Consider the following 144,179-nt stretch of genomic DNA (forward strand, 5'->3'; position numbering starts at 1 on the left):
GTTCAACTTGATGACATTTACTTATACGTCGGTATGCCATCCGCCAAGTCGTAAATCCTAACACCGATTTGCACCGTTTTACAGTATGCAACTTATCAGTTATCAATTCTGTAGTTGGATTGAGCCGTCTTATTGTATGCAACCATCAATTCGCATCAATGCTCAGCTTGATTATATGCAATTTGCTAAGCTTCCACTACTCACGTGATCAGTGCACGTGATCACTTCGTAGTTAAAGGTGGTGGGTAGTGGGGGTAGAGGTACCCTCCATAATCAACGGCTACCGTCGCTAACGTGCTTATGTTAGGTTAGCGTTCTAAAAGCGAGGCAGCTTGTAGGCAAGCATAGTAAACTATTTACATTTGCGTACAAGGCCTGCATGAATTGAAGTCAGGTAATAAACTAGAAAAATTGACAGTATTATTGTATTGCCTGTTATAGAGTATTTTAAAATAATCTAATAGTTCTTTATTCACTCACTAGTTATGCCCAAATCATTACCTTTTTAGGTTACGTTCTTGCATGTCCATGGCATTTTGAGGTTATCGTTTACATTCGAAGAAGTGAAATATGTGATTAAATAATGCCGCCTCACAAATCTGGTTGCAATTAATGAATACCGTTCAAAATTTCAGAATGGCAACTTCGCTACAAAGTCAATTAAGCAGACTGCGTGCTCCGCAGACTTCGCTCCTTATCCAGAAAAAGAAGCAGCCCAGTCTTTTGTTCGATCCTAAAGAGGCTGCCAATTTGGACAGAGAAACTGTCTTTGAGATCGGTGAGCACTGAATGCCATTCACAAATTATTTTTCATCATTAATCCAATATAAATTTTGAGCTCTCCAGTGCTTTCCACTAGAAAATAAAACATCTACGCTAAAACTAATAAGCAATTTAGAGCAATTGATATTTCTGTGCGCCAAGAACAATTCTTCGAGAAACAATTTGTGATTTATGTACACTTGTGCATCGTCTCAAAGTTTCAGAATCACGAAAAACACGCATATTAGTAACTGAAATATAAAAGCAAGACAATTATCCCTCTGGTCTACACTTGGGTCATTAATGACCTGACATGACTTTAAATGTTACGCTTCTGCAAAGGGAATCTTTCGCGCCTTTCTGTTGTCTTTTTTAAATAACTATTTACTCACTATAGATATCACATTTGTATTTGCATATTCCTACTCAAGACATTCTGACGATTCCATTTCATTATTAAGATTATAAGAACGAATTCTCTGAATCAGTTAATAAGGAATAGAATTTCCGCTTCATAAATGACCCGTGGTATGCATAATATTGGCGATGAAAAATGGTACAGACCAGAGTGTTAAATGAAAATTATATTGGAAATTAGATACGAAGACTATAATTTTTGTCTATTTTTCTTTTTTTAATTCCAGGTCAGAATGGTCTCGAGGAATTGATAAAGCTAAGCGAAATGTTCGCTGAGTTTAAGCGTGACTTGTTCTCGCACAGCACAGTGGGTCTTGAGAGATCAGTGCACGACAAAGCAATTAACAAGGTCTTAGACGGAAGAATCAAGCGATTTCTAATTCTCCTATCACCGTACTTCCTCCTCAATCCAGCGCACAAAACACTTGAATGGCTGATCCGCAGATTTCATATCCATGAATTCAACAGGGACCAATTTTTGCTTCTCATACTTCCTTACCACGAAACACGGATGTTCGTCAGGTAGGAAAAAGTCTTTAACAGGGCTGTTGAATATCTGAGCAGCTAAAAAAAAAAAAACAATTAGATTTATGAAATTCGACCGAGAATTAAAATCTCTTTTCATTTTATATTCCAGAGCTCTCCAGCTGGTGAACGTTTCACAAGCCAGCGACAATTGGCACTGGTTAGAACCGCTCCAAAAACCCGGCGTCCCATTGGCCACAACGACTCTGATTAATCGAGTTTCGACTGACAGTGGATTACTCAGAAATATCTGCGAACACATATGCGAGGCGACCGAAGTCTGTGGAGCTCAAGCGTCTTCGCTGGGCACGCTCTACGCATTTTACACAATGACATTGATCGGTGTTTTGGACAGGTCGAAACCACTGAACGAAAATCAAATGACGCACTTATTGTTCGCATTGGAAAAAGGCCTGACCAGTAAAGTTGTTGACTTCGCGTCGAGCAGCTATATGCTGGTGGGTAAAATCTGCAGCAAAGCAAAGCTGAAGAAGGAAACGTTGAACCACATCGCTCACGCCATGCTGACGAAACCACCGCTCCAATACGAGCCGATCCTGTTGCTCGTCTTCATGTTCAATTCCCAACCGGTATCGGTCTCCGCAAAAGTAATAAACAAACTCTCGGAGCTCACTTGGTTCCCGGAAATGCTTGCCAAGGTGAAATCGTCTGGCGGTAAGATCGAGAATTTCGTTGTCAAGCTGCTTGGTAGCTGCATACGCTGTGTGCAGAAAGATAGACTCGACGCGTATCAGAAGGTGCACAAAATGGGCGAAGACCTGTTGAAAGCGATAAGATTCAGCGACGACGAAGTTGACGCAATACTGGAAAAAACGCTGCGTCTTCACGTTCCGATAGACAACATTTCTGAGGAGTCGACAAAATTCCTCGTAAATTTTTTCCACGCCATCGAAAAACAGTACCCTGAAAAATTCGACGCCTACTTGAAAAGCCTCGTCCAGAAAGGAGAGAGCGACGCCGAGTCCCAAAAGGTCCTGGGTCTCCTTCTGCCTTGGCATGCGGACATCCGCAGTGCCCAAGGTACCATGCAAGTGTTGGACCGCCTTCACCACATTGATCCGAACCAGAGAATAGCCGGGCTAAAATTGGTCGCCGAGAACCGAGTTCAGGTCTCGAAAAACTATTGCGACATGGTGACCAACGCGTTGCTGGCAAGGTTCAGGGACGACAATGAGGATGTGATTCTTACGCTATTGACGATGTTCTCAGCCGATAAACTGAAGTCCCTCTTCACAGTGGACGTCTTGGTGGACGAGTTGCTTCGCCTTGTTCTTAAAAGCAATCCGTACTCTCCAACTGTCTTCGGGATTCCAGCGCTCAGGATTCTGCTCAGTCTATGCAGCCACTACGATACCCGAGTCTTCATCACCGTGCTACCATATTTGTTCCCGAGAAACAAGGACGAGGTCAAGATATCCATGGAGGTGCTGAACTCCGACTATGCCAACAACAACACCTACATGCAGATGGTGAAGAGCGACGCCGGCTACGAGCCATGCGGTCCGGAAGCCATTTCATCCGCGGCGTTTCACCGGATATTGGACACCACTCTTTTGCCCTCAACCGCCAGTATACTTTTGACGCTCAAGCAGCAGGAGACGCACGGAAACGCCGTCAGTATGTTCTTCAGCATGATACTCCTCGGCTCCGTTTGCCGAGTCCCAGTCGGTCTGCTCTCGCACGAGGTGGCTCGCGACATAATCGACATAGCCTCTAAGGTGCTCAAGAGCTATCCAAAGGTTCGACTGCTGCCCAACTGCAATCAGCTGAACGGCGATAAAATCGTCGATGCCTTGGAGCTAGCCTCGAAAGAAGTGCTTCCACTGCAGGTTGGAACCTACGTCCTCGAAATGGTCCATCGACGTCTTGACCTCAGTGCCAACCCAACCCTGGACTTCGAGAGAGCGCCGGAGCGCAGTCAGCTGGTCCTCAACTTTATTCAGATATTTTTCGAGGGTGTTAACAAGCCGGACAGGTCCGAGCACTACCTTTGGTGTCTCAAGATATTCCTTAAGAGGCACTTCACTAACGCCGAGGATACAATCTGCTTCCTTTCGCAGCTGTTCGCCCAGCCGGTTTTACCACAGACGTCTCTTCACTGTCTTCAAATAACTTACTCGCTCCTGGAATCAAAGCAGTCGCTTCAATGGGCGTTTCAGGATTGCACTTTCATCCCAAATCTACTTATAGCTCTAGCCAACAAGAACACCGAGTGCAGAGCAAGTGCCGTGAAGATACTACAGAGGCTTTCGCACAGCTTTAACCTGTCCACCGACGGTTTCTCAGCCTTGCTCGGTGAGCTGATGGAGCGGAAAGCAGAGATAAAGATGGACCACGAACAACTATCGCTTATTCTGTACACTCTACTGTCACCCGATCCAGACGTTCAGCATCAGATAACTCCCAATCGACGATTAGGGCTACAGGATGGACTTGCTCAGCTTCTGGCGACCGCAACCTCAATAAGTACTCCTATCCATACGGTGGCTCAGATCTTGGACATTTTGTCCCATGTGAACGGGGTCACGGTGCTACAGACTCTAGCGCCGCTAGGAATCTCGCTCCTCGATCAAATACAAGGCTTGCCCTGTGCTCCAAAGTTCGCCGGAAGCGCATTGAAGAACATCTTGCAGAGATTCGACGCCTCAACGGCAGGAGCTTTAAGCGACAAACTCGTGTTGCAGCTGTTCGACAAGAGTATAAAAGACTACAAGTCGAGAATACGTTTCAATAGCGATTACCAACCGCCGAGTGTAATCCTAATGAAGCAGATAGACGAAACGTTCTTCAAACAGGCTGGCAAGCTGTCGAAAATCCAACAGGCGAAGATTCTCGCCAGTATAATCGACGCGGTCACGGACTGCGAACTAAGCTCAGTGGTCGCTGCTGGTAATCGGGCAGTCCGACAGATCAGGCTCGATGCTCAGCTTATAGTGGACGAGCTGACGCTGATGGCGAACGCGAAGTTGGCTGTCCCCGCGGGAAAAAAGAGCAAAGTAGCGGCGTCGCTGGACCCTCGAGTAATCAGCACAAGGGCATGGAAGCGGGGAATAACGCTGTTGGAGTTCGTTCAAAGAGCAGATAACGTAGACAGGGCTGAACTCTTGGTCCCAATCCTCTTTGATCTCCTCCGTGTATCGCTGAAGTTCGAGGAGCAGAGTGCGTTGGAGTATACCAACCAGCTTATACTGTCCTCGATTCTCCATCTGAGTGTCAACTCTCTGGCTATAACGGAAGGCCACGCGCAAGTCGACCTGATCGCGGAGTGCATAAGGACGTCGCAGAACCCACAGACTCATCATCACGCGCTTCTCGTTCTGGTTGAATTGTTTAAGGTGGCCGATCTCAAGGTGGCACTGAACAACATCATGCCCATTTTCACGTTTATGGGCTCGTCCGTTCTCAGACAAGACGACGCCTACTCGATCCAGATTATATCCAAGACCATCGAAACCATTGTGCCGATAATAAATGCCGCCGAAGACGAGATGTACGCCTGCGATATTCTCCGCGTATTCATCACCTCCTTACCTGACATTCCGGAGCATAGACGAGGTCCGCTATTCGTGAAATTGCTTCAGCTACTGGAAAAACATCTGCACTTGTTCTTCCTCCTATCATTCGAAAGTCATGTACTCGCGATACCGAAAAAAGGCGAGGAAAAAACTCGCGAACTATCTTCTCCAACGCTGGAGTTCGCTCTTAACATATCGCAGGAGTTCACGCAACGACAGCTCATCAACGTCTGCATAAAAATAATGCAATTCACACAGTCACTGCCCACCGAGGTCGAGGATGAGAAAGGTTTGAGAACGGCCAAGTTTGACGGTCAGAATCATATTTTCGACGTCAATCAGAACACTGGAAAACAGCTGAGGCACTTCAAACACACGGTCCTTCTGTTCGTCAGCTCTCTGTTGTCGTCCTCCTGGTTTGTTAACAAAGTTGCTGAACTCGACGCCGAGGAGACAATGAGCCTGAAAAATGATTACTATGAGTTGATCGTTGAGATTGTTAAACTTGTTGAGCTCATGGCCAAGAGCTACAATGCTAACCAGACTCAATCCAAAGGAACCTACTGGAAGGTGATGCTTCACCGCGCTTACGACGTACTGGATAACGTGAACAGCCTTCTGTCGAATCATACGTTTGTCGAGAGTGTTGAGCGGCTGATGCACCATAATTCTATACTCATTAGAAAGAAAGCTCTAGAACTTTTGAACACCAGACTTCTGCAGAAAAATTTCGGCCCAGATGATCGCGATGTTCTTTTCACCCTGATGGAGCCATTGATGCGACTCGCCAGCATTGGTAAACAAAAATCTGCGCATCTCGAGAACGAAGTTATTCAACAATTCGCCCTCATCAGCCTGAAATTACTTGCAAAAATCCTAGCAACAGACCATCCTGCCGTATTCAAACCAGTAAGTTTTATTGACTGTCCTCAAAAGTGGACTCACCACGAGTCGAACACTCATCCCAACGGAGTTTCTCAACTTTTGGTTTTTTTTTCGCACCCATCTAGGTACTCGAGCTGACGACTAATCTGGTCCAGTCGCGAGATGGTCCGGTGTTGGCTAGTGCAGTATTGTGCCTGGCGGAATTGTGCGGAACAATGCGAACCCACGCCATTCATTCGTTGAACACGTTCATTCCGGCGATACTACTAATTCTCAAAGAAAAATGCCAGAAAAGTGATTGTCCGGAAATTGTCGTCCTCAGCGTGGTTTCTGCGGTTCAAAAGATCGTCGAATCGCATGCCAGCTTCTTGTCGCCGCATTTGGACAAGCTCCTTTTTGAGCTGGTAAAGCTTAGGTCTCGATACAGCGACAGCGACCATATCAAGGTGAGGTACATTAAGCCGTGGGATTTATTCTTGTCAGCTTGTGTCGAACGCAAATTTCCTTTCAGATAGCGCAGATCGTCCAGCGGCTAAAAACCACGATGCTAAAGCTTTCGACTTCCGTACCGCTTCGAATCTTGCTACCAACGGTAACCAAAACCTACGAGAAGTTGATAAAACAGGAACTCTACCGCTGTGTTGATCCACTAATGAACGTGCTCGCTGATTCCTTCTCGAACGCTCAGTCCAATGACCTTAACGCCGCCATACATGACTTGGCTGGATTTTTCCTCAATGTCTTACAGTTCCGCGAGGATCTGATATCCAAAAATCGACTGCTTGATGCTCCTACTCTGACTGATGTAGCCCTTGTCGAGGAGAGTGCTAGCAAAGCGCTTGTTACCTTGGTTCTCAAGCTCAGCGAAGCCTCCTTCAGACCGTTGTTCTATCGCCTCTACGATTGGGCTGCAAGGAATCCCAATCAGAAAATGCGCAACATCACGTTTTACAGGTACTGGGATTCTGTTCAACCATGTTTACGTTTACTCTGAATGTTCAGTGGTCATGGAAGTAATGAAAAAACCTGAGAGTACTTATGATTGCAATTTTTACTTACGCGATTTCTGCATTTCGTGTGTTCAATTTGTATAAAATTTGATCCAAAGGTTGACGGCGAATATAGCAGAGTCCTTGAAGTCTTTGTTCATCCTGTTCGCGGGTCACTTTCTGAAACATGCAGCCTCACTATTGGCGAGTCAAAATCCGTGTATTGCCGAGGATGATGGCCTGAGGATGCCACTGGAAGTAAACCAGGTAGAATTGGTCGAAGTGATACTTCTCACTCTGTACAGGATATTCCTGTACGATCCCAGAAACTTTGTTACCGAGGAGAGATTCCAGACTCTTGCACAACCGATCATTGATCAGCTGGAAAACGATATCGGGGGTAAAGATGCGTACGAAAAGAGAGCTGGGGATCTCATAATTCCGTGCATCGCTAGCTTTGCTGGCGCTATTCAGGACGATTCGCTCCACAAACAACTCGTCTATCAGATCCTGTTGAAAACCAGGCACGTTAAATCTTACGTCAGGAGCAGCGCCCTTAACTCTATAGTGAGTATTTTGAAACACCAATTTTCGAGCGTTCGGCAAAGGTGAAAATATGGCCGGGACAATCCATACTGTCGTTCTAAATAGCTTGAAATACCGATCGCCAAATGACACGTCGATAATAAATTCGACACATATTAGTAGTGCGCATACTAATTTTGTTCTAATGTTTCATTTGTTTTCTCGTGATTGGTAGGTTTTGCGTAACTTATGCTTTTCGTTGCTGTCTTATACAGTTTTATCGACGTTTGCTTGTTACGCTTCCTGCAAATAAAGGACTCTAGTCTGTACTAAAACGGTCAATTTACACAGGTGGAGATTGCCAGAAAATTGGGGGACGATTTCATGCCTCTTTTACCAGAAACTGTACCGTTCTTGGCCGAGCTTTTAGAAGACGAAGATGAGGAGACAGAGAAACTCGCACAGGACGCTGTCCGGACTTTAGAAGAGGTCCTAAACGAACCTTTACAAAAATATTTCTAGGGTTCTTTAATTTAGTTTTACTTTTACCGACTTTTCGTCAAATACCTTGTCCACCTCAATTTACAAATAAAATGATGCGTTATACATTTCGAACGTAATAAAACTGTTATCGGTTATACGTATCGTCAATTGCTTATTATTCTCACCCGACCCATTAATAATTACAATAAATACACAGATTTCTCATTGGATGATAATGATAAAAATCCATTTGGGACGTTTTAGGATGCGTTCGTGTGAGCGTAGATGTTACACGTATCATTCCGAAACACGGACAATAAAAAAAATTCGAAACCGTACAAAAACTTCGGTTTATTACTATTTTGTATATACTATACGTATATATGTTATATAGGTATAATATTACTTGAACTTACAGATAATATGTTCTATCGATATAGCTATAATAAAAATTATTATTATTATTTGGACGAAATATATTAATATTTACCTATTATATACGCATTGTTTATATATATATATATCATTACTATATTATATAATACATAGTTGTAAAATATAATATACCATGCATGTACAATGTACATATACTATATGTATAATATATAATTTTTCTTATTCAATCTTTTTATTTCTGTGTGTTCACGTATGTGTATGCTTTGAACGTATACGTATACACACATGCGTATATGTATATACATATACTATAATAATACAATAATAACAATGAATTGACCAAATATCGATGAATTTTCCTTACGTCAATCATCAATGTCATCGTCACAATCGAATTACGTAAGTAAAATACATGTACGAATACATTATGCTCTTACGTCTGTATAATTATATTCAGGCCCAGGGGTGAATCACTGCTGTAATCTGGTGTACATAGGTTACTGTAATCTCATGCACTCTTTGTATTCTATTGTATTCATTGTAATTTTGAGTATTCTTTGTTATTTTTTGCAATCTCTATGTAAACTCTGTAATCGACCCGTAATCCCTGTAATCTTTTGCAACCCTTGGAAATTTTGTAATCCTTGCAAATTTTTTAATGCTTAGTCATCTTGCTGAAATCTTTGCAATCGTTCGGTAATCTCTGTGATAATTAAAATCAATTTGTGATATTTGCAATCTTAATCAGTGTACGCCATTTTTGCATCGGGATTAATTCCTTGATTCAGGCTATACGAATACAATATACGTACATTCAAGCTTACATACAATATAAGGGTTTGTTTCGATAATAATTATGATTTTACGTAAGAATATTCCAGAAGAGATATTTTGCGTTGAAATTTAATCGCACAATTTTGGGTAAAGTTCTCATTTTTATTACAGAGTCGTTATATACCTACAAAAGCGGGGAAAATATAGAATTATCGTATTCTGTTTTCAATCACAAAACTCAATCGAAAACCTAGAATTTCGAACTCACTCTTGAATTTTCCTCGAGTAGTATTTCAACTGAAATAGCTAACGAGAGTTTCCCGAGAACTGTTTTGGGCTATTATAAATGAAATCTGTGTCACGATTTTCCGAGAATTTCCGATTTCTCTACGATGATGATCGAAAACTTTGGAATATCCACGAGTTTTAGTTCAGTCAAAATTTTTTGTCACATCGAATAGACTTTGGTATCAACGCTTCTAGAATCGTATGGGAAAAGTTAGAAACTTGCAAACATGAAAGTTTGTGACATGATCAATCGTTTGGGACCATACTTTTATTTTACTGGAGATAACTTGGTCAAGTTTTTTCTTTATTTCCTGCTTTTATTCCATTCTTATTTTCATTCTTATTTTCATTCTTATTATTATTACTTTAGACGAGAGACAATTTGCTTCGCGAAGTTAATTTTTTCTCTTCATTCTGTGCTTCATTTCGTACTATTTTCATTTTAGGCCTGTGTGTTTTGAGACTGATAATTAAATTATTATTATTATTTATATTCAGTGCAACCTCTTCATAGAGCCGCTCACGGGCTGTGAGGGGAGAATACATTTCTCAGAATCTCGGTTCCCCCACTCTAACTACAAACTCTCGTCCTCCAGAATTAGTTCTCGACCCTCTCAATAGTACCGCGCGAAAAAGTGTAACTTCCGTACCTTTGTGTATGTACGTATTTCACCAGTGGCATTGTTGAGAGAGAATGCGGATAATGCCAGAGTGTAGTAGTATGGTAGTGGGGGAAGCGTCCGAGCACGGATTAGGGGAAGTGGCATTATTGAGAGGTTGTACTGTAATATATTAGGTATGGTACACGAAGTCGTAAGCCTCAAAAGTATGGATGTGCGAAAACGCGTGTTGATTTTAAATTTAAATGGTTGAAAATATTTTTTTCTTATAGGCGTATTTTCACTTCTCCCTCATTGTTTTTTTTTTTTTTTTTTTCACAAATAGATATAAAATATAATTCTTAAACACGTATTCTAAGAGGTGAGTTTACAAAAGAAATAAAGTTAAAAACGGAAAAAATAAAATAAAATAAAAACACTGTAGGTAAAAATAAATTTATCACACATGCGGAAGCTCTTCCGACTTTGGCCGCAGTGCCATTTCCTCTCCTTCGATGGCTGGCTGTTTCCTGAAGAAAAAATACCTGTATAAGAATTTCCGAAAGGTGGCTGTATCGAAAACCAAATTTAAAGTTAAATTTAGAACACGGAACGTAACAGTCTTACATTTCCGTCTAACATCTCACCTTTTTCTGTACTGGAATATTACCCAGACGATGATCGCGTTGAAGATGAACAGCAACGCGATTAGGGCGGTCGGTACGATGAAATCTGAAAATAGAATTCACGTGTGTTTGGAAAAATGAGAACAAGAAGAAAAGGATCAATTTAGCGGTGGAAGAAATTCAACGGAGACTTATAGGAGTACATTATAAATGGATAAACAATTTACAAACGAGTCTGAAAAGCATGATAGTATTGTCCGTTTGATTGCGACTGTTATTTTAAATTTTACGATATCATGACTGTAAAGAAACCCCTTCTTCTAAGAGGAAAACGGGATTCGAACAGGCGACAAACGCGCATCGCACAGAAAGTTAGAAAATTATTAATTTTACAAGAGGAGGTAGGTGATTGGGCTTGATTGATTGAGTGATTTGATCAGACTGACCTACGACGTAGTTTCCGTCCTTCATCATGGCCGCGTTTCCTGGATCCGCGGTTGAGCTCATGGAGTGCATTGAGTCATGCGACCTCACCACCACACCATTCACGGGAAAAACACCAGCGTTGCTGCCTGTTCCCGGTTCTTCCGCGAGGCTTGATAGCGCCGAAGACCGTCGCGTTCCTGCGTTCCTCTCGATCTCAGACGCCGTGACTGAAAGCCGAAGAAAAATATCCAAAATTTAGCAAATGTACGCACCTCGAAACGTTCGTAAATTGACGAATAATCGAAATCGATTCTGCGCATGCACCTGACAAGCCGACGGACACGTGCTTCAATGGATGAGCTTATCGCCCCTCTGGACATGCAACCAGACGGACGATTTCATCAAACGCTGATACGGCGGATTCTCGCTACTGCGCTATCGGCGCGCGACGGTGAAAACCAACGAAGCTTATTCGGTGGCTCCGGAATAAGAAATGTCGGATGGTGGGGGTGTTACGTGACATTGCGCCAATTGTAGGGCTCTGTTGTGCCCGGCCGTTCAACACCGCAACGCGAGGTGCCGTTGATTTAACCCAATTCAACCCTACTTCAATCTCGAACACGAATTTCACCGCGCGCGGGAATTTCAAAACGATATGTTTCGAATCGCAGCGTTTAAGGGTACAAGAATTTGGTTTTTATTAAATCCTCATTATTCGTGACTTGGGGTTGAAACAAAATTTAATAGATTATTCTAGGTCATTTTTTTAATTTCTATCAGATATTACCTGTTCACTAACGTAAACAACGATCACGAAATTTTATCTGAGAATAATATTGCCTGAGGCAAAATTTTACACTTGGGTTTGTTCAAATAACATATACAAGATTCTGCGATTTTTGAATGTGAAATCCATAATTCAATTTGACTTTTATTTCCAATTCTGATGTAATAGGAAACCAGATCGACGCATTTTAGATTTTTAATTTTTTCCGCATGACGTCTCTTGGCTTCCGGAGGTTATTACGAGGGTACAAAGTTGTGGGAATTTTCATCGACCTCTTTTTATCCGGCTGCAAACGACATCCACTTCGGTGTTGTCAGAAATATTCAATGCAATTTCATGGCGAACACTGTATACGTAAAACGTATTTTTGGCAACGAGAATATAAATTCTCAATGTCGATTACCAGCTGTAAGATGTGCCCGCATACTTATACAAATGTATGTATATTATGTACAGATAACACACGGTTCGCAAAAAAACGCAAAGTATAAAAGAAAAAGAACTTTCAATCAGACGTGCACGCATACTGGTGAATTTTCGGACTACGATATCGTGTCTGTCACGTGAAATACACCCACTGGTTATTTTCGAACTCTCATATTTGGAGCAGAGCTGTATAGATATAACTGACGCTGCTGCACGGAGGAAATATACACGCGTGTAGTAGGTATGGGTATATTAGTTGATCATTAACACTTACGGTAATTGAGTTAATAATTAAACGAAAGAAAATAATACGTGATGTTGTTTCTTGTCAGATGACTAAACATTTTTCCCGGTAATGCAGTGTAATTAGTGGGAAGAAGAACCGTAGTTATAATTTTTCCAATCTAGAATAAGATTTTCGTTCAGAACGTTCAAAGGTAATCATCTTTTTATTTCAAAGACGCCTAGAAATCATGTTTTAGGCCTATAAAGACCACAACGTTTTGTTAGGATTTCAGTAAAGATGATGTCGAAAAGTAGTCTATGAATTCCTAGGATGCTATATATCAAGGGGTCTTCTGTGTGTTTTTCGACCAAGTTTGTCCCTGAATTTAATCAAAAACGGTATCTCAAAACGAGAATATTTGAGAGTTGACTCATTAATCCATTCATTCACTTGTGTAATCAACACAGCCAGTGGGAGTAATTCAAATAAACTCACAAATAGCTATACGTACACGAATTGATAATTCTTTCGTATCATCTACACGTTATACGTAATGTGAAGTTTCGTAACTCCGGCAGTTGCTGCTTCGGGTATTATTAACCGATTAATTGTATTAAGTGGGTATTATTACGATAGACACAAGATCTGATAAATAGATTCCCATTTTTTTCATCGAGATAACAATTACGGACTATTCCACCGTCCACGCATATTCTATGTCGATCAAACCCTCCGAACATTTGACATTACCATCAGTTTACCAAATTGTAAAAAAAAAAGAAGAATAAGGATTTCTCATCACGTTCTTTGATTCTTTGATTATTAATTGATTCTAAAATTGTGGTATTTTGAACTGTTATAATGTCTGTAAAACGTTTAAGGACTTCTAAGCTTCGATTCTTGTCTTACAATGTCCTCTGATTCCTGATATGCAGTTGTTCGCCAACAAAAGCTGCCAATATTTCATCAATCCACTTCAACTTGACAATAGCGAAAGAAACTCTTCGAAGTCCACTGAATTTTTTATTCCTCTGTTAGCCTGAACGTATAAAGCCTGCTACTGCTTCGGTTTTAAGGACATTTGGTGCTCGTGTCGTTCTTCACGTAGTCCCTGCACGTCGGTAAACGCTTTATTGGTAGGTGTGATAGGCGATGGCGCCGTTTCTGTTTCACTTACGCTAGCGGGCGATTTATAAGTTCGTCCTTGTTAAAACACTGCGAGAAGGACTATCGTCGTACAACCCAAACGAGACAAAACGAAACGATGTGTAAAGCGCAATCAAACGACCATGGAATACTAAAGACGCGAACCTTCCGTCGCTAAGCAGTTCATTGCCCATATTATATGTATAATATACATGCACATATGTGTGCATACTAAATCTAAATATGTACAAATGAATACCTGTGCCCAGAAAAACGAAAAGCCACCACCTTTATTGCGGGCCGTAATTTGAATTATTAAATTTTTTAAGGTCTCGTTCGATTCTTGATTGTTTGAACTGCGACTTGAGATTAGGTTGGATTACGGCAGCACGTGTGTCTCCATTTCTCGCATTGAGGCGGTACCATTATAACACGTTACAGTACGCTAATTAAAGAGCCATAGTTTTCGAAATACAGAAGAAATGAAAACACTAATATCGTGACCGCTTTCATCGACAAGAGAAAATATATTTACTTTCACCAATCATATAGTCTTACAACAAAAATTCTCTAAGCTAATACGTTATTTACATATAAGAAACTGTAACAAATGGTTTTTTCCAGCAGTCGAATGATAATTATGATAATACTTTGAATTGAAGTAAAGCTCCATTTGTCCACGTTTTGATAAAATCGGAAGATTTTACACCAAAAATTCGTAAAATAGTTGTTCTTATAAAAAAAAAACACAATTGTAATACGCTTTGAGATCGAGTACAAATTGAGTTTTACATTTTACAGATGATACGACCCCATGGTGAAATCGAGGACCGATTAATCCTGTCAGCGTTCTGGTAATTCCAAAAAACTGTAACGAAGGTAATTACGCTCCGTCAGTACAAAGGGGACCATGAGATTGCCTTAAAACGGACGGAAAATGTGTGATGCGAGTGCCCAAGTTATAAAATAAATTAAAGACTCACGAATCAAGTTGGTAATGCTTTCTAAGAAGATTTGCACCATGTTGCCGGCGTTTCGGGACTACGTTGGTATCTATTGTTCGCTCCTATCTTGCTTCGCTCGACTACCAAATATTGTTTACTCCTTTGTCAGCTGCTGCTGATCACCAACACCATCACGACGACAATGCGACCACGTCTCGTATCCTCACACAGGCTTACTGATCCCTCTTTCTCTCTCACTCTCGCTCTTCGGGTGCGTCTATCTCTCTCTATACGTCGGTAGCAACACGCGCTTGATCGCGGCTCGTCTGCCTCGTTTTCGTACTTTATGGACTTACGTTTTGACGTATGGGCCGACCGTTAGCTTTTCTTTTTCCTTTATCGCCTCTACGCGTTCCTCACATTTTTCTTTTCATCTGCCCTTGGTTTCCCACCTTTTTCTGTCAAATTTTATTTACCGATATTTTGAAGAGAAAATTCTCTTTCTTCGTTTTATCATGAAGTAAACAATTTTAAGGTATTCTAACTTTAACACTTAATACTACGCTTCGATTGTTTCAAAAGTACAAAATAAGCAACACCGCAGTTCTCTGCACAACGCGCACGACGTCTCGGTTATTACTGTGACTGCCAAGAAAGCCAAGAGGCGCCTCTTCCCCCTCTCCTCCTCTCCACACCGCTCCACGACTTAAATCCCAGTCCCAACCGCCGTCAAGGGCTGCAGCCTACGGTATTCGATTCGGTTTATAATTGAAAAAATCGAACGCACCTGCCGGCAAGTTCCCGCGCTTATACCGACAAACCGATATTTGTCAAGTTGAACCAAATATTGACTTTAACAATAAGGTTTGTTCGTTCAGATGAAAATTTTGATTCTTATTATTATTTTACTTGTCCTCGAAACAGTGTTATTTATATAATTTTTCTTCTACTGGGTTATTAAGTCATAAAATTTACGGACACGTTACTATCCATTCACTTCTAATACCGAATCGTCTTGTTAGCTGTCAGCGCGACTGAACCTCGAGTCGTTGGCGAGGCTCGCTTTATTCATCGCTATCGTAGCCGTGGGTCAAGGGAGGTTAGGGAGGCGGCGATTGCGGCGCAGCATAGACACGCATTACAACGTACAACGCACAGTACATTTTCAAGGCATGCGCACTAACGATACGCGTTTTGTGTATATACATCATGTGCTCTTTGACCCCAAGATTACCGCCTTTATCTCGGGCTTATTCGTACATGCGCGTTACTCCCCCTCCTTTTTGATATTTCTTTCATCTTGCATGAAAGTGTAAATGTAACACGTAAGATAGAGGACATCGATAACTTATTAACGAAAAAGTTACTACAAGATTTACATTTCTCGAGGAATTTGGAACAGACTATTTGTTATAGATATGTACTTGATCACACTCTAATTGCGATAAGGAGATCATGCTTTATGTGATATGGAACGTGTTCCAAAAATCGTTTCGTCCCAGAGGTTTCGGAACACGACCCGTGAGTTCTGAACTAACCCCGAAGTCGGAAAAAACAGATGGATTTTTGGGATGACGATCTGAGAAAATTAATGTCGAGCCGAGTAGTCATTAAAAAGAAGGCCAGATTGGACGTATTACGATGTATTAACGGAATGTGAAAGATGACTGCTTGTCGATTGGGAGTCGAAAGATCAAAAGAAAAAACAAAAGTTGAATAAGAAAAAGATGAATGAATGTATAGTGTATTGAAAGAACACAAACAAATAATAATAAGATTCAACGGATGGCAAGGCGACGCGAGGGGCGGAAGATAAAACACGAAGTGGCGTGGTTGCTCATCGTCGAACGAGAACGTTGGAAAGATTGATAAACCGTGGAAGAGGAGATTTCGTTATCCCCAATAAGATTACTTAAGCTTACAATAAACGCTACAGAACCGCAACCTTTTATGAGAAACGCTGCTGGCGTCACTTCCCGATCATTACTCCGCCTCGTGATTTTCAACATTATAATCAGTTTTTTATCTGATATTTTTTGTTCTTTATTATATAGTTATAATGAACCACCGAGAAAACTTAAAAATAAGAGAGAATGGGAGAGAAATACGATTTTTTATAAATATAAATTTTTCCTTAATACACCGCTTTTTTCCGTCCTGATTCTTCAACATTTATCACCAGAAATATCGCTGTTAGAATTAATCAGTTGTATGAATTCAATGTTTTCTTATTCTTTTAATCATCCAATTCGTTCTTATAAAAGTTTATCCTTGCGATTGGTGTGGTAAAAAATATTTCTTGGCTGAGAGGATTTTTTGTTATTAATGTTACACGCATAATTATTTTACTAATTGTAAGAAATGTAATAATGTAAACGTTTGCAGCATAATCTCGCAAGAACCTTCATAGTGATAACATTACTCTGCTGCCGTGTGTCGTAATGAAAGTTTAGATAAGGTGTTCAATGCTGACATTTATTTACAGCCAGGTTTTAAAAATACTCAAAGAGATACCTTATCTTTCAATCAGAAATCGCTTTACATCGATCTTATTTTGGGGAGCCGTCTTTCTTTCATTGAATTGCTGTATTTTTTTTTTTTTTTTTTTTGTTTTAGGACAAGAATACGACGATTTCAAGCACTTTAGTTTTCCTTATTACCTAAAGTTTTGCAATTGCGCTGCTAAACGCCAATTCATCAAATAACTTGGAGTTTCCGTATTTCGTACACGGTTTCATATTTTATTCTTACGCAGCATTACAACCATATAAAAGTTGGCGGATTTTTGTGTAATTGCTATTATATTATTATTATAGTAGACGTCATTCAAAGATCAGATTTTGCTTTATTCGTAGAAATCCGAGCGTTCGCGAATTGTAAAACCGGTATCATGCGCTTATCTAATCCATAATCCAGCTGAACCATCACTAGAAAGAAAGAATTATTTACTCACGAACGCATCTCTGAGAGCTAATCATCTGCCTGTCTTCGCTCCAGATCCCGTTCTTGCATTGAATCAATCTGGTTCTCTTATTGGTGTCAGGGAATACGGTTCCTAGTTTGCATAGAAAGGTTTTAGCATCACCAGTTTCGTTCACTGCGTAGCTTCCGTTTGGAGGTTGAACTTGCGGACATCCAACAGCTGTAACATCGAAAAAGAGACAGTGAAAATTATGTCCGAAAAGAAGTCCTCTATAGTACATCGAGAATATTGTACGCAGACTATATAATAAAAGTTGAAAATAACCAAAATTTTCGTGAACCCAGTGATTCCCATATTGTTACTGTACAAACAATTGCGCAAGACATACCAAAATGTGACTAATTCTAGCACAGAAGCCTGCAGAGTAAAAAACAAACAATTGTAGACAAAAGACCGCCAATTAACTGTGCAAATTTATTCGAATATTCAATATTCATTCTTTCATGTAACTGAATGTGCATCGCTTGGATTTTAAACTGCGGTTCTTGGTGAATATGTATGATGAAACGGAAAGAATTTATCGGTTCAACTGTCAGCTCCAGATTCAGTCGATTAAAATTAATCTTCTGAACTACCAGACATTTATCTGTGGGCATGTATTTTTGAATAAAACGCTTTTCTCAATATCGCACGCTTGAAAAATCACACGTTTCAACGAACATCTGGTCCAACAAGGAAAGTACCTGTAATGTCCCGCAACGATTTTCGTTATTCTGTAATATGTTTTGTATCGCACTAGTATGGCTTACGTCACTTTTTTTACCTGCATTCCGTATGTAAAGTACAAGTTTTGCAACAGTACAAAAAAAGAGCATCGGAGTATGTAAACGTGCACTTTTATGTCCTAGCACTTAAAATGCAGTTTCTTGTATTCCACGATCAAAAAGACGTTGTAAACCACAATTTGTTACATAAAGTGTCATTTGCACGATGGAGGTACAAAGACTTTGTCGCTTCGCGTATTTGCAATATTCGTCTTCGGCTCGCGCACGTACTCTCCTACGATTCGTATTGCAAACTTATGCTCGATGTTAAAAGACTTACTCCGCGTCCTTGGAGCACGATCTACTATTAGCACATGAAAAAACATTGGATATATATTCTTTATTACGTGGTAATTCGGCCTTTTAAGAGTTCGAAAAACAACCCGTAAAGTTAACCTCTAAAAATCGATTATTAAGAATTTTTCGATATGATGTAACATTTTTTGGTAAAACCCATCAGACATTATTCACCCCATAAGGGATGGCATTCCTTATTTTTTGAGGGTGAACTTTAGGGATGGTTTTGGCACCTTAAACGGCCTGATTAGCACGTGCAGAAAATTTGCGTTTCATATTTTTTGATGTACTGCAACCTAAGCGTACTTTCTTAAAAAAACTCGGACCACCCTCTTCGTAATTCTTGTCAAAGCTCTTCGAATTTTTCGAGAACTTCTTCTGATTCAAGTTATCAAACGAATACGAAGGTTAACGGATCCGCATGTGTGAGTTGAGAAACGAGTATTCATAATCTTACCCTTATATTGTAAGAGAAATCCCCTGGAGGGGTAGATTTTGCCTGATGCAATCAGGTCCAAGGTGACGACGTTTGACTCGGAGAGCACCTGGACACCGACCGCAGTTCCACAAGATTCAAAAAGGGTGACCCTGTTCTCCCGTATCCTGATGACGTCGACGCAGCTTCCATCCTGCTCGGGACCTGAATTGGACAAAAACAAGAAGAAGAAAAAAAAGGAGAAAAAGAACGATAATGGCGTTGAACTCTAGTCAGATTCGGGGAGAGAGGATGTTGACGATAACGTACGTACTGCGTATGTCCAGGTCATGAAAGGTCAAGGCGATCCTTTGACCTGGCAGCGACTTGAAAGTCCAGCCGCACGTGCTGCCACCCGTATAGAAGAGCGGATATCCCGGGCTCTTCAGGAAGCCCCCTTCCCCTCCAATGACCGGCAGCATCCTGTTGCAATACTTCATGATCGCCGCTTCTGTGGAAAATCCGTCGTGATCAGTCCTCGTTCTGATCGATTCATTATATGTGAGGTCATTTGTTAGTATCGAGAATGGTTACGAGCATGTGTTTATACTTATGATGATCTCAAGTGTGTCTGACTAGTGAATCCATTTCGAGCATTGTCGAGTTATGGCAACACTGTCGATTATTTTTCGAACAGTACTAGAGTCGAAATCAAAGCTTACAGATCTGTTTGACGGAAGCTGCTCGATTTATGAATGCTACTGTCCGTGGGAATCAGCTTCCTATCTGTGAACTGTTTCTCGGCCCCTAACTCACAACCGGGGCTTCAGTTTATGCCCGCTTCACAATTCAGAAATAGGGCAAGGGCGCAAGGCTGTCCCGTTCGATTTGATTAATGATAATGGCGGCACTACAACGCTCTAGAGACCGACTGCTTGAAGAGTAGAGGCATATGTGGCCTACGGTATCACGTTGTTGTTACATCAAAATCCGGGGTAAATTATTCCCAGATTTTTATTGGAAATACTACTCTTCAAGTTCTACAAGACTTATTAATAGTTTAATATTGTGTTCCTGAATCTTGAACTTGGATTATATCTTATCAAACGGTATAGTATTCAACCGGCAAAACAAAATATCGAAAAGATCACTATCATGTTTGCCAACTTCTATTTTATATTTTTAGTTCTAAACAAATAAAAAAACAGGCGTGGGGAAAAATCATTGAAATCAATGAAGGCTTTGGATAGATTTAGATCCAAAATTAGTCATTCGCCTCTAATTGGCAAAAGGTATTCTGTTTCTGCGTAGAATAAGCTATATAAAAAACGAGATTGAGATTTCCTATCGGAAACTCTACTCAGTGCTTTCGTCGTTGATACTAATCATATTTCATCGGTTTCTCACGGATTTCATCGGGTTTTCAAATCACAGAACCATATCGCCGACAAAACAAGATTGATTTATTTAAGCCAAACGCAAATATATACATACAATGTAAAATTACAGCGTGGCCTTCTGATAACTTCTGAGGTTGCGGGCCGTCGATTTATTACGTAAGACATTTTGGAGGCGGGGGAGGGGATCAAAATTTCTTACTTAGTCTTACTTGGTGGAGAGGGGGACTCTGAAGATACCTTAAGTAAGATGTTTATTTTATGTTTAATCGGAAATCAGTTCCACATGCGACAATTACTATTAACGTATTACCCTCTGTGATTCTTACAAGTTTTCTCGATAACATTATGGAATTACGAATTACCATTTACTTTAAATATTTCAACTATTTAATACTCAATCTTCCATAAGATTTACGGGGCTGGAAGGGGGGGGGGGGGGGGGCTTCCTAAGTCCTACATTTTCTTATTGGGGGGAGACAAAATGGGCACAAATCGTCTTACGTAATAAATGGACGGCTCCTTGGCTAAGCGTGGGGTATGAAGAAATTGGCGGGAAATCGTGTGACGCTAGTGAAGCGCGCTCAACAAAATAGAGCGCGGGAGAGTAGTATAATTTCCAAACAAAGCACATTCCTCATATTGTTATAATTCCGTTTTCCAGGCTTCAGCCTCCGCGGCGTTACGGTGCCTACAATAAGCTTGAGTCGGGGGGATTTCGGGGCGTCGTGTAGTCTATCCCTGATCCCTCGGCTCTTTATCCCCGGCTGGTTCGTGCATTTAAACTATACTCGTAATCGCGCAGGTTTTCTGTAAGCATTGTACAAACGTGCAGAGGCCGAAATTTTCACGATCGTCCCCTGCGATTTTCAGGCTGTGGCCCGGCCCAGGCTTTCAGAGCCAAGGGTGCATCGAATGCTCAGCGCAAGACGAGTGATTCCTGCGGCTGTTGGGAGCCAGTGGAAAATGGGGCCCCATTCTGCACCCTGAATTTTCGGTTTCAAGGACGACGATGCTGCAGCTGTTCGCGTTCTGTCCATATACGCAGTTCCGATGCCTATCGCAAACACGCCATTGCGTCAATCGCATGTTTGCCACGGGAACACGTGTCACACGTCGAAAATCACCCGTCAGTTCCCCCACCCCTACCCTTTCAAAGATTTTTTTTCCGTTTCTCACAAATGTTTCCATGGATTTTATCATTTCCACGAGATAAGCGCAATTTGAGAAAAGAATTCGCGAACGATTTTCATTGCGTAATTTTCATGCACAAGTCTTTGTTCAGCAATATCAAATGAATTATATGACATATTTATGCAAGTATGTTTTATTAGTGTTTTGTCCCATTTCATATTTTGTCAGAAACAGATGATTCAATCATTTAAGAGGACACTCTTGGTGATTGAAAGTATGGTAAATTGGTAAAGAATCTTTGCGTTTGTAAGCACTAAAAAAGTAAAAGATCCCTCTGTCCCCACTGTTATTTTCTGATACACGGTTCCAGCTGTCAAAAAATGTCAAAAACATTCTTTAATACAGAAATATATATGTATTTCATACTCCAATAGGTTCTTTCGCGAATTCGTTGAAAAAATTCTTAAAGTCAGCCACAATGAGAGCTTTGCAATATCCGTTTAAACTAAGGTGTAGACAGTGGGGACGGAGGGTTAAGATCATAAATGAGATTAACTAAGGAGATATCGTAAGTTCAAGTTTTGTAACTGACAAATTCACCAAATTGTAATTTCTCCAATTTGAAGAAATTTTCTCGTGGATCGGGAAACGAAGGAAATACGATTTGCGGAATTCGTCAGTGAAGCAGGAAAAAGGTGAACAATGATGAATTACAGAGAAAACTTGAAAATGATGTACAAAAATTGCGATGATTACCTGGGATGCAGGCATATTTTAACCGCAGGTTCGCCGGGCTCCAGAATAAGGCTTCAGAGTGGTCCGAATATGCGTTGAAACGACAGTGCTGCAGTCCCGAGCATCTGTTCGAAAGTGGTGAAAACGAACAGGCGTAATAGGTACAACTATTGTACAAGGTGATGGTGCAGTTTAAATTTGAGTCTCTCAAGAATCTGGTGTTAAATTACAATAAACACATTTCACATTATACTGGGTTCGAATGTACTAACAGAATTCAGGGGATACCTTTTGAGATTTTTTGCAAATTGAAAACACAACAATATTATTACCGATACTCATTCCAAGGTTGCTGATCGAAAAACGTAGCGTAGTTCCGAAAGCTTATCGGTCCATCGTGCAAAGCTGCTCGAGAAAGCGAAAACTGAGCTAGGTTATTTGATATAGACAGTGAATGCGAGGGCTCAAAGGTCAGTAACGATACTTCGGTGATTCGTTATCGTTCGAGTGAGAAATCCGATTACCGAATGACGGGCAATTCTTCCGGAGAACAGCAGCTCGCGCTGTAAGGGTGGATTGTAATTGGCATAAGGGTTGATTCAGCCCTTCCCTTCCGCGTAACACGGGGGCGTCTAAAGCTCACTGCCAGGCCAGTTTTATTGTGTGACTAACTGTATCTGTGCACCTTGTACAAAATATAGCACGTCAATAATGGCCTCTGAATCCTCGAAGCAAATGGAAATACTGTCAATGACGTAGTTGAAACTTAAATATACACAGCGATTTGATTATATTATCGAGACGGGCGGGAATTCGTGGGAGTGCCAGACCGAAAGCAACAGTAGATCAAACTGTAATTCACTGCTATTAGATTATTTCGATCACTTCCTGGCATTGACACATCAAAGTAGTCGATAGTAATAGACTTTGCCCGGCACGTCGGTAAATTTTATCGCTATAACAATCGTAGATCTGAAACGAGCTTCGCTGTTTCTGTGAAACGAGAAGTATGGTCGTTAAGGTAGCTAATGTAATATCTTTCGAACGTCCATTCCACCGATTCTTTCAAAGCTGGTTATACAACATTGATGCTATCTTTCGTATTTCTTTTCTGCATCTCCAATAGAAAAATACTTGGATCGTACAATCGCGAAGCAAATTAAAACTGCTACTCCACTCGTGTCCCGAATATCGCAAGAGTACTTATCGCTGCGGTCAGGTCAAACTGACCAGAGTCAGTCGCGAAGGCAGTCTCCTCTGGTCTCTATGACCACGTAGAAACCCAAGACGGTTAATAACTCTCTCTCTCCATGGTCTCCTGCTGTCGTTGCAGCTGGATTCTTACCGGCCAAGCTGCAGGTGCTACGATGTATCGGGTTACCGCTACACGTAGTACGCTTCCATCCTCAAGACTGTGGAAACGGAACTGCGGAAGACGCTAATCGTAAGTACACTCTTCCACGCACTTTTACCCTCTCAAAGATCCATTCTTCCCCATGCGAAGAGGCCGAAGACCAGCCCACTCTGTTTTAGCCGGTAACCCGAAACCCCGGAACTGAACTACTCACTCCGTATTTTGTTATTTCCAAGAGGCGCGATGATGAGGGTTTCAAGATCAATGGTACAATAATTATCCACGTGGACAAGTTTAAGCACGTGGACAAGTTTAAGGAATTTTGAACTCACCTTCTGTTTATGGATAATTTCAAGTCCACTCTGTCAGGTCTTGAATCGTAATCACCATAAAGATTTCTGATCATTTGGAAGCGGCGTATGGTCGCGATATCTTCAGATCCTCTGGCTTCGACTTCGCACAAATTTGAGTCATTCGGTTTGTACTCAGCCTCAAGAACGATCAAGATTGCCTTGAGGGACCTGCAGGTCATCCTGAGGGTTTGATTGGAGCAAGTTTCCTCTTCCACGAGTTCCATGTGATCATGATTGAGTTTCACGGCCGAAACCCTCCGGCGTAGGATCGATGAAACGGGCGTCGTTTCGGTGAATAGGAGGACCGCGATCGTCACAATGATCGGAACGAGGATCGGGGTTCCTGCTGCCATCACCGATCATCACAGGTACTGTTCAAATTTAGTCCTTCAAGTGCTGCAGACGCTGATGCTCGACAGGCCGAACCGCACTTGTGAAGTTGAACCGCACTTAAGAAGCATAGCAGTTCGGTTTACGGCTGCGTATTATATGCCGATGCAGTACGTTGTGTTATAAATACACCGAGTCCGTCGTTGAAGTGATTTCGAAAAGCTCTTCATCATTGGGGCATATCGTTATTCTTTTTTTCGTTCCCCTGCTTCCTCTCGTGGTGGGAGTTGACGTTCTCCAGATGACGGTGCCCGTTTCTGCGACTTCAGCAAGCCCGCGCCACGTGTATTCGACTCTTTAGCAGAATATACAACGATGTTTGATGATTCTTTGGCAGCCTGTTCCTCGAGATTCCGCTGTCGCTGTTGATGGACGACGCGTGGGCGGTGTAAGCTTGTTGTTCCAATCGTGTCTGGACTGTTTATATCCCATTCAGGTTGATCAATTAGGGTTTTTCTTCCAGCGAATGAATAAACACACGTGTAAGATACGCGGAAAAAATTATTCTAAAAACTTTACACCCACTCACAATGCTGCGATGATCTTGGAGACGTACTACGCGGAATAGAGAAAAAAACACGTGGAGAACCTCTTTCTCGTCAAGGTGATTCACTAGTCGTTAGGACACCTCGATGATGAAACGAAAACAACGTCGGACGTCGACGTCGAAGCGGTTTGGTGGTTTGCCGGACACTGAGAGAAGCCGAACGTAACCCACGGGCTCGGAAGACTTAACTAGGGAACAAGAGAGCGGGGAGGTTCGCACCAGAACCTACCTACCCACCTTTGACTCAACACAAAACTGTAATACGGTCTACATCCAGAGGTGTAGAGAGAGGGGGAAGACTGCTAAACTACGAAATCTATGCACCCTCGGACCACCGATTGCTCGAAATCAATTCTTCAAACTCGCACTATACCCACTCGGCGCCCCTCCCCTAGGAAACCCCTCGGGCCGCCTATCCGCACAACGCGGCACGTGTGCGATCATGCTACCACCGATGAGGGGGACTGGGGTTACAGGGGTTGGGGTCCGGGTCACCACGGCTTCGAGGGGCTCGACGACCTTCATTGAGCAATTTTGCCATTGCAGATGCTGCGCAGCGATTCGCAGTTAAGAAACCAAAATCAGAAAAAATGTACATATTTTATTTGATCCTTTCAGAAGTCCTCGGTAAAAAACATCGAACACAGAATTTTCCTCAGTAATTTTCACCCTATTAATACTTCAAATCACGTGCGCCAGCATAAAAACAACATGGCCGCCGTTACTCTCCCACCTTGAATTTTATTTCGACTGTATGATAGTTACCAAGACTCAATTTGAACCGAAAACTCTTCCACGCTACACAAAATGATTGCAAGAACAGTTTAGTTACGATTTTAACGATAAATTATACTCGCCAAAATTCGAAATCCAACTTTTAGAATTCACCAATACGTATCACAGTGATAGAGAAAGGAGTATGTAGGTATAAAAAACCAAGTAGAAAATTATTACGCACGCTTTTTTCCGGAGAATAGTGTACAGGCACTAACTTTTTTCGTTTGCGAGGAAAAGCCACGTCTCAGCTCTGCTTTACACTGTTTCTAGTGGAAGCGGCAGACACTGAGACCACTTCGCCGCTGTGCCTCTCACCATCGGTTCTTTTGATCGTTCGTTGTGCATTGTCGCATCACGCGCAGATTGCACCCTGCATCTGCCCTTCAACAGGAAGTTTCTTAGATGTAGACAAGTATCGGTTCTCGGAATCCGGTGGCGTGAATTTTACTCGTTGAATTTTGAGTAATTCTGCCTCGTCAATCTCGATTCTATAGGGGCTGATTCCATCGTAATTTTCATCATTTCATACAACTTTAAATTTTCACAAGCTCTGCACCAGTCAATTTGGTAGCAAACAGTTTTTGGACAGAAATTTGTCTGTCAGGTGTGTTCTACTGAATTTGAAGACTGAGGTATTTGTTTTATTCATTCTATCGTAACGACCATTTCCCATTTCAATTCCAATTTAAAATTCACCCTCTTTGTATTAACGAGCCTAACCCAACCTAGTCAACTGCATCTACTTACGACTAGTTAAATTTCTGATGGCAGATGTGGAGGCGTTCGTGCATTCATCGCTACGTCCACAGTTCGTTGGTTACCTGAAGAACAAAGAACGGTGATTATAAATAATGACATTTGATCAATGTTATAATAGCCTGAGTGCATTTGGTATTTATTTGAATATAATGTGACAAATATTTGTGCAAGAAATCTTTTCAAGTCAACCAAAAATCGGAAAAATCGCAGATAACTTTTCTGGTTTTTAATGATCTCAGGAATGAGCGACGGTTTTTTCACTGACGGAATATAAGTGTCACGACGACGCTTGCGTAATTCTTACTCTAGGCTTCCGTCTATCAATATACTAATTATATACTTAAGCTCAGAGTTCTTCGGCGTAGTTCAACAGGAGAAAATTTCTCGCGCTGACGAGTGAGAACGAAATAGATTATCTTTCAGCCTTCCCTTTGAGTTCTTATGAATATAATTTTTAAGACTTATTGTCTACAATATTTTGGTGCTTTACCAAAAAACGTGTTTACTTCATAATTTAGATAGATATAACGCCGAGTTTAAAATGTTGTTAATGTTATCGCATGTTCTGTTTTCCGATTCTTCGAATTTTACACAACTTATTTCGTTCTCAAGCCAGTTTCAAGTTCTCCAGAAGTTGTGTGAAAACTTGATTTTTCTTTTACTGTTTGTCTAAAAGGAAAAACAATCAAATCAGATGCGAATAAATAAATTTCATTTTCACGCGTAAATTTAAATTACAAGTACATTTAGTGTCAGAACGCACCTCTGCAGAATGCGTCATTCGATATTTTTCTTCCGTACATGTTATATGCGTCTAAAGTTCAGCTTCTAATACGTGGTATACGATACGATGCGCTAGTTGTATGCAAGGAAAAAAACGAGGTAGTAATCAATGTGATTTAGTATTGAGCAACCATTTTACTTCACTTCATTTATTTGCCAAAAAATCCGTCCAAAAAAAAAAAAATCAAAACAAAAACGAATCTCCTGGAGCCGCCGGGTGTTTCTTAGATTTTGCAAAATCGCTGAATTTTGCAGAAATTCGTGTACCAAACAATTGCTCCTGAATTGCTCCCAATTGCTCTATAACTTGTGCTAATGGCTACCGCACGGTTTTCAAGAAAGTCCAGAAAAACGTGTCAGACACTTGATCCCGAATAGAATGGCGCCATATTTAAACAATTGCTCTCAATTATTTTTTTGTTTTTTATAATTGCTTCCGCACGGTTTTCGACAAAGTCAAGAAAAACTGCTAAGGAGTTTTTCGATAGGTGAAGTGTGGTCAAATTCTATTTGATATTTCGTTTGAACGTATGGAGATGTGTAAAATCTGATAATTGCTTCTAATTACTCTTGGACCGTTGGTAATTGCTTTGTAAGTCTTGTCATTTGTTCCCTCACAGTTGTTGCAAAAACTGAGACAAACCAGAATAACTAGTTTGCAGGTTATGTCGACGAGAAGTGGATTCGAACTGGTGTAACGAAAAAATATCGATTCGGATCAAGTGATAATTGCTTCTATTTCTCCTCGATTCCTCTTTACGTATCTACCGATTTCGGGATTTGGTTTCTTACAGTTTTCAAGATATCTGAAGATAAACCAGAGTAACTTATTTGTAGACTACGTCAACGAGCGGTAGATTTAAACCGAAATCTCCAATAAAAAGTATGTTGATTCGGACCAAATGAAAATTTTTTTCGAAAATATGTAAATTTGAACAACTGGTGAATTTGAAAAATTAACGACGGAGCCAGGAATTGAACCTGATATCTAGCGATGCTTTACCGGAGACTTACTCCACTAGACCACCTAGCCGCCCTCAAAATTTTTTTCAGTTGCTACTCAATTGTTCTTTACTTATTTACCAATACCAATTTTTTCGTTTACTCCAGTATAGTATTCGAAAAATCTCCGAAAACAGAAAGGAACTTATTTGAGAGGTTAGGTCCAGTGGCGCCAGATTTGAACTCGCGTCCCGATCGAAAGAATGAGAGGTCGAACGGAAGGATAAATGCTACCACTTGCTCTTCGGTCGCTTCTAGTTTCTTTGCAATTGTCATTCATTAATCTCTTGCACTGCAAAACTTTGCAAAATCCACGAAACACCCAGCGGCTGTAGGAAATGCATTTTTTTTTCAAGTTCTCGAAAACCATGTGGGAGTAAATAAAAGCAATTAGGGAGCAATTTTTTGGCGTCAAAATTTTCAAGACATTTGAAGACCGCATGCGATCTTCACATAGGTCGAAAGTTACGTTGATCGTAATTCCTGGTCGATCGTTACCGATAATATCGGTGATCGGTATAGTGGGCATGCGAATTTTCACACAATTCATAATCGAGTTATCATGAGAGCGTGCAGTATAATCATGGTGGTATAACATTTCTGTTTTACCAATTAATGATGATACCAATTCAAATCTTTAAGATAAATTCAAATCACAGAATGGACGCGAGTTATCATGAAATTTATGACGAACACTTTTAATGTATCATACATCATTATTATTGCTATTATTATTGTTATCATCATATTGTTATACCTGTCATTGTTATTATTAAACAAGTCATACGTAAAATAGTGATAATCGAAGATCAGCCTAATAATGATAATAACAATTTTATATTAATTTCATATCTATTATAGAGTGTATCATTTTACACATTTTTGTTTTTATATTTATTCACTCATTTCTTGACAATCCGGAACCCTAATGTACTATCATTTATTATATTATCATCGATGTATGTTGTTGTAATTGTTGTTATAATCATTAGTGAAAATAATAATAAATATCATTGATTCGAAAATTGAATTACAATGAAGTTCATGCTGGTAAAGCGTTTTGTGAATAACTGATTTCCTCTTTTTACAATTACCTCTATTAATAGAACATGAAAAATGATAATTGAAAGTATATTTCAATTTATTGCTAATTGTTTCTATGTGTTTATGAGGTATTGTTTCTCGCGTTTGGCACGTACCTACCGCTATTACTTGTCGTAGATTTGATATTACCGGATAAAAAAATAAGTAAATAAACAATAAAATGAATAAACGTACAACAATATTTTATGTACAATTAATATATGAAGTAGATAATAATCAAGCGATTTGCATAAAAATTAGTATCATATATGAAATATTTAAGCTTTGGTTTATTACAAATTATTATTATTATTATTATTATTATTATTATTATTATTATTATACACACGCATTTTGTGCCTATCTACCTATGTACTCAAGTTCTGCGAGTGCAACAATCACTGATTGATACAGACGTTACGATTGTAATGATAATAATCACAACCAACAATATTAATAATGGTAACGGTCTCATATTCACCAATATCATCAGGCAAAGAGATGATTGAACGATATATTTATATACAATATAGACACGTGTCTATAGAAATTACGCTGTTTTGTCAATGGCGCAAAATATAATCCAGCTGGAGGCTCGGCTGCCGGCTATCATCTTCTCATTAATTTTATAATATTTGTTTTTAATGTTATTATTATTCTTATTGTTAATGTCATTATTATCATTTATTGCTTGCGATAGCAACAATACAGAGGATGTTCATTATAATAATATATAATGTGTCACTGATTTTTATATATATATTCAATACTATATTTATACCTTTAAGCATTAACAATTCCCGTTAAAGTCTCTATCGTTATATTATCATCGTTATTATAAATATAATGTATTATACAGTTTGCGAGCGTCTATATGAATTTACATATTATAACAGTATATAGTATCGTAATCCTTACGTAGCCTGAAGTTTACTTACGGTTATACGCGTACACATCTATTTGGTAAAGCATGTAAGATAGTTAAATTCATCGCATCGATTATATTATAAATATAATTGATTGTTCAAATATTTGAAGTGTATTATTATGAGTAATATCAATTTAACAACGCGCTTTTCAAGTCAACTTCCACTAGCTTTTTTTTCAGTTCAACCATATTGTATGTCATTATTATTATCAATACATTTTTTCAACTTTTTTTTCTCAACATTTTCTGTAACACATTTGTCAACAGTAATAATATTACCTATTATATTGTTTATATCAGTTTTAGGTATGTGTGTACAGTTATAATATATTGTTTCACTCGGTATATAATTATTAATTATTTTATTAATTTAACTATATATTTACTTTTATTAATATTAAATCACGGTTGGTTTTCTCTGCTGCATGATTACTTCATCGTACACTTGTATTTTTCCGGTGACTCTATGGCTAATTGAACGCCTGATAGGTACATACGATGTATAATTTGTTTGTGTCCAAATATATTATATTATATTATAAATCTATATGTATATATTTCACAGTTTACGTATTACGTTGTATGTTATTATTATTATTTATATTATTCTTATTCGTATAAGTATAATATTATTCATCATTTTATATCAATTGTGTATTAATAGTATTAATAATAAACAGGTTTATCCCACGTTTACAGAAAACATCGCGATTGTTTGGCACACTATCTGAATAAATATGAATAACTAGACCTATTCTCAGCGCAACTTATGGATGACAGGAAATGAGCTTCACTATCATTTGAAATTTGTAGACTGTTGAAGTTAATTTTTTGATATTCAGAAGTTGTGTTGATAATTGGTAAAACGTATCATATATATTTATCATGCAACAACAATTGTACCTCGCTTAAATTTTATCTCTTATACTATACATAGGTATATTATATTAAACCTTTTTTAATACTGATAATAATCCGGGGCGATCAACTATAATACGTTGGATGTTTTCTCAGTTTTTTCGCTACCTTGTTTTTTGCACATTCAACGGTGTTTGCGATAATTTGGTTCGATCGATAAACCGTTATATTTTTGGTAGCATGTCGGGAAATTGGTATTTCGGATTACGAACCTAAGCGAGAAGCGTTATGTTTTAATCCAAGATTGAGAAATCGATGCTCCGAAATCCGAAAGACAAACTTTTTTTTCAATAATTTCAGAAACAGAGAAGCTACTGGAACTAAGATCGCTACAAATTATTGGTGTAATTGAAAAAACGCGTGAGGTAAAATCGCAAGGCGGAGAACGTGGCTGTTTTGTTGCGACGCTATTGCTAATTTCTTCTCTGCCATTTTTCTTTCCTTTTTTCTAGGCTGCCACACTATGACGATTCACGTTTCCGTTTATTTTTCCAGTCCATAGACCCAGTGTGGAATTTCAAAATCGTCCGTAAATAAGATTCTTGATTTTCCGTAGTTCGATTCTAACCTCACATTGCACTACTTCGAACATGTTCTTTCAGTTTTTCTTTGACCTCTTCGTAATCACATAAACATAACAGCATATTCAGTGCAGATTTTAGAATATATTATGCATAAATTAATTTCCGTGTAATATTAAATTCACCTAATGATTACATAGTTACACCATTATTATTCATGCAGTCCCACCACCTGGGCCAGCTCTGATGATGTTATTCTCTGAACGAGTGAACATTTTCAACGAATTTTATTTTGAATTTCTCCCCGGTGTGATTCAATTTTCGATTAATTTTTTTTTTATTGTTTCTTTAACTCCTCTTTCTTCTTTCGAAATTTCATCACCCAGGAGATTTTCGTACGCGTTATAGCACTCGTCGTTCAATATTTAGAGCTAGGGAGGTTCTGGCTCAGAGGTGGGGGACTCTTGCTACGCTTCCAGGAATATCAACGCTGTTGGTTTTGGCTCGAGGTTGCTCTTCTTCGCCTCGACGACTAGGAACTCGATCTCGTTGCGATCTCTCCGTGCAAACGAATCTGCTATCAGTCGTGCCACTTCTTGATGATGAAGCCCTGTCATAAAAGTGAATGAAATTATTCCGAGTTTCTGCTTCTTCAAAATTTTAAAAATTCCGTCGAAAAATGATTACGTCTATTTTAACGTACCTTGTACTTTGTGTCCGTCCACTTCTAGGATCAATTGGCCAACTTCAAGTCCTCCAGCTTCAAAAGCCGCCCCGTTATCCTGCGTAAGTGTGGCACAAAAAGAAAATGACATGGGTTCGTTAAATTTTTTGTCCAAACACGAGACGAATCCAAAAATCGACCCATTTGACTAATCAAGACAAGCAACTGTTATTTTTCTTCACTTTCTCGGTGGAAAACTATTCGTCACTCTATTTTTGAAAAAAATTCCGAATAGATTTCAAAAACAGTGACACATTTAATTTCCATTAATTGTCATAGTAATTCAAACAATGCCGGTGAGTTTATCAATATTATATAAAAAGTTTTCAGATGTAGGCAAAATTTTGCGTTAAAATTACGTAGTTTTTGAATCCTTGGAAATTTTTCCAAAATTCTTCGCAAATGTTTTCAAAATTGGCATGGTCAATAATATAGTTTCAAGAAATTTTCATTTGAATTAAAACAACTCCACGAAAATTGATCTCGAATGTTGATTCCTAGTTTATAGATCTGAAAACGTTTAAAAACTTGTTACCAAATTTCTGAACATGTTCGAATTGGGTGAAAGATAATCAAACTTGGTACCAAAAGTGACGGAACAGCCTTTACGAAATACTTCGGAAATTACATGAATGTTGATGATTCGGGGTAAGGGATGTTTCGTGTTGGCGCCACCCTCGATAGCGATTCCCAGGATCGATTTTGTCTTCCTGACGGTGATGCGAAGGTTCCCCTGGTGGTCCGGCACGACGAGGGCGCCATCGTCCTCTCTTCCGGTTGCCATGTCACCTCGGGCAAGCCGCTGGGCGCTGTGATGACGTCTCGGAGGACGGCCGGATCCTCCGCTGCCGTTTGTCCCACTTCCGGAGCCGACTTCCTCCAGCAACTGTGCCTCCTGCATATCGAAGCTGCGAGATAGTTTGTGCGCGAGTTCCTGTAAAGGTGTTAACTACACGTTTTTCAACGTCGCAACGTATCTCAGCTCGCGGAAGAACAAAGTATCGGCAGACTCACTCGACGCTCTGGATCTCACAATGACTCTGCATGATTATTTTCAAAACAACGGAACAACATTTTGAATAAATTCAATAAATCCACACGATTTCAGTATAATCAAATAATTTTTTAACCTTTGTAGCCGTTAGAATACGCTCGATTCGAAATTATTTCAGTGCACTTTGAACGTTTCAAACAGTGTTCCGAAACACGCCGGAAATCGAAAATGTTCACAAGGTTTCAATAGATTTCAATGGTTCTGACTTAGACAACAGATTTTTTTTATAAGAATATAAAAAGATGTAATTATTCTCTATAATTATTCAAGTAGCTTGTTAAAGTAATGTTTCACGCTTTTTGAATTAGGTTAGATAATCTCGAAGGAAAAAGACTGTATAATGTGAAAATTTGTCGTCAGGGTGAAATCTGCCGTATCGTAAAATAAACACTTGTATGTATATTTGAATTCACACAAACGAATATGTATGTATGTATATGATATCAACATAACCGATCCACTAGAAGACTGAACTGCACGCATTAAAAATATTCATTAGTATTTTCATTAGTTTAATGTAATATTCAATATTCATGTATCAATATAATATAAAATTATGAAAGTATCATGCTTGCATAGATATGGTATAATAGGCTGTTTATATGGTGGTTGGTGGGTGGGGTGTGGTTGTGCTCGGAGAGTGAAGGTGTCACGTATATATAATAATATACAGGCATTATGTAATAAATATTAATCGAGGTCCATCCCTTCACGCATACGTTTTTAAACATTATTTTTATCACGTTTGGTTTACTCTGTACGCACTTCGATCTCGTCGAGTCCTGCGAAAGAACGTGAATTTTTTTTTTTTATACACGCTGCACTTTGTCGTATTATAGCATGATATAAGTAACAGGTACAATGTATGTATGCAAATTGTATACTTTCTCGATCAGTCACTATCCGCTAGATCCGCGAACTACTTGAACGAACCGAGTCTCACAATAAGATACACAATAATGAAAATCGAAGAAACGACGTGGTGAAATTCCCGGGAGTTTGTTGCGCCTCTTTTCGATGAGACAGTGGAGGCAGTCCTTTTTCTTTTATTTTTTTTTTTTTCGAGAAAGTTCCAATGCGTGGGAATGAATTTTACAATAGTCTGTAGAGTTATAATAATAGGTACGAACTGTGCTGCACTCTCTCGCATTTTATTAAGTTCACGTCGCGTCGTTTGTCTCACAGAAACTGTAACAATTGTGCGAATAATGGAACCGATTCAACGTGATATGTCATTATCACGATTCTTTCTCTTCGTAGTGATTGTTAATACTAATGTTTTAATTATTATCGTGCATGCTAGGACATCTAGTACCGTGCTAAAAAGGTGTATAATATAATATTTTTAAATAGATTATCAGAACTGAATGATTATCATTCAAATGTGCAAGACATCTAATGATACGAACACACTCTATCACTATGTATATAATATTGTATCACTCACTATCTCTATATAGCACAAGATATATGATAAATTTTGAGAATATATAAAAGAAGAAGGAAAAAAACTAAACATCATCTAATTGTAAGAGTGAAATCATGCTATATCGTGTTAAATTTTAATATATCCATTCCATGTGTCTTTGTTCATCAATATCATCATTCTACGCGTACTAATTCAAGATGTCTTGATTCGAGTGATCACGTTCACTTGACTTCAACCACTCGGTATCTTTCAATCATGAACGTCATCTGTCATACCCCATTTGCAAAAGTTAAGTCGAACTGCTCCCGTTCATCTGACAATGATACTTGAGCAATTCTGTGATCACGATTCCCCGTCAAAGAGGAAACTGGAGGGTTCAACGGTGTAAAACTTCCCTTAACATACTCGAAGAGAGTGTCATGAAATTGATGAAATCAGACGAAGAGGCACCCTCCAGAATCCTTACAATTAGTGTCTTCTCTGTGGTCTGATGTCGGTTGTGATTTGGTTTACTCTGTTTTTGTGTGTGTGGTATTGTGCCGGCGAGTGACGGTATGCATATATAAGTTTCATCGAAAGCGATAGGTTGACCATGCTTGAAGTCAGCTTTGCACTTAAGGAAAAGTTATTTTAATTCACTTTAATGAAGTCACCTGGAGCAGAATGAATATACCTAAACTCACCAGAAGCCATTTGAATTTAATTTGAGTATTTCGACTTCACGAAGTCACTTGAAACCATGCGAATTCACATTAACTCAGGTCTCTTTTCGACGACTGACCTGATATCAGGTGAATTCACGTGAAGTCATTTGAAGTCACGGGAATCCACCCGAAGCCGTGATAATGGCTATGAATTGAATTGAAGTAATTTGAATGCAAATGAAGTTTTTTGACCCGAGGAAGTCATTTGAAAGGACTTGAAGTAACTTGAACTCATGTCAAGTCCTCTGACGTCGTGAAGGCTCGCGGTCCGATGTGAGCTCAATTCGTGAATGGTCAACCCTTTGATCGAAAGTTTGGTGTGTGCGAGGGCCGAGACTTATCCGGGCCGTGTTTAATACTTGGTTGAGAGTTTTGGCCGTCGGTTGATTTGTTGATTGGTTGGTTTTGTTGATGGAGACTGTTTTAGATACTGTAACTTACTAGGGGCCTGGCGCCCCAGTACCAGGACTTGACGCGCTGCGTAAGGCCACCGAGAAGGTGGTTTCTCCACCCACCGAAACCCCCACCGCCACTCTCCGAGTTCCTCTCCTCCCTGCCCTCCTCGTCCTCATCATCCTCTTCGCGATCCCTCTCGCCGCGTCTCCCATTTCCCATCATCTCGGAGTCGCTACCCTCGCAACCGCCATCGCTCTCCTAGCACAACACAACCCCCAAATACCAGTCCTTGTTAGCCCGACTTATTGGGATTATCTTTAGGCGTTCTAATACGCGCTGGGATAAATTCGTCTCTCGGACTTCGCGAAGATCACATGGTCCTGATGATACTTCATCGACACATTAATCAACCTTGTCCCGAAGGGTTTGAAAACCGATCGAATACCCCTTCTATTTGCATCCTGCTCCATTCCATTACCGGAAGAAACTCCACTGAGCACTTCACGGTCCACGAGGAGTTAACCAATATTCAAAGCACAACAATGTACCCCAAATTTTAAAGTTGTAGGGTCACTTCAAGTTATATCTTCAGCTCTTTGAAGTGATTAGAAGGTACAGGGTTAACCGAAGTCATGACGAGTCGGTTAAAACTCGTAAAATCAATCATCGATAGTCGGTTGGAATTATTTCTATTCGACTGATACAAAGTTTTTCAGGTTCAACCTATTTTGAAGCTCTAAGGTCGAGCACCGTCATTCAAACGTCGGGTCTATTAAAGTTGTTCAGAGTCATATATGTAACATCTCATAATAATTAAATCATTCAGAACGGCATCAATTATCGAGCTATAGAAAGTTTTTTGAATGAAGCCTTTTGAAAACTTGTTATTTTCAACCGTTTTAATCTCTCCAAGATTTTACGTCAGTTTCTTTCAATTGAAAATAGAATTCTGAGAATTCATGTGCGTGGCTGTTTAGAATAATGGTTAGCTCCTCTTTTCATGAACTTGTTATTTATTATTTTACCTAAAATTCTATCTTGTCACGGCCGCGGCGACGATCGAGCGCGTTTCAAATCATGCGGTTGTGTATTGTAAGAGACAATATATCGTTGTCTTCAGAACTTTCTCTTGGTTTCTCCACAAAGCTGTTTAACGTTCTGTATCATTATATATGCACTGCGCATAGCTAGCAAAGTATTCGCAACGATCGATACTGGTGAAAAAAAAAAAAAAAAATAGACCTCAACCACTGAACTATTATTTCCAGTTTTTTTTTTTTCAATGTAGAGTAAGGTTATTAAATCGGTTAACAGCCGCATAGATGTTTTTGTTGTAGCTAACAATTGCCGTTCTCGGAATAAAGGCCATTTTATGGAAACAAGGAAACTTAATTGCAGGTTGACACCGATTGCCGATCGATAATCGGAGACACCGGTCACCGCGATCCTTCTCGCAAGCGGATGAAATCGGGCGAAGAAACGCAGTTCTGCGGTCGTAATCTGTCTCCGCCGAGTAACCTACATAGGTTACGAGTGTACCGGCACTGAAAAGGGGGCCGGAACCGTTGAGATCAGTCGGATCGGTAAGTAACTCGTTTTTCGCAGGAATACGCAACTCCGTCATACACCCGAGGGCGGATCATTCAGGCCCGTTTCAGGGGTACCGGTCACTAACCCGTCTCTCCTCGTTAGTGGCTCACGCGAAGAAAGTTGGGTGCCGCTGTGACCTCGGATCACCGGCACAAAACCGATCGCGGAAGTCGCATCGTGCCAGTCCGGTTCCATTTCCTCCTATTATTCACGAATACGCAGATATTTATAAGTTTCACCCGAATCCGAGTGCCGATTTCTCGGTACTACCGAACCGATCGCGATCAGCGTTTGTGTAAATCGGTTCCGGTGACGCACCGGGATCGGTACGTGATCGGAAAGATCGCGATCGATGATGAGATTGATTTTTTTTCTTTCACCGATCTGGGAATCGGTTATCGGCTGTCGTTCCGGTTCGGGCTGAGCAGAAGACGGGGAACTATACGCAGTGGCTAATGATTCTGGGAGGCACACAAGGCTTGGCAACGCTGTCAGTCTGCCATATGCCTGCGCTTTCCTGGCCCCCCCCTACCTGCCGACTACCGGAGACCTCTCTCTTTTCTAACCTCGTCTATCCGCCGGTTTTCGCTCTCGCTCTCGCTCTCTCCCTATCACCTCGCTCGCCTGCGCTGCACCTGATCAGGTAAGTCATCCAGCTTGCCCTGAACGAAAGAACGGACCGGTGTTCCCAGCCTGGTAGCTCTGCTTCTGCTGCCAGTTTCTGATCGTCGGATCGGTCAAGTCTCGCTCGGCTACGAATCAGTCGCTGCGCCATCCTCGACGGGAACGGTTCGGCTGTGTTACTTTGAAAAATACACGATTCGTACGTTCGCTGCGGCTGCGAGATCGCCAACGGGATCGGTTGGATTTCTACCACGAAATAAGTAAGCTGAATCGATTTTCTTTGCGGTGCATGCATCGTCGTGCATTCCTACATGGAAACTGGTTCGAGTATTCAAAATCGGCAGCAGGATATCGATCGAATCTTGAGTTATACCGATTTTCCGTTTCGAAGCAAATTACGATCGATGAAATCAATTTTGCACACTTTTCTGATAGGAGCGATTGATGGGTTATTTCCAGGCCAGGTTTTTACGCATGTCGTTTTTCTTATTATTCTGTACCCAAACATTCACTGAACTTCCGTTAATTGATAATCGGTTTTTTTTTTTTTTTTTTTGCTTACGGATGCAATTACATTTGTATGATAAACATTTTAAACGAACTCTGAAAAAATAGAAATCTAGTCGCTTACTACGTATTTTTGATCTATTCGCGTGTATATTTTGCATGTACGCAATATGGCATAGATAAATTTTTGTCAATTTCGGTAATCGCATCATCTATTTACGCTGTATATAAATAAATACGCATAATTATAACGCTGTGTATAAGACTTATCGGGATAGAAAGCCATTTTTAAATTATGACCACAACTACCATCTTCACTCATCGAACAAAAACGTTTTTACAGACGTATATTTTATACAGATTTATTCGTGTGTCTATGCATATGTATGTATTATTTCCGATTGCATATCGTTATTTAGCGATAGTTTTTTATTGAGAATTTCATCCATCGTATATAATATTTAAATGTATATTGTTTCAGTAAAATACAATTAGTTTTTATTTCTTTTGATGTCCTTTCTTTCAGTCGACTTTTTACCAACATTGTTTTTATGTCCTATGATTTTTTTCTTCTTTGGTGTCTCTTTTCATCCCAACCACGTAACGGTTTAATATTACATATGAGATTCATAGTAGATACACATGGATATATTTACGTATTGTGCGTATGCCAGAACTAATATTGATCTTAGGTCAGTGAAACTGCAGACCGTTATCTAAACATAGATCGTCACACGTGTGAGCTAGGTAAATAAATACATGTCTATATACCGATATATTAGCAGGCCGGAAACGCTTCTAATATACATACGTATAATTTATAATACAAGATACTTGCGTAACCACATATGAATACGGTTTGAAATTTTCGTAACATGTCAAGATATTTAACACGTAATATCTCATTATGCGGTAAAAGGTTTCACAAATTATTTACCGATTGTTTTGCTCTTCCTCTTCCGGCTTTCGTTTTTTCTTTTGTTCTATTCTTGATTCTTATTTCGTCAAATTGTCGACTTCAATTTGATTTGATGATGAATTGCGAGAGTTGTTGGGATCTTTATTTTATAGTTGACGTAGACTTGAAAAATTCGACCACGAACGAGAACTGAATAAAATACTAAAATGAAAATAACAAAAATAATTAAGAAAAATGGTAATAAAAAAAAACTGAAGTTTAATAACAGCTTTAGAATCGTGATCAATATTTTTCGTGTGTGCAAAATTCAGTCTCGATCTTTTTTTTTTTTCCTCTGAACCTTCGTGTTCAATATTCGAATTATTCAGCAATTTTTATCATAATTATTGCTATTACTACTAATTATTATTACCGCTCCGTGTTTGCGTGCTTACAATTTCTGGTATTATGATTTCTACCGTTAATGAGATAAAGAAAAAGAAACAAAGAAACGAATAAATGAATAAAAAAAAGCGTAGTAAAAAAAAAGAGGTTCACAAAGAGAAGAGAGAAAAATAATGAAACATAACAGGCATTGAAACGAATAGAGAATTCATGGCGAATGTCATCATCGTATTTATACGCGTAGCGGAGAAAAAAAAGTTCAATGATATTGGTAGCGATAAAAAACGATCGGTCTTACGGCCAACCGAACGAAAAATCAAAACTAATTATAATAAGGCGAAGAAACACCGGAGAAGAAACATAAAGTTGAAAAATCACGAAAGGTAAACACAAGAAATTTAGTAAATCACGCACGTATTTTACAGTGCCGATTTCCCCTCCTTGAACCTCACCGCTACCAATCCTCTTGTTTGTCAGACCGCGTCTTGCCCCAGTGACATCATGACATCGTCGCCGCATTCGTTCGTCATGCCCTAGCCTCTTACAGCTCCGCATGACCATTCGACCCAGATTTCTTTATCATCCTTAAGCGATGATGCCGTCTTAGCATTGAACATCACGCGTGCAAGGATAAAAGTATCCTCACAATAACAGCCAAGGAAAGTACGGTATGATAAAAGTGAAAAAATTAATATAAAACAGATAGCGAAGTCGGTAAGAAATTAAAAAAAAAAAAAGAAATCTCCTCAGACTCGAGTGAACGGCAAAATTATGGCAATGTTGTAATATTACAACAGCAAAAAAATGCCAATAAATAATGATATCGTTGACAATTTAGAAACATTCTTCCGAACTTAAATTGACAGCAAAATGATCGTTAGCGACAAACAATGATGTGAGATAGAAAATTTCCATTCTTCAAGACTTGTAGAACCAACAAAATGATGGCTGTATCATAACATTGTAACAGCGAAAACTTCCACAACCACTAATGATGTGGAAAAAAAAGTTGAAAAACCTTTTTCCAGATTTAATATAAGAACAGTAAGAAATTGTACAAAGATTTCTCGCGTAAGTCGCAAAATATTTTTTGCTCAGTTACCAATTGTTTCATTTTTCAATTTTTCTATTTTTCAGCGTCTGTCGCACGAGATTGCGACAAATAGCGGATAGTAAAACGTTGATAGGAGGCTCGGCGAGCTTCTGCGTATCGCAGAAATAATCCGGCAGAGGGACGGTGACGGAGACCGAATTGTCATCAAGTATCGTCATGGAATCCTGGCTGAGCGACGTGCAGCGTGTAAGGATACCGCGGCCAAAATTCGGCACAAGTAATTCCGTGAGGAGATCGAATTCGACCGCTCATCAGCACACCGTCGGGGTCGCGATCAGGACTGAACACAATCATCATCATTCCCGGCAGGGATTGCAGGACGTGGCTAAAGCCACGGAGGAACTGCGGCAAGCGCTTCAGGAAAAGCTTTAATGATAATACGTCAATATAGGAATCGATCTTGCTTTCGTTACTATGCCAAGACTTAAAAAAAATGAATAAAACGTAACCAACAAATAAGAATTAAAAAAAATAAATCATAATTCCGACTCGCGGTGTCACGATGATTATAGTTTTTACCTGGTATAAATTCTACGTATGTATATTAAAACTTACGTCAAAATTATATTCTCAGATTGTTGTTAGTTTCTTAGTTCGTTTTTACATGTCGGCATTCATATTCACTTTTTACTCAAGTCTTATCGAATTCTCGTGTCTTATCTCAATTGAAGTCGAGGTTTAACTTCCGCCTCACGGAAATAACACGCGTGTTATTATTATTGTTTCTATTATTACTATTTTATGTGTTATTTTGACGATCAAAAATACTTTCGTTACGTATTTAAGGCTATATTATTCATGCACTATTGGAAAAATTTGACTAAACGCAATGTCCCAGTAGGTCCACATTACATTTGTGTTATTTGTTACATTTTTGCTAATGAATATGATACACGCTTGCACTAATTTTAACATTTAAATAGTCATATCAACATTTGATTTGTCATTTGTACTTTTTTTTCACTTACCAACACGGTAAAAAATGGTTAAATTCACCCAAAAATTTTAGTAGGCCTGCTGGGACGTTTTTTTTCTAGCCATGTAATTACGTGTGTGATACTCGTAAAAAAAAAAAACTCTTGTAAATAGTTCCCGTACCCCTTAATGTATATTAAGTTTGTTGAGAAAAAAATAAAAATAAATAAAAAGTAAAAAATACATATCATTGAATAAGTGGAGTCCGTGTGTTATTATCGCTGTGATTATCATCGTCAAAGCCGGGCAGTGAATATTAAGAAAAGTGTAAATATAATTCTTCAACGAATAGTAACTATGATAAAATATTTTCAAATAGTTGTAAAATTTATTTTTCATTTTTCAACTGATATTCAAATATGCCTTCTTATATACCGCCTTCCCATTCATATTTTTCATAAAATCCATATTATTTTCAGTATTGTTGATTTTTTTGTAAATATTTTCTATCGTTACGCTTGGCTCGATCGTCGCCGTCGAATTTCTTTCTCTAGCAGCTCTTACGATTAACGGTAGATGAAAGTTGAACGCAATTAATTAAACTAATTCTTAGTTAGTCGTAGCATTTTATATTACAGGTAAGCACTCTACCTGCGCGATACATAATTTGTGTACGTTTTATCATAGCGTCGAAATTTTGACGGTAGGTAGTCGATTTCGTTACAACCAAACAAAGGAGAAGAAGGGATAGTACAAGAAGAAAAGAAAACGAATTTCATATGCAGGTTTTGAAAATTTACGAATAAGACTAACAAATGAAATTTGTACCGCACGGCATCGATTTTTTATAAGAAATTCATTTTTCATGGTTCATGCATTTTTAAAAATTGCATCACACAGTTTTGCGATTTTTCTCAACTTTCATACTTCACGTCTTCCCTTTCTTCCAAGTTACCGTTAAATTTACGCTTGTTTTCACGGTGCATCTCTGTGATGTTGGCACCCCATTTTGGGACAAATGATTTTTGTTTGAAAGTTCGGGAATCTTCTCAAAAATAGTTCCAGTCAATAAGAGTTCAAAAAATCAAAAAATCAATGGGTTGCCAACTTCACAGAGGTTCACGGAACGCGTTCTATTATAACAAGTATAGCTAATATACTGTATAAATTGTTCTTGAACTCATTTATCTTGTCGATTATGAAAATATGAAAAACAAAAATTTCGTGTTCACTTATCTACTAATATTGTTTTTATTTACTCAACGATCTAACTAAGCAGGGGTAACTCTCTAATTGTAAATAATATGCAGTAACGATGGTGTGACAACATTTGGCCTACGTAACGTTAGCACATAACCAATACTGCCTAGCTTACATACTTCCCTACGGATGATACTATGTGACAATTATATGTATGTATAGTAGGCATTCTTCTAGAATCAATGATGAAATATTCATAAAACCGAATTGCATTTAAACAAGAAAATGAATAACAAATTTACCGACGCAACAGCTTTCAAATGACAGTTTTTTGATATTTCGAACGCTCAAACGTTCTTCTTCGTTAGAGACGCCACCGCTACCCACACTCTATAAAAGATCTATATCTATAAAGGATCTCTAACAGACATCAATAGAAATCCACAATATCTACGGTCAGATCAAAGCCGGTGATGGATATTCATTGAATGCTATGAACATCCATGCACATAAATGAAGGTACCATAGACGACCACCAGGTGGCGAACGGTCAACTTCTTCTCCCACCATAAAAAAGCAAGTCCAAATTATACAAAGCCCCAGCAATTCGGCCGTTCCGTTCACCCTTGAAAATACTTGGGTTTTTTAAAAATATTTGTTCCCAATACCGTCACCGTATACTACCATATAAATATTGGCCAACTCACACTCGACGAACCCCTACACCATGTATTCAAAATTTGAGTCAAGTCGAAAGGACAAGTATCAAAGTATTGTACATCACGTTGTAAAAAGCAGAAACCTAAATCAATATACATAGAACCTTTGAAGAACCTTGAACCTGTTTCGCTTACCCCGAACTTCGTCTGGTATCTACATACTTAGTCGTCATTGAGTGCCTAGTCTATATTGCCTATGCTTTGTACTTTTTGTCTGGGGCGAAACACAATGTGTACATGATAATTTAAAAATATTATTGATGATAGGTAAACAGGAGTAGATGATACAAAAGTAACATCGATTAAAGATATTAATTTCGTCTTCAAGAAATCCATGATATCTCCAATGAAGATCTTAGGTGAATATCTAGTAGAACTCTACGTATAATAGATCTATAATACCTGATAAGATCGAGGTGCGTATAAATGATGGATACAAAAGACGTTCGTTAAGATCTCTAATGGAGATCTGTGTGGATATCTGGTAGAATTCTACAAGATATATAAACAGCTGACATTTGGATCTGTAACATAGATCGAATGTACTTTATTTCGATTTAAATGGATGTCTAATAGAGGCATTGCATATCCATCATGGATTTCCATGGTAAGTCCATCAGAGATAAATGTTCCGTGTGGGTAGAGGCGTGCGCGCCTTACGCTTATTGTTGTTAGATTAGCAAATGTGCGTAACCGTACTCTCGAATTTTTATTTATCGCAACGAATTCACTGCACGTAAAATCTCACGAACGATAACATCAAATTCTACTACTGCCTTGTTTTTTATGTACGCACACACAGGCTATTATGGAACCAGATTTTTGATCATATTTTTTTTTTTTTGAAACTTCTCCCCGCTTGTTTACATTCACTTTTCCACACCCTTCAACTCTCGATCGTCAATGGAATTAAAATGTGAACCGAGTAGAAAATACTTAAGATGGAAGCAGACTGACTCACCAAATTGTCAGCGTGCAAATGATGGTGTCCAAAATCTCTGGTATTCCCTCGGGAACCTCCAGGTGAGCTGTGCCTTCGTCCTCTGTCATTTTCAGCCTCGTCCTCGTAGTCCTGTAACAATCAATCGCAATTACTTTTAAAACGCCAACGAAAGAGGTAACAAGGATTAGAAGCAAACAGGAATGGGGTAAGACTTGTTAAAAATATTCATAGGCTATGTTACAAGACTAGCTTACGCCTAGATCGTATTTTCTATACGTTTTTCTACACATAGTTTCGCTACTCTATTTACGTCTCGCTAGTTACGAATAATGAACGAATGCTATGGCTTTCATTTCTCTTTTTGTTTTTTTTTTTGTTTATTAGAGTTTATACCTGATTATCGCACTCGTCATCGTTGGAGAGGGCGAGGTCTGAAGTTGCGACTTGGTGCTGTTGGCTTCGTCTGCAGCCAGCTCTGCAATTCCCAAAATTATTACTCCGTCCCGGTCGTCTGTTGATCTATCTAAACTACATCTTGTCCCCTCTCTCGATCTTTGCTTTCATTTTTAGGTCGATTATAAATGTTAACGAATTCGATAACCATTTTGTTGTAATCTATCTTCACCGATCCTTTGCACTTTTGTTCAAAATTTTTGTCCAGTTACTACTTGTATCGCGATTGTAATTGTCATAATCTTACCCGGTGAAAGTATAAAGTGACAAAATGGAGCACATCGTGTAGATAACCTTATAATATCGAGCTGTATTTCAGCGTGTGCGTTTTTATAGTCTTAGAATAATCGAGCGGATAAAAATTATATGTAAAAAAAATAAATAAATAAATAAAAATATGAAACAGAGTAAGAAAATAAAAATTAAATTTTCAGGAGTGTGTGTTTTTCAATGAACCGCGCGGCGAAGGAAATGCAATGTAACCACGATTCGATCGAACCAATGAACGAATGGTGAGAAGTAAAGTGAAGCAGGATTGAGTGAATATGTAAATAGTGGTTGGGTGGGGTTCGGGGAAAAATCTAAAGCTCTTGGTAATTCAAAACCGTGGTATTCGGTACGTAGGACCACGGGGCGACTGCATCGAGTCGGGCAAACCTATTTGTTTCGACGAGTTACCCGGGTGACGAGTAACAAGCCAGCCACATGTGCCCGGTAGGGTTTGGTTGGCGGGTATTTATGTATGTGGATACCCACATTCGACCCTATTCTATTCCCGCAGTGCTTTGTATCGATCGATTTGATAATAATTTACTTTGGCCCAATTCGTCGAAACGAAAATAAGTCTGCATATCTACGTACATTTGACATATTCAACAACGCCCGTATTTAATCATAACGGCCATTCTTCACAGACTTCAGGCCGTCGATAACAAGCGACCTTCGATTTACCTCGTATGATTTCTTTTTCGTTAATAATGTTATTTCCGTCCGCTATGACCGCCGAGAAGCTTCAACGCCATTCATAACCCGAAGTTTCGGTCTAGCTGGTGTATTTCTCGTTCAAAACAGCGCCATTTGTGTTCGAAAAGAGTCCAAAACTACAGCGATTTGACGCTTCGGTCAATCGGATGGGTCGCTTGCAGCTTACGGTCACATCACACGATATTTGTCGGACTCAAAATTTGTCGGAGTAAAAAAACACCGCGGTAGCAGAAAAATTTGCGCTTCGATAATGTCGTCGCCGTTTTTTGCGAGGAATGCAACGGCGACAGAAAACATGACGATGGTTTGGATGAGTGAGTGAGAAAAGGAGAAAACTGAGCGTCGTACGGGAGCGAAATTTATTTCGATTAATTGTGTTTTTGGATTTTTGCGTGAAATTTCGACCTGCTCCTGGGCATGTCTGCTCCGAGACCGCTGTCCTCACTCGGCGACCTATACTCCCCCTGGCCTTCCCTTGGTATAAGAGGTCCCGTTACTCCTAGGGGATCTCCTTCGACGTCCACGAGCCTCGCAGGTCGGCAACAACTTCCGGTGGCGTTACCGCCAACGCCACCAACGCCGCCTCTCTGCGAGAAATCACATCACATATCCGGTAAACACGGTCTTCCTCAAGTACGGTATTTGGGAAACCGGATAAGACGGGGAGCCACGCGGCCGCGCAACGAGCCAGAGCTTTGGATGTTTTTATTTTTTGGATCTTGAAGCATTGTCTCTTCTCTCTCTATTTTTTTACCCTCCGTTACCTCTTATTATCCCGTAACATCTAGTTCATTTACCTCCGGCGATGTCTCGTTTAGACGTAACTCATAAATTAAATTCCCCTGTGCATTCGAAATTTAGCGTTTGTGACTGGAGCATTTTTTTTTTTTTTTTTTTTATTCAAACATGAATTCATCACCGACATTTTTGTGGATATTTCTGGTGACACGAAAATATGGATAATAATTGTATGGATTTAAATATACCGAAAATGATGGAACAAATATCAGAATATGGTTGAAAAAAAAAAAATAAATAAATAAAAAAATTTGAACGAATGGCAAAATGAAACAGCAAAGCTCGGGCGCACTGCAGCACGCCGCGTATATTGCGAGGGTGGGAAGATATTGATATACGATTACTTCTTTTCAAGAGAATAATCAAAAATATTCAGCATACATTTATAGCAGTGCCGTCGTTATTACTTATGGTTCGCAATTCCACAGTGTGTTATATAATATCTTGATGGCTTGTAGAAAAACATTTCAAAATATGTAGTAACTAGTGAAATTTGACTGTGATTTTGCTAGTCGCGTGTTATTTTTAGGCAAACTGCGTAAAAAAAAAAAATATAGATGTGGTAAACGCAAACTCATTTCGATTTTCAGAAACTATATTTTTTCCTTGATGTGTGAAACAGAAAAGAATTCTCTTCTTTCCTGGAAAACTAAAACCAAAGAACTAATGTTTGAAGTTGTTTTGAAATAATTTTGATGAAGAAAAAAGATAACAAATGGTCCAAGAATCATATACGTCATCGTATATGCGAAATATAATATTTTTTCTTTCTTTTGTTTGTTGTTGTGTTACTAATCATTTGTACGACACATCTATTTACATATTATTCATATGCTATGGATTAGGGTGGCCGTTATTTTGGCTTTGGACGAAAAATTTCACTTCTCTCATAAGATTACAATCAAGGTGTAAAGTTTGAAAGCGCTCGGATAATTTTAACTTGTGATACCGAGCGATGGAAATTTTGAATGGAATATTCATCATTACCAATACTGAAATATTTATTACACATATAATATTAATCGATAAAATCTAAAAAATGTTAAGCTGTGACTTTTCCATTTACAAACATTACAAAGATAACGAAAATGAGTATTTTCAATTTTTCAAGTTTTCTGATCACAGCTCAAAAAATCTATAAAAACTGAATTTCATACTTCATAATATACCCAAAGGTTCTACCAAATTTCTAAATTTGTCAGTAGTTATTATCTGTGTAATAAGTATTTTATATTTAGTAATTTTCTATTCAAAATTTCAATCGCTCGATGGCACAAGTTAAAACTATCCGAGCGCTTTAAAACATGGGAGACATTTTTTTTCAAATCATAATTGTATTTTTATGATGGGAACAAAGAAAGTTCTCAAAAGCCAAAATAACGGCCACCGTACTATGTATAGATGATCGTCTATCACGATCTTATATGTGACGGTATTATATTATAAATAAGCTGAAATACTACAATACCTATGGATTATAAATTTTAGATATGCTAAAAAATTACATAGGTACCCAACTATGATGCTGACGGGGGGTAGGAAACATGCGATATGTTGACAAAAGATTCAGGAAGGTAGAAAGAACTTTTGCACTAGGCAAAAGAAAAAAAAGCATGAAAGTAGAAAAAGCATTTTCGGGTAACTCCAGATGCATCCAATTTACAACGTACCCTTCAACCATAATTATTATCATTAAAGTCCTTTTTAATCACGGTTTTCTTTTAGTTTATCGGTTTTACTTACTTACATTATAAGGAAGTTGAATACCTATTATTTTAAATTTACACAAATTGTAAATAATGGTTGTAAGAATCGTGACGATAATGATAATAAAAGCGAATATAAGAAGAAACACAGTGAGCTAAGACATTTAATACAATGCAATTGGGTTGATAATGCAAGAAATACAGTGCATGCTTTATTTTACTACGAAGGCATTATGTATATTGTATTTATGTATGATATACACAGTTATACGTATGAATGCGATGTATCGATTTTATGCGTGAGAAAAAATATGGAAGAATGGTTTTCTACTACTTTGCGAAATTGTGAATTTTGAAATGTCATTTGTCGATATTGTCACTTGTCATTACAGTCAATTCCGTTAGAAGTCAGAGATGAATTTTCGTTTTCTTTCTTATTAATTTCTTTTCTTTACCTCAAAAAAACGGCAATAACTTTCCGGAGATTCGATATTTATAATTTTTCGCCATGATCTATCCTCGATTCTATAACATGTATCATCCTGTTGAGGAGATATTCTCGATCCCCTCGTGCACCTCTCCAGACGATGACGAACATAACGAATTTTGGATACAGTACAATAATAATAACAATATTATCAAAACTGTGAATAATAATTTATATATTTATTCGTTTAGTTGTACCTTCCATCCTCTTATACGCTGCTGCATTCTTTCTTTCATGCCGTTTTGCTTTCTGTCTTACTTTCGTTCACTCACTCTCGCATTATTTTTCACGTTCACCATTTTGTTTAATTTTTTTTTTTTTTTATTGCTGATAGGTGACATCTATCAAGACAGAGAGTATAAGGGTTAAAACTAAGATCGAGCCTAATATACAATTGAAAGAATGGTCAATGTAAGAAACAAGGCGACCGTTGTATTTTAGACATTTTATGTCGAACATAGAACTCAAAGTTGAAAAAAGGAAATGAATAATTAAATACAAAAATAAAAAAATACAAAAATTATTTGAAGAAGCCGAAGACGATCAAAAGTGAAAAAAAATAACATTGACCAAACTTTTTTCATGTATACATAATAAGTACACAAAAATATGCGACACTACCGGGTTCATAACACGAATAATAATAAAATAAAACAGAAAGAAATAATAACACTTGATAAATAAACGGCGAAAGTATTCGGAATAAACAGAAAGAGAGAAGAACTAAATGAACGAGTAGAGTGCCAGGGATACGTTGCTAGTATATAATTTTTAGTATATACATATGATAGGGTAGTATACATTGAATAGAAAGAAGACTGGTAAATAGATCTAACACTGCAGTAGTAGGTGCAGTATACAACACGTATACGTAATACGTATTATACGTAACGTCTAATAAACAGATAAATAGTTTAGTAGATAGTTACTACAGAGCGTGTAGTACGTAATATATAGGCGGAAAATTGTATATGAGCATAAATACTAATGGCCGCTGCACTTACATATGTAGTCGACAGTAATATTTCTACGATCTCGATGTCAGGAACGAACCGTGTTTTCATGTCAGCGCAAAACCGACTTAGTTTAAGAAATTGGCAGTATCGCAGCCATTTTGAGAATTCTTTGCGATATTTTTGTTGCAATTAAAACCAAGGAAGAACGAACGTTGTACCAACGAAATCAATATGGCTGCCATCTTACACGCTTCGAATTTAATTTCGGTTACAAGTTGACTACTGTTACTTTCCAGTAACCGAAAATCGCATCAATTTGAGTCAAATAACGGCAAGAACAGATATAACAGGCTTACAAGAAGTGTGATCTCTCATGGTTCACTCTTAACCTACCTAAAACATCTGGGTAATTTCTCTCAGATAACGTATGTTAGAATTATATAAAATAGAATGACTGAAATTACTCACCGGAAGATCGTGAATCGACGGCGTCACAACGAGATCAGAATGCGTCCTATCACCTTTCCTCTGAAATCCAAAATCAGCCGTTCCGTGTCATTGTTCTATTTTTTGAAGGCAAATTCCTAAGTAATATTACAACATAGTGACACGAATATATTGTGCACAGTGATTTCAGTCAGTGCTGAATCAGACAAATTTATTCATCGTCGTCATGATCGGACGTGAACTCGAGGTTTCTGAAAAATCTAATTTACAAAGTGACTTTGTACCAGTTTCGTCAGCATGGATCCGAGCCTGAGGACCTTTTGAAAAGTAAGCAATCTGGACTCTGCGTTGCAGCGATTTTGATCAAAGTTTAGTGGTTGCACTGAGTGCATTCAGACCTTTCGAATACTTTCAAGTAAAGAAAGGATAGAGTAAAGTCAGTGCGGTATTCCATTCCAAGAAATATTCCATTCCAAAACACATTTTTTGCATTTCGTACCCTGGCAAGAGTAACGTTGGTCCTTGGTCTGTAAACGAGGTCATCAAAGGCAGCACGATCCTTTCCGTCAACGAGTTCCCTGAGCTCGGTGAGAAGCGTGAGCTTTTCATGAGTGTTCAAAAGATCGCCCAAACTGGCAACGAGGTCCTCGATGGTCAGCCGACGACTCCTGTAGTCGCCAAGAAGCTGTGACAGTGCAGCTCTTTCACTCCTGGCGAGGACTACCCTGGCCTTCTCTTCCACCATGGCGGCAGTTGCTGAATGAAGAGCGCGATTCCTCCACTCGGTACTGCCGGTTCTGAGAAAATGTGTTATCATTGCGGACAGATTTTGATCTGACGACTTGATCTATTCTTCTAAACCTAAAATGGAACCTAATATTCTTACCCCGGACTGGGCGGCCGATGATTTCCATGGCTGGCCGGACTGTCCAGAAGAAGAGGATCGTGCTCCTGGTACCGAGACGGAGGAACGACGACGGGTTGACTGGTTGTGCAGGAGTGAGGAACCTTTCCGACGTCCCTGATGACCAGACTCATGCGCTTGTTCGTCTTCAGTATCTGGACCGCCTCGTCGTGGGTCGCCTCCTCGAAGCTCTGACCGTTGACTTCGATGATTTGGTCCCCAATCTGAAAAGGTCGATCCAAAGTCGTGAAGAAAAGAGATCACGATCAGAGACGATGAGAAAATATTACCAGAAGTCCCGCTCGGTCCGCGACGCTGTCCTTGTCCACGCCGGTAACGTAGATTCCCAGACCATACTCTAGACCCCCTCTAATCATGAGTCCCAAGGATTGTCCAGGTTCGATGCAGAGCTCGACTTTCCGCGTTCTATGGGCCGCGTAGCGGCCGTCTCGGCTGTGCAACGGAGGTGGGGAAGCAGGGCGACCCTGGCGGTCCATCCAGCTGCAGGATTGCTGCCGACCGGAAGCCGTCCACCCGGGATGACTCCCTCGACATCGAGGGTCCAAGGCGGGCCCGCGAACCGTCATGCTAAGCGTCCGGCAGGATTTAAGCATCTAGAAAGAAGTAAAAAGTGTTGAAAGTAATCTCGGTTGATGAGGAAAGGCGAATTGGGGTGAGACACGTGATCATGGGCAAGAGAAGGAGAAACGGCGTGTGGCACAGTGGTTATAAGGATGAGCCTGAGTTCGGTCAAGGATAAGCAGGATGTGACGTCACGTGGAGCTCACAGATCGATATCTATGCCACGGAAAGTGCTGAACTCCCCTAAAACGGCGGGCCTAGCCGTGTGCCGTATGGAGTGACGGTATGAAAGCTGCTTCAAGCTTACGTTAATCACGAATATACTTGTAAGTCACCGAACATGAGAGCGGGGTACGTAATTTCACTTCACGTTTCGTGGCTCGTCTGTCAAGATACATCGAGGAGGTACGTGTGTGGTATATATTGTGTATATCTATATTCTATCTAGGTATGCACATAATATAGATATATGTATATTCATGTACGGCAAGGAATGCGGAACAAGGACTTTCCAGGCACGCTGCTCTGCGATGAAATATTTTATTAAATTTCCACGAAAAAGTTTTGTCTCTTGCCGTGGATTATACATTTTTGTTGTCATTATGCGGTTCGTCGTATTTAAGTTTGTGAATTAATATTGATCAGAACACTGGATAACTCATTAGGCACGTGAATTAAATTTAGTTCACGCAGTCTTATCTTCTGTCAAAGATTGCATACTCAATCGAACAATGAAAAAATATTTCATGATATTGAAGCGACATATTCGAGCTGTAGAGCATTCAACCCGCACGCTTAATCAAGGCTCAATTTTGATTAGACTTCAACGGTACATGAGGTCGGAGTTGTTAGTTTGTAACGTAAGGAAACTTGTGTTTAACACCATGAAATATTTATCTTACCCCCCTGCAGGAAGCTTTATACATGGTATAACAACGACTAGGTTAACGTTTGTAGCCTGAACGGGTGGCCTGTAATCAACCACTCGGTGTCCTACGGTGTACAGGTATATTCTATAGCGTGCAGCTATAATTTATCTGAATTTTTAGTCATCGCGCATGAATCAACGAGTGTTTAAACGTGGATTACTTATTGTAGGGAAATAAATTCTTCAATTGTTTGAATCCATGTGTGATAGCCGGCATTCAGACGAATCCAATGACTCCTTATTCGTCCTGTTTCATCCACACAGTTCCGACATATTGCGCTTTGATCTTGGGCAAAAGTGGTTCTAACATGTCTAACATGTGCTATTCTACTAACATACTAGACCCGCACGACCTTCGCGTTTCAACTCGCAATATCTCGGCATTCAGTGATCGGAAACAGGTGAACAAGGAGTCTTTGGATTCGTCCCGACAAGTTCTATAAACTGAATGTAAAAAGATGGCATAGAACAGCGAGTGAGAATGAGAAATCGCGCTGAAAAATCGACAGGCGGGTCCAGCGCGTGGCCGCCACCCGGTATCCGGGAGTCTGTGGCAAAGGAGAGATATATAAACAACGCGGGGGCGCTAGGCGCCGAGACGACTGGCGCCGAGACGCCGAACCGTAGGAGAAGCTATAAACAGTAAAACTGAACTACCCTACAGAGCAGGAGCTGGGACATGAGGAAGATTCCTTCTGTAGCCGATATTATTATTCGAGGGTTGAAATTTTTCCAGGGTATAACGAGGGGGAGGAAAATCGCCGAAGAGTAAAAAGAGGGAGACTGACTCGGGGTTGGGGTTTATTTCCCCAGGTCCCAACTAAAATAGCATCGCGGTTTCGGGGATGGCTGCTGGCACTTAAAGAGTCGGTAATCGGTGCTGGAGAGCCGCCGATACGCTCGTCAGTCTCTCATTCTCTGTTCTCATAGCAAAGGTAGGCATGCGGGCAGGTGAGTTGTGGAGCAGATGCTTCTTGCATGAGAGCCAGAGACAAAAGAGCCCAACAATGGGCCATCAGTATATGAACAGTGGGTAGATAGCGGCTCCTCGAGCTATCAGTCTTCCGAAGCCACTCCGGCATCGCCCCCGACTAATCTTCTACTCTCTTCCACCAAAGAGAGTGAATCACTCCTCCCCCCCCCCTCCCCCCCCTCCTCCTCTCTCTCTCTCTCTTCCGATTCCACGATCAATTACTTTTCAAATTGCCGGGGAAATAAATTACCCACTAATAATATTTCAAGTAAAATAGAGTAACACTTATGTCGAGTAAATTCTAATAATTATTTTTTTTTTATTCTCAAGCCCTTGCTCACCTTGAGAGCCTCTTCGTGGGTCACTGCACGGAACGGGATACCGTTCACTTCAAGAATCGTATCACCGGGACGGAGTCCAGCTCGTTCGGCAACTGAACCCTCCTCGACACGTGAAATATATACACCGACACCTGAAAAATATTTTTTCAAAAAAAAAAAAAAAAACAGAAAAGAGACGGACAGCCAAATACCAAGAACAATGTACGATGAAGGAAAGACAATTCCGAAAATATTTTCTTGTCGGAATTTAAATCTGTTTATGTAACTTTATACATATAAGAACAAAAAAAAAAGCAAATTTCTGTCATATTATTATAATCTTGCAATTTTTCAGTCCCACAATTACATTTAATGTTTTTTGCTGTTTGAAAGAAGTCATAAAAAAATTTCTGTAAAAACAAAAAGTGACTTCATGTTACAATTATTTACTGTTTGTTGAGATTGCTGTTGTTTTTCTTTCGCTCCCACCTCAATTGCATTTAAATTGATAGAGGTGCAAATTAATATAATTATTCTTGATAATGTGGGACCAGCAATTTCGGTTTCACGAGCTGTATATTGAGTAAATAGCATGTATAAGGCAAAAAGGAACCGGAAGGAAGAATCATTGTTGATGGTATTTGAGGAGAATTGGTAATATTAAGGGGTGCATTAACCAACGATAATTATGTGTATTATACACCTAAAGATATGTGTGTATTACATATATGAGTAGGGAAATATTCATAGAGTGGAAAATGAATGAACAAACCAGAACAAGAATTTCGAAAAAGAAACAGAAAAAAACAATTACAGAGAAAGATATATATATAGAGAGAGAGAGTAAGAGAGAAGAAATCAGTATCGAAAATTGAGGTGATGACAAATTTCTTCTTTTTTTTATCGGGTGCATATATTATTTTCTGTGCACGTAATGCACGTGTGTGCATATAAGTCATTATTGTGAATACAAAGGGATTTGTGTTCGTATAAACGATGCACTTTGAAACGTACGTACGTCACGAATACAGAATATAAATTAATATTCAAATAAAAAGTTTATATATGTATAGTTGTATGTAATATGAGGTGATTACACTACATGCGGATATATGTAAGTGAATTTTACTTTACTTGAGAAAATAAACGAATTGCAATGAAAACTGGATGAACTAAAAACGAAAAATAAAATACACGGACACACACACACACACACACGCGCGCGCGCGCACACACGCAAACGATGAAGAGCAATTGAAAATTTCAGATGTCATTTTTACCCCGCAGCTATACTTGTGCGTGACAAGCTTTAATACTCGTGACTAACGATTTCTCGGTGTATGGTACAGACAAATGTCTCACAACAACAACAACAGAAATAATAATAATAATAATAATAATAATAATAATGATAATGATAATAATAATAATAATACGAAAAAGAAAAATCAGAGACGGAAGAAAAATAACCAAATGGCGAGTTATATATCATGAACCGTCTAGCGCAGCGATATAACCGAGTCTGATCGTGACTATCCGTTTTCACTCAGTGAACCCCGCAGCGCGCGCCTGATCAGTTTTTACATTAAACTTGGCCATCTATGCACCACTGCAGGTCCATGCACATGGGACAGCTATACAACTGATTCAGTGGACAAAACCGTTGCATGTATAATTGAATTTCAATTTTTTCTTTACGCAGTGCGTTTTCGTTTTTAATTTTTGCCGACCGATACCTCGAAAGCCGGAGAAAAATTCGATCCTCAATAAATTTTAATGAATTTCAAATCCACTTTGAACTTTTGATTAGTTTGTTTTCTATAGTTTTTTCAATTTGTAAATCGTTGGTCGTATTTTTATTGCGCAAATGACAAGTTTAAAGGGAAGGAAAGAAGAGACAAAAACAGAAAAAAAAGAAGCACACGAGCCTGTGACGCCGATAGTATGGAATTCGTTGAGAGCGGATGTATTGATCTGGCATAGAATATGAGCTGCAAAATACCCGACCTAATCAACGCAGATGATATAGCAGTGTTAAAATTTTCACAATTTTTGAAAAATTATCCTATAAATCTCGAAAAATACGCAAACTAACCGTTTTCGTTTTATTCGTTTTTTTTAGGTTACGAAATTTCTTCTGTACCCGAAAGCGAGACTGAAGGGATGGAAAAAAATGCGAGTGTGTGCGTGAGTGTGTGCGATTACTTGGTGGAAATTTCACGAGGCAATACAAAACATCATGCAACATCCATATAGCTAGGCAAAAACCATCAATTTCGAAGATCGCATGAGTAATGAAGTGTATCTAAGTTGAAAGAAAGAATTTTAGGTGTCGTTGAAATTTAACGCGGCAGCTGCGTCGGATGTTGTTATGAAATTATTTATTCACACTTGTTATTTTTTGTTTAATCGAAAATAGATAAGTTTAAACGTCATTTTACGATCGTTTCATATGATTGATGGATTTTGGGCTACGCTGGTTACCTGACTGCACTTCTGATGGTACAGCGAAACAGACAGAAAGGTTCTCGAGTCACGCAAACTGCTATTTTATCACAATTTTTTTTACACTTGTTTCATTCAGTTTCAGAACCATCACGATTGTACGTCTACCATATACCATTTAGGCTGAATACCGCTCCACGTAGATAATCCGATGAATGACTAAGAGAATGATAATGAATAAATTAACGGTTCGTGAAATTATGTGAGATCTGAACCTTTATTTTCTTGAACCATATTTCAAATACTACAAATTCAGCTGAGTACGCGGTTATCAATTCTCATATACAATTCTAACCTAGTACGGATTGAATTATTACCATTATCATTATCATTATTCTTTCAGAGTGCAACATAACGAGCTATACTTGTATAATGGTGATGTGATCGGCTGGAGAAGAGTAAATGTTTTCTGGTTCTAACAGCGTCTATACGCAATCATAATCTTAAGCGTTATCAATGTTTTGGATATCAAAAGAAAAAACGAACAGGAATAATAAAAGCCCCGTAACAAGAAAATTGACGTTTATATTCGTCCTTCGGGAGGTATTCAGTCATTGATACATAGATATACGTTAGAGTGGTTTTCATTTGATGATCGGAAAAATTTTCATTGGACCCCCTCCTCAGATCTCTTCCAGATCTTTAAAAAAAAATCTGCGTTAAGTTTAAAGCCGCTACGTCAACTGAAATACGTGTTTCAACGAGCTTGAAATTTTCTATTTAGGTAAAAAGCCCATGGCGTTGATAGACACCTGCCTCGAAGAATAAATACAAAGAAATTCTGGTCAATAACAAGCTTTTTTTGGCAAACTCGTATTGTTACGTAAAAATATAAGTTCAAGTTAGACCTACATTTTTTTTTTCATCGTGGTTCTAGATTGTTTTTTCCTAAAAAATACGATGCTGAAAATTCGAATAGAATTTTTTTGACCTTCCCGAAAATCAACGCCACAGGAAATTTTTTGTTTTTACCACAATGAGAAAATTCAAGCTCGCTGAGGTGATTGTGTCTCAGTTGACATAGCGACTTGAAAGTTTACACAGATTTTTTTTAATGATTTGAAACAGATCTGGGGGGAAGGGGGAGGGGGCTTAATATTTTTCCGACCCCTAAATAAGGACCACCCTACTATACATACACTGATCGTTCTTACCATTTTTTTTATTTTAGTTATATATGCACATATTTGAGTCACAACTAATTGGATTAATCGCTAGTTATAGGTGTATGGATAAGTAGCATAAGTTGACTTAAAAATATACAAAGAGATGTAAAAACGTGGTGCTGAATTTGTTGAATACAAATAAAAACTTTCCCAGTATAAATTGGAAATACACCATACTAACCACACCTCAACTAACGATGGACCATCAAATAGATTTTTGAATACTGTTTGTAAAACCGAAGAAAGGTGAAGTGAAAATGTGTTTAAGAGAGATGATTTAAGCCGGGTCGTGAAGAAAAAATAAAAAAAAAAAAAATTGTATCCAGACCGATGGATGTGTACATTTTCAACTATGCACTCCGAAAATTCACCAAGTTTGAATTTTCTTCGTATAAAATTTGTTTATCGAGAAAACATGATTCATCTGAGTTGTCGCAGCCATTAGCCACGTGACTTTATTTGTCGTTTCATCAATAATTAAGTTTACGGCGAATCTCGCGGTAAAAAAAAAAAAAAAATAAAAGAAAACCACGTCGAATCGAATTTGCATTTAAGTTTTACGTGATTAATCTACATCAATTTTCAATGAATTGAAGTGGACGTCGTCGGGTGAGGCGTAAGAGTGTTGGTTAATGATGGAATTTTCAAATTAAGTATAGAGTAAAGAAAAAGATCCGAGGTAAACTGAAGGAGGAAGAAAAAAAAAAAAAAACGACACAAGAAACCGAGAAAGGATGAAAAGAAAAGAAAATCGAAACGCGAAGCGATGTTTAGGATTCAAGTATACCTAAGATATTGAGGAAAAAAAAATCGTGTGAAGCTCACCAGCGTCTTTACCTCCCTTCACGCAGATCCCAAAGCCGTGATGCGAGTCAGGAGGATCTCTGGCCATGGTGATGGTCCTCACGGTGAGTTCCTGGAGGCTTGGGGGCTGCGGCGGTGGGGAGGTTTGAAGATTTTGCTGTCCAGACTGGCTTGCGGAATTCCGAAGCGCCGCGACGCTGGCGGGACTCGAAGCCGGCGTCCGTCTGTCCGTCTGCCGTTTCTCGTTGACACCGTTGCCGAAGAGCCTGGCTCAATAACCGGGCATTAAGTAGCGGAGCAGCTGTCAGTTACCCATGGAGAGTAAAAAAGCGTCTTCCATGGGTCGTTCAGACCGCTGTACAACGATAATAATTGCGAGAAAATCGAAAGCCGAACTAACCTGAGCACTTGCTCCGGCGAGATCGCTCCGCTTCCGCCTCCCCCATGTCCCCGTTTCCGGTAAGGTGTCGTGTGGGTCGAATGATGGTGCGGGGCGCTCGGGGGCCTTTCGACTATTGTGTAACTGGTACCCGGTGGGCTGTAGTAGCCCCTGTTTTGGCCGGTCTGATGCCTCGTCGATTCGAGGTCCTCCGCCTCGTAGCATCCCGTTCTTAGGAAGTGGGAGCCACTCCTCAGGAAATTGGATCCGCTTCCTCCGCCCCACTGCAGTTCCTGTAACTCGGAGCCGTAATCCTCCGTGCTGCTAGCCATGACGATGACGTCTCAGGCTCTCGTCATGCCTGTGAGAACATGATGTTGAGAAGAAAAAAAATAAATATCTCCGAACGATATCAGCGGAGAATAATCGTGATCCTCGTTAAAATTTCATGCGCTTAACGGTTGCGTTGCACGCTCCGATTGGCTGGAACTTGGAATCGATTCGGTGTGGTTGGAAAATCGTTTACGCCAACGAATTTCGACGAAAAAACTTTGGTATCAATTATTTGCTGCGAATCTAAATGTGGCAATGAGAATGCGATATGTCACGTATGCCCTTATGCATAAATGTATTTTTGCGCTACCGGTCTGGTAGTAGAGTCAACTTCTTGATGATTATGTTGTTACCGCCCCGTCACCACGACAGGGCTTCATTTGACAGAGTTTTAACTCTTCCTTCTCACCTCGATGATCAGTGATATGTGCGGTTACGTACGTAGAACTACGCATTTGCATGATTCAATGCTGGAAATGAGCGAACAAAGAAATGAGAAAAAAAGAAAAAAAGTCGAGGAAATGAATGCGTTCTCAACTCCTTTTCTTTTCCGTATAACGGGGAATGGTATGAAATACTGAGAGACGAAATAATAGCACACACTCGCACACTCGGATAAAAGATCGTACATGTATGTACATACAGATAGTCGAATAAATGTGTATCGACGGAACCCGGAGGGTTGATGGCGGATGTAATACTAAAGATGGGCGGCAGTATCCGCGGATCAATCAACCCGATACGCGAGGCATTTTAACAGAATTAAATTCTCGGTAGGTCGAGCCTTGCACGAGGTCAGGGTCGTTTGATGTACAGGGGTGGAATGCCAACAGATCTTTGTTATATACCAGCTGCACGTAGGGTATAGGTACTCTACCATGTATTCGCGGTACTACGAGATGACGTTCGTTATGCGTTATGTACTCCACATATCCTAAACGCCACCATAATTGATTTTTTTTTTTTATTGATAAAAACTCAGTACTACGTTGATCATGGTTCAATACTTGTTTTATCGTTATTCAGCTCTATGACGACGATAATACAATACTATGTTGATCACAATTCGGTATCATGTTAATGACAATTTAGTACTATGTTGATAATTTAGTGCCACATTGTTCATGATGGGTCAGTGACATGGTGATAACGAACCAGTATCGCTTTGATAATTCACTAATATGTCGATGATTGGAAAATGTAAAAATTTGTCAAATTATTGTAAAACTGAGTTCGCTGAATCGTAATCTAGTGCTAAAATTAAAAATGTTACGAACACCGGATTTTGAAATAATTGGTCGTTATTTTTAATCATTTTTATAATGAACGATCCAAAATTATATTTGGATTCGTAGAGAGTTTTAAGAGTTCGTTTGGATAAATCGGTATCCTAACGATATATAAAAACTAGGAAGTTCCTTTCATGTTGTATGGTAAGATAATCTTTGGCTCTAAGGACTTGGTTTGAAGATAAGCCCCCTCAGCGTTGTCAAGTAGCTCACAGCAACCAGAAACATCTTGAAAGGAACAAAAGAGGTGGACGTGAGTGCGTGCAAGAGTTGGGAGGAAAAAAGAAGATAAGGAATTGAAAGAGAAAGGAAAAAAATCTTTTTCTTTTCCTAGGTTCTTCTACTTCTACTTCTTCTTCTTCATGAAATCGCAGTTACCTTTGATACATGCGATGACAACACAGTACAATTCTGCACATATTTACAGTAATGTTCATTAACGCCTTCACCTTCCGGCTATCTTGTTTTCGGTCTGCCAAACAAAATGCGAAGTCAATTCTGTACGCGTTATGTAACAATGACTCTCAGTCTCTGAGGTCGGCTGCATCGCCGCTCATTGTCACATAATTAGTATAGAATCAAATTCACATTTCGTTTCGAACCGCAAACAAGGTAGCCAAAAGGGATAGGCATTAATGAACATTACTGTATACATAGTACGACGTGAAGTTGTCTCCAATCGATCGGCATGACGCAATTACATTATGCAACATGATACCTGGTTTGCACCGCGGATCGAGAAAAAACACTCAAAGTCTATTATTCAATGAAGAGGTAAAATTGTTCAAACTGATGAATAATTGAGTGATTCTCGCTAGTGACTAATTTCTACACGCCGTCGCCACGTGATGAATTGATCGGTTGGGTTCGTTCTATACCATTTTTCCGTACACGCCATGCATGGTGTGTCAATGACCTCTAGTAACATTTAAATGACCTGTACAGGGTACGAAAATTGGAAGAATAAAGGAAACGACAATATACAAAGAACAGTTTAAAAAATGGCCTTTAAAGTAAAATCTGGAATGGCGAATTGGAGTCAAATGGACGTAAATACAGACGTGTGAAGTTGAAGTTGAGCAGCTTGCGGTTGCAGGAAACGTTTAGAGATTATGGGTTGCACACAATAGGCATCGGGTCTAGATCTGAGATCCTTAATCTAAGAACGTTTTCTAATTGGACGATTTCCGGAGGTAAGTACCCGGTAAGCCTCGTGTTCCGGTAGTCAAACGCGATAACAGATCGCCAAGATGGATTTTAAGGCGCGGGTGGTTGGTTGAAGGACTGAGGAAGCCGCGGGGGCTTTTAAACAGAGTATGAAAATTCATTCCGGTCATTTCTTCGGCCACGTATAGGTGAGCAATGCATATGGTACTCAAATCGGTGAGTACCATGCATGCTGCATTCCGTATAGAGCTGCACGCACCAACAACAAGCCACATATTTGAGCTACTTTCTTTAGTAGACCTAGCTTAGGTTAGGATAGATCCAATTGGATTGACTCAATTTAAAGTGTTTTGCACGACTAAACGTCGAGTCAACTTAAGCCGGGCTAGGAAAGATTATATTGGAATAATTCAATTCAAAGTTATTTGTCCGAGTAATTGTCGAGACTTAACTGAGGCTTACAGGTAAGGTCAGATTAGATTGGATTGACTCGATTCAGAGTTTTCCTTCTCAAATTTCCAATAAAACTGAAATAACGCAACTCTCCGTAACTCAGACTGCTTGTACAATGTTTGTTTTTTGTCCAGTTTCTGTAAAAAGCATATCTGCATGTTTCTGGTACAGAAAGGAGTTATCGCAATCACGTGAGCGAATTGCTTCTACATTTTTCAAAATAGCGAACATCCACCGGTCGCCCTTGAAGTAAAACAGTTACCCAGAATTATTACATTTCGGTTTATGCCGGTATTACGAGCTTAGCGGTGGAGTAGGTACACGGTGACCCAACCTTGACACTGGGATATGAGGCCGATTGTTCTGCAGCCTGCAGGCGGTTGGCGTCGAGCGAGAAAGAGGGACGAAGGAGCGGAGATAGCGAGGGGTCTGAAGATGGGTATAGGATAGGACAGCGGGTAGATGGTGTAGGTGGCCCGGCGATACCTCGCGACTCGAGACTACTCGGTTCGCGAAAGCCTTCCAAGGGGTAGCGGGGCGAAGGAGAAAGAGAAGAGGGGTTGCCCAAGGGTGGGGCGATCAATACTGCAGCCCTGAAGCCGGCTTCATTCACGAGGCGCTCTGGCGGGTCTCGTTTTTGGCTCTTATCCGTCCCTCTCGCTCTCTCTATTTCCTCAGCTACTGGTACTGTTTGTTATTTAGGTCCACGACGGCGTATTCGTCAGCCGATAACCGCTCAGCCACTCACTCTGCACCCTCGGTGATATAACTAGACCCGTTCTTCTCTCAAACCATCGCCGTCGGCCCCGTCGCCGACTCAATGATCTATAGATCGAAGCCCGGTTAAAAGCTCCAGCGTTCGCCTGATGCAAACCACGGGGAATTTTCTCCCTGTCTGCTCTCCCCCTTTGCTTCTTTTCTCTTGTTCTGACAATCCTTAAAACGTGCATAATAATTTGGCTCAATGTCAAGTAGGCGCGATGTCGAGTGTCGTCAATGCTCCGGCACTCTGAATTACCGACCGATCGACAGTCTGCTGGTAAAACAGAATAACCTACAGCGCGAATAGACGAATTCGACGAGTTTACGGAAATCAACCATTTGTAACAATCTAAGCGATCGGCATCAGATCATTGGATACGTTTTTGCCCTTTCTTTTTCGTGGCTTTTTATTTTCTGATCTTCTTACTTTCCATTCAAGTTCAAATCCGCAATGCGAACATTCAACAGCGTCTCGCAGGCGAAACGATGATCGCTTACAGCACGTGGTTGGAAAATTTTTCACTCTTCAGCGGATACGGACAAAAATTACGAGGGAAAGTAAAGCCGTGAATGTATTCCCCGGGGAATTTCAACAACTTTTGTATATAATTCCTGAAATCCTCACATATCCTTAAAACGAGAGTGACTAAGTTTCTAATTTTTATTTTGACTCGTTTTTAACCATCATGCAGTTTTTTCCTTATCTTCTGTTTTATCTTTATGAAATTTATTACCCTCTCTCTATCGCGGGAGATTCTCCTTCCGAAGGTTATAACCATACACTGAGAGTAAAAAAAGTCGTTCAATCAAAAGAAAAAAAATTGCTTCGTTCAACTAAGTGTGGCTATTACAAGTTAGTTGTCATAAGTTGCCCGATCTAAATAAAAAATATTCCTGTTGACAGAACTATTATTTAACACAAATACGAGGATGCACAGTCAAAGAAATAGTGAGTTGATTGACATGTATTATTTGCTTAAGATGAAAATCATATTTCTAATCTGAATATCCTACTTCTTGACCCAACAAATGTTTAATCATTGCAGGATCATGTTCGGTTGGTTTAAAAAAATCTCAGTTAACGGAACTGTATATTTAGTTTAAAAAATCACAGCTAGGTATAACCAACTGAATATTCAGCTCAGTGTAGTTTTTCAATCATTAATTGAAATAAATTTTTTGATGACTGTAGTCTCGTATCGTTCGGCTAAAGAAATGCTCAGGTTATATGGTAACGTAATGTTTTGTTAGAGTTACTATATTCGATTGCTGAGATTAAATGGAATCAAAGGAAGTCCTGCAATCATTTGGAACAGTTCCGGATAAAAAATAAGGTTGAAATTTTTATCCTAATTACAGCTGTTAGTAGTTTTTTCAGTAACGCGAACAGCTTATAATTGTCTGCAAGTCAGGTAAAATGCTTCTAATCAACAAAATATTTATTCGACATAAATATTTCGTTTATGAAATTGGTCCTACTCACTGAAAACTTGGATTTCATAACCTTTATCCTTTACCAGCTGCTTTACGCGTCGGACTTTTATCGTTTTTTTTTCGACTAACAAAATATTCAAAAGTATTTAAATTTATTAGCCTATACGTGTATTGAAGATGGATTCATTGAACTATTTGTATGGCAGCAATTTTGTTACTGTATCGAGTGATACATACATTTGATTCAACAAAAGTATTTTCAATTAATCAAATTATATTCGCTGACTTGGATCAACTTTGTTTCTTTCAATCATCAAAGGTCCTGACAAACAACACATTTAATTCATTCAACCGTACGTATTCATCAATATATAAGTTTGAACGGAAGGCATGAAAATCACTTAGTTTCGCGAAATCAATTTGTTCACTAAATTATATGTACGGGTTGATTTCAGAGGATCAAATTTCATTCCACGGAATACTGAATTCTTTTGATTCGTTGATTTGACCTGACAAAATTTATTATGTTAGCTACGGTACATTCATTTTCACAAAGTAATGATTGAAGCAACCATTTTTCATCAAACTAAATCGATTCGGTTGATTCAACGACTTTTCTCTCTCCGTGTAACTTCTTTAGTACTTCGCATATATTTCAGGTTTAAAATCAGTCAAAAATATATGCTAGAGTAGAAGAGAAAAAAGGATAAGGCCAAGATCAAGAAAAACAAACGTGAATTGCTAGCACGGGTAATAGTAACGGGCTTCTCTGCAGCCCAAGAGCTTTGCTGCATCGAGGTATAAATGCTGCATGTGTCTGACCATAAACGTGACGCTACTACTGTGGTCTCATAATGGTATACGGAACAGCGCATGCGCGCTGCGCTTATCAAAACAAAGCTGTGTCGTGTACAGGTGACACTTGTTTATTTCATATTTATCGTAATTACGAAGTGGTACGATACACGATGTCAAATATTTCGATATTTTCTCGTTAAGAGGTAACGGAAGTTTCTCTTTAAATATCTTTTCTTTCTCTTTGTTGTTATTATTTGCGAACTACGTAATTCAGGGCCGAATTACGACATCAGGCTCTTCTACGTCAAACCGATCGCGACGCTCACTTAAAGAATTTCAAATCACCAAAATTTTTTTTCGCATATCGTTTTATTATTTGGAATGCTTAGAATCATATCGTATGAGTCCAATGTCGAAAAAAAGAAATCATATTGGATTCTTTGCAACATAAATAATAATGATCGTTTTCTAACATGACTAAGAATGATGCTTATCATAAATTTGTAAATAGACTTGTTTTTTTATGGATAAATAACCCAGTTATTAATTTTAGATATTCGACGCACGTAATATCTTTAAATTTTTTAAATATATGGCGTGGACTATTGGCAAGAGCCACCTTGAAAACGGACATAAAATTTGGTCTGAATTCAAAATACTCGAAATGGTCAAGTCATCGTGCTTTCGAAGTCGTATTGACTGAGAGTTAAGAAACTTTATTTAAAAATTTTAAATACACCGATTTTTAACCACAAAAACTTACGCGTGACGCGCTAATGAGCGGCGGTTCCGTGTATTCAATAAATTAAAGCATTCTGAGTTTTAGACTGATAAAAGCTTTCCGAAAAATAGACAACTGTTATTCTATAAATGAGAACATTAACCTTTGAATGAATAGACTCATAGCTTTCCTATTGTTCAAAAAACTTCACTACGCTTCAATACGAGCTGATGTATAAGTGCGTCAAATTTGTCACACATATGCACATGCATTCACGTGTCATCTGTGGTAAGTCAAACAATCAGTATTATCAGTTTGTAGACTTAGAATTTATAGAGATCTGAGCTATCAAATCTTCACCATCGCACAGCTTTCAAACTGATTGGAACACATACACGGTTTCGACAAATCGCCCTTGCGCGTGCGCGTTCTAATGCTCCTAACAAAGCGACAACCTGGCAATGAGAGAAAAACTTTTAAGAAACCGTTTAATCTTTACTTGCACTCCAGAGGTAATGTCAAGTGGTAACATTGTTTGCAACATTTTCGATTGAACTCGTTTTGTGAGTTGTTGATTAATGTCTTTAAAAAAATGTATAATTTGACAAATTTTTTATCCTAAAAAATGACGCATGGCGTGGTTGGCGTACTGGCTAATCCGGCCCATGGCTACATTGCGTAGTCGATAATTGGAAATGGATTTTGATTTCGTATTCTTATTAGAGCAAACAAGAAATAGTAGAAAACGATCCGTTGAGCCCGAGATTTGACGTATTACAGCTGTACAGATAGGGTAATATTTTACCGTTCAAAGCTATCGTCTCACGTGTACATATATATAAGATACGGCAAGGTGAGCGATACTAGGTTGGAAATGAAATGGTAACTAATCACGCGATGAAATCGCTAGTTCCGTGAACGACAGGTACGACAGTTCCGACGTCGAGAGGTTTATCCGGCTCGTGGACATGAATAAATATAAATACATGAATAATGATCGGATGTTACGCTGTATACTTTGCTACTCACCATACTATATTTATGCCCCAAAAGGGTTCATCCCTATAGCACTGGTAAATTGAAAAGAACGTTGAGCAGTGAACAAATTCAAATAGATAAGAAGAAAAACTCGAAAAACAAAAATAAATTGTCTGAAGCATTTGTGGATTTGTTTTTAATTTTTTTTTTTTTTTTTGTTTTCTTCATTTATTATATCACAGCACGGCAGTCACGTAGTTCGTATTATTAACCTAATTTATGGTCAACGGTAAGTAAGTATATTGGCGTGACTTGCGTGTCTCCGTTACCAGAGTTATACCAATATTGTTATTCACAACAAAAGCTGGGATTAGGTAAGCATAAAGCCTGCACCCTATAGTTTTATATGCATACCTACTTGCGAGTAATATACACGAGCGTTTAAGAAATATTAACTTTAGACCTACGTGATTTGGAAAATTAAACGACGGATATATATCTATAATATAAATAAACAACGATCTCAACGCGGGAACGAGTTGCAATAGCCAGTTCATGACCTCGTAGTTTAAACCAGTATTGAATTAAAAAAAAAAAATTCTATCATGCGGTAACGAATATATCTAAATGAGGAATGATGGGTTATTAATTTAAAGAGAAATTTTGTATTTTGCAGAGGTCGAAAAAAATGAATCTGCAAACACTTGCAAACTGTAGACACCTCGGAAATTTTTCACCGAAATTTTTTCCCCTCTTTTTTTGACGTTTATCACTATACTTTAAAACTTCAAGTAACTTCACAGACCCAAAAAAAGGTTCGCAGTGAATCAAATTTACTGCAACTTCAATTAGGCATTAATTAAATGTTCGCGAATGTTCACATTTTCAGAATAAATTTAAAACAACGGTTGGTTGAAGAATAATTTCAACAAATCATGCAACGCGAACGCGAGTCAAAGCAGTTTCCAACTCTTTCTGCAGATGATTTGTACTTACTACGATCACTTTAATCTACTTAACGTCAGCCCCTGGCCCCGTAATTTTCCTCCACCCCCTTTCAATGATGCATATCGAATTGATTAACTCATTTGCTTATTCAATCAGTAAAAGTACAGGCTCGAAGGTTATCCCGTTTAATTTTCTAATTCAGGGGCTTGACGGCGGCATCGCGTCGCGCCGGTTTGAAACGGTTTATTCATGCAGTCATGGAAGGCGGACGCCGACGTCCGCGGGTTATGGATTATAGTCGTTGAGAATCGCGTGTTACCATACGTTAATACTATACAAATATAGGTACATCGGTATGTACGTGAAATCTACAATATATGCCCGTACCAAATTGATATCCAGAAAATTATAAACCGCAAATTTACTCTTTTACACGTATTGCGAATTGCCAGGTTGGATGCACTGAGAAAAATTTCATTTCTGTTTGGTTACTAGAAAATTCTAGCTGAACGGATATAGTCACAATAAGCGTTTAAATGTTTTGAGTAATTACAACAAAATATTGTACGAGTAACCATTCGGTGTAATTCTAGTTGGCAACACGTGATTCGTCGGAACGTTACATCTGATTGATTAGTTAACGAAAGTATTTCACTCAAGTTTTCGCAATAGTTACAAGGAAATATATTATGTGCGAGTGACGATAATCAAAAAGAATTCGTCAGTAACACATCCTAGATTGTCTGGTTACAGGAGCAAACCTTATTTTCATTTTGTACCCCAAACTGCATATTTCTTTATTATAGTAAAAATGAATACATTTAAAGACTGTAAAGTAACCATACCTAAACTTTTTTGTCGCGTATGCTCGCCGCAAAATTTCTCATTCTTTTTTTTTCCATGCCAGTGCAGACAAATGAAAAAAAGGAAACACGTCGGACAGAGAGTTTTGAAAAGGGGGCGTTTTTCTCGTCACGTTAAATGTACATCTACACGTGATACAACACAGATATTGCAACGAAACGCTGATGAAAACGGGGCAAAGGGGGTTGGCGTTACACAATACGGATGAATCCGTTTCGTTGGTTCGGGCTTGTACCGTGAATCCGTGCTCTGAGGCTGACAGTCTTTTTATCCGGGAAATGGGAGACCTGATTGGCTCGGTGTCTGCCAACCGGTAAATCCACCCCCGTCTCCTTGTCTGCCTTATCGGGGACTTGATACCTTTATGAACCCCCTCCTCACTTAGGTTAGGTTAGGTTAGGTTAGGTTTAGGGTTAGGTTTACGTCTGTGCCACGGTCAGAGGAAGACTAACGTGCAGTCGCCTCGGATCCACGATGAAAACACTCCGATGCTCGTCAAAGCGGATCACTGATGCGTAACCGACCTGCTTTCCACTCGTATAAATCACGAAAGAATTCGCTCAATTATATATTTGATTTAGATTTGAGGTTAAGTTGCGTTATGCCGACGATTCGATTCATTGGAGGTTTCAGGGTGGAATTGGAATATCTAATTCGATACACTCGTTTTTTGTCGTTATCGCATTTTGTCTACAGAGAAAAGAATTTTCACTTTGATTCAAAGGGTCGTGTGGCAGGTTTTTTCCGCTCTATGCGATAAGATTTTTCTTTGGCCAAATCTGTAGTACGACCTTTCAAAAATTGGATTCACAGGGTTGTTATTTGTAATACACTTGTGAAAGACGTCTTAAATTCCTGAAAGTAGCATTTTACAGTCCCTTCTTGACAAAAGTTTCATTTCCCGTATCCCTAAAGGTTGTTTTATTTTCGGATGGATTCAGTTGATTCGAGTTAAGTCAACAGTCTGGTTCGTTCGAGTTCCTAGATTAGAATTGATCGGCTTACCATTCACCGTACAGTTATTTGATTCCTAAAAAAGACCCTGGAACGGATATAAAATATTGAAGGCAACTGTCAGGTGTGTCCTTTCAATAATTTGTATCACTCACGCAGGTATTAGAGGTAATGCCTCAACTTTTATATAACGCAAGAATTTTTTTCACGTTTTTTCATTCGTGTTTTTCGTACACAAAGTATTCGTTTTGACGGTGGTAGCGTAAGTCTGGGAATGCGCATGCGCGAAGTACAGAAAAGACCAGTTTTAACTTTTAGGAGTTTATGTTTATGTACTCCGCACATGCGCTGTCGCAAACAAATCTGACATTGCGCGACCCTCACCTCAATTTCCTGTTTTGTAAAAAAACACATACCATACTCATGCTACATAAAGAACGTTGTGCAACAACAAGGCAACAGTCTTTTCGCCACGCGAACTTGCACAAGCGTACTCGCCGCGTGCTCACCTAAGACTCATATTGCAATCTTACGCTCGGCCCGAAAAGACCGAGTTTGCCTCCTTGTTGCGCAATACACTATTTATCGGTAGCTCGTCTTTGGCTCTCAAAGTCGTGTTTCGTACAATCCAAATACATCTCTAATCGTACAGAAACTCAAGGGAGACGGCAATCGCTGTGGCGTGTTATAAAGATACCTGTTTCTCTTATGCGGTTCGAATGCGAACGTTGAATCAATAAGATATGATGATGGAGAAAAGGTTTATGGTGGGTTGCCCTATAGTCCAGCATACACACGCATACACACTTTCATGTGTAACCCACGAAACGTGTCCTTCTTGTAAATATACTCATGTATATTTCAATATAGTGCGAAACTATAAATAACTATCTATTATACAGTTGTGTGTACAAATGCATTGGTAGCTATCTGTGGTCAAGTCACAGTGGTTTGTTTACAAGTCCATAATTTTTGAACAACCATTTGTTTTCAAAAAGAAAATCCCTGTTAAACAGAGAGCAAAACATAATGCGGTTAATAGAATTTTTTGTACGTTACAAAACGATTTAGGTTACAATGCTTCGAAATTTGTCCTCATTAAAAATGCAAATTTTTCTATGTATGTGGACTAATTAGACCTAGTAAAGAATCCGTGCTCTCGCATAAAATCGAATTATTCCACAGCCTCGAACCCGCCTTCGTAACGAAAATACACCGTATTTAGTCTTGTTTGAAAGAGAATAGAAATTGGTTCTTGATACGGTCCCAATAAATTGCAAAATCAATTCTAACGTTTGTCAGATGTTTTGGTCCATACACTAGAAATCCAAAAAACCGATAGGGACAAAGAGACTAGAAAAACGAGAACTGGATTCTTTGATCAAACCTACATCTGTTGTATTCAGATTCTAAAAAATTCTTCTGATAATTCGAAGTTGCAATCTTTTATTTCCGCAATCTACAATCTTAAAACTGGAAAAACAATTGAATCCTTCATTCTACGCTAATTCTGTAATTTTTCGGTTTTCAAAAAACCGTTTCTCGATGATTCTGCGATATAAATCTGAAATGGCAATTCACCATTTTCACGATCTAGAATTTGAGTACTCCAATTTTTTATTTCCGCGATCTACATTCTTAAGAGTGGAAAAACAATTGAATCCTTCATTCTAACCTGATTCCGTGATTTTTCTGTTTTTAAAAAACAGTTTCTCAATGATTCTGCGATCCAAATCCGAAATGGCAATTTTCTATTTTCACAATCTAGAATCTGAGAGTAAACAGAGAACAGATATTACGAGTGATGAAGCAGAGTACGAAGTGCGCGGTGCCATATACATATATAACAAAAGACGATCGATGGGTCGCGTGAGTGCGTTTTCCGAGCCACATGTTGGCACTGTGTCAGGGAGCGGGGGCGGTTTACCCGTTTCACGATCTGCAGGGGTGGTTTGAACCGACTCTGGATTTTCCCTGGCACGCGAGTCCTCGTTAGGTTAGGTCGCAGCTGATGTATAGCCAGGCAGGCAGATAGCAGGCGAACGGTTAGGCCAGTCGTGTATGTTAATATTTGTTACACAGGTACGGCGATACGCGTCTCATACCCACGCGTGGCCGCTCCTAAACTCCATCACAAATAACGGGGGGAATTGAGGGTCGAAGCCCTAGGTCGAAAAAGAAAAAGAACAAGAATAACAGTCGAAGCGAGAAAACGCGAGCCGACAGCCCTTGTTCGTACGTTTGTACGTCTAACGGGATATTTTTATTAAGACGTCTTATGGTCGAGCATTTTTTCCCATTTACACTATTTCTTTATCGCTTAAATAAAGTAGACGCGTTCTGAGATTTCGAAATACTCATTCCCGACGTTTAAGTACAGAATTTAAAGTTCCTCTGGGTCTAATGCCTATAATAGCCTTTTAAGATGGATGTCAAATCGATTTTGTCGATTCATAAATATTGTAAAATTCTGAGCAATTACAGTCTTCAATCATTCATCCTTCTCCGGGAATTGTTTGAAACGTGCAAAAATATCAGTCGTCTTTTCAGAAGTTCAAATAGATGATATTTTCAGACGCTTAATAATGAAAATCTGCAGAAATTATCTGAGATTAGTGAATTAATGGTTCAAATTAACTGGTTCTTGATTATAAATGGTAAATTAATGGTTCAAACCGTTATTTACCGTGGTCTGGAAATTATGATGAGACTTATTGGACAATGTTTATACTGTTGTCAGCACTTCGGACGCAATAAAGAATACTTTCCAGACATGTCAATGTCAGTTCATACTGACCGAGAGACTGGAAAAATGTCTGAGACATCAGGAATATGTAGAAGGTGTAATGACATCTGACTGGACGTATTGATACGTCCAGATGAAACGAAAATATGTAGAGTTGTGTTTTTACACGACATAGAGACGTCTCGAAGGAGTCTGATGTATAGCATTGTGATATCGAGGTGCGAAAAGTATCTTACGACTCGACTCAACTCGATATTTAATCATAGAGAAGTTGCTTGTAAGATGATTGCCTAATGAGCATGACATTATGATGGATGTGATGAATCCGTTAAATATGTGCAAGAGAATTCGTTAAAGAAGTAAAGAAAATCATACGTGACTTACATCGAATTTGGAATCGAATTAATAGCTTAGATTGCGATTAAAAAATACATAATCCAACTTTTCTCGACTGATATTTTTTTATCCCTTGTTTCATACGAATTAAAGAGAAAAAAAATAATACCTCGTTTCAGGGTAACAGAGATAAAGGTCATCCGCAGGCCTACGGCACAAAACTTTTGTTTCCGCAATCTCTTCCACATCAGATTCCCTGATCGTTTTTCAGTCTCACTGTTTTCACGTCTTGCTGTTTTTTGGAAATTTATTACCAAATCCTGGGGTCAGGCGATGTGGGGTTATTTGGCTCGTCGACAGGGTGCCGAGTGAAATATTATTATTGGCACCAAGGTCTTCGGGCCGCCGTGGCGGGTCGTGGTTCAGACGGGGTGGCACTGCACGCGTGTTCAATATGTATACATTAACCTGAGCTGTTGCTGTTCCAACCGTTTCTTGCTGTAATTTTTTCTATTTCCTTTTACTTGTGTCCGTTTTTCGATACGCGTTCATTCTCACACCATATTCGTATAATCCAAGCAAAGCTCGACAAGTTTATCAATGCACTTACGTTTCTCAGCATGATGATATTTTATCACATCGACATTTATCAAGTTTTTCTATCCCCCGCCTCGGAATAAAATACTTTCTTTTTTTTTTCAAGGTGGTGATAGATTTCTCAATATATGAAGAAGAAAAAATGATAAACAAAACGACGTATGAGACGGAAATAGCAAGAAGAGTTAATTGTTACAGTAGGCTAAAGGCTGCTTGCACACTGCAGCGGAATGAGAACGACATATTGGAGGAAAAATTGTAACTCGACACGACACAAATATTTAAAAAAAAAAAAATCACGAACAGCAACAACACTAACAACAAACAGAACGATTTCCAAATACCGGATGTAAATAATATTCCCGCATTTCCAACAGCCGGCCAAGGCTGATCTACAACTGGCACTGCCAGCCAGGCCGCACACTTAAGTGTGGCCGCCTACCCACCCTCATACCTCAAACTTCACTACGGCAGAGGAGGAAACGGGGGAGGGATAGGAATACTTCTTAAACGCCCCTCACGGCTGCCCGGTAAACTAAAAACCTCGCGCAGCCATCGCCACGCGCAATCTCAACGGGTTCACCCTTAATTTAAACCTCAACACGATTATCCGTTCAAGTTACGAAAAATAGATCAGTAGTGGAAATATTCATCTCACATGAGTTGTGGAAATTTTTTCAACCATACACGAATACCGAATCACCATCAGTTTACATGGTTAATTTTTCCTCGTATAATATTGCGAGGATCTACTCGGATTTCGAGGAATGGTTTATTCCATTTTTCATACATCGCGCCTTAGCGGCAAAACTGACATGAGTCGAATATTGGCTTTTTGAGTTGACATCACATTTGGATTTTCAAAGTTCGAGTCTGTAAGCTTAAAAAGTCACATTTCTGTAGTTGTATAATTACGGCTCATTATTCAACAAAAGTGACACAACTCAAAAGGACTGTTGTAAGGATCCTTACTGAAATCGAAAAACTTTTTACCACAAATGGTTTACTTCGTAGAATAGCAGGTAACTTTCTTAAACATGCAAAGCTTCTACTTATATTTATTTGCTTCTACTGAAAAATGCCAATTATGAGTTGTTTCACCTTAGTCGACAACAAGGTTCAACATCTATACCCATATGGAATTATATTTTGTATTAACCAGTGTAAAATTATTCGTACATACAAGCGCGAAGTAATGTCTGATCATCGATTCAATTTATTAAATCCTACAATGAACTGGGTATTAGGTTAGATCAGAGCCAAAGTCCCTAGCAGGTTTCATTTCGGACGGCTAAAATTAAATAAATTTTCACCTGCAGACTATACATTCGCATTAAATCGAACTCATCTGTATGCAATCATAACTGGTTCGTTTCACGATGGTAGTTATATTAATCTTAAATTAAATTGCCGTAGATTAGGTTATGATCAGACCTACTTATCAAACTTCGTTTGCTTATACGATATTACACTGACAGGGTCATTGCACATAAAAAATTTAAAAACTGGACAATCGCCGAAATCAACTGATCAAAACCGTCGACAAGTCGAACTGTTATTATGAAAAGTTGTAATCGTACACTATCTTTTTTGTTCGAATCACAATCTATTGTACGTTCTCGATAATTGCGAGTGCTCGACAAACTGACAAAAGGATTCGTTTGAGAAGATCTTAATTATTTACTCAAGTACTATATATTACTATAAGTATTACATAGTACCTTTATTTTTATAAGATGCTTATAGATGTTCCATTATACTCTAAACTTTGAGATTAATAAAAATAGACATTAGGATTTCCGTTCTTAAATGTTCTTCAAGGCAAAAAAGAGCAAAGAAGAGAGACCAGGAGAGAAGTATACAGTCTGGAAAAAATAAAGCTCGTTTTTCGCGTTATCAATTAGCATCGTTATTACAAAATGCGCGACTACTACAGAAGAAAACTAAAAGCAAAGGTGCTTGAAATACAAAATAACATTCGTGAAGCCTCGAATATTTATTAAATCATAAAATTCGTAAAGTGAGCCTGAAGCGCCGTTCACAATCAGTGCAGAAACTGGTTGATCTACCTACAGCAACAGGTTCGCGTGACGGAACCCCTGAACCGTACCCCCATAACGGAAGTCCCACTCATCAACCGTGGTAAAGACCTGCTATATGCTTCTGCAGGTTAAAGACGGGAATGTCTGAACGGTTCGCCCTTAGTGTATAAGATTGACTAATGACCGGTTAAATTTTTTTTCTTTCTCCATTTTCCTTGTTTCACTGCGTCTGACGATCAAACAGATAACGTTATATTTTTCCGGATTTTGAAAAGAAACCAAAAAAAAAAAAAGAGTTGGATCCAGCTTTTTATTTGATGTATATTTCGATTTAAGTATTTTCTGTTTCTTTTTCGCTTTTCGTTATTCTTCTTTATCTTCTTGAATAAATAATTATATAACCACCACAATAATTCTGTCAATTTAACAATGTTATTATTTGAAATCTCAGAAACTAAAATAAAAAAAAAAAAAAAACAATGCATATCTATTGACCGGCATTTGAACATTTGATGACATTACACTATCAGGGATGTATAAGTTTTAAGGGTAAAAATCTTTTTTTTTTTTTTTTCAATTTTTAATTTATTTCCGACGCTATTATTATTCTAATGATTATCGTTATTATTTTTAATTTTCCGAGATTTGATCAAATTACTCTGCTCTCTCTCTCTCTTTTCGGGTAGTAATATCCTTACATGCGTATAATGTTATTCTTCCTCTCGACCTGCACCACGTTACGTATTCCACGGCCGAGATCAATAAACATACACGTATACATGTACTACATACGTATGTATGTTGCCTTAAATAATTAATTTTCATTTCTATAAGTGCCTACATTTATATATGCATGCACGCTGCGTGTGTCTGTATGTATATACATATTTGTTTATGTGTCACCAGGACTCTCAACTTCGAGTGTCCTGAGTCGCGTCGCTTACGTAGGTACTTGACGTATCTATGTATCGATACACGTAAACACGCAGCTACACGCTTATGCATGAAATATACAGAGGTATAAATATATTTTTCGTTTCTGACGATGAGTATTGATTCACGGGCGTGTTTCATGTATATGTGAATACATACATATATATATATATATATATATATATATATATATATATATACACATGTATTCTCGTTAGTTTTTTCGCCCTTTACTTTCTCCTTACGTCATTTTATTTAATTTATTAATTTTATTCAGTAGCCTTGTCTACATTGTTCATTATCTTTTCAGTTCATTGTTAATTTTTCCGTTTTCGGTCCATGCATTGATTTCATTTTTATTTCTTGAAACCATTGTTTCCTTTTGTATTTGGTGTATTACATGGACATACAAAACCATTCGTATAACCGCGCCGTCTAAATTTTATATGTGCATATTATGTAACCACTATTGGGATCCAAAATTAAACGGCCTAAGAGAACATCTTGGATTTAAAATGTCGGGTACGTGGCGAAGGATACATATGATTACCTCTTATCTGACAAGAAGGCAAGATGAAAAACTTCTCTGTTTTTACAAGTCTTTTGACAATTTATTCATTTATAACAACTTACAAAAAGTCACGTCGCAATTTTTGAGTATATGTATATCTTGGATCCCAACACACGTATATATAAATACAAACCGCTATATTAAATACTTAACTGATTACCACGGTTATATTAAAATGATAATATTATTGTAACTAGATTACCCGGTATCACAGAATATATAATATCGGATTTTTCTTTAATCGGACTTATTACCACCAATATTTACCTATTACACATATACCGCGGCGATTGTATATATGATGCAACGTAAATTAGGTATCATTATCATTATTATTACTATTCCTATTGATTTTGTTTTTACTACCTATTTTTTACAAAAGCGTTCTCTCACTGGTGATGCTATTAAAATGTAGCACATTATGCATGATAAGTATAGGTATTGATGAATTTGTCATCATTGTTTCTTTTCTTCTTCGCTACATCCCACACTTTATACATAATTCTGGAAAAATGAAAAACAGTAGCAATACGAAAAAAAATTCCGATGTATACAAGAAAAAAATGATTGCCAAGTTCATTTTCCCAACATTTTATCATCAATTTTCATGCAGTCCATTTTTCTAACGTTGTATTCGCAATCGCAATTATTATTATTGTTACTATTGTTACTACTGTTATATCGTTATTTCATAAGTTTTCCGATCATTTTATTCTTGTTTCTGTTCTCCGTTTTTGCTTTCAACGAAAGAAAAAAAGTTTACGATTAGCAAAATACGTCTGATCGATAGGAATATAGTTGACCACAGAGGTCGACGGTGAGAAGATTGATAGTGTCCAAACATAAATGAGAAACAAGAGAACACAGAGAGAAAAAATAAGTTGAATAACAATATCTTTCCTTATTCCGGGTTTGTCATGGTTAAAGCGACAGATGCATCGACTGTTTTCGAATTTCGAACGACCCGCCGCCTCCCGAGTCCATCGCCATTTTGTCCGTTACGCGAACGTCACTCGCGATCCGGCTGACAAAAAATCGACAACAAACGCAGATCAGCAATTTCACATAAAAAATTTCCCCGCGTGTTATCGTTTGTGATTTTGATTGCCGTTCTTGTTCCTCGGACTGTCAGTAACGTTACCGTCGGTGTTCACGTCGCGACGCGGTCTGAGTATGAAATTGAGGTTATGGGCGGTGTTGACGGCGTAATAAACGTTCGCCGAGTTGGGAAGGACCATTTCCCTGTCAGGCAGCACCTGGGCCAGGGTGTAGTGCTCGGGACTGCCTTCGACGTTGAGCTTGAGCATCGCATTCCTGATCACCTGAGGAGTACGCTCGTTGTTCGACAGCATTATCGACTTGTAGAGAACCACGCCCTCCGTCTCGACGCTCTCACTTTCCATCGTAACCTTGATTATGTAGAAGTCCGGCGAGCTCTTGTGCGAGTGAGTCGGGCTCATAGGGCTCGACGAGTTTCCAGTCACCCCCGCCGACGGCGCGCCGTTCGATCCCGGGGTCAAATATGGCGGCGCAAGACGCGCCTGGTGACCCGAGCTCGCCCCGCCCCCCGAGCTCAGGGAGACGTCGAGAGATGGAAGCGATGAGCTGGAGGACGAGCTAGACATCTGCGACGGTGAGGTTTGACGGTCCAACGAATTGTGCGGCGAGCTCGGTAACGATTCCAAGTCGCAGTAGAACTGAGAACTGCTTGAACTTGAGGTCGACGTAATCGAATCGTTTTTACGGTGACCTGGATTACCCTGAAATAACACGATCGATAACCAGCCTAAATATTTTTTTATTCTGCAGCCTGTGTTCGACGATTTCGGATTTTCAGATGATTATATGCGTCTGTCTGTTGGCTCGGAAGTGTAGATTCATGATGGAATACCTTACAGGCACTTTGCGGTATTGTCAATAAAGTTATTGGATATGATGATATGATTTTTTTCTTTCATCCTTTTTCGTCAGCCGAAAAGGCAACCGTCAGTTGGCCTTTAAATAATAAAGGGCTGGCTTTCAAAATGTGTTACGAACGAGTGTTTCAAATTTGAACTCGATATTCAGAGATGAAAGGTTAAAAAAAAAAAAATACATGGAAGTAGTTTTCAATAAAATACAACGTACGATAACTCGGCAACCACGCAACTGAATTCGTTCAAATCATCATTCACAGTGGAGTGATCACGACTTTGCACAATGATGTACGGATTTTACATCCCAATGGTCAATTGAATGCTGGTCAATAAAAAAATATTTTGAAACTTGCAAGCTTTTTCGCTACACAGAAACGTGGTGGAGTCAGATTTCGTGATAAGACCATACAAAAGTATCTTTAATTATTTTATTCAATACCTGTTTCTTTTTGCCACGACTGTTGATTGTGTTTCCCGGAGGAGGTGGTTCGATCTGACAGCTCATTCTGTAGGCTTCCCTGTCATCGAGAACAAGTACTGAATGAAACCATCGCTCGAATATCGGGTCTGCGCTGATATTGTAGGCGTTGGCGGCACCCTGAAGGAGCCTGATCCTGGCCAGGACCTCGAACTCCTTTCTCCGCTTGTCAAAATTAATAAGACCATCGGCTATCGTGTCTGGTATCGCCGTGTCGATCATGGTGAGATCGGTAAGAAAGGTGCCCAGATAAGGAATGGTGCCATAGCTGATATTCTAGAGTAAAAAGAATGTCAAAACAGTAAAGTTGAAGACTTTTCGAACGGAAACAGATCACGAGTTCACTCGACTCACCCCAGCATTAGTGTTCTGTTTTTGGAATAGTTTCTGCAAATGACGATCGCTGCGCCCAGCAGTGTCAGCGAACTTGGCAGTGCCCTCCTTGATGAGGAGCTCTCTCTGAGTCCAGGCGTTATTCTCCTCTGAGAATATCCTCTCGAGCTCGCGAAAAAGCTCGTGTTTTTCCCTGGGCATGGCTTGCCAGCACTTCTCCAGCCTGTAAACGGAGTTGCTTTGCAGACCTGAGACGATGGCCTTGAGGCTACTAAAGTTCTTGAGCACCCTCAGCTCCTGTGCGATGTCGATCCAGGTCTCGATCACTCTCGCACGCTCCTGAGGCTTTAGGCTCAAGTCGATCAGGATCGTCGTTATCACTCTGAGTGACACGGCGTTGAACTGATTGACGGTCGCCAAGACCGTTGCGGCCTCGTGACTCCGCGAACGGTCGCGTCGCGACCAGACAGCACCAAGGCATTGGTGAGCTACGAGCTTCTTGAACAACTCAGCGTCCATCCGCGTCAGCTGCTCGGCAAAATGGCGGTGGGGCACCTCTGGGAACGAGTAGGTCGGCCACAGATCTCCGATATTGTCTCCTGATGTGTGAACTGGCAGACGACTGTTTTCGTACATCAGACAGGAGTCTGCGAAGAATTGTGGTTTATACTTCAGCGCCTCCGAAATGCTTCAAAATACGAAGTATCAAATTCTATTTGTTCTGGACATAAAACGTTTGAAGCATGAGCGCATAATGTCTGCATTTTTCTGATCATGTTTCGAGCACGAAATAAACAAATGAGCAATCTGATTGTGAGAGTAAGTTTTTAAGCACAAAAAAATATTTCCAACATATCAAAGGATCAATCATCGGTACCTAAGACTCCAAGCACATGTTTTAAGCCTGGTCAGGTGACTTGACCAATTTTCAAGCATAAATGGAGCTTGATGAAGCAGGATTGAACATTTTGAACACGTCTAGCGTGCATTGAATAAAGATTTCAAGCGTCAAAAAGTGTTTTCTTGATAATTCCGAATGTAAAATCTGTATTCACGTAATGTACCTATGATCTGATCTGCTCTTTGAAAGCAGTGGAGTCGATGCCTGGCTTTCAGTTCGAGTTCCGAGGACGGAAGTCGCCGATGGGTGAAGTCGAGGAGTCTGACAAGGAGGGGATGAGTCGGCGGCGACTTCCAGTCACCGGGGTAGGCGTCCAGCCATACGTGGAGGGCCTGAACCAGGGTCTTTCGATGCTGTTCGCCAGCGGGAGCAGCCCCGGAATTTTCCTCCAGAGCGTCGTACCTCGCGAGCAAAAGCTCCAGAACTTCCCGCGGCGTTGTGAACGCTCGATAAGTTGCCAGGAAGACGTTTATATATGTCGACTCCAGCTCCCCGTCGTCGTTCGCCAGACTCTCGACCAGCCGCTGAACCGTGCCGGCCTTCAAAAACCTCACACGCACCGTTTCCCATTCTAGATGCGATATTTCGTCGTCCGAATCCTGTGCGATGATTGGAAAAAAGGTGTTATTTTTACTTCACACAGAGGTTTAACCGAGAATTTGATTTTTTAATTCTTATTCCCTTGAATTCAATAATCTTTCAAAACGCTCACCGATGCTGAGAGGCTTCTCGTTGGTCTGTGGTATCTGACTTTCTTTAAGTATACCGTGTAAATTACTCCGTCACCTCGTTCCTCGCCCCATAATCGCCACGTGGGCTGGAATGAGAGGAAATAACATTGAAACAAATTTGTTGAATTTACGGGTAAAGCGAAAAAGTAAATAAAAAACAAAACTTGTCTACATATGCACCCATTTTCTGCTTCTTTATTAATATAACGCATGCATGTATCGATATTAGTAACGAACTACGGGAATTAGAAGGTCTAAAATTGAACAATGAAATTTTAAATCTATTTTGTTATTGTTATTTCTATCTTGATTATGAGAAGAAAATATTTTGCTACTGTGCAGTAGCAAGTTTAGAAGAAACAAAATGAAAAAATCCAGTTTCCTTCCAGTTTATTAACAGAGTGGTTAAACAGTTTCCATAATTGATTCTCGGAGAGCCGATAGAAACTGTAATAGTTTGGTCAACGTGCCAACTTTATATATATTCACAAATCTCTGATCTCTCCGGTATTGCGAGATTAGTAATAGGTGAGTGCGAAAAAAATCTTGGAAAGAGTCTGTTGAAAAAATACAATCCAATGAACCTACAGCATTTTTATTCACCACTATTCGCGTATATGTTGTACACGAAAGATATGAAAACCTGAACCAGGAGGGATGGAGAGTTGAATAATTAAACATTGAAATTATTTCCAAGTCGGTATTATATACATTCTATTCGACGCACGTATGCGTAGCTATTTAAACAACATAATTTATACGTGCAATAGGAAAATAGCATGGAATGCATCTGGCAGTAGGTTAAAAAAATAAATTAACGTTTAATATACGAGCAGACAAGGCACGGATTACTCGACATATAAATGTTCCACATGTGTTGAAAAACGTTCGTTCCGTTACAAGTTTAATGCATCAGTTTCGTTAGTCCGATTTCGAAATTCAAGTCCTTTTATTTTATTTCTTGCGTTTTTCTGCGGTTAATTTTATTCTTATTAAATTCTTACTTTTGTGAAGAAGTTACAAAAAGAAGCAATCCGTTTCATTTCTCATTCGCTTTTGAACTAAAAACTTCAACAAAAAAAAGTGTCTTTTAAAAATGATGCCACGTATCGTGCTGTAAAAATTAATAAATGGGATAACAATATCATGCCATTCAACTTTAATTACATTGTCTAGTTACCATTACCCTTATTTTCGAATCTTCATTTTACTGCAGTGATACAATTGTGCAAGCATATAAGAAAATGAAAAATATCAATGAAAAACAAAATGTAGCCAGTAGCCCATAGGAGTAATTATCAATCATGTATTTCACCACTAATTTGCTTTTTTCAGCGTGAAGTGAAAGGAAAATAGTTATTAGAATGAATAAATGATGAAGTAATGGTTGAATGAAATGAACCAATGAAATGAATGAATTTGGTTTCATTTTTTCCTCTAGTATGCATCTACTTACACCCTCATACACATCTAAAAGCAATGAAAAAATTGCAGACACGATTTGGGAACTCGTTACTTCCAGTTTCTTGTATTTCTCTTTTTTACTTCATCTCCATCAAGTCAACGTACATCATTGCTTTTGAGCAGCAGAGCTGCAGAGCCGATTGTCCATTAGACATGAACAACCTCGTGTTATACATACACGTCATTTGTTTCAGCGAGTCATACCGCAGGTAGTTAATATACACGTAAGCGCACGCTATATAACATATCTGTAGTAATTAGAGTGCCTTTGCTCGGTATATCCCAATAGATAAAATATAACGAAGCATTGCGTCACCGATGCAAGTGCAAATCGCAGGTGACGCGATAATCTGGTCAACGCGATTTTCATTTGTGAATGAAATTCGCGATAAAATCGCTCAACAGAAAATTGATAGGAAAAAACTAGTTCCAATTTTTTGTAACAAGAAAATATTTGAAATCTTTCTGCAAAAATTTTTGATAAACTTTTCTTATTTTTTTTTTTTTTTGCTTTTGTTTCCCTTGTTAGAAAATACTTACAGCCCGTATTATCAGGAACGAATTTGTAATTATACGAGGATCTCACGGGAATCCAATAATTTTTTCATTCTTTCAAGATGAAATCGAGTCTCGTGAGATTATAAGCTTTTTAATTAATTTAGAAATCATTTATACATTCTGATAATATAACGGAAACATTCTGAAGCGTCGGGGAAATTTCGAACATTGTTAAGAAATTCTGTATCATTGTTTGATGCAAATGTTGTACTCATCTTCCGGATAAATCCGCAAGACTATTATCTAGCAGAGCAGACTGCACACATCCGTTTTGTCAGAAAAAAGTTTCCACGCAAACATGTTTAAATACAATAACATTCTCGTTATCTTATAATGCGTAATAAATAGTATTACAAGCCGTCCGTATCTGCAATAAATTATAAATACGATTTGCAAAATTTTCGACCGTGTATCGAATTGTATAGAAACAAAAAGAATAAAATAATACAGTAATGTTAAAAATCAGCAGCTTATGCGGAAAATAAGCATGCCACGCAGTTGAATGTGGGAATATTTATTCTATGATAATTTTCTTTTCTTCCTTTCAGGGTAACTTGAAGCTGGAAAAAAAAGTCTCAAGTATTTTTTCGCCGACAATTTATAGATTTCCAGATATTTCGGTGTATAATATGTGATATATGTTCTTATAATGCGGAAATTTTGTGTGCAAAATCGTACCGCATCATCTTTTCGAATTTTATTATTTCGAATCGCAGAATGACGCTGAAACTAGGCAGGTAATAATCAGCACGTAATACAGGCGGAAAGGTTCCGTTGCAAGGGACGACCAAACGATGAAACATGACAGGACATTCCTTGATATTTTATCATTTCTTTACTTCCTGAAAGCCCTCCAGATGTATTATCCACTGGACATTACTTGCTAGTTTCAACGTCATTATCGCAGGATAATTCTTTAGTGCCGTGTTACTCATAACGACCGAAATTTAAATTTTTTGCAGCGAGGGTTCGGACGAAAAAACGAGAAGGAAAAAGACAAAAACCGGATATCTTTTACAATTAGTGCATGATACATTCATAGATACATAAAAGAAACAAAGCAAAATGATAATCCAACAACAAGAACAACGACAAGACAAACATTGAGACTACAGGTTCTAATTCAACCAATTCGACACTGATTCAACAATTCTACTATTCGTCAGGCATTTTTTTTGGTAGGTATATGTATTTATTTTTTATGTTTTTCGCTCCTCTGTCGATCATTTTTACCTGCTGCACGTACCACTGCGTGGCTGTGGTGTTGGCGTTGAGATTCGAGCCGGAGATGAAACTATTCGTGTGGTAATTATGGTTTTTCTTGTATTGCGAGGAGGGCTTGCACGGTGTGCACAAAAGCAGCGGGGCTAATCTCGAGACTCCTTTCAAGGATTGGGACGCAGGGGCAGCCGGCGGAAGCGCTGGCGGTGGTCCCAAACCTCCTCCTGTAGGCCTCAGCCCATCCTCACCGAGAACCGGCCACAGCATCCAAGATGGATTATCGCTGTGCGATTTTCACACTCACACGACGATGTGTTTTGGTCTTTCCTCCACCTCTGCGGTTCAGGTGTAGTCCAATCCTCACTTGAAACTGATTATCCAATTTTTTTTTGTCATTTTTCCCCGTGATTCAATTGTTTCATATCATTGGTTTTGGCATTTTTGAATAAGTATCGTCTTTTAGGCAGGAGGAATGCTCATTTGTTTATTTCGTTTTTTGGTATTCGAAATATTTTTCTACCAACAATTTGGTTAAAGGGGGCGAAGAAACGATCTTTTTTTTTATTAATAACCTACAATTATAGAGATCGAATTGAAAAATCTTTTCTGAAAATTCAAACAAATAATATACATTGCTCACATTCATTCGAAATTACTGTATATTATATTAATCAGATAATTTTTTCCAATTTGTAACGAGATTTCATTCAATTCCACGTTCAATTTTATTTCAACACTCGGTTTCGATTGTACTTTTTCTTATCGGTCACTGACTGCAACTTCATATACCTTTTTATTGGTTCTTGGTTTTGTAGTTTGAACAGATATTTGGGAACGAAAATGAGTGGATAAAACTTGAGGAATTGTACGACCAAGTATATACGAAGACGCCGCCGACTTGTGAAGATCGTATAAATCAATTATTGTGAAGTGAAACATAGAAACCAGGAATCCGGGAATCAGAGTAATCTTGAAAACTGAGAAACTGTCAGTTTTATTAATTGTAAATCAGAATATATACGATACTGAAACATCAAATATATTGTGAAACGAAAAACTAAAAATACCAGGAATCTAAGAATATGATGACCGCCCTGCAGGACCATGAAGAATTATAAAAACAAGCAACTATAGACACCTATAAATTTTTATAGAAATATTGAGAGCTAAAGAATAACAAAACCACGAAACTGAAATCTCAGAACACGAAACAGCTGATTCAAAGTATAAACCGAGAAATCTGAGAAGCATAAAAAATAGAAAACCGACTGAAACCTAGATAAATGAATGCCTGATCGAACCAATAGCATTCTAATAACCCGCAAACCTAAGAAATTGATAAAAAATGAAAAGCCCGATTCCTAAAAACATAATAAAAATAATTGTAGGTGGGTGAGTAGCAGCGTTGCCTCGTCGTCGTTTGTCGTTTGCGGTACTGAACCAAGCATAATAAACGTAAGCGTGTCCACCGCGCGGTTGGAACAACGCACTTTCTGTATATTACAAATAATTTAACGTGCGTTGTTTCGCGGATAGTAACAACATTGATAATAATAATAGTAGTAGTACGGAGAAATACGTGCTCACGCGTGTATATAAGGTATAAATACCTCACAACGCGGGTACACGACTAGCGTGAAACAGTCTGCATTATCTCGCATGAGGAAAATTGCAAGAACAATCATTGTATGTACACGTTAACCTGTGCATATGTTGAAGTTCGAACGATGACATTCGTTACACGAGTAATGAAGAATAGATTTTTCGATCGTTTCAAAAGGATGTAACGCGAGACGTGATATTCTGTAATGACGTAATGAAAAAAGTAGAAGCGGTGAAAGGAAGAGGAAACCAAATTGTTAAAAAAAAAAGAAATGAAAAAATGAAATACAAGAAGAATAACGAAGAAAATCGAAATCAGCATCGTCGTGGGCTGTTAATGAGTCGCGTGATTCATGGTTCTCGTGATCGTCTGCTTCCTTTTTCATCTATGGTTTTGTACATCACTATATGGTATATGTTTTACGCGTGCCTGAACCGAACAAGCGGAAGAACTTAAAGTAACCGTAAAATGACCATTGCGCGGTTTCTTATCACCATGATAAGCAGTAGTAAACTGGTTATATATGTAATAATAAACGTGCAAAGCTTTATCCACGAAATAGTGACCGGAAAACCTAAAAGACACGTTTCGTGGAATATTTTTGTTTGTATTCAGAGCGATATTGATACAGTTTTTCGTTGAAAAATTGTTAGTGTTCGATAGATTCCGATGTATCAAACTTACGTAAATTAGGAAACTTGAAGATGCACTAGTGCAAAAAATATCAATCGCATTATTTATTATATATATATATATATATATATATATATTATATATGTATTAGTAACATATTTCAACTAGCAAAAAGACTTTGACGATAAAGAGAGAGGAATTAACGAATGAATTTAACTTCGTGATTCTACTGTTCCATATTAGAGCCAAATGTTTTTTGGATGAATTAACAATGCACTTGCATCATATTTTCAAACACGTTTTAATATGCCTGAAATAACGTGTAATCGACCCGCAATCGAATTACGATAAAATTTTGGCGCAGCAGCTGAATTTAAATATATATGTTCCACTTTGATCGTTTGATACACTTGATATATGAAGCTGAAAGAATAATCGAGGTTTCCTATCTCCCGAGGTTGAAAACATACGCTCATATAAACAGCTGAGATAAGAGAAAAAGGGAAAAAGAGATCGATTCCTTTCATCATCATCTCTTAAGAGAAATACGATACGTATACATGTAGATAGATGCAAATAGGAAATTATACATATATATATATATATATAATCACTTCGGAATTTAAGTCCTGAGGATACTGTATTTATCTAATTTTCGTGGACTGCAGATACAAATAAATAAACGTCATCAAAACATCATTTCACGTGTACAATTTCATGTTTCAGGTAGGCAAATTTTTTGTTTTAACTATAGGTACTTAGAAAATTTATTACAATATTGATGGTTCTATTGGATTCTAACATTCAACCTGACGCGCAAGAAAAAAATAACAAAAGTACTGGACGAATAAAAGAAAAGAGTATACCGAATAAAATTTGAGAAAAAAATACTAACGAAGCTAAATTAAAACAAACAGGATTCCAGATTATGCCGGTATGACTCATAACAGAATTGTTATGTGAAGACGACAAAATAGCGCGCGTTTTGCGTATGTATACACATTGACATGTAGGTATGCTAGGTACTCGGTTAATTATCAACCTTGTCCTATTACATACGTAAATGCATAATATACATGTATATGTATATGGACAATATACAAAGGTATTTATGCAACTCATATAACGAGATATCGTACACGGCTAAGCTGCATAACACGTTGGAACGGATGATCGCTGCTACGGCAATTAGCAGCATCGCACGTTAGTTGATATTCGTATAATATAACAGTGAGGAAGGATATTTATTCGCGAAACTATTCGCCAACTTTCATTTCGTTTTTTTCTTATCAATTCTTAGGAATGATTCCGGGCCCAAACAATGTTTGTTTACCATTCCAATCAGCGATACGCAATCTTCTAAGCATAAATCAAAACACCCTTTCCAATAAATGACGTAAATAATTCTTGATTAATCGCATTCCATCCGTTGGAAATAATAAGAAGAAGGAAGTAATATTACCAGTAATAAGTGAAATGTGTAGGTAGCAAAAAAAAAAAAAAAAAACAGTATAGAAAATTAACATCGATGTACCGTCGTGAAATTAAACACGAGGTAGGTATGCTAACAAAATTTACGTGTTTAATCACGATTAAAGAAATTCTTTGAACAAAATGTAAATCGTTATGATGACGTTAATGAATTAACATAAACCAGCTTCATTCAAATATACGATCTCTGTTTTAGGAAGATTAAATGTAGGTATAGGGAAAAATTACCGTGTGACAAATTCCAATACCTTATCATTCTATACTTAATAGCTGTTATCAATATTTTCGAGTAATTATAGTATCTTCTTGTTTCCCTTAGGAAAAACTACCTCATTTCTTGATCTCTTTCTGTTTTATCTCTGTGTTTTGTATAGGTACGATTGACGGCCTGTGAAATCACAGTCTCTTTCATTACTGGTTCTGTCTCTCTCCTGAAACCTTTACACTCGATATACGCAATAGCATACAACATATATAATTGAAACCTATGATGTATGTATATGTAACCCGGCTTGAGACTCTCAGGGGTCGGCAAACGACGACGAAGCAAACTCAGCAGTGCACGCTTCGTAAACACGGTATTAAAATCACCCTCAATTAGATAAGGAAATTGCCCAAATTACCTAAAAACCTTGTAGAATAAAGTTGTGTAAGAAAGTACAAAGAAATAACCACGGATACACAGAACAGATATACGAACTAACAACCGACGAAATAATACGAGAAGAACTTAGGATAAAGTCAAACTACAAAAAAAGGGGGGGGGGGGGGGAGCCTCCAGGGGACAAAAGAAATTACATACATACAGACAAGAATACTTCGATGGGGATAAAGACAATTTCATTACCAAAGAACCTGGGTTTAGTTTTCGCTTGCGATGTATATAAAAAATTGTTTAGTGTCTTACATTTCTCACAAGCAAATTAATCGATGTTCACTGTACTTGTAGCCTAATATTTGTATCCACCGTGTATGAAAAAACAACGGATCACCGAGGGTGCTAAATTTTGAAGTAAGCTGCTGCAGAATTATTTTGCGAGCACTGCGCGACCAGAAGACATACGGTAACGAATGAATATTTCAACGGTACGAACTGATCACAGAATTGAATATTTATTCGAAGTAACACTGCGACCTCGGCTCACAGATAAATCCTAAAAACAAAGAGGAGAACTACAACGCGGTTAGCCGAAACGAATCGTCGGAACGAAGCGGCGCGTGACGACGCCTCCGGCGTCTGAGTAGTACTGGTTTTGATCACGCCTACCGCTGTACCTTGTTCTTGCTAGCCACCCGCCGCTACCCGAACCACGCGGCCGACCCACACCTTCCGTTATCACTGATCGCAGTGCGCATGCGCCGTTGGGGGGCACGCGGTTCTCACTGACAGTTGAATCTCTCGCGGGACAGAAACGGCACGATACCTGCATTGTTTTTACGTACTGTATCTCGGGTTGAATTAAATTGCAAGATCTTTGGACTGAAACTATTTTCAAACTTGACTTGTGATGCTTCGAATGAACCGTAACCCAACATCGCGGGATAATTTGGAAGGAAGATATGAGTTTTAATGTAAACAACTTTGACATCTTCGGACAGAGTCCATTTTCAAGCATATTTTTTGACACTTCCAATGAGTCATAACTCGGTATGGTGAAAAAATCTAAAATGGAGATACAACTTTCAATGTAGCTGGATTTTGGTTTCACACTGTCCCCTTAAAAAAGTCTCGCGGGACACAAGCGCGACAATACCTTTGACGCGATGTACCTTGATTCAACAATAATGCAGAATCTTTGGATGAAGGGCATTTTGAAGTTCGTTTTCTGACTCTTCAAATGAGCCACAGCTCGATATCGTGCGAAAATCAGGAATGGAGATATGACATGTTGCCACCGTTTCTCTTTCATCGTAACGCAACTTTGGTGTTACGCGTTGTTTTTCTGAAGAAAGGATCGAGAACAAAGCATACGTGATTCACGCCCGATCTTTGAGCCTTTGAAATTGCAAGCATTTCAAAAATTCTGATCGCTTATACGTTTCTACGTAGGGAAAGAATTCGAAAAAGTACAACGATGGTAAAAGCCAGCAAGAATGAAACATTTGTGAAGAATACCAGCAGATAGCGTAAATATCACTACGAATTAATGAGTGCGTCACGTTTGTGTCAGCTATTTTTTCTTTCTCTTTGTTTTAAGCACGTCATCTAGCTTACAACGATTTTGAGAGGATGTGCGAAGCGGGTTAAATTTTACCCCTCTGTATTTATTATTGGATGAAGGGCTAAAACTGAGTCATCAAATCAGCTCCCCTATAAATACATATATACGTTCTCTCCGACCCTTTTGATGGTGAGGGCTGGATTACATATATTATATATACCGTGGGTATGTACAGCTCTCTATATTGGAATTATAGTCACATTTATTTCTTTTCAGTAGCGAGGGATATTTTCTCCTAACTTGCACTTTTTGATTGACTAACAAATCGTTAATCTCTATCAAGAAAATGGTGAATTTTTCATCAGTATAACTCTCGACTTAAAACTGTCCTCACTTTCTGGACCTGAATTTTGAAATTTCTTGACTCCCTTTTTTTTACATTGCTATATAAAATGATTAAAGAATTCTGAACTTCATGCATTTTCATAACCGTTACCCCCCGTTCAACCCAACGTCACAACGTATGAACGACGTGGAATGTTGTGCACATCTAAACGTGGTTGATGGTCAGCTCTGACGTAAAGGCTGACCGTTCGATGACGTAATGCGGACGTAGATAGCGTCACACTCGATACTATTGCATGCGTGAATATATCCTGTTCTGCGTGACGAGTCACTGAAGCTGAACCTCGATTTTTTACACCACGTTTCTCTCTCGTCTTTACCATCAGTCGCTTTCAGCTGAGTCGGTAAGGCAAAATGATCGGTGTACACCGATTTCAAATCATCGTAATGATTGTGAGATTTTTTTTTTAGGCTACATTGATTTAATTTCTTCTTTCACTTTTCTTAATTTTATTCCACGTTGAATTTTTAAACGTTTACAACTGTTTTCGCTGGGATTCACACGGAGTGGGTTATAAAGCGAATTGGGTGTACGTTCCATTTACAACGCCGGGAATTGTAGGCGTATCGATTTTACGTCACCCCTTGCTCAACGCCGAGTGTCGTTACTCGACGTGGGCGTAGAGGGGCGAGGGCTGGCAGTGCAACCAACTGGGAACTCTACCCCTAGACCTCTGCCAGCCCAACCCCTATTCAGAGCTGCAGTAAAGTAGCCTGCAAGTGATTGCCCGGAGTAAAAGCCGCACCAAATAAAGAAAATCACAATCTGCACACGTGCAGTTCTTTCATATGGAACATTCCGTCCTGACTCGACCACAGTTCGATTTGTGTTCTTCACGGCATTCTTCCATGTGTAAATTGGAATTAAATATTTCGTTAGCATGCTTTTCTCTATCTATTCAAATTTTCCTTTTGTAAATTCTTTTTTCTCAATTGTGAGTTTTTTGGTTCCTCGATTTTCCGCTCTTAGTACATAAACATTCTCTGAACGTTGGACAAGGAAATTGGTTTCATGTCAACCTCCAAAATTTCTACGGTACTTGAATTTAAAAAAAAAATATTTGTTTTTTTTTATAGAGTCTAGGCGACATACATGGACGGGTTTCTCCCGTAAAGTGAAAAAGATGAAAAGAAAGATTTCCTTGACCTTCTGTATGACCCGTAACTCAAGCACCACATGGTTACCCGGTTTCATATACACACACGTGCATTAACTCTGATCTGGCGTCTCATACAGCGATCCACCTTTGACAATAGCAAAGTCGAGGGATCGCTGCTGAATCAAATTTGCATGATCAAGTGCGGAGAACCCTGGTAGGTTGCTGCAGAACACAGAGTGGCGAAAAATGCACATTACCTATGTGTAATGGGGATTCCCATGAGGCTAAAATAGCATCAAACATGTGCGAACACCGGTCGTGGTATTTAAACTCGTCACATTTTGTCTGGGAGGAGAATATAATTTATCACTCAACACTCTGGTTATATTACGGTAAAAGATTCTGGGCTCTAAAGCAACGGTGGAATTTTTAAGCACCTTAGTTAGACTACTGAAATGTTTCACAATCATGAAGTCTTTGTATGTATGTTTTTGTGATTTCATTATTTCTTTTTTTCTTACTTGCCGGTATCGTTTCACGGAGTTTCCGTAGCCAGGTTTATTCCTACATGTGTACAGTTTAAGTGAAAGTTATAACGGAGAGCGTGCTGCTGGTGCAGTTCGTTGATCTGCGTACAATGTACATCGTGTACGTATACATACATGTGCTTCATACGCGTTGCCAAATTCTTGATCATTTTTCAAAGTCTATTATTAAAATCGAATTTAAATTCTCCGACAGATACGGCTACATTGCTTTATATTCTGGTATTCATCAGTTATGGAATTGTATTTCCCTGAGAGATGATATTAATTTATCAAGAAAAGAAAAACGAATCTTGTGTTTACAGTCTCGTCTTATTGAAGGTATCTGATTTATCGACTGCTGATAAGTATCAGTGAAACATAGCGGTGATGATCTATGATTATGAATATCGACCTTCCACGGCTGCTGGACGACTGAATACAATAGAAATTACCTAGTAAGGACCGTAAAGTGTTTTAATCAATATTAAATAAGTTGACATCTGTAACGAGGTACTTGGTTATCATTTCTACGGACAATTAGCAGTAATAGAGAATGATTTTCATGAAAGTATAAAGTTTTAATAATGCATTGCTCTTATTTTTTAACCATATTTTTTTGCTGCGCGGAGGAGGGAAGCGGTTTAAGCGAAACAGGAGACGCAATCCAACTGTCTTTTCTCGTAATTATCTTAACCTCCTCCTCGTCCCACATTAGATGTTGAGACATGACTCTAGTCGGTTAGCTGGCGGATTTCTATTCAATGATTAGAAAATCGAATTTAGTGGCAAGTCGAGCGCCTCATCTTGACATGACTATCTGGCTTCATTTCATTATTTCAGTTAGGCGTGTGTATGTATACCTTCACATGTCACAGGGTTGTGTGATACGTACAATTCTTTAAGAAAGTTTGACTCCCTATTGAAGGATCCTGTTCAATAGGACTGTATGAAATACATAATGATATAAACAAACGAATAATATTAAATGAAATTATGAGGAAAACGGCAAAAAGAAAACGTGTGATACATGTGTTCCATAAAGGAAACTTGATTATTCACAGTTTACTTTATTCCAATGCAAGAATCAAAATTTTATCCGAAAATCATAATCAATTAGATAAAGGTTTACGCACCATCCAAAGAATATTATTGCATATGTTATACCAGGGTAATGGAAACAAGACTTATTATTAGTCGGAAGCGGTTCCACTTCAGATTACAGTTTTATAATTAATGGCACATGTTATTAAAGGAAGCGTTACTCAGCGAATTCCGTCACCGAATGCCTGATAAAAATCTCAGGCTCAGTCTCAAAGTCCTTTCAAAGGACTTTGAGGAAAAGAAATACGAACCGTCTCCGAGACACGGAAACTTTACGAGGTTGCAGTTACTAACGTTATCGTAACGAAACATTGAAGAAAAATCACTATCTTCTTAATTTGACAGTGATTTTTATGGAACTAAGACTTCGAATTATGAGTGTGTTTTGTTTTATTACGGTTTACTTAATATCAGACAACACCAAAATCCTGAAATAACAGTTTTTCCTCAGCATGAATCGTTACGTTAAAGTTACTAACTTCAATATGACGCAACTTTTCAGTGTACCAATCATATAATCGCTCTTTCAATTTTTAATTACGTATCATCTCTAACTGACCAAGACCGTAAGACATGAAAATCTCGATTTATATTTTTTTCATCCCACGCTTCTGTAAAAATTTCACGTTCGGCTTTTCACTGCTAACGAAACCTCAAAATTATATCACTGTGACTTTATTGGGTGTAAACGAGCGCGTGGCTTCCTAAAAGCTCGATTAAGAAGCTTTCCAACTCGAGATCTGTCAATGTTACGCTATTATAGCAAAGAAACTTAATCTTTTCATTTTGGCGACGAAACGATCCTCAAAATGAATCTGCCACGATTTACTTGTATCGTACGCAATCGGGCACATCGCTTTCTGAAAGCTAGATCAAAAGCATCCGTAACTCGAAATCGGTCAGTGCTATGACGATCACGTGAAGGAACCCGATCTTTGCACCTCCGTTGCAAATTGACCGCCATAATTGGATCAGCATGTTTTACGTAGAATTTGGGTAAAGCGGCGCGCCGGTTCTTAAGAGCTCGATTAAAATCATCTTCGGCTCGAGATCGGTCGATGCTACGATGTTCATTAGTCAAAAAAGAGCAAAGCTTTTACTCTGGTAAAACATAACTGTACCGGACGTAGGCAGCAGGCGGTAAAACCGGCCGGTTGTGTCGGTCACTCGGCGAACAGCCTGGTGCTGTCGCTGCTTGGTAAGAGAATCGGTCGTATTCAGCGGCTGCTATCTGAACGAGTGTGTATGGAAGTTCAGGCGTGTATGACGTACGGTATTCACGGTACTCGCTCACCGGTTTGCCGATGTGCGCAACGCATTCATGTACGTACACGCGATTCTCTCACTTCGACATTCCTCGATCGACGCGCCTACCTTCTTTCGACCGTACAGTATCGTGTATAAACTTGACACATTTAGAACAAGATATGCCATTCGTGACGTACTCCAGCTGTGTTGTACGACGGCACGAAGGAGTTTTGAATCGTTTGGAAACTCAGAGAAACAGCTATTTTGCTTTTCCATGTTAACTGATGTTATACATGGTATAAAGATCCGTTTGCCGAATGAAAATTATCGTCGAATAGCGTGAACTTTTGTCCCATCATCTTTTCCTAACTCATTTCGCAGCTTATTGAAATAGGACTTGGAGTTTCTATTATAATCACTCAGCTTCAACTTTTGTCTGTGTTCCGGTTGAATTGCGTGAACTTTCAATCTGAATTCATGACGATTCGAAGGTGCAGACAGCCTTATGAGTGCTGATTATTTAGATTAATATAATATCAGGGTCACAACGTATCTGTACATGTACATTATATGAAACGGACTCCGCGCTGGCAAAGAAGACGGTGATAATTTATATTGCAAATTCGAGTCAACTTTCGTGGGAGAGATCGTTTCAACCGGATAACGGAACAGTATTGCACCGGTTTTATGGATCAAGTTTTATAGAGAAGCTTAACACAACGCGAACGAAAAAAAAACGAACAATTTCTACTAATAACTTTTTTCCATACATCAATGCAAAAAATCGATTTACAGCTACTTCTTTTTCCGTCTTTGTCTTCTCCATATTGCAAACCGAGCAAATTGTTGCCGTAATTTTCATTTCACTTCCCGTGATGATTCGCGTAACGTGGGAGAACAACGCGCAGACTTTAGAAATATTCACGGTACGGGAATATAGAAAGGAAATCTGCAATCCTTAGACCGCATTCTCATGCCATTTTACGCCGGTCTAGATAGTTTTTTCGTCTTCAGTTTCATCCGCTTTGCTCTCCTGCAATTCACTGTTTATCCTAATTTCACGGGATTCCCGAATCCTGAACCGATGCCTCAGCCTTTCCCGATTAGCGATTACTCGTTCCAAAAACGCAGTGTGGCAGACTAAAGTTTGATCATGATTTATCCCTTGGGTCATCTTACTGTCGTTTCAATTCCGAACAGTCCAAGAACTCGAGAGAAATTAGTTCACACCATTCAAATATGTAATGGTGTAATATATACTCAGACCGTTCAGAGCTTAACACGTCCAGTGATAATTGGTATTAAACGAATGAAACGTTTTTCAAGGTGAAGGTCCTACTGTTGAGGCAACGGCTCGACCATGAGGCCATATCATGCATTATACTTTTGTATAAAAATTCACCTTCTCTCATGTCCAGTATATTTTTCCCCCTCAATACTTTTCAGCTCTCTTCCCTTACTACTCCTTTCCTAATTGTCAAGATCATTGACAATAATTCTCATTTGAACAGTGCATGGAAATCGTATTGAGTGTTTCAGCTTGAAAATTCAAACCGAAGTCTTGAATGAAAGGTAAGATATTAAGATCAAGATTTTTTTCCCTCCAGTTTTGTTTTAAAAAACGTGAGTTGCTTTTTCTCATGCGGACTTGCGCAATTCGCATGACACATGAACACTCAAAATTTGCGTACGACAAATCAGCGCTGGCTCAACAAGGCGGCGGGCTTTTACTGTTATGGTAGTTCGTACCCACTCCCAGTTTACCTCTATACTTCAACGTTCGTTGTTTAGAGATGTGTGAGTGCAGTAGTTGTTAGTAAAAAAAAAAGCGAAAGAGTCAGACACAAAAAAATTCATACACAGCTAGCGCGCATAAGGGTAAAAGGGGAATACTAGGTATGTCTGCTGTGTGAAATTGTTAAACCACATAAAACCAATGGTAAAAGATATGTTAGTTTATTAAAGAATATACCAAGGAGAAAATAATTGTTATACAAAGAAAGAGAAGGAAAGTAATTAAAGACCGTGCGTTAGTGTGCGTGACAACAGCTGATCGAGAACCGCCATCGACTTGATATGAAAAAATAATCGTTGTCTTCCTTATATTTATGGATGATTTTTTTTTTATTTTGGTTTTTTCTACTCAAATTACCAAGGAGTCGTCAGCATTTTCACCACTCATAGCACAGATCCTCTTCGTAGTAAATGCGGGCGCCTGTTACTGTCGACTCTTCGCGGAGGTTCCTCCAAGATTTTCTCACAACCTGCTGCACTGAAACAACCGGGACTTAAAGAATTCAACGATTCGACAATAATTAGCACTCTGCTTCTCTCCGACATTATAATGGTATCCATATTCCACTGTGTTTTATAATCGAGGTGATGCCCGTTCTTCTTTGGAACTTCCGCTGCTTCACTCCTACGATGTCGATGATAAGGCTGCTGTTTCTCGCTGTTCCATGTGGCCTATCCAGAACCAATCAGCAGTCATTTCACTGTCGTTGATCACATGGGAAAAAAAAATAAATAAATAACGTGCATACAGTTCGCAGTTGAGCACATACGGAGACAGGATCAATGGTGCTTTCGCTGCCGCTGACACCTGTCATCCGAAGTGTTGGTATGGAGTTTCACTGTGGCCGGGAAGACAAGCACTGGACACCCTATTCTCGAAATTATTGTGCTCCTTTTCAGCAAAGGACGTAACGCAGCACACGAAATACGAATTACGCGTGGCCAAAGAACGTCAACGACATTTGCAGGTCTCGCGATCAGTCCGGTCGGTCGGTCGTTTTCCTGCCTTTCCTCGATCACTACGACGGCACAGACCCTATGAACCCTCGATCCGCACGAATCGATGCGACTGAATTTGTCCACTGAAAACCGCTGGCAGCGCTGTCGCCCGATATTTCACTTCGACGAACCGTCGTCGGCTCTGCTACTCCCGAACTGCCCGTTGACGCCATTCCCACGTTTGGTTTCTCCCTCTCCACCGTCTTTTCTATGCAGAAATTCCCGTTATTAGGCGCTTTGCATTGCTGACCGACAGTACGCTCGCTGCTTTCACCGTCCGACGCTAGCTTCGGCGATCCCAGCGCCATCTCTTCGTCTTGTCGGCAACAATGTTGCGTCGGTCCTGCAATAAACCTGCAATGCCATTTTGGATTGTTTTTTTTTTTTCTTTTTTCATGCATACTTGTTTTGCGAAACGTGATGATGCAACGGCACATTAAAGGTGTTGTTTGCACACTTGATGCTAATGATTATTAATTACATTAATACCGGTAGGTTGGTAGTGTCAAAATATTTCTCAAACAAACCGTATGTTCGTGTATAGGTACGATCTCATGCAACCTCAATTCTTGTCACCGTGAATTGAAATTATGCGTACCTACTTCAGCTTTCACATTATAAATATTTTCAACGAATGTTCAATGTCTCCGATTTTAAATCTCATTGTTTCACCGTCATTATTTTGAGGCGCATCTCACTCGATCACACTGGCCATGGTCCTCTTATCTTTCTTCCCGATTGACGTATAAATATGCAATTACGGTTCACAAATCCCGGCAAAATTTTCTGTGCGAACGATTCTGTTTGGTTAAGCTTTCCACGGGATTAATGGCGGGGTTTTACCCGTAGTCTGAGCTTCATTTTGATAATTATTATCGTTAGCATTCATACGAGTCTTCAATATTGTGAAAACATTACTCCATTTAGTACAATCCAACGAATAAATAAAACCTTCGACTGATTTGAGTTTTTTTGTTTGTTTTGTACGTACCTGAAAAACCCTAGCTAAGATTATCTTGTTTCACACTTTGATGGCAAACAACAACATTCTTTTCATTGTTGATTTTGCTTTTGTTGTGTTTTTTGTTTGAATTTTATTTTCCTTTACCACTATCACATTAAAAGATGAAAGGATTTGAATCTGAAACAATCACGTCTGGCATAGAACTAGAACGAATACAGACGAAAACTACTGAGTGTTGGAAAATTGAGAAAAGTAATAGCAATATACATTATACACATATATATTAGACCTGTCCTTAAGAAGGGCAAAATCGAATTTTAATGGTCTTACCCTCCAAATCGGTTCGAAATAATTAAAAAAAAATGTCCGAATTTTTAAAAATTTTTTCCTCCATATTTACCCACGCCTAAAAAGCCTTACTTTTTCCCATAAGAAAAGCATTGGTTTTTCGGGATTTTTAATCGTTTTCTTATCGCTGCCGTAATTATCAGCAGTAATTATCAGCCCAAAAATGCTTGTATCGAATTCCAAAAAATTGGACAAAACGGTAACATAAGTGTCAACATTTTCTGAGAATTTGTGATTTTTTGGCTGATTATTACGGCATATATAACACACACACACACACACACACACTTATTATTCATAACAGATTAAAAAGAAATTCCAAGGTACAAACACGCGACATTAAAAAAAAAAAAACCGCGAGAACTACATACGCAGACCTAACACCAACCTAAACACATAATTAATTGAATGTTGCAGAAGAGACTAACAATTGTACGTTTCGTCAACATTGTAAACGTCATCAACTGTTGATTGCTTGATTATAGGCTGCTTGTTACTAACATTATTATAATACCTTTACTTTTCTCGATTTCCAAATACTCGGGTTTTTTCGTTTTAGTTCTACACCAGACGTGATTATTTCAAATTTAATTTCTTGCATCTTTTAATGTAACAGAGGTAAAAGAAAATAATATACATATACCTATATATATATATATATATATACGTATGTTTATACGCATACATATACCTATGTAATGTATACCACCTCTTCATTTATCAATTCGCATGGGACAAATTTTCAACTCCGCATATATATCGAGCGATATACATTTACATACGTATGTACATATTTGGATTATATATAGCACCGCCTCAATTTATTAATATTTATTTATAACAATAATAATGACAATAATAATAATAATTATTATAATAAATCATGAATTCCAGTAATCTTCGCACTCATACCAGTATTCTTATAACTTCAATTTCATAATTATCTCAATATAATTGTTACGCTATATGCATATGCATACATATATATATTTCATATGTAATATTTGTATTCATCAATATTATATAATATAATATAATTAAAATTATATTCTTATATTTCGAATTATTTCGTCGACACGATAGTAGAGATTGTTTTGTCTGTAACCATTATTCATTTATACATATGTATCAGGGTGGTCCTTTCATTTAGGGGTCGGAAAAATTTTCATTGGGGGGGTCCCCAGATCTGTTCCAAATCATTAAAAAAAATCGGTGTAAAGTTTTAATCCCCTATGTCAACTGGAAGACGTGCCTCTTAAGCTCCGAAAGTTTTAACTGTACAGTACATGTACCTGAACATTGAAAATTTGAAAATTTTACAATTATTGTTCCCTTATATATAAGCCTAATAAAAGTGATTCTTTATGCTTATATAAAAAAAGAAATACATTATAAAATTATGATAAAATTTTCAAATTTTCAAGGTCTGTTCCTATCATTATAACCAACAACTCTGCCAAGTTTCAAATCGGTCCCTTAATTTATACCAAAGTCATACAAAACGCAATAACTGGTTATAAAAACTACATGTATTTTACATTTAAAACTTCCAGCGCAGAGGCACGTGTTTCAGTTGACGTAGAGTATTAAGACTACATAAATTTTTTTTAATGATTCGGAACAGATTTGGAAGGCGTCCCAAAAAAAAATTTCCGAGCCCCAATTAAGGACCACCTTAATATATGTATATGTATACTATTCATTTCTAAAATTACACTATAAGATCCGTACGATATCGTTTATACTGCTACAACTACTTGTATACATTAAGATTATAATTACTATTAATATTATTTTTGTTGTTATTACTGTTGTTAGTACGATTATTATTATCATCATCATCATTATTACGATTATTATCATAATATTATTATTTTCATTATTATTTTTATCATTATCCTTATGATTTATTGTATAGAACCAGAGCAAATTATTGTTAATATCTTGCTAAGCGAATCAGCAAAGTTTAGCACTAAGTATTAGTATTTTAGTATCTGCAGTATTTACTTGCTTCGGGGATGGGAATTTTTTTTTTACGAGTGACAATCACTACATTTATAATAATAACTTATGCGTTTACAATGTGATTGTGTGCAGTATGTTTGAATGTAAATACATTGAATCGTATAAAGTTAGTAACATTATTACTATTATAATTATTATTGTTCGTTTTTAATTCTACTAATATTACGTATAATGTATATTATATAATTTGAATAACTAACATTATTATTGTTATTGTTATCATCATTATTATTCAATTCTAATTATATTTTTACTCTTGCCAAGTCAAAATTGATTCGTAGTCGAGTTTTCGGCGATTTCACTCTCTCCCTATTTTGTTTTCTGTATGTACTGTAGATATAAATCTCTATCGTATAAGTATCTATTACTCAAATATTTGAGAAAAAAGAATACGAACTAAAAAAAAAAAAAAAAAAAAAAAAACAAGAATGTTTCCGGAAATAAAGTGTTTTTAAAATTTTTTCAATGATCATTTCCTCACGAACTGTCGGTATCACAGCGGATTGTGTATGCGACAAAAAATTACGGCCATAAAAAAGAACAAAAATTGGCTGCAAAGAAGAAAATACAAACCAATCTTGTTTCTTTGTTTTATTCACAATGTTAAGAGGATGTTCTACTCAGTCTTTACGGACCAAGTAAAATATCACTTATTTTGACTATTACATACATTACATTCTAAATGCAATACCAAATAAGAATATCCGAAAAAAGTCTTTATTTACGAAAAATTAATGTCAGAAAGTGCACGTATACATTTCCTACCGTTATTCTCGCATGAAACGAAAAATTTGTGGTTCTGTTCCTGATTGAGATTGCATGTAGAATGGCGCTATCAGTAGCTCTTTCGCGTTAGTAATACGTAAGCGTAGGTAATAGTCAAAATAAGTGAGAATTCACTCGGTTGGTACAAACTGTATACAGCGTCCTCTCGAGACCAAATTCGTCAGCGGCATATTTTATGAGTGTTTAAAAAAAAAGGATTCAATGATTATCACATTGTACAAATAAAGAATAAAGCTGCGTCACTCCATGACTAACTTTTTCTGGATCCTTATCGCTTTCTGCCTTTCTTTAGTTTTCCATCACAACACGTAGTAATTTTCATTTTCATTATTATTATCATTACTCATATACGCAGCTTCGTATTTAGAATTGTACAGATTGGTATAGAATGTACGTAATATAATTTGTCACTATCTGTGTCCATGATTCTGCGTCACTTAAAAAAAAAAAAAAAAAAGCAAGACTAATCTTCCTATGATCCAATTTTTGTTCTTGAAAAATATCGTGGAGATCCTACTCGTTAATGTTGAGGAGCAAATATGTTTTCCGGTTAAAAAACATGAACCAATATTTTCGAAACGCGCAACGGATTATCGGTCTTACAGATTTTCATGATCATGCAACGAGTGTCTGAATACGTGATCGACCTTTTGCCTCAAGTAGGTATTTTGTGTATGCAAGTACAATATTAATTCAATAAACTTCAAACTATATAATACATGTAAATGTGCATCTATATACACGTGTTACGTATGTATATATCTATAATATGCTGATCCTAAGTCGTATGTTTAGTTGGTCTGCTGAAACTGCAGCCTGCCCTTCTGATCGTTTATATAATACATATTATATATGTGTAATTGTTGCTACCGTCCTTATTATACAAACCTTTATTTAATTTTTTTTTGTTGTATTCCCTACTCACCGAACGAACGGAAAAAAAAGAACAAGCTGACGGATGAAGAATATAATTTTTCTCATTTGTGCCATGTAACAACCGCATGAGTGTATTCATCATTTTATACCGTGATGTGGTAATTATTCAAATTTACCGTACATTCAAAATGTTACCGTAATTCTCCCAGACGAAAGAACGCTGAAAAACCCGATCAACAGGAACTATAATGAAACTGCGACATCCAAGCGGAAAATATGCAATACCAAAGAACAAAGGTAACAACATAAATAAATACCGAAATATCGTATCGTCTGCAGAGAATTACAGAAAACTTCAACGATCAGTATCAAGGATTGAAAATTGCAATCGTTTACCTGACATCTATGATCATTAAAATTCGTGCAGGATCAAGGATCTTAAGCATGAGTTTCGAAATCCTATTTTTGTAACGCCAATTTTGTTTGTTCCGAAACTTTTTGTCACCAGATACCAGAAAATCCATGTCGGGCTGTTTGCTCATGACAGACGCCGAAGTTCCCGAAGCGACGCGACCTATAAAAATATCTAAGATCCTTTGTATCATCCAGCAGTTTCCATGACCTTACGCTGAGACAGTTTCAACCATGGATTTTTTTATAATTTCACCAAAGTTCTCGTCACTGCAATCCTCGCCGCTGTTTTGCTGTCCTGTCATTTGCGGCTGGCTGGTTTCAGGCTGCTGATGCTGGAGCGATTTGTCATCCTCTGAATTTGCTTTGTCAGGCTGCTGCACCGTCGGGTACGAGATCTGGTGACTTGTCGACTCCACTTCGCCGTAGTACGAATAACGACCCGCCAGCAGTTCCGAGAAAGGTTCAAGTTTCCCGAGCTGCTGGTGATGCTGATGGTGGTGCTGATGGTGGACTGAGCTCATTGTTGGCTGCTGAACAGAGTTCAGGTTCGTATAATGTGACGGCGGGCCCTCGTCCTGCTGGACGTAGTTTGTTTCGTAATTAGATGGCGCCTGCTGGTGACAAGCAACCGACATCGATGTCACCACGTTACCGGCACCCTGGAAAATAACATCCGCCCTGATTAGACGCGAAATCTAGCTGCTTTGTAAAGTGACGCGTTCCAAACTGGTCGAAGGGTTGACCATAATGTCTGTATTTCGGGTTCAGATACACTGGATCTTCGATGCTTCACTGAACTTCAAAAATCAAAATTTGCAAGACATCAAAAGACTCTTTCATAAGTGATTTGCAAAGTTATTGAACATTGGCTATCCCCTCGACAACAGCAGGCAACACTGATAGATTGTATTGATGATCACCATGGGATCCGTGACGTAGCCGCCATAGTGAGAAAACGCTTGAGGCGTGTGACTGACGGATTGAAATTGATGATGAAACTGTCCCCTGGAAGTAGACGGGAGCGTTTGGTAGGACTGGTAGTCCTGGTAGGTGTTCTGCTGGAACTGTTGGACAGAATGAGCCGCGTCTCCGCCGTTGGAAAACTGCTGGAACGGTGGACCCACAAACTCGGTTGGATGAAGAAGCTTTCTCTGGTGATGATGATGGTGGTGGTGGTGGTGGTGGTGGTGCTGCGGCTGACCTTGAGCTCCGCTATCAACGGTATCCTCACTGCATGTCTGGTAACAGTCATCCCGAATGGCGTACAAGTCCAGACTGTCTTCCCTGGTCCCCGGTATCTCGGGCTGCTGACAGGAGCCGGCTTCCTGTGGAGGGTTCGTGTAGTGCAAGGTCGTAAATCCGCCTCCATTCACCGCGCAGGAACCTTCGACGCCATCCATGCCGACTGGCAAACCCCGCTGCGCATCAAGGTCATGAAGGTCAGTGCAGTCCTCGTCTCGGTGCTTCTTTTCCAGTTCCAAACGCATCAGTGTGTGAATAAAGTGCGTCCGAACTCTTACTGGGTTGAACTCTATCCTGCCCGAACTGTTCGCGCAGCCGTCGCGCGAACAGCCACAAGGAAAACCAGCACGATCCACCTGAGGGTGATGAATCTTTTTTTTAACAAAGTCACTTCAGGGTCCTGTAAATTGATTCGAGCTGCACTCAATTATCAACCGGTTTTTGTTACAGTCAGATTCGAAGTTGTATCTTACACGTCTTAAAACATTGCCCGCAGATTTTGGGCACCTGTTGAGGTATTCAAGTTATGTTTGAACAAGATCTGATAATTCCAATGCCATCGCCGATGATCTCTAAGTGATTCTGAAGCAGTATCAAAAGTTTGAGATCACTCTCCGAGTGAGGTCACGATTGGTTTGATGGGCTTCAAGTGCTACCGATTGAGCTTTGGTAACTTGAAAAGGGTTTCAATTGGTTCCACATCATTTCCGGTCCGGTTAAGGATGGTTTGCGGATATTTTGACGATAAAGTATAATAATCTCATTTCACTTACCTGACATTTAACGTGAGCCCTGCTGCAAGGGCAGCTTTCAGGGTCACAATAGCCTTTGCACCCACAGCCGCAGTGTTTCCTACTGGCCCGAATGTCACGACACTCGTCTTTTTCGACAGTGTCGATTTTTTGCACCCCAGCAGCTCTGAGAAGGGCCCGTCTCTGCCAGGTGGGAACAGGGAGGAGAAAGTAGTAGCTGTCAATGTCGAGTTCCTCAGTGTCACTGGGTTCCTCGTCGGTGTCGTCACTGGGATCTTCGGAGCTCGAAGCAGCTTCAACAACGTTGTTCGCAGCCCGTTCTGAGCGCAACTGAGCTAGCCTGGCACGGTGAATCCGTCGCTGTTCGGCCGCGTGTTCCGTCAGCGAAAACCTCTCAGCATGAGTGTGGGCCGCGCTCATGCCAAGCGTGCTTCCTCCCTGACAAAGACATCATTCGCGGGTATTGTAACTCACCGAACAGAGTAATAGAACATTAATCCTAACCTGTGACGGCACGCAGGTGAAACCCTGCGCCCTCGGGAAATAGTAAACCGTCACCGCGTCGAATTGGATGTTCCGCTTCTTTTTCTGCGACTCGTCAGGGTTCAACCTCTTCGCGTCTGGTTCACCCTCCATGCAGTCCGTCAACCGCCTCTTCAGGCTGCTTTTCGGTGGAATTTGAAGTGCAGGGAGTATCGGGATCGCCAAGAGGTCGGGCCTGTGCACCTCAGACCCAGTCATCATTTCCGCGTCTCCTTTGACCGGTACAAAGGTCTCCAGTTGTTCGGACGCTTTGGACGAAGAAAAACAAAGTCCGTTATGCGCCATGTACTCGTGCGCAGAAGAAATTTCTTTCACCAATTAGGTAGTGTCAGAGGTAATGAACGAAGATTTTTTTGAACATCTTATTCGTCCAAGAAATTTTAGCTGAGGATATTATCGCTGAAAATTTGGTATTTTATCGAAATAGTCTGAGGAAAGCCTCAAACGAGGTCGAAACGTTACGACAGAATAAGTGTTCGGCTGGATCCGAGGAAACAATCAGCCGTTAGATGTCGTACAATGTTTATGGAAGTTCACTAGCAGTTGACTTGTTATTTGTTTTTTAGCAAAATGGTGGACACCGCTCAAGTTGCTGCCCACCTCGAAACTGTGGCTTGTAATATCTCCAAACTTACCTTCGTATAACAGGGGATCCGAGTTTTGGTGACTACTCCAATTCTGATAAGATCAAAAAAAGTGTCAACCAACTATTTTCGAAAGCTAATAAGACCATGACTAACAAAAGAAATTTCCTCGCTCCGCGCAGAAGCTATGTCACATAATGTCCGCTTGCTGTAACGAACTATTACCATCCCGCAAACCTCGAAACCTACCTTTGTCCTTATTAGAGAGTATTTCGTTGGGTATCCTGTCAAGAAAGGAAGTTTCCGAGTCACTTTCTGGGGCAGGAGCTGGTCCAGGTTCGCCAGCGATTTCGCCGCCTAGTCCAGAATCGCTTCCATCTGACCTAACTTCGTCCCCGGCACCGGCGGCGAGGGCAAGACTCTCGGCCGAATCTTCAGTGAAGGTCTGCGGTCTGTCCGATTGAACCCTGTCGCAGTCGACGATTATGTCCGTCGAGTCGCCGCGAGTTTGAAGCGACTCAACGGGCTCCGTCGCGGCACAGATCGCGGCGGGCTCAGAGCTGCAATCCGAGTCCGTCTCGGTTTCAGCGTCCCTAAGGGGGTCCTCAGCGCTTTCGGTCGAGCTGCAGGGACTTGCTTCCGGATAGGCGACGATAAAGTCGAGACCATTCGTCATCGACGAGGCCTGGAGCTGGACGCAGGCGACGTCAGCACCAGCAAAGACTATTTCCTCACCCTCGACGAGTTTTTGAATCACAGCCCTCGGACTCGAGGGCGTTTGCTCAGTCCTGCCAACACCGTACTCGACTTCACCAACACTCCCGGATTCACTATTCTCAGCCTTCTCATCGTTTCTCGCGATCATCACCAGTTCCTCACCACTAACAACCTCCGAATCGCACTTCACTTTTCGGGACCACCACGACGACGACTCATGCTCCGTTTCTTGGTGCCTCGAAAGCTGGACTCGAAGGTCTTCTTCAGCGATCAGGTGCTTCTCGGCACTACTGGGTGTCGATTCTGAGCCTTTTTGCTCGGTTGAAATCTCTTCATCGTTGGCATCGCTCGCTACCTCGTAGAAGGTGGAATCTGGTGTCAAGGATATTTCACCGAGGGTTCTTTCCCTAAGGCTCACAACTTCCGGCGACAGTCTCCTCACGTCGTTCTTCAACTGCTCGGCCCTCTCGTCCGATATCTCAACCCCCATTTTCTTTATCTCCATTTTTATCGGCAGGAAATCGGCAGGAACTGAAATTGCTTGCTGATGCTCACTCGGTTCAGGTACCAACGAACTCGTTCCGCTTTCAGGATTGCCTTCGGTTGTCGTCGACCCTAACGAAGACGAACCCGGTTCTGATGTTCTCGCATCTTCTCGGTCCACGTTTACACCGCGGTCAGGCGCCGAAAGCGATTCCATATCGCTGTGGATCGCGCACAACTGAAACAGATCACAACACCATGATGAATCCTTAAATTTCAAGACTGATGCAATTAGACAAAGGACTCGATGAGGAGATGCGCTTTTTTGACATCGGGTTTCTCTTTCTCTCTCTCCCGCTGAAGATTAGCGAATTACTTAAATGGAAAAAAAATATTTTGTGGTAAACACCGAAACTCTTTCTCTGTCTTTTTTCCCTCGAGAAAGGAGACGACGGGAATCAATAAGTCGGCAGTGCCGCGCGTTTCCCGCCGCTTGCAGGCAGGATTCTTGTTGTACAATTTAACGTGATATACTGCCACGGCTTCGTTTTGCGTTTCGCCGGATTGGGGACCAAGAATATCGATATCTCACTGTGGCTTTTACCTACTCCTTTTTCAATTCTTTTTCTTCGAAAGAAACGCGACGAGGAGAAGCCTCTTTCCATGTACGGACGCAAGACCATACGGACCATCGTTTCGACCTGTTTTAATCAATCCGCTGAAGACCAAAACACGTTCGCACAACTAACACGCGCTTTAATTCAAACCACGAGTGTGCGAGTGGGAGGAAAGGAGAGAAAGTGAGTTGGTGAGACTGAGGCAGAGAGAGATTATTGATTCTAGGAGGGGAAGATGAGTGTGAGGTACTATGACGCCAGAATTCGGTGTGCATATTATCCGTACTCGCGATTTTATTACTTTGTTTAGTGGTGATTCGACAGATCGCAGAATCCGTGACATTTATTTATTTCTTTGTTTGTACATTCGGGAGTTCGTTTATTTGTTACAATTTCCGGCTGGCCGGTTTGTTAGAGACCCACGATACAGAACCTCCTAATTATTTCGTTCGCTTTCCCATGTTCTTTCTACTATAGCCTTGGACCCCAAGTAATCTTTTTATTATCATTACCATTCTCAAACATAAATCTATTCTTTTGCCAACTCAAACACATATTACTTTCATCCTTTTTTCTCATTATCACGAGGATTTCTATTTAGTGAAACTTTCGAAAATGTTTTCAAGTTTCTGTGGTGTAAATGATTTGAAAAAACACTCGTGGAGCCCGTTTTACGACAATACATATCGATATTTATCTATGTAAAATATTTTTGCGCAGAAACACGAAGTCGAGCGACATGAAATGATTCAACATTGACTTTTTCCAAATTCAAAGTATTTTGATTTTCTTCTTTCAGTACTTTTGATATTTGTTTTAAACTTTTATACGTATATAACTTGACGAAATATTTATTATTATTAGCTGTTTGATACAGACACCACTGTGAACCTGAATCACTTCGGCTCTTTTAGTTCATAAACAACTTTCTTCATTTTCAGATTTATTCTAGCTGACTGAATGCGCAATACCTTCAGAGATCGGAATTTTTCGATTCGATGCGTCCTTTTAGTTCCTCGTCTTTCATTTTTTCTTTTTTGTTACGTACTCGCATTTGAATTTGTTTATAAATATGTTTTATATATATAATACATATCTATGAACAAATTCAAATATGTACATATATATAAATATATGTTTAATATTGAGATGCTATATCGTAAAAAATAAATGCTGATAAAATTTTTAGCGTTAAATTGATCAATTGTAGTTATCATTATTGCCATTACTACAATTACAGTGTTACCTTTATCTGATTTACAAAATTGCGCAAGACTTGTGTTTCTGTTTTTCAAGTTGATGTGAAAAAGATTAAAATTCTACTTTTCTGCAATACTTGTTATACTTTTATTTTTTCTGCAGTATTTTTTCCCAATCAATTTTTATACTTCCGTGTCACTCGAAGAAATATTATACTGTACTCCATTATTACGATGTACACGGGTATAATTCATGTACAAAGAGTATAGCCGCGGTGTTAGTTGAATTCCCGCCAAATCGATAAAACCGACTGTCGACAGCAATACGAACAAAACGAAGGATAAAAAAGAAAAACAAAGCATGGAAAGCTGGCTCAAAATAAACTCCTTAATATAATCACGATTTCGATCTGCGCCTGAGAATTTTGGATTCGAATTTTTATATTCCCAATAAAACGACGGAGTGACAGACGCGCTGAAGAAAATACAAGTTATCGCTTTCTCGGACCTAAGCACGAAACTCTGATACTGATAGGGTGGTTATTTTTGTTTTAAATTTCCATTTCGCTTGCCGTCGATTTACGTCGGGGTGAAACGAGAAGAAGGGCCGAGGTGACGGTGTAATATACTACTGGATGTATGGACTACTAAGAGTTCGTACTTCGTACCGCTGCTCCTGGCTTATGTGCAACGCGTTCGTGATCTCGGAGTGAAATGCAACGGGAATGGAAAGCGCCAGTGATATGATCGAGGCGGCGCGCAAGGGGTGCCGGATGGCACACAGCGCGGGCTTCCTCCCCGTGTAGTAACCCCGAGTGCCGGTGCGGCGCGGTGCCGTGTCAACGAACCAGCGCTGCGCAACGCCCGATGCGCAGAGCGCGCGCATGCGCGACCATCGCCACTGCCCTTTGCTCCGGGAAAATAACCACGATGACGACGATGGCGGTGAGGAGAAGCGTCGACGGGGACACCGAGCGACCGTACAAGCTGCGCAGAGATACCGGTACGCTGGTCCGTCTTTCCTTCGAACCTTTGGCGCAAAGTCGAAAATGAGACGCAGGAGTTGTTTGCCTAGGGAGAGACACCGGGGCAACCCGGTGAAGGGATGGCGGAACGTGAATATGATATCCGGAAGGAGGTACAATGGGAGTACAAAATTATTCAGAACACTAGGATCGCTGACTTAGTTTAACCTTGCGACACACGGATGATGATGTTTGCAACTGTTGCCACTATTACACGATTTTGTTTTTTGCAATTCTGTATTCAGTGTACGTATTGTAAACTCCTCGTTACCGCCAATAGTGGCTGTCTCGTGGGTACTCATGCATACTGGAGGAAAACCCGCGGCGAAAGAATCGACCCATATTCGGCTGTATGAGGAGGGTCGTACTGTGTAGCGTACACTACTGCTACAATATGCAGATTGTGGTACGGAGCCGGGAAATGTCCATCGAGAGGACTCTACGGTATCGTGTGGATTACAAAGGAAAGGAATTTTCGTGGTGTTTCTACACTGAGTGTCTGCAATGTAGATAATCTCGAAACTTGTTGATTCAAAAATTCATTAACCGGTTTATCTTGAAGCCGGTGACGAGACGGATCCAACAGGCCTCATCCGACCGATTTCCGAAGGACAGATCCGCAGATATTGCAGTTTGACAGTCCGCCACTACTGCAAGCTGGTCGCAAGCTAGAAGCGGCCAGAGAAGCTTGCGAGTTCTGATCGAGCCCCTCATAAAATTTCGAACGGAAATACCCTGCGATGTGTTTGTTCGATATTGACCTGCGAGGATTCGTTGAAATCGATTCCATACAGTCTGTGACATGAGTAGGGATAAGATACAGTGCTACTGTAGAAATCTAATTCATTCGTGGCATTGTTTTCTTTTTAATTCGTTCACGACGTATGATATGTGGACCCAGTGATACTGAAAAAATATTTACCGAGGCAAGTATGTACTACACATGTATGTATACTCGTACATACGTCATTTAACAATAAGCTTGGGGCTTTTCTCGTTGGCGGACTCACTATCGTTACGTATTATCATATTTCCGTAACCAGATATTTTTCAATCATGAGAACGATAACCGAAGTTTCAAATCAGTGCCATATTCTGTCCATTCTATTTACGTGTCCGTTCGTTTGCACACTGGGGTGAAATAAAAAAAATCGACGTTTATTACGGGAACTATATTTGTTTTTGCGACTTTTCTTCTTCGTCCCAGTTTGAAAATAAATTCTGGGGTTATTTTCCTGCTAAAAGGTTATAAATATGTACACTTACGCACTATTTAAAAACGTGCGTATGTATTTACATACATATAAATACGACAAGGAAGCCAAGGGCTGTCAATACAAGCGATGAAAGGAAATAGATGAAAAGAGACAGGGAAGAAAAATGAGGAAAGAAAGAGAGGGTGGAAGGATGAGCGACAGACGGAATCAAACGGGACCAAGGGATTTTCAAAAAAAAAATGATCGGAAGGCCAGGAATCTAAAGAATTCACATTTTAAGATTCTGCTGTGGACACTACTCTTTGTCATTTTTCACTGTTCTCTGACTGTTTATCTGCTAGTTATTTCCGATAGTTTTTGTAAATATGCGAACAAATCTAGGCATGTAAACTTCCGGTTATGTTTACTTGATTACATCGCATATCGCATTCATAGAATATTGAAATCGTCTTCGTCTTTCGTATCTACTTTTTCTTATCCTTTTTATTCGTCATCCGAGACTTCATGAAGCAGCAGCCCGGCAACGCGGCGACTTGCGTCAATATAGCGTCGTCTTTATCGCTACGGCGCGAATCCCGTTTCCCGCGTTATTCCACCTCCACCTAACTCGCCCACCCTTCTTCCCTGCTACCTCACACTCAGGCCTTCGCCCTATCTTTCTGTAACTGACCATTCCTAATATCAGCGTCTCATGCTGCGTGTGCACCAGCTATACGCATACAAATCCATCCTTGCACGCACGCAGGATATGCACATAATTGATGCTAATGGCAAAACACACACATGAACGTACACATAGCATTGATTTATTCACGTGCATCGTATCATGAAAAGAGGTTAAATTGTAACCACTAGAAGAATGCTTTTGTTTTTCGTTGATTTTCTGGTCGTTTTTGTGTGCGTGTTAGAAATGTGTTATTGAATTTAACGCCGATTCAGTTCTATAAAAGCCGATCTAACCTATAACCTATAACTAAGTGTTGAAAGTAACCCAGCGTATGAAGTCGAGGACGAGATTTAAAAAAAAAATTTTTTTATTAATGAGACGACGTTTTGATATTCCAACTTGTTTGTAGCTGGAATTGCAAATTTCCTGCAACGTTGAAGGTTAAAGCAAAGAGCAACGAGAGGTTCAGGATCCAGCGTGTATAGCATGTAGTACAAGAGTTTCCGCGCGGTGTTCAATTTATTAACACATTATTTTTTCCATCGCTTACGTGTGTACATCGTCGCATGCCAGTACATCAACTATGTAACACATACACAATGTACGCTACGATTAGAATGGATAAGAAAAAAAAATGCGGCGTCAAAATTTCATACACCTATCTATGTATACGTTCGAGGTATGTAACACAAGTGCATACATACAAAGACACATCGCATATAACCGGCAACAATGGGCACAATGTGTATATCAGTTGCCTAGCGACGAGCAATCCACTCTACTCGATTCCACGGCGACGAATGCATATCTACGTATACACGTATATACCTACACGTATATAACGAGTGACGTTTGGATCGACACACACTCAAGACCCACCCACACGCAAGCATACACACAAGAAAACAAATACCTATACGTGCATATTCCTGGCGCATAAGGAGTCGAGCGTGGGTTATAGCTGTACAGGGTAGAGAAGGACGAGGGCGAAGGACCGACGTGGCTAGGGCACTCAAAGGGAAGGGGGGCGGCTAGGTGCGCGACGACCGCGGGGTACGCGGATCGGGGGGTGAATCAATGCCGCCGGTTGCCCTGGCAACCCTCGCGCCCCGATCTTTCAACGCGCAAGCAGAAGCGTGACGGAGTGAAGAGCGGTGGCGGCGGCCGAGGGGGAGGGGGACGTGTGCGCTTTCACAGAGCGTGTTCCACGCGCGTGTCACCACCTTCCCGCAACCAGCTCAACCACCGCGTCCGGACTTTCGCAAAAGCTGGAGGGCTGAGACTGAAAGTCTCCTGGACTCCGGATCCAACTGATAGGAGGAAGCGTGAGAAACACAAGGATTGGCGGAAAGAATTAGGTTAGAAAAAATCGGAGGGCTATTCAATCTGGCAGAAGGGAGTGAATACCTAGCCCATCGGAAAAAATTAAAGAGGACACTATAATGAACGGTTATTCGCCGAACTGTGTTATACCTGTGTGGGTTTCATTTTACACACGTATATCGATGGACATGCGAATATACATGTGTCCCATTAAATAGTTGAACTTGCGCAGTAGATGTCGGCGCTTAAATTTGAACGCTATTTATTAGGGTGTGCCAAAAAATTTTATTTTTATTTTTAAACGCGCATCAAAATTTCGGTAGAACATCTCAAATAGTGTGAATTTAATCTGTATTAAGATAGTTTATAAGTCACGCCATTTACGAGAAGGAAAAAAGTCCAAATTTTTCTGATTTTCCTTACGTGTTATTGGAATGGAAAAGGGGAAAACCAATATAGGCATCTCTAAATATCAATATTAAGAGCTCACATTTGGATGAGATATACTATTTGAGATGCTCTACCGAAATTTTTATGCTAATTTGAAAAAAAAAATTATTTTTTTAGCACACCCTACTATTTATTCACAATTGTTTTATTGGATAAGGTACTTTCACTTGATATTGATTAATTTGCGTTCTGTGTCAGTATTTTCCCTGTCTTTTTCTTTTTTGAATCATCCGGAATGTCAGAAACTATTTGTACATGGAGATTTCGCTGCAGAAGTCCAATCTCTCTTACGGATAAAAATCTCAATTTGAGGGTGAATTCGTACCCCCGACTCATAGATAATGCCAAGTTCCCGCAAGAAAAAAGTCGACGGTTTGAATTCACCCCATACTTGAGGATTTTCCGTAAGGGCTATTATAAGTTGTACGAAGTCTGTAAAACATGTCTCGTTTGGTTTCGTGTTTGATTCTTTATTTTTTATAAAATTTACTTCGAAACCCTAAGAAACTCGCTTCTCAACACTTCCTGGGGAACCAAACTGATATCTAAGCTGGAATATGGTACAGAATTAAAAAAAAATTCAAAATGCAATTTCAACGGTTTAGTTCAAGTCTTTAAGGAGGTGCCCTTGTCGATTCCGACGTTGACGTATATATTTCCAGATATCGAAGTCCACGTATTTCAAACGCGAAAAAGGGCTGAACAGCCTCATTCTATACGCAATTCTGAACAAAAACACTCAACTTTTTCGCGTTTGAGATACGTGGACTTCGATATTTGGAGATATATATATATACGTCAACGTCGAAACCGACAGGGGCACCTCCTCAACACATTCTGTCAACAAGTTGTGAGCCTTTCAGAAAAACAACATAAGAGGAACAGGTTTTTTTTCAACTCAGTGTGCGAAATTCGATTTCTAATACCTGTTGGTAGTGTGCGAAGTGCCCGATTTACGCGCAGTAACTACTTAGCGCACTGAATGTAGAGAATGATTTACTTCGCACACTGAATTTCGTAAATCGAGTTAAAAAAAAATAGTATAGGATACGCGTGCGCGTACGTGATCCTCGCACTCATGTTCTTGTTACCCTCACCTGCGAGAATCACCTACTTCGCGCATTTGTATCGTAATGTACGGTTATGCAACTTCCAATTTCAAATAAGTATAGTTATGACGTACCGAGTCATGGGAATATTCATTTCTGAAGCTGCTATTAGCCCTAATCTGGTAATACATTTCAGGCATCTTTTTCTGTAGTTCATGTAATTGCTACATATCCATAATAATAATTGCAGTCACAATAACAACGATAATATTGTCTGTGTTTTGGAATAACAAATCTGTATCCAATGTACGTTTTTATTTATTTTGCATATGGAATGCCGTCAGCAAGTTTGGTACAATCATCGTTTTACAAGGAAAGTTCCTGCGTCGCCTGTTTATGCGGGTCATAATCAAAACAAAAACAGAATACCAAACGGAACAGAAATAAAATTTCTTTTCAAATATGGTTCAGTGATCTTCTCGTCAAAAACAAATCATGTTTGTATAATATTACTTTCGATTAAACAACGCCTTATAAATGATCAGGTTTTGCTGAAAAGAACATTTATAGGGTAGGAAGTAGCCTTCTGATCAGTTAAACAAATCCCTATGATTTTCAGGGTCGAAAATATTTGATCAACAATTACAGTGGACAAAAAGTTAATCCACTTCAATGATTATTATTTTGCAAAATCAATTGCCATGTTTCATCGAAAAGAAACTGGGGGTAGGTATTTATGAATATATTATCGTATTTATCATCTTGTTGTACACGTCTTTCATAATGGGTGAAACGTTTGCTACAGAGTGTACGTGACACGGTGAATCGAAGCAACAGAAAATGACTACACGATCTGCTTTTGAACATAGATTATAAATATAACTGTTTGACAAAGATAAACGATGATGGATAGTTTTCTTAAATTAGTTTGATGACAAAAAGCACATATTTGGGCAACGGAATGGAACATTTATTCTGAATACCGGTCAGCGAGAGCGTCATAATCGTTTCTTACGATGGTTAGATGTATAAATAAATGAAAATGAATATAGCAACTGAACAAGATAACGCAAAGATGACTAGATAGTAGATAGATGGATATACACACGAACAGACGGACATAAATCGAGCATGGTGTTTGATATACGGACAGTAAACAAGGGTACTGATCACATTATTCACTCAACGTAAAAAGCAGAAGAAAGGGAAAAATGAAAAAAGCGTACCAAGAAAAACGAGAACAAGAGAAGGGGAGGAAAGAATGCGAGGAATAGCGTGAGGGAGCCTCGTGCTGGCAACTAAAGAAAGGTATGTGAAAGTTTTATTGTCGATTAGGCCGAAGGAGTTGATAAGTGATCGAGGAACAATCCTGATTATCGGTGTGAATTAAGAGGAAACAGAGGGCGACCGACAGAGTCAAAGCAGTCATCTGTCAGGGTTATTATAACCTATCGTACCAATCGAAATGGTATGTATTTTTTTTTTTTGTAACATCCTAACTTAAGAAACGGAACGATGCAGGACACAGTGTCGAAAGGTTAATAAACGGGGTGAAAATATACGCATTAGCGATAATCGTTGGAGCACAACTCACCTCTATAACCTTAATACAGTAAACCACCGTCGAATTACATCTTTCCTTTTCTTCCTCTATTTACACATGTGTACATGGATTTGCACACACTCTCGGGCGCATAATGCGCCTGACGTTACGCCGTTATCAGCCAGCCACCGAATGCCGAAAAACGGCAGGTACTCTATCAGTCGAACCGTTGAATAACACCGTATTTTTTTGTCGACTCGGTCACAGGGAGCTCAAGAATTCACTCCATGACGCAGATACTCTCGGCCATCTTTGATCCCACCAACGCCAGCGCCAACGCCGCTGCTCGCCGCTCGCACTTGCGCCGTTCGCCCCCCCCCCCCCCCCCCCCCATCCGTTCCTCGCGCTAGCGATCGTTTCCCTCACCCACCGCGACCCGATTCTACCTCCACCTTGCCCCGAAAACCGAGTCGACAAACTCCTGCCCCTGCCGCCTTGTCCTCCCGGCCCTCCCGGCAACGTTCGACGCGACGCCAGCAATCGGAATAGAATTCACAATCAGCATTCTAGGTGTATGGTCGGTGGCTGCCGCGCAGGCGTTGGTGAACCGTCGTCGTGTTCGATATTTCAATTTTCAAATTATTCAGCTTCAAGCTGCTCCTTTGACTTTCCGTCCGTTCGCAGACGCTCGCTTATATTTTTAATTTCAAATTCGAGTTGAAGGAGTTCGAATCGCAACTGCACTCACCGACAGATTTTTATTCACATCGTAGAAATACCTGTTACCGCCAATATTAAACTTGTCCTCCGATTTGTGTTAAATATATTTTATTTGAGCACTAGACAGTGAAATCTACTACAATCTACAAACAATAGTATTACTTACTTATGCATGATAATGCGATTCGAGTAATTTTTCAAACTTTGTTTTATGTTTACCGTTATATTAATCACTGCACTTTATGCGATACCTGTCGCAGTGTTTTGTGTTGTACTCTTAAATATACATATCTTCAGTCAATGAATATACTGCCCTGATCGGCACTGGTTTAACGCATTTTATGTTACATAGTCCCAAAATATTTACTCAGCTTTTCGTGCAAGTCTTACAGTTCTTCTATCATTTACGAAATTGTTAGCGTTAAGCCGAACAAACCGAGTCCTCGTTCGTCGACTTGGGACGTGCCGATCCCGAGATATTGGTGTTTGAAATTTCAGAGCGACTTACGCTGCGCACGGGTGTCGTCTGCTATTCGTTTAGATAATTAGCGATACGTTAGTTAATCTGAAATTGAAACATTCGACATCTCGCGATCAGTTTAACCAAATGTGACTATGGGGGCTCGTTTTATTCGTCTCGACACCGACTGCTATTTGAGTCATAAGAGGATCCTCAAAGTTTCGACACGGTTATCATCCGCTTACTGTTTATCGTACGATTCGTATGTAAACCAGGTTATTATTGTTTGTGTATTTTTATTTTGCTTTCCATATGTATCCACGCTTCAGAAACGCCGATGTTCGATACACACGGCAGAAAAAAACAGCGAGAGCAGATTGTCGCTGATACAAGGCAAAGTATTTATACTTTTCAATCATGCAGCCTGTTGTATGTGCACGGTAATACGTATATGAAATGGGTTGGCCGTTTGATTAGAATATTCTACAACGATTCGATTTACATCTAAAATCTACGTCTTTATCCAATCGACAATAATTACTTCGAACAGTTCTGACAAAATTATTTTATACGCAACTCTGTAAACAAGCTGACGTGTACATATTACTCTTTTTATGAAATATTGTATCTATAGATACAGATTATTTATATCGATGTATAAATTATGATAACTCTTTATTGAATATAATACTATTGGATATACCGTTAAACTTCGGTATATTCATCGCTAAACTTTAAAACGTTACACTATATCGATGGACCCCAATAAAATTCACTTCATTTCAGAAAGGCTGATTATAAAAGACCTAACATTTAACTTCTGCGTACAAGTACAGAAGATAATTGTTTTAACATTGGAATCCGTAGAGTTACTTGGATTATAATCGTCACGCCAAAGTTCAATCTTTTGTATTTAGCCTCTCTAAAGTTGAGTGATTAGAGGGCATCGACATATTATTACATACTGTACTGTTACCTTTATCATTGTATGCACAATAATTATGCATACTTTGACATATATCACATGCTATATTGACTATCGTGTTGCAGACGGAATTTATCTAGAAAATAGATAATACTTTCAATTTCATTTTCATTTTCTCTTGTTACTTTTCAAGCTATAAAAAATTTGAATCTCGTTCTCGAATCGACCACATGATCACCGATATTAATGCCAAAACCAAAATAATGCAAAACTAGAGTACCCAACAATTCCTTGACTATACTATATCGTCTATCGAATAGTTGAATAAGAAACGAGAAGAATCTGTTACGTATAATACCAAAACATGGAAGCTCTGGTTCAATGAAATTTTTTTCATGGAGATTGCAGAATTTTTTTTCCATCGTTTCTCTAAAATATCAATCGCGGACGAAAAAAATACGGCATTGGTTAGAGACGACGGTTCTTGCAGGACGTCTTATTGCTATACATTCTTGATTTTCTTATCAATGTTATCGTTATCATTGTTATTTACTGACTAGATTTTCTTACCAGCTAGTACTTTCTTCGGTTTCAGCTAATTCACTTGTATCATGTATGATACGCATTATATTGTATTCACGTACATAGTTAGTAAATTCAAATTCTCGTCTTTGACTTAGTTTCCTTACTTTTTTCTATCATGTTATATAATTCTGTTAAATAACTTCTAGCGCGTAATATATCTATACTTTACTTCTTGGCTCTACTTTCCGACTCGACTCTCATTTCTCTTGACGATTTCTCCTACGTCGATTCGCCGCTCCCGCCGCCACTGTCCACCAGCCCACCGCCAGCACTTACTGCTTGAGAAGAGTTCGACGTGGAAACGTTCACCGTACCGGTTCCTTGAACCACGCCTTGAACTCCCTGGAACAGTTTTCCCGGAAAACCGTGCAAAAGATCGTAGGATGCAGGGGTTGGTGGTAAGGCGGTTGTGTGCGCATGCGGCGACTGGAGAACAGCAATGACACGTCTCAGTTCCTCAAGAGCGTTGCCTATTCACCAACGAAGAAAAAGAAAATTGTTTTCATTATTTCGCTTGCGGCTAGATGTACATTACGCAAAAATTCACTGCAGAGATATATTAAAAAGAAATAAATAAAATAAGAACTTCACCTTGCATGAGTATGTAATTTTTTGCCAAAAGCAGGGTAGCGATTTTCGATAGCTTTCTCACGGATGGACTGTGAGCATATGGTATAACGGAACGAAGTTCGTCCAGGGCGTCATTCAGGTCATGCATCCTGCGGCGTTCTCTCGCGTTTATGTTCAGACGTACGCTTTTCCCCTGTCTTGTTGTTTTGGTTTTCGAGGGACTGCAATTCAGCCGCGATACACCAGGTCTGAAAAATAGTATCATTTTGTAACGGTATCATGAGTTCATACGCAGATTCCTTCTTAGGTGAGGACTCCGCCGTCTGTTTTTATTTCGCTTGCACGAGAAAAACGTGCTACCTTACATCATAAGTCCTTCTATCAGTCCTAGAGATGGTGAATCAACAAGAGAAATGAGAAAACTCAATCGCAAGCTCCCGAAATTTGATGTTGAAATCGCGAGGTGGACGATGCCGGCCATTTTACAACACATTCGCAGTTAACACAATCTGAGAATTCTTTTAATTTTCTGCATCATTGAACCGTCTTGCTCCGAAGCAGAATACTAAAGAAAAAGTGCATCATACCTTTCGTGGTCGGGTCTATTCTCGTCGGACAAACTGGCCGCAGATGACTGCGGCTGCGGCTGTTGTTGGAAGTAAAATCCACCGAGACCTACAGCTCCCAGGGGTGTTCGTCGACCCGCTGTTCCCTGCGGGTGTTCCGATGAATAGCCTGTCGACGAGGATAGCCCTGTACTTGGATGCGAGGCTCCGGGGGGCGGGTATACCATCGACTCAAGTGACCCTGTTCCCTGAGACGGCAGTTGGTGCTGGGAAAAAATTTGTCTAAATGAAACGGAGATCGGAAAAATACCAACGAAATTGGACGCGTTCCAAAATCGAGATATTTCATCAAGATTCGCAGGACTTTTCAGATCTGACGAATCAGGGTAAAAAATAACTGTAAAGCTGAAAATTGCTCTTGCTTTTAACATTATAATTTTTGACAGGTACAGTCGTTTGAAAATTCAATTACAGCGGCTCGATGATCCCACGCCCATGTTGGATGGGACGAAGACCGTTGCCAGGTGCCTTGTTGAATGTGAGCATCGTGAGGACCACCCTCCCTGCGATCGTCTTCGTCACCCGAGCTGCTTTCACCGTCGTAAGATCTCATTATTCAAAAATTGACTAAGGAAAACAAGCGAGAGGTGAGAAGAAACGAAGGAAAACACCAAGGAAACGAAAATGACTCGATGGAATATCTTCTGTAATGCTTAACCCTTCTGAAAACCAGTGTCAACCATCTGATCTGAAACAAAAGACACACAGAATAACTGAATTATGTTATTTGCAATAAATAAGAAATTGTTTAAGGTAATTTGCCTATTATTATTTTGTTTTTACTCACCGCCCCGTCCAGTTCTCCCTGATTTTTTCATCTGATATCTTGGGTTATTTATTTCTTTCCGTTGCTTTTATCTCGTTTTCTTATCTTTGAATTGACTCGTCAGCGCTGACAATTTGCGATAGTAATCAGAATTGTATTTGCATTAGGTGAAAAAAATAACCTTCACCGCTCTAACTGATGAAATAGCCTATTGGGGTTAATCACAGCCATTTTATCCGTGCTCCGCACGCCACCCTTCAATAATAGAACATCACAGTACACGGGAAGGATAGATATATAGATTGAGTAAGATAACCGCGAGTCTTTTGCGGATCAAAGTCTCGTTAATTTCATGTGTATGAATATATAGGATATTATATACCGCATGCATGTAGATCACTTCACTTTCATTTTGATGTAAAATTTTTGTCACTATCATTAATGTTGTTATTGCTATCGTTAGATTTACTTAATACTTCATCTTTTTTTTTACATTTGAATCAGCTCACGGGGTGCTGCGTTTAATCCTGATCCTTACAGGCGGCGCGCCTAGGTTCATCGAACGCATTTCAAGATATTTTATTACCAAGTACCGCGCACTTATAACGGGCTTGTAAAAAATAATTATAAAGGAACTGAAATAATATTCAAAGGATTCTTCGACACCCTGATTATGATTGTGATTATTGTTATGATAATATGTTGTAAATTAAAGAGAGTAATGGAGAGACGAGGTTTTGGCGGAGCGGCACCACGGCAGGGTTTATTGTTGTGTGTCTTTTCCCCTCCCTCAGGCCTCGTCGTTTTCCCCACTCCACGGCATCGATGACGCAGAATTAAATAAACCAACCCCCTTTATAGTATCATCTCATTCGACCAGAGAGCGCTTGCTATGCCACAACGAGACGCTGCGCTGGACCGACACCTAGCGTCACCTACACTAAAACTTATGTACCGTCCATTGCAAAACGTCTATTCAGAAACAGAGATCACTTACCGACTGCGTGATAAACTCGTGTTTTTTTTCTCTCTCGTTTTTGATAATAATTACACCTACTCGCAGAAAGAAAATTTGTTCCAAGTCTTACAATTCAAAAGAAGGGTGTTTCTGTTTTCTGTTCACCATTCACAATGCCTTTTGAATTTTTTATTTCTAGTATTTTTGGATAATTTCATGTATAACATCTCTATTAATCGATGTCAATATTCATTTGTTAATTGTTGTTATTACATTTCGCATATATATGTGACTTAAATTTCTTTTCTACTAATTATTCATATACGACGCAAGTTAGAAGTTGACCGCAAATTCAAATGTACTTAATGATTGTTTAGGAGTAGCCGATCGTACGATGATCTTCACAGAAAAAATATTCTTGCACCGTAAAATCTCACTCTACGTATATACACGAGTATATATATTATATGTATAGAAGAGAGTATGTAGAATAGCATATAATACGCCTGCATAGGTTGTACGCATGAAATCGATCGTAGAATGGTTCGTTCAATACCTACTCATTGTTCCTCACGCATCTGTCAATATATATAATATTTATGTACCCTTATACATATGTATATACGTGAGCTTGTGTCACATATGTACGTATACTTGTAAAGTGGATTTGCACGCATGTCCATTGGGAATTTAATTTACGGGAAAATATTTGATAAAAATTATGCCTTTATTGTTACTATCGTTATTTTTAATGTTAAATTTTGGTCGATTTTTTTACTTGCTTCATTCAAGACTTCACTTATGTATTCATCACTATCAATACCATTTTTTTTTGTCATTGTGAGTCAATAACTTTATCATTCCCGATGCTTACATTGTGCACGTGTAATATTGTTCTGTTTCGAAGTTTCCTTTCTCATTTTTTCCCTTCCCTTTTCCTTCACTTCCAATTTTAACGGGATCACAGCCAGTGATCGGATATATTTTGGGACTGGTGACTCGTGATAATTATAAGAGGTTGGTGAAAGGTAAGGGTGTTCAACTTCCCGGCGTGGAGGCTCAGCTACGCTCCATTTCCTGAACTGATTGTGACTGATTCTGCTCATTAATGTACATACATGTTGAACACGTTTGGCTATATGCACAGAGATGGGGGATTAGTATTTTTTGTAGCTGTATCAAAAGCGAGAAAAAGATGAAGTTGTTGGAGGGAGAGCAAAACCAGAAGGATTGTTCGTCAAGAGCCGATAGATTGATTTTCTGGCACCCCGAAAATTTTGTTCTCTAATTTTATAGAATCACGATATTACAAAATAGACCATTGACAATTATGCAACATAACATAAATGTTACCGATGCATCTTTTTGGCATATCTGTTAGACAATTATTCCCATGTCACATAAGGAATGTCGATATTATTATTATTTGTACTTGTATAACTTGTTTGTGAATATTAATTTGGAAGAAATAAAAATTTTTCTCAACACGTGTGAACACTATATTTCAATCTTTTAATTTTTTAATCTCTTATCTATGGCTATCTCATCCGTAATTACTCTATCGACTTGTTCTGAATTAAAAATATTGAATCTTTGGAATCATCCCGACAATGCGTGAATAAAAATTTAAATTAGAAGCTGCACGTGAAATAAAAAGATTCTAAGATGTCGCATGATCGATGAATTATTATAAAATTCGTCTAGAAATATCTCAATTTCGGAAAAAATCATTTAAAAGTAAAGAAAGTTTTCTGCGATGTTTCGAACATGTTCAAAACAAACTGTAATTATGATCATGTTTGTTCGTTTGGATTCTTATCAAATTATTAGACCAGGAAATTAAATTTGTAGACGAAGAAGACTTTTCCATTTTAGCAGAAGAATTCTGGACATAGCGAAACAACATACTCGTAATATTCAGTACGAATTCTCAATAAATACTTTACCAACATCCACAACGATTAGAATTAATCTTCTCCTTTTCTTTTTCCGTTTATCATCTCTAGCACAATAACATCAGATCGTCGATTATAAAATATCGAAAGCCAAAAACCACTCTATGCACTACAGGACTATAATAATCCTAAACCTTGTTATACCCACCTGTGCACACGCCTCGTATCAATCATTAAGCGATCATAGGTAATTAGAAGATTTCCCCTTGAATTTCTTCTGCCATACAATTTTACGATGAATTCTACATGTACCATACCTGCAGTAAAACGGATACGTTGCGACGTCGGATTTTCAATCCCCCTGGCTCACCGGGAGAGGTTCACCAAGAACTTACCGTGTTCAAAATAATTTGGCAACCGGCGATGAAAACTGGAAAAAACTAATTTTGAAAAAGATATTGCGAAATGCTGTTAGGTGCCTGGTGTGACCAACACGCCTCTCGTCGTCTGCTTCGCTAATCCTCGGCTATATCCTTCTGTGCCAGATAGTTCATTACCGTGAAGCGGGAGGGGTCAGTTTGGGGAGAGAAAGAACGGACGCGTGAAACGCTACGCGATTTACCATTTTAAAGGAAACAAAATACTCAATTCGCTCTTTGCGATTCCAAATCAAAATGCAAAATAAATTTTAATTTTAATGCAACCAGTTGCACTCTGAACAACAGGAAAAATTAACTCAAAACAAAAGGATTGTTCGAACGCTCTAACCGCGATAGCACAAAAGATAAACTCATACTGAAATGGAAGAAAACATTATTGCTCAATCACGTTGACCGCAATCGTTCTCAATTTAACTGGGGCGCTAATCGTCACTAATTCAAACTGAATATTAATTACGGCGCTAAACGCCAACGAAATACACAGGATTACTAATACAATCGATACGCTACTCGCAGCGACAGCAAAAATCGTAATTACAATTGCGCTATCGGCAAGATGCACAAGAGCGAAAGAATAGTAATTCTCAATTAAACGATCTTGAACTTGACGCGACTAAACGTGACTCAACTGAAACTCGAATATCCTTTGAAGGAAAAACAATTTTACACCTAAACAGAACGCTCATCACACACACGGCGAGACGCGACTAGACGAGAGTTGACACTTTCAAAACATGCTAACGCGACTAGACGAGGTGCCGAGGAGTTTCGTTACACGCGATTTACAAACGAAATGACTCTACTGAAAAACCGTGACTTTACTCTAAATTTACAGTAGCCAAAAAGGACCCCATGCGTCACTGCGAAACTCAAGCTACGACACCAGTAAGTACGAAGATTGGTAAACGAATTTCTAACACGTTACTTGCAAGTTTAAAATGGCCAACCTTTAGTCAGTGTGCCGAACTAGATCAGTCTCGAAATTTTTTCTCGAGAAGGAAATTAGCGCTTACCGCTTCGCAACCGCACCAAGAATTCTTTAACTCAATTCTCGGACGTCAGTTCCGCCGATCTCCAATATCAAACGCAACAAACTGTACTCCACACCACGTCTCTATGCTCAATTTTTAGATTTTTATTTTGTACTCGAATATCGCCATGACTAGGACTCGGAATTCGAACATAGTTGTTATTAATCGCGAAAATCCCCCGGATCTAATTAGCTCTCGGATTACGAAATTCTTAAATTCTAGCTTGTAGCTAACGTCGACGTCCGCTGTCGCGGAACGCTGATTGGCTGCAGGACTCTCCGATGCTCCGTGATTCGTCAGTGGTGTGGTGACGACTTCGCGATGCCGGGAGACACTGGTGTTTTGCGACGAGGCTACGGCTCGGTGGCCAACAACAGGAATCTCGTCCGCCTTTGTTTCCCTCACAGCAAAGCCCTACGTTGGGGCTCTCTCCGTATTCTCGCGTGAGGTCCTCCCATGGAGACTACACAAGAAGCATGACACATGACGCACACTCTTCATGTAAACAAATCACTACCTGAGATAAGATGGTATTGGTGTACCCTATGCAACATAGACAGTAGAGGGAGTATAAGGCGGTGGTAGTGAAAACTTTCTACAAATCACGTTGCAAGATCATCGATTAGTCGATCTTGAGCATCCCTGCAACCAATGACACTTTGGTACAAAAGGAACACTAGCGACGCTACTGGTACAAAAAATAAACCTAACGTGAACAATTACTGTGACAAGTTTTGTCAATTCACCAATTTGACGTCGTGCTCCTTGTGTAGTCCCCATGGGCCCTCCGCTCGCGGTGATAGTTGCGCTCTCGTCGTCCTTCCTTCGAAGATCTCCGCCACTCGCTATCACGTGATTTTCTCGAATTCGCCGCCGATTCCACGTATGGTGTCGCACGTACTCGAAAACAAAGATAAACAAAAATCCTGAAATATTTAATTCGCTAGACTGTACAGTGTCCCTGCTCACAGTTTCGGATGCGTGAATCTCGTCCTGGCGCTCTTTTTCTACTCTATCGACGTTTATTATCGCGAAATTCCTACTTTTTGGTTCCGCCTAGGATTTGGGGAACATTTTGTAACATGTATTAAAAATGCCGTGTTACGACATACGTAGTAACATATACCTATAACATAATCTCGGTTCGCAATATATAGTGTATACATTATTTGCAGCTGTACACACAGGTATAACCCATAGTCTCGTACATACTGCTATTACTACACATGTATCTTTATATGTTACAGGTAAACGACCATCCCTGGACGTGTAACTCTGAAAGCGAAAAGGTTGGTGGTTGGCGGGGTGGAGCAGGAGGAGGGGGAGGGGTACAAAGGATTATGAACATGTATCCATAAGATCAGTTCGTATTTATGTATACATACTTGTACGGTGTAAAACATCTACACTATCATGTTCGTGCTCTCCTGCACGTGGTAAATATACATATACATTACATATACATAATTGTATATATATATATAGACACACACATACACAATGTATGTGTATAGTACACGTGTACTACATGTATGTTATACACATGTATAATTATCTATACGCTTTATATGCATTTGCACATATATACTGCGGAGATGGGAAATGGATGATGAGGGGGTGGAGGGTCGGGCGTTCCACGATGTCAAAGGATGGGGTGGGTTTTTCGGATGGTAGGGAATGGATGGGATGATGGTCGGGGAGGGGGGGTGGGGGGGGCACCCGTTTCCCAGGCAACGGGGCTCCAACATCGGCTTATACTTTACTCTCCCGGTCCTCTCCTTATATATATATGTATATATATGTGTGTATATATATATATACACAATATACATTATATGTATATTTATACATATACATGTGTATACATATATATATATTTATATATAATATATATATATATATTATATATAAAATATATATAACACGATGACGGTCCGCGCGGCTCGCGAGTTCGCGCGGGAGGCAGATCAATACAGCATCGCAACTGACGGTAGGAGAGTGGAGCTCCCGGACCAAACACAGCCTCCCACCCTACCGTCGCCCCCAACCCCTCGTGACTTCTTTTATCCACCCCCGAACACCAACGAACGTTCGAACGTACGCCTGGGCATCAGGGGGCACGATTCGGTACAGTCGAAAACAAAAATATTTTACTATGAGCTCCCCTGCTTCCCAAACCCCGCGTTTTCATCCCCGCCCCCTACGTCGACCTTCAATCTTAGATCTTCTATGCCGAAAGACACAACAGAGACGCGTCAACTCATACGCGAACCATAATATAGGTGTATAAACTTTACGGATCATTATTAGTGTAGCAATATACCTGTACAATGATTGGTGATGTTTTATATTATAGAAATACGTAATATCTGATATTGTTGTTGTTGTTGTTATTATTACTAATATTGTTATTAATATTAATACAATTATCATTACGGTTATTATTATGATTATCATATAAATTGTCTGATTTTTTCCCGCAGTATAGAATTTTTTTTATTTTCCCTACTGCCAGCTCGTTGTTGCCGTTGTTACAGTTTGCTAATTAGAACAAAAAAAAAAAACATTTCTAACAGTACCTATTGAAATTCTCTAAAGTTTTCAAGGTTTTTCTCAAAATTCTTAGAGATTTCATAACATCTGACCTGCTTGAATAACGAATGCGAACTAAGTGAATTTTAATATCATAATTTCCCTCACGTTGTTTTTTATCTCGCTTTTCGACTGCAGCACACGATAATTTATATCAATTTCAATGATCGTTGAAATTTGCGTTATGTGTACATACGTTTATCATATGTACCTACTACACACAACTTTGTGTATGCGTATACACGTTCTTCGCATACGTATGGGAAGCCTAAAGATACCCGGTGGGGGGAAGTGACAGGCTGATTTTGACTGGATTACGGAGGCTGCCGGGAGGGGGGGGGGGGGGGGGGGGGATGACCGACTGCAAGCCGTTTTTCGTGATGGGGAAGATGAAATTGATGATCCCAGTGATGCACGGATGCAGGGTGAAAGTAGGAGCTAGTTGATGACCAGTTTCGTTCAGACCCCCCCCCCCTTCCTGCCCCAAAATGCTCCCCCTTCCGTCGCACGTAAGAGTGGAAAAGAAAAAAGACGACGAAAGGTCCTTTTCCTTACTTAAACCGTGTCGCTGGTTCTCTTTCTTTCACGCACCCTTGTTATACTCGTTCCCTGCAACCCTCCAGTTATATATCTCTGTGCCTAGGTTACCGCAGAAAAGCAGTTTCTCCAGAATCGCCCGTAGTAAAACAGCGGACAAGCTTATCCCCCTCCCCCCGCCTCCCCCGACGATATTGAGATTTGACGATTCATCATTGCGAACGGTTTCATCACGCGTGTCTAAATATATCTTATATGTGAATTTATATGCGGATATATATCGTCACGAGATAACTTCGGAAAATTTTCAGTTCCGTTTCCAGTGAATAATTTTTTCTTTCTTTCAAGCAGTTATAATAAACGTTAATTTTTTCCTACGTGTAATCGTTACTTTAACTATTTATCGGGTCTAAAATTACTCGGATGCATGACGCGGTGGTGTTATTCCTTTTTCTGAAGAATTTTGAATGATGCAATATTGGTATTGTTATCTTATGACACCCGATTGGTACAAAAGAAACAAGCGTTATACGAGTATACAAATGAGAACATAGCGGGTCATTGATCTATGCGATTATACAATCGAAGTATTATTGTTACGTTGTAGATTGTTGATTACAAGTGTATAATACAGCATAATGTGTCACACGATATTGATAAAAATCGAATGTCTATGGCCTCATGGAAGAAAAAAGTTGAGGATGCCAATTTACACCCAAGTTGAGAAAAAATCATGAAATCAATATAAAATGGAAAAAAAAAGAAGTTGGTGCAAAGATTTTTTTTTTTCGTTCACATGATATCAAAGATTGCGAGAAAATGAATAGGAAAATCAATGGCTAAGGTTTTCGTTTTTTCGAAGATAATGCAGACAGATTGCTGAAAATCGGAAAATTAAACCGTATAAGAGTCTTTTAATACATGTTGCATTTCCTTTTTTCCCTTTTTTCTTTTGTTTTCACAATTTTAGGATTTTTTCTCTCTTGCGCTCCCTTATCGAATAAATCAAGGTGTGACTATTAGTCAGGTAAATGGACAACGTCTCCTCACACGTATCACGCACATATGTATACATATTTTATGTAAATAAATGTGTCAGATAGATTATACCGCATTTAGTTATGCAATGTATCAGACACGTGCTTGTGTATAATTACGTCTACATACAAGTGTGCCAGAATGAAATTACGTACGAAACTATCGACAGTATATACATAATATAACGTATAAACACCTCTACCCGCGTACGTGTGCACATACAGTTTTACACACATGCATACATGGCACAATATACCTACAGGTTTCGGAATTATAGTAAGGTTAGCGGATCGATGGAGCAGTGACGTCACGGGGTGCGGAGGCTGCGTTACCATGGTGACCGCCAACGACCCGGACACATTGTGCACCTCCATCCCCCACCCCTACCCCCACCCCCGGCCGCCACACTCGCCCACGCACAACCACCGTAAGCTTTATTCAATTTTATATCTACCGTTTCACACTTTACACCCGCGGACTTTCCGCCTTCTTCGTTAACCACGAGGCGAAGTTACACACACGTACGGGATTGCATACATGCATCGATATACCTGTGCAATATATTAGCTTGTAGCGCGGCAAATCCAAAGTTAATTAAACATCGGGTAACTTTGACACAATGGCGTTGATTGAGTAGAATATTCAAGAAAGAAAAATAATGTCAACGCAATTACATGCATGTAACGGTGTATATTTGAAATCTCGACCTGTGAATTGAAAATTTCATGTTTATCGGGTGTGCGATTCTCTAGCAGAAAATACATGCGAACACGCACGAATATGTTAACAAAGTGATTTTCGAACTGTACGTATGATAAATAGGTAGGAAGTCAGTCTCTCTTTGTGATCATGTGCCGATACTTTTTTCCCCTCTTACTTCTACCTCTCCGTAAAATAATCTTGTATATTTGTTGATATATATATGTAATACCGCTAACGCAGTGTTATTTCATTCTTGCAGTATGCAGATATGTATACAGGGGGTCTCTGGTGAAAATGCCGACTCCGAGCCACGCTCACTGCGATACAATACATATATAATAAAACACGGTCACGCAAGCTGAGCTTATGTGATTGATCGTGATCACTCGTTTCCCCGTTTCGCTTCTCTCTACGCACGCATTTGCTACGTTTTTCCCGTTATTTCTTTTCGTCCGTTGGTTCCGCCATTCATTTCTTTTCTTGTGCCATTTTCCCCCCCTCCTTTTTTCCTTTCGGGACAGGAGAAGAAACTCTTCAGCGTCAGGTTCATCTATATCATTTTCTTTTCCATATATATATATATATATATATATGTATATATATATCTTTCTTCTCACCAACAATATTTTTGCCAATATCGACCTCTTGCGTATAATATCTCACCGCGCCCCGCGTTATATACTCAAAACGCAGACGTACCTATAGAATATAGTATATCGTATATGTCCACCGTACAGGCATGTATGTATGTACACGTTTATTGAGACAGATAACCGCGCACTGTTATTTCATCCTTGCAGTGTGCACATGTGTATACCGGGAGTCTCCGGTGAAAGTGTCGACTCCGAGCCACGCGCACACCGCCAGCGTCACATGTGTATAAGTTTGCGTCGCAGCGTTGTCCGTTACGTTCGGCTGACGTAAAAATTGTGCGTGTGTCGACGCTGGCGGTGTGCGCGTGGCTCGGAGTCGACACTTTCACCGGAGACTCCCGGTATACACATCCAATACATATACACGGATGCATATCATGGTTGTACAAAATCAGTGCTGCCTCTGTCAATATTGCCGATATCTTGACGCATAAATTTTTATACGCGTTACAATAATTTTTGGCTTCGTTTTCTTTTGTCGCGTTCTCGCATTCGTCCCATTGCAGATCGACGCAAAATAAGTAATAATATAGATATTAATAATTGTTTCAGTACAATGATCGTATTAACAATGGAATAATTTATACACGTATGTATTTAAAGTGCATTGTAAATAAAGTATATCGATAATCTCTACAAATATTTGTCTACTACTGTTTTTCATCGCTTTCTTCGTCATAATCCTTTTACACTAATCCAATTTCTTCAATTTCAATTAACGTCTTTTTTTTGTTTTGTTTTTTTGTTTATTCGTTCTTTTTTTTCTTTCGTTTCTTCATTTTTAACGTGTGCGGGTACTTTTTGCGTTCCTCCGAAATTTGATTACAATTTAAAATTCTACTTCATCTCACAGCGACGTGGGTATCGTTCTTGTCGGTCATCACTATTGTTCTGATTATTGTTATTATTATCCGTATTTTACCGTGAATAAAATTGCGTACCCGATGGCCGACGGGACAAGCCGTGGCGACGGGGGAGGTTGAAGAGACAGAGGGTGGGGAAACGGGGTGGCGACGAGGTAGAGAGCGGGGGGATTCAGGGTTTAATATAACGTTACGGCGTCGCCCTGTCTACCGCATCGCGTCCCGTTTGTGTTGCTCTCGCGTTGCGTTGCGTTGGGTTGGGTTGGGTTGCGTTGCGTTTCGTTACGTTACGCCGCGCTACGACGCGTTGCGTTGTGTCGAGGCGTTGCTCGCTGGGTATCGCGTAGCGCTGGTCGAGGGCCACCGACCCGGGTGATTACCCTGGCCTGGGCCGTCGACGAACCGTGGGAAGGGGTGCCAAGGCAAGGGAGGAGAAGGGGGTGACAAAATTTTGGATCAGCTGTGCACGCCTCGCCTCTTCTCTCTTCCTCTGAGTCCCCGCCGCACGATTTTCATCTCCCCTTTCCCACTTTTCTCGACGATGAATTGGCCAGTACGTATATTGTCTGTGTGTGTGTGTGTGTAAATAATTATACATGTATGTGCATAGGCAGCGGAGCAATATATCCACCCTCCAGGATCGAGCAGAAAAACTTTCCTCCCTTGGAGTATACAACCGGTTAAAAAAATGAAAAATAAATATCTCTAATTTTTGATTAGATAACAAAGTGGAGAATCAAAGTTGGTTTCAATATTCAATTTTGTTCAGTTTTAAACTGCGGTTACTTGTATTATGTTGTTGTTATCTTCTCCTTTCACCGAAAATACTAATTCTGCAAATCATGTGCCTCGGGAGCAAACAAATTTTTTTTTGCATTATTTTCGCATGGAAATTATACCACAATTGTGTTTTTCGCTCTTGACGTTACGTTATTTTATTTCCAAGAACGAAGAGCGTAAAAAGAAAGAGAGATTCTCTTTGTTGTTTGTATTTTTATATGACTCGAAATAAAAGACAGCCAAAACGATTCTTTTTTTTTTAATTGTTTGCCGAGAGATCGTGTGAGGATAGTGTTAACGTTTTTTGAGTTTATGTTAATTTACTCCAATGGACGAAGGGCGCAGAGAGAGTGCAAAAATGAATTTTTTGTATTGCTTAAGGATATACTCTATTGTGCTTCTTAGGTTATACTGTTTTACTCAAACGAGCGAAAAGTGTATAGTGAAAAGGTGAAAGGTGCAAGGCAGGTTCATGGGCTAAACTAAGCCTAAACGAGTTCCGGGCCTCTTGATCTGGGCTTTCCCCGGGTTTCCTGGTTGTCCCGGTGTCGGATGGGTTGCCTAGCGACGAAGAGTCACTCGCGGCCGGGTTTCCGTCTTCCTTTCCGCTCCTCGGTGGCTCCGCGCCGCCGTCCCGCATCCTAGTTTCCGAGCTCTCCTCTCTCCTGCATCCGCAAACGAGTGAGGAGATCGAACCTGTGCCCCGAATTCTATCGATCCTCTCTCCTCTCCTCACCTCTCCTTTCCTCTCCTCTCGTTTCTTCTCATCTCCTCTCTTCAGCGTCGCGTGGGTCCTCCGAGTTGAGGGCTGCAGCCAGGAAGAACCTGGGCGTAAAGCGTGACTCGGATATCTCTCGAGGGCTGGGACTCCGCCCCTTGCCAATTGCTTCATTCATTTATAATAGATCCGCGATCTCTTTTAATCGAGCATATTGAAGTAATGAGGAAAATACTTTTTTTTGGTTAGAAAATGAGGAGCCGAGGGCAGCTCAACTGGAGAAAGTGAACCTCGAGCATGCATCCCGCAACTGTGGTTGGATCGAAGCCAGCTAAACGAAAGTCAAACTAGGGTTGAAGCTGTTGAAATGGAAATCTTACTACTCATTGAATTCCGGAAAAGAAAGATTTACGCGAGACAAATGTTTTTTGTCTATGTTCGGTTTTCAGTTTTCACTGTCGCTTTACCTGTGCACCAAACTTTACCGGTATGATTGCAGTGTAATACGCTTTTACTTCATAAAGTCTTGAAGAACAGTGAACCGCAAACACAATCGTCGAAGAAAAAGAAGATCGTGATCATCAAAAAGACGTTGACCGACTATTCCTCAAATCTGGTACGCATTTACAATTAGACCGAAGTATTTTCATTCCGTGTAAAGTGCTTTCGATGTAGTTTCAAAAGTCATGTGAAATGACTTTGAGTTATTCGAGCCCATTCAAAGTAGTTTAGAATCACGTTGTCAGCTTATCACAGATTGTAAAAATTGTGTGACGTGTATTCAAGTTATTTGATATTGATTGATGATGACTTGTTAAAAGGATTGTAAAGCAGGTCGAAGTCACTCTCATTCTCACACTTTAAGATCATTTTAAGTAACTTCAAGTCAAGACAATCATTTGAAATCTAGTAAAATAATTTCTGTTCAAAGAAATAAATTTCCGTTTAAAAGTGACGTGAAGGGATTTTCGAATTGCAGGAAGAAGTCTTTTGACTAAATGGAAAGCTCTGAAGCTTTCGAGTCAGTCGTTGGTCTCATGGTCGAAAATAAATGTGCCGAATGTTCTTCGATGACGAAATATCGGGAAAGAAAATCTGAAACGACGCGAGGCGACGCCCGTAATCGATTGCCAAGCACTTGAGTAGTGGGTATTAGACGATCAACCAATCGTCCGTTGGTGCGGCCGCGGTAGTGTATGTTGTTTGCGGGGGATCTGCAATAAACTTGTTACTTCAGGGCCGAATGAGAAGAAGAATCAGTACCCTCCGGGCGAGGCAGGGGTCGTCCACAGAAGCCGCGGGGATTCTGGTCGTCTAGCAGCAGGTGGCCATTACCCAACCGATCAGAGTCCAACCGACTTCCATGCTTGCTTCCTCGCATCTCCTATAACAGTTTATTTCATCCTTCGCTTAGCCAGTCGACCTTAATGCCACAACTTACGATCCTGGTTTCGCCATACGAGATATCCATTTGTTGTCTGGAGGCCCGTTTTGGCACCACATCCGAAGGACGTGTCCTTTGCCGTGATATTCGAGGCCATTTTGGTCTTTGAATACGACGTGACAGTGAAAAGTCTTCTTCCACGTTGACTTCTTTCCCCTCATAGTCGTCACCCGTAACGTGACTGGGTGATTTTCGTTGTCATTATACATAACAATTCCCTCTAAAATTCTCACGATGCAATCTTTGTTTTGATCACCATATTTTCAATCTCCACGGGCATGTCTTTCTGCTTCGTGATCTCCTTTTTGATCTAAAAGCTGTGAAGAGTTTTTTGGTCGCAATTGAAGATTATAACTTGACCGCGTGTGCGTGTATGTTCATGGGGTGAATATCGTTACATCATGAGTGAGGATAACCGACTTGGCACTTGATACGACAGACGGTGAAGAAGTGCAGTGTCTGCCGACAGAGGGAGTGAACTTATGTACCGTTATACATATCATCGCCAATTTATCCCAACATAAGCAAATTATTTATTACCCACATATGTATCCATTACCAAGTAGGTAGGTGTACATACCTATGCATTCGTATGACTAATGTGCACCATGCTTGGATTATCATCTTTTGCGCTGTTCCAGCCAACTCGACAACCACAAAAAAAATCACATATCTACTAATCCACAAATTTATTCGTTGTGTGATTCAGGCAGAGGGAGGGAGGTGAATCGGCGAAAAATATTTCTGCGATCTAAAATTACGAAGACCTACCATAAATGACATATTTATTGTACACGATAGCTGCGCCAAACTCCCAAAATTATACGACTGTCGACTGTATAGACTGCCTCTCTCTACTGCCTGCAATTTTCCGTCTCCCCTTGCCCGAAATTTCTTCGAGTTCAAAAAGTTTATCCCACAACTTGGCGAAAAAAACTAAGCAAAAAAACACGCAGTCTTTACATTATTTTACCGTACCCTTTTTTCGCTCTTCCTCTACTTCTTCATCTTCTGCTTCTTCTTTTTATCTTTACTCAAGACTGCGAAACATGGCAAAGTGGGAAAGATAGAGTTTAAAAGAAAGATGGAGTTTTAGAGAGAGGGAGTTTTCTTCAGAGAGAGACAAAGATGTTGAGTGGGAGGTGGCATTGCAAACGCAATTTGCGAATTCCTGACTACACACACACACAAACCGAAACGCGTACTTCACAGGATGGTGTACTTTGTGTACAGTCACCCTGCCAGACCAAAGCGTTGAAGCTGGTCACCCAAGGGCTGAGGGGGAAGGGGATCACAGGGGGCTTGACGGATGCCCCCGGGCAAGGCAAGGGTGGCGGCGCGTGCGCCGAGTTTTAAGGTCCAACCCGGGCTCCAGGGGGTGGGAAAGGAGGAGAGGAGGGAGAGGGTAGGGGGGGGGAGAGAACTGGCTGATGGCTTGGTTAGAAATATACGATACCGGCGGCGGATTTGTTCAACCCCCTATGGAATGAAACAGATGAGGGAGGGTGTTGGGGTGAGGGGTGATCGAAAAACGAGTGAGAGAGGATAAAGAATAGGATGGAAGGAAAAATTAAAAAATACCCGAAATGAAGGAAACATCAAGTGAAAGAGAAGAAGAAAACACGAGAAAAAGAGAGAAACACGAAGGGCGAAAACAAGGAGAATGAGAAAGAAAGAGAGAGAGAGCGAGAGATTGCGCCTCACGCGCTGGCGCGTCGTTTCCGACGTCGGAATTACGGGGGGCGGCGGCGCAACCCCTGAGCGGTAGAGCGAGGCGTGCGAGGAGGACAGAGCTATAGATTTTCCAGGTTTACCAGAGGGAGGCAGCGCGGGGTTTTCTGCCGTCGAGGGGCAGGGCCGGGCGGGCGCCGGCGGAGAGGGCGCAGTAGCGACGCGACCATCAAACCAGGAACACGAGCGGCTCGGAGGCCAGCCAGCCACCATCCATCCATCCGTCCATCCGGGGCCTGGGGACCGGGAAATAAACCGACACTCTTTAGTCCTGGCGTTACCGGCGGCGGTGTTGATACGCACCTGGCGCCCCGCATAGCTGGATTGATTGTAAAGTTGAATACGCGCCGTAACCTTGCTTGGGGTGCGACGAGCCCACTACCAGAGGTTCATCGCATGCCTCGCATTCACGCTCCGGCGATTGAATCGACGATTCGCGAGATGGCTTCGAATTTTTCAATTCGCCCCCCTTTTGTGGACCAATCGCCGCTCGGAGGAGAAATTTTCAACGCTGTACAAAAGGTGAAAACACGATGACGGTTGAACTAAACGCGACCAAGATGAATGATACCAAATCCGTGGAAAATCTGACTGGTCATTCTACGATCTGGAGGAAAAGGTAATCATCACTGTAGTAATATTGGTAAATTGTTAAACAAAAAATTCAGTGTACAGAAAAATTCAACACTCGCTTCATCTATTTCTTTTGTTTTTTGCTGTCTGTTTTAAACTGTTCACCGGTCATCTGTGATTATTTTAACCTTGCCGTTAGTTTTCTCGTTTTGCTACGTAGCTTGATGCTGATTTCGTGCGCTTTGAGGTTAATTAAACACCGGGTTATTACTCCCGGTGTCGTATGAAAAAATTCTAATCACATTCAGGTTGGATACTGCTTAAAAACTATGCTGATAGTAGTGAAAATACTGGAAAAAGTTTCGTACGTCTCCTTCTGACCGTTGCCTTGATGCTTCGAGGGTTAATTTTGGCGATTTTAGGCGCCAACTTCAGATGAAAATTAATTTCAACCATTGAAGGTAGAACATATTTTTAGTCTATTCAATTCCTTGATAGTTCATCTATTCAGCGCCTTATTGCGATGTTTCTTGCGGCAATTTAACACTGGTAGCGTTCAATCAGTTCGGTCTATATTACGTAGTGTTAATATTATAGAAATACGGATTCCATACGTACAATTCCCGAATTAATTTCGAAACGCGATACAACTGTTACGATATAAACTTGCCCAGAAGATCCCCCCCCCCCCCCCCCTCCCGGCTATTTAATTGGAAATTCAACGACTTTTGTTATTCGTCTGTTAAACATTTTTTATTATCATGTACTACCATTTCGTATTAATCTGTTGTTATTCACCAGCAACTGAACACCGTGAGTGTTAAGCTGTTCAATCAACGAAAATAATTGGTCTTTTTTCGATGCTGTATTTATAAAGTTGCTTTATCACTGCTCAGCAATAATTCAACATCTTCATCATGTCTAGTCGGTGTTCATGGCCAAATTAACCATTAAATTTGGTCTGAATTCTCCAGATCCTCTTTCTTCAGGGTCTTCCAGTGACCTTTAGTCTTGCAACGACCTGTTATAACTTTGAGCAGGTAGTTTTTGAGATTGTCGCCGACTTCCACGGCGAGCCAGTGGGTCGAGTAAGTCGTCACGCGATCTTGCTCGATATTGCTCATATACTTCGCTTGTTCCCTGGTCCGAATAGTTCACCCCCTCTTGATGTAGCCCGGAACCGCAGGTACGGTGATATTCCTGTCGCAAAACCTTGACCAGCGTCATCGTATTTTCTCTTCGATGGTTTGAGCCTTACCGCCACTTCGACTTGTCGAGTAGAGGGTCAGTTCCAGATTGCATTTTGACTCGAGGATATCAGGAAACACCCGGTATACAACGGTGGTTTCCCTTTCGTGCGAGTACATATTATGTGCGGTGTTGTTTTATCAGTAGTGCATGATCGCCATGGCTACGAAGTAGCATGGCAGCCTGTGCAGGGTATTCGGTAAGCTTCTCGGTGATTACCTCGTGTATCCTTCATTTTTACCTATCTTACAGCCATTTTTCAAGAAGATTTAATGCTGAAAACCATGAAACCGGCCAATGGTCTGCAAAACATTTACGTCTAATCGTCCAACAAGCTTTGTATCGAACTACACTCATATTGTTCGATCCTAAAATTTATTTCAACGCCCCATCAAAGCCTCGATCACACCATGGACAAGTCCCTTATCAGTTTGTCAATATGTAATCAGCTGACGCAATCTGTCTTTTCACAAACGCCACGCTTCACTCTTGCTTCGTTTTCCATCTCTCTCTCTCTCTCTAACTCTCTCTCTCTGTGTGTGTGTGAGCTTGTGCCTTCCGTGTACACAGAAACATAACATTCCTAACCGGTGCCGAACAGAGTTGAGCTAGTTGAGCTTCTCGTAGAACAAAAGAATAGTAATTTAACCCATCATCGAGTTGTTTATGATCGTTTCATTTTTCTTATTTTCAGATTGATGATGATGATGATGATTGGAGTTGAAAACAACCGTGTGGATCAGTATTCGATGGTCACTCGGGGTGACATAAGCAATGTCAGTGAGAATTTCGCATGAATGAAGGGCGCGACGGACGGTTCCCATATACCTACTGAGAGAGAGAGAGAGAGAGGGGGATCGATGCGAGGGTGTGCCCCGTTGTTCTCCATACCGTTTGACAAACACACAACAGTAATGGGAGGGAGTGATAGAGAAAGATAGATAGATAGAGAGAGAGCGAGAGATTTAGGTTTACGTGACGTGGCTCCAACTCCACGTGGTCGCTCGGTGACGTCACAGGGCCACGCAGGGCAAAAACTAGCCCATTCACTTCGCTCAGCACTTATGTGTCGCACCCTTTTCCTCCGTCAGAAGCCTACCATGATCCCTCATCTAGAAATCTCTGCAAGAGGAGGAATTGTGGCACATCGAGATCGAAGGTCTCGTGGTATCAGTGATCTTCCAATGTCACATTCGCCTTATTTTATACTCCTTCGAATTTCCGTTTTCCAGTTTGGCCGTGACTAGGAAGATATGCCTTATGGAGATGAAGACCGATCGTCACCGTAAAACTAGTGCTCTGCAAGCTGAAGGTGACCATTCACCCTGTCCAAAACCTCCCAATATGGAATTCCAAACGTAAAAGACTGACCTGGTTCTGGTCGAAGTCCGTCATTCAAATTTTCCATCTGGCATGTCCAACGGTTGCGGATCAAAAAACCATCAAATTTTTTTTCAAATGCCTTCGGTATCGCCGGCGATAGCATCCTGCAATATATGGCTGTCAACGTTCCCCCCGCTACTCCTCTTTCTCTCTCTCTCTCTCTCTCTTTCTCTCTCTCTCTCTCTTTCTCTTTTTGTGTCCCTCGCCAGGACTCCCGGATCTTGATTATGCGAATAACTGCAGACAATGGAACTAACCGAACCCCAGGGACTCTCCCATCAGCAGCAGCAGCAGTTAGTCAGTCAGCTGCTCCCCTCCAAGCAGTTTTGATACATGCATGGCTCGTAAGCGCATCCCTTAGCCGTCGATATGGTAAACGGAGTCGGGAAAAAGGGGCGATGAAAAGCACGGGGAACCCTCTCCATCCCCTTGGATAGAAGAGGCAGTAGCTCATGGGATCCGGAATGCCCATAGTGCTCCACGTTTTTGGTCTTTTGTTTTCTCTTCAACTCTCTTTCACATTCTCTCTCTCTCTCTCTCTCTCTCTCTCTCTCTCTCTCTCTCTCTCTCTCTCTCCCTCTCTCCCTCTCTCTCTCTCTCTCTCACTTCATGTCTGTATTTGTATCTGAATACGTGAGAAATAGCCTCGATCAGTTCTGCAGTAATTCACATTATTTTAGTTCAAGTATTGCCTGCTTCTGTTCCAGGAATCTGAGAGTCAAAGATGAATAGAATTGTATTGGGAAGGAGAAAATAAGTAAGATAATAGTCTTGAAGTTTTACGAAGAGGAAGAAGACTTCAGAGGAAGAATTGGACGAGTGGGCCACCGAGTGAGTCTGTGCTCCTTGCGTTCACTGCGGGCTTCCATGTGCCAAAATTTCAAAATTCATAAGGCACGCGGTGAATGCCAAGAGCGGACATAATTCAGCACTGCGTCGTTGTGCCGGCAAAACATCGAACGAGCGTTGAACCCCCGTATGTGATATGAAAAAACCTAAAACGATATTATTATCATTACACAATAGCTGAGTTATCACTGTAAAATTAATCATTTTTATTTGATTCTATTTTACGTAGAGATAGTTGAATGGATTATACGCAATAGATTACATAGATCAGTAATTGGCTCCGTTTGATGAAATAGTTGAACCTGAATCCGAACCTTAACCAACTAGCCCGAACGTACTTTGTATATAATAACTCTCTGTAATAAACTATCTTCGGTGAACTATAAATCTGTCTGGTATATTCTGTCCTTTACCTTTTCGTTATCCTCGCTTTAATTCCCGTAGCTAATTGATACGGTCGATTTGACGATGACCTCTTACTCTCAATCTCCCAACGAGATGAAAGCTGACGAAATCTCTATCAGTAGAATATTGCTATGACGCAGTTACAATGAGTGGTAATCGGTTATTGTCCTCTGGAATTGTTGTGTCGTGTTTCGATACTGATCATCTTCTTCGCTGAAAAGGATCTCCTTAATTTTGTATCCACGTTAAAATTGACCTCGAAAACGCAGCAATATTTAGCAGTAATGCGAGCACTGTCAAAAGATAGTTCACGGTCTTAGGTCGGAAAATTTGGTGGTCCGTTTTACCGCTAACCGTATTCAGTAGAGCAAGTATAGATTGGGAAGAGCACGGTTCAAGTATCTCTCGGATAATGAACGGCGTACAGAGATGACCGAGAGGGTTCTAAAGTTGAAAGTCCAACCGACTGGTTTGTGCGGCTGGTTGTCCGGTAAAAGAGCGAAGGTCTTCTTTCCCCGCCCTTCATTCACCCTTGCCTTCTTCTGCGTCGTGACCCGACCTAAACCGGGTTTATCCATCCCGATGAAAATTGAGGGAATTCCCGGGCGTATGCGAAAGAGAATCTTGGTGGTATCGACCGAACTGGAAGTGGCGGCTTCGGGATGATGAAGCTTCAGACGAGGAAGACGTCGGGGGTGTTACCGGTCCGCTCGTTGCGTGGCAACCACCTCCACACCCTTCGGTTGGGAGGACCAGGACCATCCCCTCCACCACGGCGTCTCACCGCGCTTCCCTTCCCATCCTCTTCATCTGAGACCCCTGACGCCATGGCGCTCCATTATTCAACCTTCGATTCGTAGCGATTATTCCAGCTTATTTTTCTTTGATTACGCTATTTTCATTTACTTTTGAAGCAGGTTTTGAACCTAGTGTTAATTGTACTTATACTGCACAGTTCAAATACCATTTTTCCCACCTGATCCAGAATATCAGTTAAACTGGAAGAATGATTTAAACACGATGTTCACAATATGATAGACCCATTTTTGTATCTAGCTGCATAGAGATTTTGGATCGGAGCTCAAGACAAACTTTCTACCGTCTCTGCAGTACGTCCTGTCATTTTCTATATTTTCTGTTATTTATACTTCCCTTAATCATCCCTGGTCCTATTTTCTGTTATGGCTATGCTGCGCGCTTAAAGCTTCTCCATGAGCTGAAAATACGCACTCTTGACCTTCGAGCGAACTTGGAATGCCTGGCAGAGTCTGCATCTATATAGTGACCTGATGTATCAGATATCAAGAACACCTTGGACAGATGTTTTCACGCATAGGATTGAATCGATTTGGCTATCCGCATGAGGAAAACAATTACCGAGACATGGTCCACGCTTCCTAATCTTGTTTGCTCCATCTAATGTCATCGACAGAATTCAACAATGGGTGATTAAAACGGCTACAAAATAAACCAGGCAATGCTCATTTTGGTCCGAGTCTATTTTCCTCTATTCCTCCTTCTCTTCCTGTGCTGTTTTCCACGCGTACAATATTCAATCAATCCGTTATTCAGCAGTAAACCAATTTTCCTTGCAATCTAACGATTAACATATCTTCAAGGAGATTTCACCGTTCAACTGGTAAATGCGATGCCGAAATTTCTAATTCAACTTTCATTCATTAATGTCAATAATAAAACTAGGCTGATGTTAAAATTTCACAAGTCTTATGAATAATTTTGTTTGTGAGTCAGTCGGAAAGGTTTTTTTTAAATTGGGGAAAAAAAAATTACAGAGATTTTGCAAAACTCATCAATAAACTACTTGTGATTATGATTGATAATTTTTATCAACACACCTGAGTATGGTTAATTTGCATTTATTGACCAATTAGTTGAACCGGTTGAAAACATACTAGTACGAGGCGCTTAGCCTGAAGTTTCTTTAAAATCGTCTGAACTATAGAAACTGAAACTCCTTGAATTCTTTCAACGACGAGCAGATCCTGGGAAAACGGGATACAGAAGTACGGCAAAGCCCTGGACCCACTCCCACCAGGACCCAGTAGCCCACGCAGGACGAAAGGGACCCAGGGACTCAGGGTAAATAGGGGCGCGGGGAAATCCGTTGAGAGACATACGAAAGGAGATCAATACGAGGTTGCTAGGCGACAAGCCTCCGGCATTCGCGCTCTGGGTAGACAGGGTGCCGCCAGTAGCCCTCTGCCCGGTTTCTCCAGCCTAGAGCCCGATGCACCCTAGGCACCACCCACCCACCCCTGACACGCTGCAGAAGTGAGCGCGAGCAACCGAACGCCAAATAACGCTACCGCCTATCTTCGTCTCCGAGTAATGTGTGAGTGTGTTCAGAGCGAGATCTCGATATGTGTAGAACAAGGGCGCAGAATGTGGAGTGTGGACTCTGCACTAGCTGCTTTAACCAGCATCAGTACCGAGACCTCAGGGGTAAACGCCCTTCGTCCTTATCTCTTTGGATTAGATTTAGACTTTGCGCCGTTTTATAAATACGCTGCTTGATCGTCACCCTATTTTGTGAATTGTATCCGATTTTTCTCCACGACGATAAGCACGAATTTTTTCAATGTTCACGAATTTGCAGATGTACAGTCACTCTTGATCCGTCGTTATGGGTCTTTCGCATAATTCCAAGCTAAGTAAAGTTGTTTTGAGTCGTGGTCATCCATTTTAAGTACTTTGGGATCACTTGATACTACTAAAAGTCACAAAGTCGGTTTTAATC

At 39.7% G+C, this 144,179-nt stretch overlaps 6 protein-coding genes and 3 long non-coding RNA genes across 30 annotated transcripts; 4 read left to right on the forward strand and 5 right to left on the reverse strand.

Moving 5' to 3' along the window:
* The first annotated feature begins 262 nt into the window (after positions 1–262).
* On the forward strand, positions 263–8,279 carry LOC107217647 (HEAT repeat-containing protein 1 homolog). The gene is made up of 8 exons (XM_015655254.2): positions 263–394; positions 636–778; positions 1,407–1,701; positions 1,817–6,149; positions 6,251–6,571; positions 6,637–7,079; positions 7,234–7,681; positions 7,991–8,279. Exons 2-8 carry the CDS (start codon positions 637–639, stop codon positions 8,159–8,161), a joined length of 6,153 nt encoding a protein of 2,050 aa, XP_015510740.1. The 5' UTR covers positions 263–394; position 636; the 3' UTR covers positions 8,162–8,279.
* A 1,597-nt stretch (positions 8,280–9,876) lies between these two features.
* LOC107217638 lies at positions 9,877–25,296 on the reverse strand. Its single transcript, XM_046740766.1, has 8 exons — positions 24,172–25,296; positions 22,507–22,610; positions 19,554–19,730; positions 19,262–19,444; positions 17,714–17,902; positions 11,252–11,458; positions 10,827–10,911; positions 9,877–10,709 (listed from the first exon to the last, which is right to left on the reverse strand). Exons 1-8 carry the CDS (start codon positions 24,543–24,545, stop codon positions 10,640–10,642), a joined length of 1,389 nt encoding a protein of 462 aa, XP_046596722.1. The 5' UTR covers positions 24,546–25,296; the 3' UTR covers positions 9,877–10,639.
* LOC107217648 (whirlin) lies at positions 10,651–74,358 on the reverse strand. 13 transcript variants are annotated; one of them, XM_046740752.1, is made up of 18 exons: positions 73,908–74,357; positions 73,467–73,734; positions 59,536–59,875; positions 59,157–59,401; positions 57,145–57,156; positions 54,682–54,812; positions 52,148–52,471; positions 51,840–52,081; positions 51,453–51,750; positions 50,975–51,034; positions 46,965–47,146; positions 45,516–45,597; positions 45,141–45,251; positions 36,253–36,465; positions 33,253–33,573; positions 32,604–32,682; positions 30,001–32,510; positions 10,651–10,663 (listed from the first exon to the last, which is right to left on the reverse strand). In XM_046740752.1, the coding sequence occupies exons 3-17, from the start codon at positions 59,844–59,846 to the stop codon at positions 32,368–32,370; spliced, it is 2,754 nt and encodes a 917-aa protein (XP_046596708.1). In that variant the 5' UTR covers positions 59,847–59,875; positions 73,467–73,734; positions 73,908–74,357; the 3' UTR covers positions 10,651–10,663; positions 30,001–32,367. The 13 variants fall into 13 exon arrangements, with proteins under 13 accessions (XP_046596708.1, XP_046596711.1, XP_046596710.1 ...); XM_046740755.1 differs by adding an exon at positions 18,739–18,742 and having other exon boundaries at positions 31,365–32,510; positions 73,467–74,357; XM_046740754.1 differs by adding an exon at positions 23,785–23,787 and having other exon boundaries at positions 31,365–32,510; positions 73,467–74,357.
* Positions 38,429–41,404, forward strand: LOC124294636. Its single transcript, XR_006904559.1, has 2 exons — positions 38,429–38,681; positions 41,369–41,404. It is a non-coding gene; the product is annotated as an uncharacterized LOC124294636 (long non-coding RNA).
* Positions 74,359–77,456: 3,098 nt separating the features above from the next.
* On the reverse strand, positions 77,457–98,393 carry LOC107217649 (ral guanine nucleotide dissociation stimulator-like 1). 4 transcript variants are annotated; one of them, XM_015655260.2, is made up of 7 exons: positions 97,465–98,393; positions 85,055–85,412; positions 81,781–81,885; positions 81,232–81,667; positions 80,189–80,814; positions 79,796–80,110; positions 77,457–79,200 (listed from the first exon to the last, which is right to left on the reverse strand). In XM_015655260.2, exons 2-7 carry the CDS (start codon positions 85,307–85,309, stop codon positions 78,526–78,528), a joined length of 2,412 nt encoding a protein of 803 aa, XP_015510746.2. In that variant the 5' UTR covers positions 85,310–85,412; positions 97,465–98,393; the 3' UTR covers positions 77,457–78,525. The 4 variants fall into 4 exon arrangements, with proteins under 4 accessions (XP_015510746.2, XP_015510745.2, XP_046596721.1 ...); XM_015655259.2 differs by lacking the exon at positions 97,465–98,393 and adding an exon at positions 89,677–90,016; XM_046740765.1 differs by lacking the exon at positions 97,465–98,393 and adding an exon at positions 89,617–89,638.
* Positions 98,394–101,365: 2,972 nt separating this feature from the next.
* Positions 101,366–110,413, reverse strand: LOC107217650. The gene is made up of 6 exons (XM_046740750.1): positions 110,317–110,413; positions 106,889–108,077; positions 106,017–106,303; positions 105,534–105,950; positions 104,439–105,116; positions 101,366–104,177 (listed from the first exon to the last, which is right to left on the reverse strand). The coding sequence occupies exons 2-6, from the start codon at positions 108,054–108,056 to the stop codon at positions 103,728–103,730; spliced, it is 3,000 nt and encodes a 999-aa protein (XP_046596706.1). The 5' UTR covers positions 108,057–108,077; positions 110,317–110,413; the 3' UTR covers positions 101,366–103,727.
* Positions 110,414–115,719: 5,306 nt separating this feature from the next.
* On the forward strand, positions 115,720–127,226 carry LOC124294637. The gene is made up of 4 exons (XR_006904560.1): positions 115,720–115,883; positions 116,006–116,112; positions 116,192–116,694; positions 127,153–127,226. It is a non-coding gene; the product is annotated as an uncharacterized LOC124294637 (long non-coding RNA).
* Positions 117,764–122,378, reverse strand: LOC107217642 (class E basic helix-loop-helix protein 23). Of its 5 annotated transcripts, none has more exons than XM_046740772.1 (5): positions 121,603–122,378; positions 121,228–121,503; positions 120,777–121,015; positions 120,211–120,437; positions 117,764–120,089 (listed from the first exon to the last, which is right to left on the reverse strand). In XM_046740772.1, the coding sequence occupies exons 2-5, from the start codon at positions 121,366–121,368 to the stop codon at positions 119,839–119,841; spliced, it is 858 nt and encodes a 285-aa protein (XP_046596728.1). In that variant the 5' UTR covers positions 121,369–121,503; positions 121,603–122,378; the 3' UTR covers positions 117,764–119,838. The 5 variants fall into 5 exon arrangements, with proteins under 5 accessions (XP_046596728.1, XP_046596727.1, XP_046596726.1 ...); XM_046740771.1 differs by having other exon boundaries at positions 120,777–121,021; positions 122,075–122,376; XM_046740770.1 differs by having other exon boundaries at positions 120,777–121,021; positions 121,964–122,376.
* A 9,904-nt stretch (positions 127,227–137,130) lies between the features above and the next one.
* Positions 137,131–141,403, forward strand: LOC124294592. 3 transcript variants are annotated; one of them, XR_006904497.1, is made up of 4 exons: positions 137,131–137,582; positions 139,479–140,096; positions 140,875–141,143; positions 141,246–141,403. It is a non-coding gene; the product is annotated as an uncharacterized LOC124294592 (long non-coding RNA). The 3 variants fall into 3 exon arrangements; XR_006904498.1 differs by having other exon boundaries at positions 139,479–139,943; positions 140,017–140,096; positions 140,875–141,403; XR_006904496.1 differs by having other exon boundaries at positions 140,875–141,403.
* The last annotated feature ends 2,776 nt before the right edge of the window (positions 141,404–144,179 follow it).

Source organism: Neodiprion lecontei, chromosome 5 (assembly GCF_021901455.1).
Source record: "Neodiprion lecontei isolate iyNeoLeco1 chromosome 5, iyNeoLeco1.1, whole genome shotgun sequence".
Lineage (NCBI taxonomy): Eukaryota > Metazoa > Arthropoda > Insecta > Hymenoptera > Diprionidae > Neodiprion > Neodiprion lecontei.

What these genes read in the sequence shown, in the direction of transcription:
- LOC107217647 (XM_015655254.2), top strand. Translation starts at nt 637, where the DNA reads ATGGCAACTTCGCTACAAAGTCAATTAAGCAGACTGCGTGCTCCGCAG. An exon ending in AGAAACTGTCTTTGAGATCG is followed by an intron (nt 779 to 1,406) that starts GTGAGCACTGAA and finishes TTTTAATTCCAG; the next exon opens with GTCAGAATGGTCTCGAGGAA. An exon ending in GCAGCGCCCTTAACTCTATA is followed by an intron (nt 7,682 to 7,990) that starts GTGAGTATTTTG and finishes CAATTTACACAG; the next exon opens with GTGGAGATTGCCAGAAAATT.
- LOC107217638 (XM_046740766.1), bottom strand. Translation starts at nt 24,545, where the DNA reads ATGGCAGCAGGAACCCCGATCCTCGTTCCGATCATTGTGACGATCGCG. An exon ending in AAATTATCCATAAACAGAAG is followed by an intron (nt 22,611 to 24,171) that starts GTGAGTTCAAAA and finishes ACTTTCGAACAG; the next exon opens with ATGCTCGGGACTGCAGCACT. An exon ending in TAGCTCTCAGAGATGCGTTC is followed by an intron (nt 11,459 to 17,713) that starts GTGAGTAAATAA and finishes TTCGGCTTTCAG; the next exon opens with TCACGGCGTCTGAGATCGAG.
- LOC107217648 (XM_046740753.1), bottom strand. Translation starts at nt 59,846, where the DNA reads ATGGCTAGCAGCACGGAGGATTACGGCTCCGAGTTACAGGAACTGCAG. An exon ending in GCAGACATGCCCAGGAGCAG is followed by an intron (nt 45,598 to 46,964) that starts GTCGAAATTTCA and finishes TGGGAATTGCAG; the next exon opens with AGCTGGCTGCAGACGAAGCC. An exon ending in ATTTGCACGCTGACAATTTG is followed by an intron (nt 36,466 to 45,140) that starts GTGAGTCAGTCT and finishes GTGTTGTGCTAG; the next exon opens with GAGAGCGATGGCGGTTGCGA.
- LOC107217649 (XM_015655260.2), bottom strand. Translation starts at nt 85,309, where the DNA reads ATGCTGTGGCCGGTTCTCGGTGAGGATGGGCTGAGGCCTACAGGAGGA. An exon ending in CGCAGTGGTACGTGCAGCAG is followed by an intron (nt 81,886 to 85,054) that starts GTAAAAATGATC and finishes CTCTCATTCCAG; the next exon opens with CCCACGTGGCGATTATGGGG. An exon ending in AACAGAACACTAATGCTGGG is followed by an intron (nt 80,111 to 80,188) that starts GTGAGTCGAGTG and finishes TTTTTACTCTAG; the next exon opens with AATATCAGCTATGGCACCAT.
- LOC107217650 (XM_046740750.1), bottom strand. Translation starts at nt 108,056, where the DNA reads ATGGAATCGCTTTCGGCGCCTGACCGCGGTGTAAACGTGGACCGAGAA. An exon ending in ACTCTCTAATAAGGACAAAG is followed by an intron (nt 106,304 to 106,888) that starts GTAGGTTTCGAG and finishes CTTCGTCCAAAG; the next exon opens with CGTCCGAACAACTGGAGACC. An exon ending in TCACCTGCGTGCCGTCACAG is followed by an intron (nt 105,951 to 106,016) that starts GTTAGGATTAAT and finishes TGTCTTTGTCAG; the next exon opens with GGAGGAAGCACGCTTGGCAT.
- LOC107217642 (XM_046740771.1), bottom strand. Translation starts at nt 121,368, where the DNA reads ATGAGATCTTACGACGGTGAAAGCAGCTCGGGTGACGAAGACGATCGC. An exon ending in CGTGGGATCATCGAGCCGCT is followed by an intron (nt 121,022 to 121,227) that starts GTAATTGAATTT and finishes ATTTTTTCCCAG; the next exon opens with CACCAACTGCCGTCTCAGGG. An exon ending in AATAGACCCGACCACGAAAG is followed by an intron (nt 120,438 to 120,776) that starts GTATGATGCACT and finishes ACTATTTTTCAG; the next exon opens with ACCTGGTGTATCGCGGCTGA.